This window comes from Arachis ipaensis, chromosome B10 (assembly GCF_059453495.1).
Source record: "Arachis ipaensis isolate K30076 ecotype BB chromosome B10, ASM5945349v1, whole genome shotgun sequence".
Taxonomy (NCBI): domain Eukaryota; kingdom Viridiplantae; phylum Streptophyta; class Magnoliopsida; order Fabales; family Fabaceae; genus Arachis; species Arachis ipaensis.
The window spans coordinates 11549088-11693266 of record NC_142435.1 but is presented as its reverse complement, the minus strand read 5'-3'; the positions used below and the strand labels follow the sequence as shown (position 1 = coordinate 11693266).

Genomic DNA, 144179 nt, shown 5'->3' with positions numbered 1-144179 from the left:
GATGCTCAGCCCAGGCCACGACTCAATATGAAAGGGAGACCCAAAATCAGTGGTAAGGGCAAGAACTACTGAATTCCTTGGCTGCTCAACCCAGGCCGCGACTCAATATGAAAGGGAGACCCAAAATCAGAATCCAATTAAAAAAATAAATAAATGAATTTTCGATTGTGGGGCTACTGATACTATGACTCATGACTTCCATGATTTTAACAGCTTGACTATACCCTCAAAAGCCCATATTAAAATAGCTAGTGAAGAATTAATTGATGTTAAAGGAGGAGGCTCCATTACTTTTTCACGAAAATTGAAACTAAAAAATTGCCTTTATATCCCTGCACTATCATCAAAATTATTGTCTATTAGTCAAGTAACAAAGGAACTAAATTGTGTGGTACTCATGTACTCTACTTTTTGTCTTTTATAGAAAATTCTTACGAAGGAGATCATTGGGCGTGGTACTGAGCGAGAAGGCCTTTACTACGTTGATGAAGTAGCACACCAGGGTCATGCCATGCTTGCTCACGGAACGGTTACTAGGCAACTTTGGTTATGGCACAAGCGTCTCGGACATCCTTCATTTGGATACCTCAAGTTTTTATTTCCTAGTCTTTTTACAAGTAGCACTGAACCACTCAAATGTGAAATTTGTATTCGTACAAAAAATCACAAAGTTTCTTTTCCTCCAACCAACACTAGAGTCAATTCTAGTTTTTCTCTAATACACTTTGATATGTGGGGTTCAACCTTTATTTTTCATAATAATTTTCAATATTTTGTATTATTTGTGGACGATTTCTCTCGCATGACTTGGGTATATTTTTTAAAACATAAATCTGAAGTGCCTGATAAATTCTTTGCTTTCTACCAAATGATTCAAACTCAATTCAACAAGAAAATCCAAGTACTTCGCTCAGATAATGGTGGAAAATTTATAAATCAATCAATGCGCGATTTTTTTTTATAAAAAATGGTCTTATCCATCAAACTTCCTTTCCAAATACACCCCAACAAAATGGTGTGGCTGAGCGGCAAAATCGTAAGTTACTTGAGATGACTCGAGTCATGCTTTTTGATGCACAAGTTTCAAAAACCTTTTGACCTGAAGCTATAGCGACTTCTGCCTACTTACTGAATCGCCTACCTACCCAAGTTCTCCACTACAAAATACCCTTACAAGTATTGGCTACTCAGATTCCAATCCCGCCTATTCTAACCTTACCACCTCGAGTATTTGGATGTTTCGTCTTTGTCCATATCCCCAAAGTCAATAGAACCAAACTTAATTCTTGTGCAGAAAAATGTGTTTTCGTTGGGTATGCTACATACCAAAAGGGGTATAGGTTCTACAATCCAATCACTCGTCGTATTCATGTAACAATGGAATGTGATTTTTTAGAATCCGAATTTTACTTCAGCCGCCAACATGGCATTTAGGGGGAGAACAATAATAAACCACCAAGTTGGCTAAATAACCTTTGTTGCCCAGAAACTGTTCAAACAGAGCAAGTAGATGGAGTCACCGAGCATACTTCACTCAACGTAGAAAACAACTCGGTACATACAACCAGTGTGAGTCCTTTTGAGAATGTCAGACAAGAGGTAAGTAATTGCCAATCTAATAATTTACTCCCAGTTTTTAATGAGGCCACTAACAATAACAGTATAGCACTGGAACATGAAGAACCAGAGCCCAATACCTTTATTCTTCCTCCAAGAAGAAACAGAGGGATGCCTCCTGATCGGTACTCACTAGAATATATTTTTCGTAACTCAAGATACCCAACTAGGGTGGTTAGAGAAGGAATAGAAAATGTTGCAAAGGCTTTTTCTACCACACTCTTGACAAAAGACATTCCAAGAACTGTCCGGGAAGCCAATGAGAAAGCTGAATGGCGAAAAGTCATGAATACAGAAATGGAAGCTCTAGAGAAAAATGGAACTTGGGAGAAGTGTATCCTACCGATAGGAAAAAGCCAGTCAGGTGTAAATGGGTTTTCACTATTAAACACAAGGCAGATGGCACCATTGAATGGTACAAGGCAAGTTTGGTGGCCAAAGGTTATACACAGACCTATGGTATTGACTACACTGAAACTTTTTCACCGGTTGCAAAGATTAATACTATCAGGGTGTTGTTTTCAATTGCAGTAAATGAAGATTGGCCACTCCATCAATTTGACGTCAAGAATGCTTTCTTGCATGGAGAGTTGAAAGAAGATGTGTACATGGAAGCTCCTCTAGGTTTCTCAACGGAATTTAGAAAACATGAAGTTTGCCTATTAAAGAAGGCTCTTTATGGGTTTAAACAATCTCCACATGCCTGGTTTGGAAGATTTACATTGGCCATGAAAAGGTATGAGTACAAGTAAAGCAACTCTGATCATACTCTTTTTTTGAAAAAATGGGAAGATTTAATCACTTACCTAATAATCTATGTGGATGATATGATCATAATGGGAAGTGATGCTGAAGAAATTATAAAATTGAGAAGGAACCTATTTACAGACTTCGAAATAAAGAATTTGGGAAGACTAAAATATTTCTTAGGGATAGAGGTTCTACATTCAAGCAAAGGAATTTTTATCTCTTAAAGAAAGTACATTTTGGACCTTCTGGCAGAAACAGGAATGGTGGATTGCAAACCAATAGATACGCCCATACAAGTTAATCACAAGTTGAAGATAGTAGAAGGTGCCACCCTAGCAGATCAGGAAAGATACCAGCGACTGGTTGGAAAACTAATTTACTTATCCCATACTCGGCCTGACATAGCTTTTGTTGTGGGAATAGTAAGTCAGTTTATGCATAAACCACGCCATGAGGATAATTCGATATTTGAAGGAAGCTCCAGGAAGTGGAGTCATATTCAAAAGGAATGGTCATTTGAAAGTTGAGCTATATACTGACGTAGATTGGGTGGGCAACCCAAATGATAGAAGATCAACAGCTGGTTACTTTACACTTATTGGAGGCAACCTGGTAACTTCGAGAAGCAAGAAGCAGAAATTTGTTGCACTTTTAAGTGCAGAGGCAGAATTTCAAGGGATCGTTAAAGGCATAACTGAAGTATTGTGGATAAGAAAATTGATAACTGAGATTGGGTTTCCACCACAATTGCCAAGCCAGTTGAAATGTGACAACAAAGTCGCAATCAGTGTTTCAGAGAATCCCGTACAACATGATAGAACGAAACATGTTGAGGTGGATCAACACTTTATCAAAGAAAAAATTGAGAATGACATTATTGAACTTCTATTTGTGAGATCAGAAGATCAGTTGGCTCATATTCTTACTAAAGCAGTTTCAAGACAAGCTCTTGCTAAAGTACTAACCAAGCTGAGTATTGGTGATCCCACTACTCACCTTGAGGGGGAGTATTAGAATATCATAATTAGGGAACAAAATTAGAAAAATATCAAAGAGGGTAAAAAAAAATCAATATAATTTATTAAGATATTATTTCATAATTAGTGTACTCATTAGCATACTCTTAGTCTATATATTGGTAAGAATCTTGTAATCACAAGAGTGAATGATAACAAATGATACTTTTCTAAATAATTCTTCTTTTCTTTCCTAAAGTCTTTGTACCATGGTAACAAGGAGTGTACATGATTGAACAGATGAATGAAATTTTATGTTTGTTTTCACTGTTATTTGCTTGGTGTAAGATTATTGGGGCATGATTATGATTTATATTGATTGCATTCCAGTTTGAGAATGTATAATTCATTGGTGGATAAGTGTTTCACTAATTGTGTGGATACATTCAATCATAAATTCCTGCAAAAACAAGAGGAAACCAGTATTAAGAGGTGTACTGAGAAGTTTCTGAAGCATTCTATGCATGTTGGCATGAGATATGCTGAGCTTAACCAAGGAGCTCCAACACAAGATTGATGTCTTTCATAATCTTGCCATGCCAAGCTGTTTTTCTATTTTAATCCTTTTTTTGTGTGTGCCATTAAGTTAGTTTGCTTATAATTTTAGCCTTTGAACAAACAAACAATATAGTGTAGAAAAGTGAATTTTCTTGGTTGTTTTGTGTAGCCAAGAGCTGGTGTTAAATAAATTTCGAAAGATGAGCTACCCAAGTGATTTCTCTGCATGTAAAGGTTTCTATGTCTTACAAATTATATAGCTTAGCTTTATGTGCTTGAAAATAGGCATAATATGAAATGAAGCAGGAACTCTAGCTACTCATGTTTATTGCGAGTATCAACATATCTTTCAGTAATACAATTGAAGTTAAAAGGATGGACTAAATCCCGGTAGTGGTTTTTGAGATTTGCGTTTTTGTCATTTTAATCTTTCAGGTTTAAAATTCACTATATTGATTCTCGAGATCTAGCTACAAGCATTGTATTAGTCACTAGACTCCTTCTGGCGTTGAGTCAACAAATGGAATGTTGATCTTGCTCTGACTTGTTACGTTAAATACAGGGGGATAAATGGTTTCATTCTGGTTTAGCGCATAAATAAGGCAAAAACAAGGTCGTGTTAGAGAATGAAAGGAGATAAAACGGTTTGTACATTATATAAAATCTTTTTCATCTTCTCTTTTTGCCTGTTTAAGTGACAGAACGAAACGATATCATTGAGTCATGTATCCAGCGTAATAAGTTAGAGTCAGTTTAACATTTTGTTTACTGACTTAGTAAAATTTACACATTTAAAAATTATTCTCAGATTTATATATTTAAAAAAATAAAATAAAAGAAATTAAATCTAACCTTTAGATTTGGATATTTAAAAAAATTTTAAAAGTTACAAATCTAGCTTTTAAATTTGTGATCTCCACATAAAAAAATATATACCAAATTTTAACATTGGTGAAAAAACTTCTGAAATGACAACACCAAAATTAAAAAGCACAATGTAACAAGTCACATACGTTTAATTGAATTAAAAAGAAATAAAAGATAATTTAAAAAAAGAAACAACAATCTAAAGTCTACACATGTTTGTTTCATATTTTCTGATTAATTTATTAATTAATATTTATTTTTAAAGTATATAAAAAAAGTTATGTAATATGATTTTATCCCTTATTATTATTATTATTATTATTATTATTATTATTATTATTATTATTATTATTATTATTATTATTATTGCGAGTTTTTAACCATTTTTTTAACAATATCTCATTAGTTAATAGGATCATAGGAGTAAGTAGCAAATAGGCGGGACTTGTCCTGCTTCACTTTTAAGTTTTAAGACTGCGTTTGTGTATGATAATAAGATAAGACAAGACAAGACACTAAGAACAAAACATAAAGAACATAGATACAGAATTTAGTATTTTTGTATTTTGTTTGATAATAAATTAGAACAAATTATAAAAAATCTAACTTATTTTCATTATTTTCATTCAAAAAATTTGAGAAAAAAAATATAATTATGAAAAATTAACAAGAATAATGAAAGAAAAAATAAAAAATAAGTTGTGTCCCTTTTTAGTATTTTTGTATCATTCTTGTCAGGATAACACAAAATACATTAATTCAGTGTCTCTGGACACAATGTCTCTATCAATGTCTCATATGCTAAACACAATTTTATGTCTCAGTGTCCCATCTTTATAAACAAACGTAGCCTAACTGACTTGGTGGGCTAAGCGCGCCTAAATATGACCCTTACTTTTTTTTAAGTATAATAAACATTTAAAAAAACTATAACCCAAAAATTCAAAAATTCATTATCAATAAAAGAAATCCAGATATTTAGAATCTATAACCCAGATGATTGATGATAGAGATTATTGAAGCAGTTAATGCAGTTATTAATGAGAAATTGAAGCTACTAGTGATAATACTATTACTTACAAGCCAGGACATTTTGAGACAGCACTTGGAAAATTCAGATTTTTTATTTAAATAAATAAAAAAAAATATTATTTTTCTAAATACGTATAGTTGAAAACGTTTTCTAAATTCCACAGCACCATATCTTATGAAGCACCGACGAAATGGATTAACACTTCATCTCAACACTGGCGCCCACGAAATGGTGTCACTAATCCATCATGTAGACGACGCCCACGAAATGGGACTCTCGTATATGGCGGACATGAATTGGGCCATCACACATGTAGTACACACAAAATGGAGCCAGAGGGCAAAGTCAAAAGGGGCCAGACGCGAATCGAACCCAAGTTATTGGTACCCCACATGAAATGGAGTATCTAAGTTGTATCGCTCGCGAAAGGATGTCTGGATTTCGCTATATAAATGGCTGTAGCTACTAGTGTGCAACCATACTTGGAAATCATTATTTTGCTACGGTGCAATCCATCTCCAAAAACTCTCTTCCATCTCTTCACTTTCTTTCTAAAATATGGTAGTTTGTAGTTTGTTGTGCCTATGGCTTCTGAAAATGTCTATGTCATCGTATATCCGAATGAAAAACTTTCTCATACATTTGAAGGTATCATATTTGTTTGTGACAATCCATTCTGAATAATGATCCCACCCCAAATATTATTGGAAGAGCTGAAAATTTTGATTCTCATGAATACTGGTATGGTCGAAAAGAAGAAAATCACGAAGTTGACTTACAGAATGTCAGTTGTAGTTGCCAATTCGTTTGCATATCAGAAAATGCAGATTAAATCCGACCAACATGTTTCGATGATTTTTTCTTATCATCGCAGTATTGGAAATATCTACTCGTTGGAACTATATGTGAATCTCCAAGATGTTGGTGGAAGCTCCTCTAGTTCCAATAATGTGGAGCAGGTTAGAAATTTTGGTACGGCAGATTTCACGACTCTTCAGGAAATTGTTAGAGCTCGTAGTCCCACCTTCAACACCTTTGTGACGCCGGGACAAAATATAGGAACGTCATGCACGTCCCTCCCCTAATGAATACTAAAATTATTTGTGTTAATTTTAAGTTATTTTTAATATCTTTTAAATATATCTGAAAATAATGTGGGATGAAACCCGGTTTAACATGCATATTTGATTTATTTAATTGAATTTTGGGAGTGATTGGTTTGCCTAAAATCTAATCTATATTTTAATGTCATTAGCTTTGGCCAAATGTTGTAACATATATCGAAGCTTACACATGGAACATTTAATAATTTTAGTTGCTCATCTTTACCAGACATATGATTTAGGGTGTGTTTGGATTACCGTTTGCAAATGGAGGTTTGTATAAAATTAATTTTGTAAATAATTATTTTAGATGAAAAATTACAAAAAAGGACATAAATTTAAATAATTATTTTATATTATCTTATAATTTTATTTTAAATATTTAAATAAATTTTAACATTTTTTTTTAGTACTCTCAGTATTCTTTAGTACTCTAATATGATTAATAGAATCATAATACAAAGTAAAAAAATATTCCATACAAAAAAAATGACAATAACGGTAAAAGAACTCATATAAACAAAAAAAAATAAAAGTTTCATAAAAAAAATTATATATATAAGAGAGTATTAGAAAAAATATTATAAAAAAATAAACATATAAATAATGAAGGACATAATTGGTACATAGAACATAAATTTCAATTCAACATGAGAAAGTGAACAGAAAAGCTAAAATTTGTAGTTTTTGGTAAATGTGGGTCGAAGATAGAAATCATTTCTGCGTTTAGAGGATTAAAATGTTGCCAAACATGAAGATGAAGTGTTCAAGGAACTCAAACGCGCTTTTCTCTTCTCCAACGCAAATCCAAACACACCCTTAATAGAATTTGTCCCAACTATATGAATTGAACACCACAAAAATACATTTGGCTTTGGGAGAACCATTTACTCACAGCATTAAAAGTTGAATATTTAGCATTAATCTTCTAGAGCGCTAAATTTAAATGTCACTCATTAATAACCTAAGGTGATTAATTAGTTCTTCCAACTTGCATTTGTGAAGTAGGTAAATATTATTCCCTTTTAAATTGACTGAGTTTAACTAATAGACAAGTACCAGTAGTAATTGACGCATCATGCCAGCTATGTATAGAAAATAACATTAGATATATATACGTATATTAATTACATAAATGGACCATTTTTAAATAAGAAAATAATTCAATGAAGCATCTTAGCATTAGCTTCTTGATTCTCCTCTTATAGAGTCATCTTCAAGGCCAGCCAAGCCCTTGTTGAATTTCATTCTCTTATTAGTTCTATTCCATTCCTAAGGAAGGCTATAATGGGCTAACGAATAAGCTAACATGCTATCAGTCCTACCAGATACTCCGGATCTCGTGCTGTAAGTATAAAAGCCTGGTTTGGCAGGAAGTGCAGTAGGTTTGTTTTGAAGTCCCAGCACGGCAGCACACACAGTGGAATTCTTGGGCTAAGCAGTACAAAATCAATCCATTATACCGTATCAGAGGCTATATTTTTTAATTTTTTGTTCCTAGTTATAATGAAGATATGAACATACAACTCTCCAAACCCATCAAATCTTAGCTGTGATTGTTCATACCCCTATATAATTTTTTAACGGGATAAGGTGAATAAATTAAAAACACAGGAAGGAATGCATGTGATTGTATATGGTCAGCAATTCAAAAATGCAAGAAACTGAAGCAATAGGAGGAAGATAAGGATTAGCATGAAGATGGGAACTTGTTACCTCAACGAGCACGACAAGGTGTGGAAGAGAACTTGACTGACGACGGTGAGGGAGTTAAGGCCGCACAATTCTGACTACGATGCTCAGCGGCGACAAGTAGACGAATTTTCACAACAAGATAATGTGTGTAGCGAAAATAAGGATTCAGCTGGAAAAGAGTGGAGGTGTACGTGCGAATTGAGAGAAGTTAGGAAATATAATACTTAATTAGTTAATTAGTGGTGTGGGGTTGACTAATTTAAAAAATATCATAACCTGAAGTGGATTACACTGATAATAATACTAATAATTCAACTTTTTTATAATTAGAAATAACAAAAATGATTAAAGACTCAAATTTGTATATCTGATCCTAATTAAATTTAAAATTACAATATTAAATATATTTTACCAAAAAAATTAAAAATTACGCACGCCCGAGCAAATGAATTAAGGTGTGCTTGTTTTAATATTTGAGGGTTAAATAGTACGTGTAAATTTGTTGAAGTTTCAATTTTTTATTTGATTATTTTTTTAAAATAATATAAAAATAATTTTATAGTTAAGCTCATGTTTATAAGAAATAATAATTTCCAACTTTGGCATTTTATTAACTAGTTTCTGTGTTTTTTTTTATTTTGTTTTACCAATTCTATCTTTTATACATATTATTATTTTATTTATAAAAGTTTTATTATTTTTTTATGAGTAATTTTTTTAATTTATTATTTTTATTTTTTGTTAATTTTTTTATTTGATATTATACACTTTTATATTTGTGATTTGAGTGTATTACATTTATTATTATTTTTTATAATATAATTTTTTATCCCATTAAGTGGAGTAAATTAAAAAAAATTAACCATAAATAATAATTGTAGTAAAAAATTATAGCATACTAAAAAAGAGAATTAAAAGTACTACAAAATATGAATAATGCTACAAATCTAAAATATTTTTGTTAATCAAGTCTAACTTAATTAGTTTAATATCAACTAGAGTACTGCTAGAGAGCCATAAACATCACCCATACTATTAAGAATAACCATCGGGGTACACGGATAATAAACATCTCATGTCATGAAACCACTTATCCCAAAAGCTTAAGTTGATTTTGGGGTTCACTAAGGATCGAACTCGTGACCTTTCGGATCTAGAGTTCTAACACCATGTCATGCAACCACTCATCCCAAAAGCATAAGCTGATAGGAAAAAATAACATTAATGGTTATATCTCTAATACTCCCTAAACCTCCATTGTACGCATTGTACAAATATTTCATTGGCTCCCCATACTTTCCCATATCATTATGGCTCAAGAAATCATTATTAACTCACACGAGCAAAATAAACAAGTCAAAACAAATTCTTCTCTGTCCAAACTCAATTGATTCAGGTGGTCTTAACTAAAGGGCATCGATCAACGATGCTACAAGATTTTTGGAAGTGAATTGAGGTTGTTGTGCATCTCCTCAAAGGAAAATACTTTCATGTATATTGATTGAGAAAATGAAGTTCAACACCTTGTTCGATAATAAATAACCAATTAGTCTTTATTAACAAGATCTAATTTCAGCCCAAACAATTAGTCTCTAAACACCATCTCAGAAATCAAACTAGACATGAATCAAAATCTCTCATTCTCTTCTAGTGTTTTATTGAAGTCATAATTTATCATGGAAGCCTTGGGTCCAGTCGAAACAACCTCATCGGAACTGTTGCTGGGCACGACTTCTTCTTCCACTGAGCCTTGAACTACCTCCCCTATCTCTTCTGTTTCCTCTTGGATCTTCTCTTGATATAGTCCTGAAAGTTACAAAGTAGCAAAATAAATTGAAATCTATTACACATTTTATAAAGAACATGATCAGGCTTCTACATTCTAGAAGGCTGGTTGGACTTACGTTCCCATAGCTTAGTAAGTCCTCTTTCTATGAAAATGAATTCCTCCCGGGACGCAATATCCAGTTCAACCATAAGATTGTTCTCGCATTGGGCCTAAAACAGAAAAGAATGATCATCAGAATAATTGGACAATCCAAGAGCTAGACAGATAGTATATAGGAAAATGTGAAAATGTTCAGATACAAAAAGCGTGGCCTGAGTTGATAAGTGCAATTTTGAATATTAGTTTCAGGGGCAGGAGAATATTGCAACTGTTTGTAGATATGTCATTCTAGGAAACCATAGGGATGCATGGGCATTTGGAGCTGTTGATCCAAATAGTGGCACTGCAGCATTACTTGAGGTAAATATGGCTTTGTTTTTGCACTCATGCTTTTGTGATTTCGGCGACCATTGAGGAACTATTGGAACATGTCTTTTGAAAGTTTAGATTACTAAAAGATTTGGGAAGCTTCAAAAACAAAGATAGAAGCCTAGAAGAACAATGATATTATGCAATGCTGAGGAATATGGCCTTGTAATTTTCTCTCTTATGTTTTACACTCTCTTTTTATTATCATTATACATGTTTTTAGAATTTGATGTGATCATAATTCCCTTTAGATAGGAGTAACAGAATGGGTAGAAGAGAATAGAGAACTTCTTGCTTCAAGTGCTGTGGCTAAGTAAATTTTCTGATTGTGCTGTTAGTGGAGCAGGGTTCAATGCCATGGCTACTCCACAGCTTGATGAATTGATAAAAAAAAAAAGCAACCCAGCAGGTATGACCAAAAAGTTCACCACAAATTATTTAAGGATCAGGGTAATCAAACTCAACACTTCAACTAGACTCGTAGCGATTAGGTTAACTTGAATCATAAATCTGAACTCATAAACTTGTTAGTTTGGGAATCGTGGCAATGTACCATGCTTTTAGTTTGGGAATTCACCAAATCTCACATACCTCAGGACCTTTGGCTGCCAATATTTTGTATCCACCCTAGTCTATAATAGAAACAAAATTTAATCCAAGAGTTAGAAAGACAATATAAAGGATACAAAACTGGAACTAAAAGCTTTGTGGTATATGACTTGAATAGTAGAAGTATAGCAGTGTCTAGGAGTATTATATTTTTAGAAAAAATATTTTGTTTTAAAAATGAGGCATTGAAAAAAGAGTTCATTCATAGCATCACAGCACACACCAGCAAATGAATTACTTGTGTTGTCATTTTTTTTAAGATAATAATCCATGTGAATATTAAAATAATGCATGTTCAAGTAATGCCTAAGTAAGTATTTATCCACAAAAAAAAGTGTTGCTAAGTAAGTATTAATATAAGTGCTTTCATCTGGATAAATCATATAATTTATGTTTAAACTCGTTTTTTGCCTTTACCTCTTCCAGTATTTTATGCGAATGTCCCCTATCTGTAGTTGTTAAGAATTCGAAGCCAAATTTCTTCTGGTACTTTGCTCCGAATTGACACAGTTCCTGCAATATTGAGAGTCATATAAATCATAAGATATTTGGCTTTGTCTTAAGTTTACAGGATACTAAAACCACTAAAATTATTCTCGCCGTTCGACGAAGTAAAAGAACCCTTGAGCGGTCAGCCAAATTGAAATCGTACTGACACAAGTTCGATAGGCGCTCTACTAACAGCATCACCTATGTGCCTGTGTGCAGAGAATGCATCCAGCCATGATCTAATAGGCAACTTATTGAACCATAAATCTTGAGCAAATGAAGTTGCATGCTCAAGGGAAGAGAACGGAGATGCCTCTTGCATTGAGTGGATGAAAAAGAAGCTGCTGGCGCAGAAAAAGAGGTCATTCTCTTCCAATTTCCCTACTAAGTCCCAACACAAAATGGGTGAGCAAAAGAACTCTAAGTATACACGTCAATCATATTATAACTCCAGGTACACACAGTTAAAAAAAGCCATATTAAATAACATGTAAATTATACCAGATGATTGATTTCTACCATTATCCTAGTTGCTAATAAATAAAATTGCAAATGTCCAACTATCAACTAGACTATACATAGAGTAACAGTGTACATGTCCTATATTGCTAGCCATATACATCTATAAATCAGCAGCCTCTTCTCCAGTATCGATGGCGTCAGTCGGGAATTCTTCTAAATTGCCATCCCTTGTCAACGAAAGACCTTCAACATCACATTCTGACAAATTAGTCAAACTTGGTTGGAGAGAAAGTTCGACCTCACAGTGTTCATTGTATTTACCCATATCAAACAAATCTCTCGGCTTTACATGGACTACCACACTCCAGTTCTTATCAACTTGATCATCCACATAGTATACAAGGCGAGCCTCGGATGCAAGAATGTACGGCTCGTCATCTTCACGAATCAGATTACTGAAGTTGACACAGGTGTGTCCCAAAATGTCTTGCTTTATTCCTCTACCAGACGTGGTGTCTTCCCAGAGGTACCTAAACAAGGTCACGATAATTGGCCACTGTAATTCAGCTCAATGATATCTACCAATCTTCTATAATATGAGACGCCACCAACAGCAACATTACTGTTACGAGCACTTGCATAACTTCTAGTGTCAGATGTAACACAAATCCCGCTATTCTGGGTTCTCATCCCATCCCTCTCGACAGGGTTCTAAACCTAAATCCATTTATGTTGTACGCCTTAAAGTGCCTTGCCTGAATATTGGGGCCACATGCGAGCCACTGCAGTTCTCTCGAGTGCACAGTACTTTCCAGTGGTATCTGACAAGGAACAATTTTACGTTTTCACAGTTGAGAAACAAATAGCAAGATACTATCCAAACTTGAAATGGAAGAGGCATACAAAAGATTCACCTCATGCTTGAACAACTCGGTGAATTCTCTGCGGACAACTTTGTCAATGTGAGCTTCGTTTCTTTTTCCAATACTTTGCAGCTTTCTTTTTGTGCTGGCCCTAAAATCTCCGGGCATACCAAGGGGATACGAAATCAAAGGTTTTCACAAATATTTCCTTTGGGTACATACTGAACCAACCTGAAATAAATACACTTACTCTAAGAAATTCTCTACAGTTGTGCAATTGACCAATACGTAACGATGTGCTTGAAGTCTCTCAGTTGGTAAAAGATTAAAAAATGTCGCAGCCCCTACCGCCTTGCCAATCAGTGGGAACATGCTTGTCACGTTATTAATCACATCTTCGCTCAGTCGATCATCAACACGCACTGGTCGATTGATCCTTCTCTCAACATTATCTAAGTATCTTGAACAAAAAGTGAGAATCTCATCAGATAAATAGCCCTCGGCAATTGATCCTTCTAGTGCTGCCCTATTACGCACGTACTGCTTGAGACGACATAGGTACCATTACGAGCAAGATATGTGTGTTAGGTTGTTAGCTATCAGAATAATAGCAATGTAAAATTAATCCTATAGTTACCTTTTAATTGGATACATCCACCTATAATGCATCAGGCCCCCTAGGCGTATCTCTTCGACCAGATGCACAGTTAGGTGTACCATGACTGTGAAGAAAGATGGTGGGAAAATTATCTCCATGTGACAAAAATTCAGGACCACATGTTCCTGGTGGCGAGGAAGTTGTTGAGAGTCTATAGATTTACTGCATAGTCGTCGAAAGAAAGTTGAGAAATCAGTCAGGACGACTGACACTGGTGCAGGCAATACATTCCTTGATGCAATTGGCAGAAGATGTTCCATTAGGTAGCGTTTGGTGGAGAGACAGAGACGGAAAGACTGAGACTGAGAGACAGAGACTAAGAGACAGGGATTGAAATAAATCTCAGTATTCTGTTTGGTGCAAAATGGGAGACAGGAATTGAAACAAGAATGAAACTCTAATTTAATTTGCACAAAGGGTAAAATTGGAATTAATTAATTGAAATGAAAGTATTTTAGGTATAAAATGTTATTAAAGTTTCAGTCTCCATCTCTAAAAATTTCAGTCTCCTGTGTCCCTACTCTTTGGAGGTACTGAAATACTGAAATTTTAGAGACAGAGACAAAAATTTTAGTACCAGTCTCTGAACTAACAAACACGATACTGAGTCTCAGTCTCTCAGTCTCTGTCTCAGTACCTCAAAACAAACGCTACCTTAGAGTGTGATTGTCGTGACTTTTCAAGCCGGATAGCTTTCGCTGATGTAAGTAAACACAACGAGAAATATTGCTTGAGTGACCATCTGGAAAGACCACATTCTTTAAAGTCCTAAGAAAGACGTCCTTCTGTGAATTCAACATGGAGAAAATTGCAATGAGATATTTTCCATCTTCCCGTGGCCAGAGATCACGCCTGATTCCCATTAGCTAGAGGTCCTTTCGAGCTTTGAGGTGGTCCTTGGATTTACCACTATCGTTCAGTATCATGTAGATTATGTTGTTGCACACATTCTTCTCTATGTGCATCACGTCAAGGTTGTGACGCAATAAATTATACTCATAATATGGGAGTTCAAAGAATATACTCATCTTTTTCCAAGGAGACTCGTCTTGTAATTCAACCTGTTGTCCGTGTGCTCTTTTACTAGCAACCGTTTGTACCTTGCCAAGAGTGACATGCACGTTCTCCAACTGTCTCAAAATATCTCCACTAGACAATTTGACAGGGGGACCTTTGTCCTCTACCTTGCCATCAAATCTCACCCGGTTCTGCCGATATCTGTAGCCTTGACTCAGAAAGCGCCGATGACCCATGAAACACCATTTCTGACTGAAGATGAGTCGGTTAGTCTCAGCATCTAAGTTGCACATAGGACAAGCTCTCCCACCGTACGTATTCCACCCAGATAAGTTGCCCAATCTTGGAAAATCCCTGATTGTCCACATCAACGCAACATACATGTTGAATGTTTTTTTCTTGCTAGCGTCGACACCATCCCACAGCTGCTTCAACTCATTTATCAAGGGCTGTAGGTAGACATCTATATCATTCCCAGGCATCTTGGGACCGGAAATAAGCATAGAGAGCAAGAAAGAGTTGGGTTTCATACAAATCCATGGAGGTAGGTTGTACGGGATAAGAATCACGGGCCAGATCGAGTACCCTGAGCTGAGATTTCCTAAGGGATTAAAACCATCGCTAGCTAAGGCTAAGAGAACGCTGCGCGGATCGCTACTGAAGTCAGTATATCTTCTGTCAAATGCCTTCCATGCATCACCATCCCTTGGATGCCTAAAAAACTGTCTGAGTTAGGACCTTTCTTATGCCACAACATGTCAACGGATGTTTTACTGGACATGAACATCCACTGCAGTGTGGAACAAGGGGAAAGTAACGAAGAAATTTCGCCGCCTGGGGCTTCCCATTCTTTTTAACAACCATGTTGATCTTGACAATGGAATTTCGCCTAGTCTTTTGCTTCCATCTTGAGGCCCCACATCGCTTGCACCTAGACAATTCTTGATTGCTGCCCTGATATAGCATGTAGTCATTCGGACATCCATCTATCTTCTTGTACGCAATGCCAAGATTTCTTATGATCCTCTTGGCATCGTGCAGTGAAGCCGGAATCTTTGCATGCTCAAAGGCATCCCCCAGTAGCTCTAGTATCATTCCGAAGGCCTTGTCGCTCACTCTGCACATACACTTTATATGGTATAGCCTCACCAAGAAAGCCAGCTTCTAGAATTTTGAGCATCCCGGATATAATTTCTGCTCTCCATCTTCAAGCACCTCATCAAAATCATAGGCCGTGTGACTAGGTTTGCCTTACAAATACGGCAACTCTTCGGCACCCCCCCCCAAATGTTCGTTGCTTGAGTCTTCTTCATCGGCAAGGATACTGATGCGTAAGCATCTTTCTTATCTTTTTCTAGTAAATTTGCATTCAATTTGTTGAGTTTAATCAAGAATTAGTTATCTTTTAGCCACTATGGATGCTACTTTGAGTCGCGTGCAATTTTGTTTATTTTAGGTAGCATTCAGTTGGATTTGATGGAGTTTCCGCATAAAAAGAGAAGAAGGCGAATGATGCTGTCAACCCTGACCTCTCTGCACTCAAACCTAAATAACTCGAGCTACAGAGGTCCAATGAATGTAATTTTAGTGGCGTTGGAAAGCTAACTTTTAGAGCTTTCCAACGGTGTATAATAGTTTATATTTCTCTTCCAAGACACACTGCCAAGGCTGCGCCTAACTTAAGAAATCTCAAGTTACGCGCAAGACATCAACAAGCACGCACAAGGAGTAATTTGCATTTCAAGTTAGGCGCAACCTATCTTCAAGTAAGGCGCAACACTCAACATTTCATGCCAAGACACACTGCCCACTTCAAGTAAGGCGCAGCCCATTCTCAAGTTAGGCGTGGATTATTAAGGAGTCAAGTGGTCCCCAACTCTCCAAAAAGCCAGCACGCAATCTCCTATTAATTCTGATTTAAACTTTATTTTATTTTAATATAGGAAAAGATATTATTTAGTTTTAGGAAATATAATTTACATTAATTAGAATTATATATAAAAGGGATAAAGAATCAGCCCTTCGGGCTCGCATCTCTTCTCTCTTACATCATTCCGCAATTTACAGTTTTTACGAATCCTAGTTTTCTCTCTGAACCATGAGCAACTAAACCTCCACTGTTAAGGTTAGGAGCTCTATCTATTGTATGGATTGATACTATTATTTTTCTATTTTAATTCATGTACTGATTTATAATTCAAGAATTATTTTCATTTTTTATCTTATGAATTTGGGTGGAACGGAAGTATGACCCTTAGCTTGTTCTAATTGAGTTCTTGTATAACTTGGAAAAACTCTTTACTTGAACAACAGCTTGAAAACAATTTCTCTTGAACTTCTAATTATTTGGACTTAACGTGATACGTGACATATAATCCTCTTATATTTGGGTAATTAGGATTTTTGTGGCATATGAACTAGAATTGAACTTCACTCTCTAATTGGAATTAAGTGACCAATGAATTGGCGGTTGATGAAGGTTAGAGGAGACTAAAAAGGCCTAAGGAATTAGGGTTTAGTCACATATAGTTTGCCATGAATTGAATCTTGCATGATTAAAATAGTTAGTAAGAAAAGTCAATCCAGAAGATAGATATCTCTGAAGCCTTAACTGTTTCTCTATATATTATTCACAACCTGTTTACTGCTTGATTTCTGATTTACTGAATTTACTGTTTCATGCTTTTGAACTCTCAAACACCATTTTCTATTTGTTTGACTAAGCTAATCACTCAATCATTGTTGCTTGATCCATCAATCTTCGTGGGATCGACCCTCACTCACCTGAGGTATTACTTGGTACGACCCAGTGCACTTGCCGATTAGTTTGTGGGTTATAAATTTTGCACCAGACACCTTGAAAGTTGAATGCCTCATGAACCATGTCGTGTATTAGATTTCGGCGGACGCTACACGGTTCACCTTCTTGTCTCTCACTTGAGCTCTCTCCTACGCGTCTCTCACCGTGATGCAACCAAAAGGTATAATTGACAGGAAAAGATTTTATCAGCAAATGATTGTAGGCATCATCTCTAGTTTGGAAAATCCAAAATCCACACGAAGGACATGGACAATGTATCATCCCATCGGATGATGCATTGGCAAATGCGAAGTCCAAAAATCTGTTCAACCGACCCTGTATTCGTAACTACCTCGTGGCTTTGAGATCCAACTCTTATCTATATCTACTCTTTTGAAATCATGTAAACAAATGAATAAATATTTAAAAAGGTATTACAAATAAAAAATCTTTTAAAAAAATTCGGGCAAAGTGTCAAAAGAAATATTTAAAATTTATCACAATTATGTAATGGGAGAGTAATAATATATTTTAATTCAATAAGTAATCCCAGAGAGAGAACAAGAGAATAATTTAGAAATGAAACAGAGACAAAGGTGCTTATATCCCGGATAAAAGATAGCATACGAATGGTATTAGGAAGGTTGCTTACTTATGGTCGAATTATGCACTTTTAAAAAATTACTAGAAGAAAGAATTTCTGGTTCCAAAGCCAAAAAATGAACTGAAAAAGATAAACTTCCTTAAAAAATAAAAAAAGAAAGGAGAAATAGAAGTTAGAGTTTAAAAATATAAATAAAAAATGTTAGAGTTTATATAATCTCAAGAAGTTGCAAATAACAATTTCTTCAATACTACCATCATGGAATAATAAACGCTTGTTGTTTCAAACATAATTGGGAAAAGAAATCATCATTTGTTCATGCAACTCAGAGAATATAAAATACAAGCTCATACTATATACTTTTAAGTTTCATGTATGTTCATCGAAAAAAAGTAAGGTGGAAAAAGAAGGCTAATTAATGAAAATGAAAATCTCAATAAAATAGACAACTGAAGGTTGTGGTAGGCTTAGAGAAAGGGGGTTGAATCTATGCCTTCCTTGTAAGTTACTGTTATGACCCTTTTTAAACAAGATTACAATTCTGATTCTGTTTGAACTCAGCAGCAGAAATTTATGAGACAATTTATTTTTGTCTCATGAATATCAGAAAACAGAACACAGCAGAGAAGAGAAAAGCTAACACCAGCATGTATCCTGGTTCGGTTGCCTTGTGCTATGCAACCTACGTCCAGTCTCCTCCACAATAATGGAAGAATTTCACTATAGTTAACAGTATTACATACACCAATTTCACAGGATTGACCCAATCCTTTCACACTCAAGTTCTAACCTAACTTGACATTGGCTATGCTAATACCTAACTATTCACTCTTAGTGCTAACCCAACTAAGAAAGGGATACCTTACAGGTACAAGATACAAGACACTTAACCAACCTAAAGAAATCAGAAAATAACTCTAGGCTTTTCTCTCAAGTGTTTCTCTCAGCCTTTTTCCACTCATGGCTTTTTCTTAAGCTTTCTCACAATGCCTTTTCTCACAAGAAATTACAAAAAGATAAACTTAGAAAAGTACATTATAATCAGTAAAATATGAAGGAGATTGATTTCATCAACAGCCTCTGTGCTATGTGAAAAACCAGATTGGCAAGCCTCTGATTTAGTTCTTCATACTGGCGGAATGCACCTTTGATTAGGTTACACTGTCCAGTTAGTTGAACTTCTTCAAAGAGCTCTCTTAGAACAGAACCTCTATTCACTGGTTTTCTCTCCTTACCTTCTGAATGAGTAGCAAGCTTCTTTTATCTCCTTGCATGTTGTTGGGTTCTTCTTCCAAGGTCAACACCTTGAGCCTTGAGCTTCACCAACTCACAGATTCACTTTTTCTCCTTAATCCCCAGAGTAGAAACTTTGCTTCTGACTTCCTCATCTTGACCGAAAGACATAAATCAGCAACCATATAAATCTTCCCATGGTCAACTTGATCTTAGCCCTTGAAAACCAACTTGGTCCCCAAGTCATGTTTAAGACCGTGGATACACAGCAGAGAAGAACAGAAACCATCTTTTCTTTGTATCCCATTTCGGATAGAGCAGAGAGTTGGGAAGAAGAGAAGAAGATCTGATGCATGCAAGAGGAAATGGGTTACCTTTAACCTAAGCTTGATTTGGTTTGGATTTTCTTATTAGACTTCTGTGTTTCAAGCTTAATCCTTCTCTCTCTTGCTTCTTTGGTGATTTGCTTAGGGAAGAAGCTCTCTCTCTTTCTCTTTCTTACTTTTCTGAAACTCTGATTTGACTAAGGCAAAAGAGAGAGGAACGTTGCTTTGGTAAGAGCAAGATGGAGGGAATTGAACTCAACTCGGGCTTATCGGATATGGTTCTTGTAACCCGTTTGGCCCATCTGACTTCTTTCTTTGTTTTTCATTGGGCTTTATTTGATTTACTAACCCATCAGCTTTGTTTTATTTTTCATTTCATTTGGGCTGTAATTCAAATTTTGGCCTGCAACATTTTATAAATAATTATTAATATGTAATTAGAATTAATCAACGCTAATTATTTATTTTGCCCAAAAATAATGTTTGTCATCACTAATTAATTTGGTTAATTTCTTAACTCAACAACAACCATAAATCAGGAAGCATAATTTATTAACAGCATAAAAAGTTCTGTTGGATAAGAATAGTCACATGCCAAATTATCTATAAGTACATGTACACTAACGCAATATTGCCAAGAATATGACGCAAACAACCTAGAAAGTGCAAATCCTAAAGCCAATTTATTATCAGATGAATCAAGAAGTATCAGGCAGAGACAGAAAATGGTGTAATTTTCATGAAATCAAGTACCTCATGCGTCCTCTTTCTTGCACTCACGCAGGAGGAATTCCAAGTATTCTCTTTGGTCCTCGGCACTGTAATACATATAGGCAAAATAAAACTTCAGAGCTGATTCAAATTCTGTGATGAACTAACAGCATCAAATGTATTATGTCAACCTTGTATTGTTGTAAAAAAAAACCCAGCAGTAATTACTATAATTTACTTGAGGATATTTCTGCAGATGTACTTTGAACATGTGTTACTATTTTATTAGGCAATCCTTTCTTATGCAAGAATCAATCTTTCTTTCTTTCTTTCTTTATCTATACAAAACCAGATGTTAAGTCATCAGGTTCACTAAGATATAACCTAAAATGTAAATGTAAATGTAAGTAATAAAAAAGGAATGAAAATCTCAAGTTTAAGTTTGGAAAAATACAAAATCCCAATTGTATGAGTTATAATCATTCACAAATTGTCAAGTTTAAGTTGTTATATTAATTAAGAAATTCTTATATAGATGCCAAAGACCTCAGCGTATCAGTGGTTAATGTATGTACCAAATAACAGGTAAAAATGATTCAACTGCCATCAGTCATTTACTAGATATATCATGAATAAGAAGTCTTATAAAGGAGATGAAAAATATATATGCAAAGATGCAGCTAACTAGCTAAGTGCACAAAGAGTTTGCATGCCTTAAAATTGTAAGGTAAATTGGTTTACACAGCACAATTTTTTTGACAGATACTAGAATGAAATGAAATTTAAGTAATGTGATGTCTTTATAAAGTCAACATCAAACCTTGAATTCTATGGAAATCACAGATGCAAGGGTTGAATGTCCATTTGATTGGATGTATTATGAGCAAATTAAATTTCTATTGATAGAAGAGTATCAAGTAATTTGATTACTGTTTTCATTAAATAAAATTTCAAGCTCAACATAAAGGGAACAAGTCATAAACATATAATCTACCACAGGTTCAAAGTGTAAAGACATATTTCCAGAATATCAACAGAATCTCATTCTCTATATTACGTAGTCAATTATTATAGCAGTTCTAGGTAACAACAACCCCTTGCAGCTAATATGCCACGACTCTTCTTATGACCATCTTTCAAACTTAATAAATTTAGCACATAACTAATAATAAGAGGCATACCTATATTTTATAAGTTTTAAGTTTGTCATTTTCTTTTCTTATTTCCAAGTCAGGTTGTCTGTTGTGAACACAACTATACTGCCATTACAGCTTCCAATTAGTGATATTTATTTTATTGACCCCACTAATGATGATTTCTGAGTTTCTATATAAATTAAATTATTAGCCATATCATATATATGACTTCCAATATCTACGCTTCCATATCACAATTTTGACATACATAATATTAATCAATGCACAGAGAACTGTTAAGAAACTTGAATCAGAAAACAAAAAGTTGTGTAGACCAAACTATATCCAAGAAATTCTTCTACCTTTATTTAACTCTATAAATTCTCATATTTCTAATCACTCTATATTTTAGCTTTGATGGTTAGTTTGCATGCTAAATTACAAGTGTTCAGCTTTAATCTTTGGAAGAGATTTCTAACATCTATGATCCACCCTTTCAGATACCAGCTAATTATAAAAAAAATTAAACAAAAATTGTATGATAGATAGATATAACAAATGAAGAACAAGTTGGAACCTTACTAACGAAGTAGTGTAAACGGCGAAGCTGATCGGCGATGGACCCACCGGTGACGGGAAGCGCGATGCAGGTGGTACTGGTGTCTGAAGGAGAACGGCGGCAAGGATTCGCACACGGAGGTGTGTTTCGTGCCTTTGCCCTTTATGGGTTCGCGCGATGAAAAATACCAGATATGGATCTGATTCTGTGAAGGATCGATTGCAGAGGAGAAGGGTGGATCGGCAGCCACACGACTCCATGGTGACAGAGCTGGGTACGGTGGAGCAGGGAAGAGTTTCACGCGCTCTGCACTTTTCTTTGGCGGGTTCCTCAGATTCTTGATTTTGGGTATTCTGAATTGAATTTTCCTAAAACCATCACTAGACGGATTGGGGTTAGCGTCGGGCATGGTGGGTTCAACACTAAATCAAAGCGATTCGGTGTCGATAGGATGATTTGGGGTGGGATTGCAGCTATCCACCATGAATTGCTGCTGTTGGTGACACCGCTGGAAATTTGCCGTAAGCATCCCCCACTTCTATTGTAGTGACTTGATAGCAACGTCATCAGCCAGCATATATTCCCCATGGTTCATGCAGATGCGACTATTTGCATAAAGGTATTACAAGGATTAGTCGAGTCAACATACGGGTACAAGGATTCTTACAAGAAGATTTGGCACGCAAAGCAGAAGGCAATTGTAAAAAATTATGGTGACTGGGAGGAGTCATACGACCACCTGCAAAGATATTTCAACGCACTACAAGCTTTCAGTGGATTGTCATACTGGAAACACTTTATCAATGAAGCATAATAAAATCCTGATCGTCGTAGATATGGGGTTCAAGCCTCTGCCGCCTGATCTCCATGCTTGGATCTGGCGGATCCGACATGAAAACATCAACAAGTGTGCCATGCAGCGTCAAAACACGTGTGGACTACAACAAAGAAACATGAAGAACGTACTTAAAATTACACTAACCAATATTAAATAATGATAAGATTAGTTATAACGAGAAAACTAATAACATAATTGACAACACATGATCATTGAAACTAATCTTGTGAGTCAAATGCGCGACAATATGAATTTCATCTAACTGATTAAGATTTTCTTCCACACTAATTCTACCACTACCACTCATTTTATATTTTTTTTTATCAAACCCCAACACAAAATCATTAACCACACACTTTTTTTTCTTTCTCTTCCATGAATTGTAATTTTTTTTATCCCTATTTCACTTCAACTGATGCTGCACTTGGTCCCCTCCTCCTTCTTCCCTTTTATATACACACCAAACCCTTCACCTATGCTATGCCACTCGCTGCACCCAATGCATGCTGGTACGAGGAATGGAGCACCTAAAACTTACAATCTTCATCAACATTTTGTGTCTGTCGCAATTGGAGTGGCCACTTTGTGGGTGCCGCAAACGAAGTTTCCCAATTCGTGTGTGCTAGACTTGGAGTAGCCCAATTCGTTTGTGCCACCGCCGATGTGCCCCATTTCGTTTATACCATCACTGAGTTGACCCATTTTGTGTATGCAAATGTTGGGATGGCGGTCAACGCTTCATTTGTCATGTAGGGCATCATTTTGTGGGCGTCTGTGTTGAGATGGAGCCTTAATCCATTTCGTAGGTGCTTCACAAGATATGGTGTGCGCATTTTAAAAAATATTTTTAACTATGCGTATTTAGAAAAATGATATTTTTTTTATTTATTTAAATAAAAAAGTTTGGTAAAGTCTCTCCCAGTCTGTCTCCCACGGCACGGCCCATTCTTCTATAGAGCATCTTATTATTTATCATATATGTAACATAAATCACTCTTGACCGATAAGTATGGTCTTTTTTTAGATTTTACACCAAAAACAAACATAATTTTCTTTGTAATCTTAGCGCTGTATTGGATAACAAAATGATGGAAAACATTTTCACTTAGTTGTCTTTAATGAGAATTATTGCTTTGCTTAATCATTTTGGAAAAATGATAACCTTCTTTTTGGATCGGGAGTAAAGAAAAAAAACTTCTTGTTGAGTGGTCACTAGTCAAGTAAGTGAGAAGAGGCTACCTTTCTTTTGGCCCAAGTTCGAACGAGAATAGATTTTTTCTTTATAAAAAAAAAAAGAAAAGAAAAAGGAAAACGATGAATATTTGCGTAAATAAAGGCTTGATCAATTGGTCATCATATATGCCTGGTGTAGTGGTGTGCCTAGATAAACATTCACAACTATTCTGGGAATTTTTTTATTTGTTATTTGTAGATATCCATTTAAATTAAAATTAAAAAATAATTAGACCCACTATAAAATGTACTACGGGATATTAAAAATATCTCAGAGAGAATGTTCTTTTTTTTGTGTGTATAAATATAAAAAAAAATTATTATTCCAAATATGATTATGTGAAACTAAGTAAAGTATTCAAGTCTATTTAATTAATGAGTTATTAAAATAAAAGGTAAAGTATTAAATTAGTCTCTTAAGACATAATTCTGTTTTGATTATTAAGGTCTAAAATATCTTATTTAAATATAAAAAAGTTTCATTTAGTTTTAATGTAGTTTCATTGTGATGTCAAAGTTAAATAATTAAGGAAATATCTTTCATAACAGCAATACATAAACAATGTCAATACATAGGTGGTGCACGAATTATGAATCACACTTTTCACAACTCGTACCACTGACCAGCAAGTGCACTGGGTCGTCCAAGTAATACCTCACGTAAGTAAGGGTCGAATCCCACGGAGATTGTTGGTTTGAAGCAATCTATGGTTATCTTATAAATCTTAGTCAGGAAGTCAATTATGTTTATCAGTTGAATTGCAAATAAACAATAGAGCATGGATTAAAGGTTACTTGTTATGCAGTAATGGAGAATGTGTTGGAGTTTTGGAGATGCTTTGTCTTCTGAATCTCTGCTTTCCTCTGTCTTCTTGTTCACGCACGCACGTCCTCCTATGGCAAGCTGTGTGTTGGTGGATCACCGTTGTCAATGGCTACCTTCCATCCTTCCAGTGAAAACTACGCTCATGCGCTCTGTCACAGCACGGCTAATCACCGGTTGGTTCTCGATCCGGTTGGAATAGGATTTACTATCCTTTTGCGTCTATCACTAACGCCCAGCCTTCAGGAGTTTGAAGCTCGTCACAGTCATTCTTGAATCCTACTCGGAATACCACAGACAAGGTTTAGACTTTCCGGATTCTCATGAATGCCGCCATCAGTTCTAGCTTAGACCACGGAGATTCTGATTAAGGAATCTAAGAGATACTCATTCAATCGTATATACAACGGAGGTGGTTGTCAGTCACACGTTCATGATTTGAGGAAGGTGATAAGTGTCACAGATCATCACCTCCATCACAGTTAAGCGCGAATGAACATCTTAAATAGGAACAAGCGTGTTTGAATGGAAAACAGAAATACTTGCATTAATTCATCGAGACACAGCAGAGCTCCTCACCCCCAACAATGGGGTTTAGAGACTCATGCTGTCAGAGAATACAAAGTTTAGATCTAAAATGTCATGAGATACAAAATAAGTCTCTAAGAGTTGTTTAAATACTAAACTAGTAGCCTAGGTTTACAAAATATGAGTAAACTATGATGGATGATGCAAAGATCCACTTATGGGGCCCACTTGGTGTGTGCTGGGCTGAGACTTAAGCAATTCACGTGCAGAGGCCATTTGTGGAGTTGAATGCCAGTTTTTATGCCAGTTTGGGCGTTCAACTCCAGCTTTTGATCCTTTTCTGGCGCTGGACGCCAGAATTGGGTAGAGAACTGGCGTTGAACGCCAGTTTACGTCATCTATCCTTGTGTAAAGTATGGACTATTATATATTGCTGGAAAGCCCTGGATGTCTACTTTCCAACGCAATTGGAAGCATGTCATTTCGAGTTCTGTAGCTCCAGAAAATCCACTTTGAGTGCAGGGAGGTCAGAATCCAACAGCATCAGCAGTTCTTTTTCAGCTTGAATCAGATTTTTGCTCAGCTCCTTCAATTTCAGCCAGAAAAATACCTGAAATTACAGAAAAACACACAACTCATAGTAAAGTCCAGAAATATGAATTTTTCCTAAAAACTAATGAAAATAGACTAAAAACTAACTAAAACATACTCAAAACTATATGAAATTATCCCCAAAAAGCGTATAAAATATCTGCTCATTATAACACCAAACTTAAACTGTTGCTTGTCCTCAAGCAACTAGACAAATAAAATAGAAGACTAATAGGTTGGGAAGCAATAATATCTCAGAGTTTTTGATTGAAGCTCTGATTCTAATTAGATGAGCGGGACTAGTAGCTTTTTACTTCTGAACAGTTTTGCCATCTCACTTTATCCATTGAAGCTCAGAGTGATTGGCATCTATAGGAACTTAGAATTCAGATAGTGTTATTGATTCTCTTAGCTCAGTGTGATGATTCTTGAACACAACTTCTTTATGAGTCTTGGCCGTGGCCCTAAGCACTTTGTTTTCCAGTATTACCACCGGATACATAAATGCCACAGACACATAACTGGGTGAACCTTTTCAGATTGTGAGTTAGCTTTGCTAAAGTCCCCAGTTAGAGGTTTCCAGAGTTCTTAAGCACACTCTTCTTTTTGCTTGGACCTTGACTTTAACCGCTCAGTCTCAAGTTTTCACTTGACACCTTCACGCCACAAGCACATGGTTAGGGACAGCTTGGTTTAGCCGCTTAGGCCAGGATTTTATTCCTTCTTGGCCCTCCTATCCACTGATGCTCAAAGCCTTGGGATCCTTTTTATTTGCCTTTGCCTTTTAGTTTTAAGGGTTATTGGCTTTTTCTGCTTGCTATCTCTCTCTCTCTCTCTTTTTTTTTTTTGCAAGCTTTGTTCTTTGCTGCTTTTTCTTGCTTCAAGAATCATTTTTATGATTTTTCAGATTATCAGTAACATGTCTCATGTTCATCATTCTTTCAAGAGCCAACATATTTAACAGTCTTAAACAACAAATTCAAAAGACATATGCACTGTTCAAGCATTCATTCAGAAGACAGAAAGCATTGCCACCACATTTAACTAATTAGAATTTCTCTTATTAAAACTTGAAATTTTATTGCCTCTTATTCAAAAGATCTACTACTTTATTCATGTTTGCTGATGATGAGAAAAATAAACTATAGCTTAATTAGAGATAAAATCAAAATAGATACTAATTACTACTATATGACTCCTAAGGTAAACTTCTATGAAGACACTGTCACAGAGTTAAAGCAGAAATTGGAAATTAACAACCTTTATTCTGGGGGAACGGGGGTTCCTCTGATCCTTGGGGTGCTTGGTCCTACAAGAGAAGATTTTTGGCGCTTCAATTCCCTTAAGTCACGCCCTTGCTCCTCTTGTTCTTTAAACATATAGGTCAGCATTTGACTGTGTTCCTTCTGTTCTTTTATTATTTGCTCCATAGCTTCCCGTATCTTGGTAACAGATGTCTCAAGATACTCCCAGTATTCAGATTGAGGGATCTCTGGGAGGAATTCCTGTGCTCTCTTCTTGATGGGATCCTCCTGTGCTTGTTGTTTTTCCATTGATGCTTTGGTGATTGGCTTCTCAATTGGGATATACTCAGTTATTCCCATCCTTACTCCAGCGTCCTTGCAGAGCAGAGAAATCACGCTTGGATAAGCCAACCTGGCCTCTTTAGAATTTTTGTTAGCAATTTTGTAGAGTTCAGCTGAAATCAGCTGATGAACCTCCACTTCCTTTCCCATCATGATGCAATGGATCATCACTGCTCTTTTAACTGTGACTTCAAAACGGTTGCTAGTGGGCAACAGAGAACGCCCAATGAAGTCCAGCCATCCTCTGGCGACTGGTTTGAGATCCTCTCTCTTGAGTTGATTTGGGACACCCTTTGTGTTGGTGGTCTACCTGGCTCCAGAGATACATATGTCCTCTAGAATCTTATCCAGGTCAATGTCTGCTCTCATCATCCTCCTGTTGAAGGAGTCTGGATCATCCTTTAGCTGAGGTAGCTTTAATATCTCTCTGATCTTGTCAGGGGTGGTATGAACAATCTTTCCTCTGACCATGGTCCGAAATTCATAGAAGGCAGTTCCAGATAGTTTTTGCTTGTCACTCTGCCACATATTAGCATAGAACTCCTGGACCATGTTTCTTCCCACTTTCGTTTCAGGATTAGCTAGGACTTCCCAGTTCCTGATTCGAATTTGCTCCTGGATCTCCGAATATTCATCTTCTTTCAGATCGAATCTAACTTCCGGGATCACTGATCTCAGACCCATTACTTTAAGATAATGGTCTGAATGTTCTTTAGATAAGAACTTCCCTTGATTCCAAAGTGGTTTTGGAACGCTCTCTTTCTTGCCTCTTGGAGTGGGTTGTTTTCCTTTAGGAGCCATGATCTTAGTGATCTCGGATAAACACACCAAACTTAGAGGTTTGCTTGTCCTCAAGCAAAAGAAAAGAAAGGAGAGGGATAGAGGGAGAGCTAGGTGCAATTGTTGATGGAGGAGGAGGGAGGCCGAACCCAAATTTAAAGGGATGGGGGGTGGGTTTTCGAAAAATTGGAAAAGATAAGATAAAAAGATTGAGTTGAAAAAGATAAGATAGAAGATATAGTTTAGTTTTGAAAAGATATGATAGATTTTTGAAAAAGATAAATCTGAATTTTGAAAAAGATAATATGGAGATTTGAAAAAGATATGGATTAGTTGAAAAGATTTTAGAGTGAAAAAGATAGATTTGTTTTCAGAAAAGATTTGAAAAGAGTTGGATTGAATTTGGGAAGAGGGATTTTTTAGAAATTAAGGATTTTAGAAATCAGGGTTCTTAACATGTTCATGTAAAAATCATGCATTGAAACATAAAATTTTGAAATTAAAATGGAAATACGTGTGGAAAAATGAATTTGGCTCCTCCCTGCCTTCCTGGCGTTTGAACGCCCAAACACTGCCTGTTTTGGGCGTTCAGCGCCCAACTGCTGCTCTCCTGGGCGTTCAACGCCCAACTGCTGCCATTACTGGCGTTCAACGCCCAGTGGGTGCCCATTTCTAGCGTTGAACGCCCAGATTACTACCATTACTGGCGTTCAACGCCCAGTGAATGCCCATTTTGGGCGTTGAACGCCCAAAATACACTTTTACTGGCGTTTTCTTGCCAGTGAGCTCTTTTTCTCTGTTTTGTGTGCCGAGGTCTTCTGTAAATGATTATTTACCTTGTTATCAATGAACTCTATATAAACAAATAAAAATAAAAATAGAAATAGGGCAAAATGCTTAGAGGATTGATGCCCCATGGCTGGGTTGCCTCCCAGCAAGCGCTTCTTTATTGTCTTTAGCTGGACCTTGCTGAGCTTTTAATCTAGCTTCAGCCTTGAGCATTCTTGCTCAATGTTGCCTTCAAGATAATGCTTGATTCTCTGTCCATTGACAATGAACTTCTTATCAGAATCAATATCCTGAAGCTCCACATAACCATATGGTGATACACTTGTAATCACGTATGGTCCCCTCCACCGGGATTTTAGTTTCCCGGGGAATAGCCTGAGTCTAGAGTTAAACAACAGGACTTTCTGTCCTGGTTCAAAGATTCTAGATGACAGCTTTCTGTCATGCCATTTTTTTTATTTTTCTTTATAAAGCTTGGCATTCTCGAAAGCTGTGAATCTGAATTCCTCTAGCTCATTTAGCTGGAGCAATCGTTTTTCTCCTGCTAATTTGGCATCAAAGTTTAGGAATCTGGTTGCCCAGTAGGCCTTATGTTCCAGTTCTACGGGCAGGTGACATGCCTTACCATACACGAGTTGGTATGGAGATGTCCCTATAGGGGTCTTGAATGCTGTCCTGTAAGCCCACAGAGCATCATCCAAGCTCCGTGCCCAATCCTTTCTACGGGTATTTACTGTCCGTTCCAGGATTCTCTTTAATTCTCTGTTAGAGACTTCAGCTTGCCCATTGGTTTGTGGATGATATGGAGTGGCCACCTTGTGGCGAATTCCATACCGAACCATGGCAGAGTAAAGCTGTTTATTGCAGAAGTGAGTGCCCCCATCACTGATTAGTACTCTAGGGACACCAAACCTGCTAAAGATATGTTTCTGGAGGAACTTCAGCACTATTTTAGTATCATTGGTGGGTGTGGCAATAGCCTCAACCCATTTTGATACATAGTCAACTGCTACCAGAATATAAGTGTTTGAGTATGATGGTGGAAAAGGTCCCATGAAGTCAATTCCCCATACGTCAAACAACTCAATTTCCAAGATTCCTTGTTGAGGCATGGCATAACCATGAGGCAGATTACCAGCTCTTTGGCAACTGTCACAATTACGTACAAACTCTCGGGAATCTTTATAGAGTGTGGGCCAATAGAAGCCACATTGAAGGACCTTGGTGGCTGTTCGCTCACCTCCGAAATGGCCTCCATATTGAGATCCATGGCAATGCCACAGGATCCTCTGTGCTTCTTCTCTAGGCACGCACCTACGGATTATTCCGTATGCACATCTCTTAAAGAGATAAGGTTCATCCCACAAGTAATACTTTGCATCAGTAATTAATTTCTTCTTTTGTATCCTGTTGTACTCCTTGGGTATGAACCTTGCAGCTTTATAGTTTGCAATATCGGCAAACCATGGTGCTTCCTGAATGGCAAATAGATGCTCATCAGGAAACGTCTCAGAGATCTCAAGAAAGGGGAGGGACGTCCCTTCCACTGGCTCTATCCGGGACAGATGATCAGCCACTTGGTTCTCTGTCCCTTTTCTGTCTCTTATTTCTATATCAAACTCTTGCAGAAGCAATACCCATCTGATGAGCCTGGGTTTTGAATCCTGCTTTGTGAGTAGATATTTAAGAGCAGCATGGTCAGTGTACACAATCACTTTTGATCCAACTAAGTACGATCTGAACTTGTCAATGGCGTAAACCACTGCAAGTAATTCTTTTTCTGTGGTTGTGTAATTTTTCTGGGCATCATTTAGAACGCGACTGGCGTAATAAATGACATGCAGAAGCTTGTCATGCCTCTGTCCCAATACTGCACCAATGGCATGATCACTGGCATCACACATTAGCTCAAATGGTAATGTCCAGTCTGGTGTAGAAATAACTGGTGCTATGACCAGCTTAGCTTTCAGCGTTTCAAATGCCTGCAGACACTCTGTGTCAAACACAAATGGCGTGTCAGCAGCTAGCAGATTGCTTAGAGGTTTTGCAATTTTTGAAAAATCCTTTATAAACCTCCTATAGAATCCTGCATGCCCCAGAAAGCTTATGATTGCCTTAACATTGGCAGGTGGTGGTAATTTTTCAATTACCTCTATTTTTGCTTGATCCACCTCTATTCCCTTGTTTGAGATTTTATGCCCAAGGACAATTCCTTCAGTCACCATGAAGTGACACTTTTCTCAGTTTAAAACTACGTTGGTCTCTTGGCATCTCTTCAGGACAAGTTTCAGGTGATCAAGACAGGAGCTGAATGAGTCTCCATATACTGAGAAGTCATCCATGAAGACTTCTAGAAATTTTTCCACCATATCAGAGAAAATAGAGAGCATGCATCTCTGGAAGGTTGCAGGCGCATTACATAGCCCAAATGGCATCCTTCTATAAGCAAACACTCCGGAAGGACATGTGAATGCTGTTTTCTCTTGATCCTGGGGATCTACTGCAATCTGGTTATAGCCTGAGTAGCCATCCAAAAAGCAGTAATAATCATGACCTGCTAGTCTTTCTAGCATCTGGTCTATGAATGGTAAAGGAAAATGATCCTTTCTGGTGGCTGTATTGAGCCTTCTGTAGTCAATACACATGCGCCATCCTGTAACTGTTCTTGTAGGAACCAGTTCATTCTTTTCATTATGAATCACTGTCATGCCTCCCTTTTTTGGGACGACTTGGACAGGGCTCACCCAGGGGCTATCAGAAATAGGATAAATAATCCCAGCCTCTAGTAATTTGGTGACCTCTTTCTGCACCACTTCCTTCATGGCTGGATTTAGCCGCCTCTGTGGTTGAACCACTGGCTTGGCATTATCCTCCAATAGGATTTTGTGCATGCATCTAGCTGGGCTTATGCCCTTAAGGTCACCTATGGACCACCCAAGAGCTGTCTTGTGTGTCCTTAGCACTTGAATAAGTGCTTCCTCTTCCTGTGAATTTAAAGCAGAGCTTATGATCACTGGAAAAGTATCACCTTCTCCTAGAAATGCATATTTCAAGGATGGTGGTAATGGCTTGAGCTCGGATTTAGGAGGTTTTTCCTCTTTCAGAAGAAATTTCAGAGGCTCTTTCATGTCCTCTGAATCCTCCAAATCAGGCTGAACATCTTTAAAGATGTCTTCCAACTCTGATTCGAGACTCTCAGCCATGTTGATCTCTTCTACCAAGGAGTCAATAAGATCAACTTTCATGCAGTCTGTGATGTGTCTGGATGCTGCATGGCTTTGACAGCGTTTAACTTGAACTCATCATCATTGACTCTCAGGGTTATTTCCCCCTGTTGGACGTCAATAAGGGATCGTCCAGTTGCTAGGAAGGGTCTTCCTAGAATGAGAGTAGCACTCTTGTGCTCCTCCATTTCCAGCACAACAAAGTCAGTGGGAAAGGCGAATGGCCCAACCCTGACAATCATATCTTCAATCACGCCTGATGGGTATTTAGTGGAGCCATCAGCAAGTTGAAGACATATTCGGGTTGGTTTAACTTCTTCAGTTAAACCAAGCTTTCTGATAGTGGATGCAGGTATTAGGTTGATGCTTGCCCCAAGATCGCATAAAGCTGTCTTGGTACAATTATCTTCCAATATGCATGGTATCAGAAAGCTCCCGGGGTCTTTAAGCTTTTCAGGAAAGCTTTTCAGAATGACTGCACTGCATTCTTCAGTGAGGAGAACTCTTTCTGTTTCTCTCCAATCCTTTTTATGACTCAAGATCTCTTTCATGAACTTGGCATAAGAAGGTATTTGCTCAAGTGCTTCTGCAAATGGAATCTTTATTTCAAGAGTCCTGAGATAGTCTGCAAAGCGAGCAAATTGCTTATCCTGCTCCTCTTTTCGGAGTTTTTGAGGATAAGGTATCTTGGTTTTATATTCTTCAACCTTAGTCGCTGCAGGTTTATTGCCTACAGAAGTGGTTGAAGAAGCCTTTTTAGAGGGGTTGTTATCAGCATTTGCGTGTGTCTGGTCCCTCACTGGCAATTGAGTGCCAGAGTTAGAAGCTGGAGTGAAACTGGACGCCAGCTCCTTGTCTGCTCCTGGCGTCTGAACGCCAGAATTGTGCCTATTTTGGGCGTTCAGCGCCAGATTTTGCCCATTTTGGGCGTTCAACGCCAGATTTTTGCCCATTTCTGGCGTTGAACGCCAGTCCTGCCTTGTTTCTGGCGTTGAACGCCAGTCCTGAGCATGGTCTGGGCGTTCAGCGCCAGCCTTCCACCAATTCTCTGGTGTTTCAGTTCCAGAATTACTTTTCCCTGGGCTCTTACTGTCCTCAGGTGAATTTTAGGTGGTTTGCTCATTTCTTAGCTTTTTGCTGCCTTGAGGTGGGGTATTTAATATTTTCCCACTTCTTAGTTGAACTGCTTGGCATTCTTCTGCTATTTGCCTTGATAGCTGCTGCTTTGTTTGCTTAAACTGTTCGTCCATATGTATATTAGCCATCCTTGTCTCTTGTAACCTGTCTTTAAATTCGGCTAGCTGCTTTGTTAGAAAGTCTAATTGCTGATTGAATTCAGCAGCTTGTTTTACAGGACTGAGTTCAGCAGTTACTGTTTTAACCTCTTCATTCATGGAAGGGTTGCTGCTTAGGTACAGATGCTGATTCCTGGCAACTGTATCAATGAGCTCTTGAGCCTCTTCAATTGTCTTTCTCATGTGGATAGATCCACCAGCTGAGTAATCTAGAGACATCTGAGCTCCTTCTGCAAGCCCATAGTAGAAGATGTCTAACTGAACCCACTCTGAAAACATTTCAGAGGGGCATTTTCGTAGCATCTCTCTATATCTCTCCCAGGCATCATAAAGAGATTCATTATCTCCTTGTTTAAAGCCTTGGATGTCCAGCCTTAGCTGTGTCATCTTTTTTGGAGGGAAATATTGATTCAGAAATTTTTCTGTCAGCTGTTTCCATGTCTTTATGCTGGCCTTAGGTTGGTTATTTAACCACCTCTTAGCTTGATCTTTTACAGTAAATGGAAACAGTAATAGTCTGTAGACATCCTGATCTATTTCCTTATCATGTACTGTGTCAGCAATTTGTAAAAATTGTGCCAGAAACTCTGTAGGTTCTTCCTGTGGAAGACCGGAATACTGGCAGCTTTATTGCACCATGATAATGAGCTGAGGATTCAACTCAAAGCTACTGACTCCAATGGAGGGTATGCAGATACTACTCCCATATGAAGCAGTAGAGGGGTTAGAATATGACCCCAGAGTCCTCCTGGACTGTTCATTTTCGCTCAGGTCCATGATGGAGAAAGGGAGATGATGTAAAATAGGAAAAATATTTTTATTTATTTATTTATTAATTTATTTCGAAAATAAAATAAATCAAAATAAAATAAATAAAAAATGAGTAAAAGATTTTCGAAAAAGTGAGGAGAGAGAAAGTGGTTAGGAGATTTTTGAAAAAGATATGATGATTTTTGAAAAAGGTTTTAAATTTTGAAATAAAAATCTGAATTTTAGAAATAGATTTTGAAAATTTGCTTTTAAAATAGAGAGAAAAGATATTTTTGATTTTTAAAAGGAAAGAGAAAAACAATAAGATAGCACAAGATTTAAAATTTTTAGATCTAATGTTCCTTATTTTCGAAAATTTTGGAGGGAAAACACTAAGGAACACCAAACTTAAAAATTTTAAGATCAAGACACTAGAAAAACTCAAGAATACTTTGAAGACTCACAAGAATACAAGAACATGAAGGAAGAACACCAAACTTAAAATTTTTTGAAAACCAAAATAAAATTTTCGAAAACCAAAGGGAAATCAACAAGAAAACACCAAACTTAGAGTTTGGCACAGGATTTAATAGAAAAAAATATTATTTTTGAAAAAGATTTTAAAAAGAGTGTACCAAACTGTCACGGGCTTAGACTAACGCTCTAGCCAATTGGGCAGTAAATGTAACACTTGTTTTAAAGAAGGATATTTTTAACCAAGAACAATAATAAGAGACTCTAAACCAAAAAGAAAAATTTTCCTAATCTAAGCAACAAAATAATCCGTCAGTTGTTCAAACACGAACAATCCCCGGCAACGGCGCCAAAAACTTGGTGCACGAATTATGAATCACACTTTTCACAACTCGTACCACTGACCAGCAAGTGCACTGGGTCGTCCAAGTAATACCTCACGTAAGTAAGGGTCGAATCTCACGGAGATTGTTGGTTTGAAGCAATCTATGGTTATCTTATAAATCTTAGTCAAGAAGTCAATTATGTTTATCAGTTGAATTGCAAATAAACAATAGAGCATGGATTAAAGGTTACTTGTTATGCAGTAATGGAGAATGTGTTGGAGTTTTGGAGATGCTTTGTCTTCTGAATCTCTGCTTTCCACTGTCTTCTTGTTCACGCACGCACGTCTTCCTATGGCAAGCTGTGTGTTGGTGGATCACCGTTGTCAATGGCTACCTTCCATCCTTCCAGTGAAAACTACGCTCACGCGCTGTGTCACAGCACGGCTAATCACCGGTTGGTTCTCGATCCGGTTGGAATAGGATTTACTATCCTTTTGCGTCTGTCACTAACGCCCAGCCTTCAGGAGTTCGAAGCTCGTCACAGTCATTCAATCCTTGAATCCTACTCGGAATACCACAGACAAGGTTTAGACTTTCCGGATTCTCATGAATGCCGCCATCAGTTCTAGCTTAGACCACGGAGATTCTGATTAAGGAATCTAAGAGATACTCATTCAATCGTATATAGAACGGAGGTGGTTGTCAGGCACACGTTCATGATTTGAGGAAGGTGATGAGTGTCACAGATCATCACCTCCATCACAGTTAAGCGCGAATGAACATCTTAGATAGGAACAAGCGTGTTTGAATGGAAAACAGAAATACTTGCATTAATTCATCGAGACACAACAGAGCTCCTCACCCCCAACAATGGGGTTTAGAGACTCATGCCATCAGAGAATACAAAGATTAGATCTAAAATGTCATGAGATACAAAATAAGTCTCTAAAAGTTGTTTAAATACTAAACTAGTAGCCTAGGTTTACAAAATATGAGTAAACTATGATGGATGATGCAGAGATCCACTTCTGGGGCCCACTTGGTGTGTGCTGGGCTGAGACTTAAGCAATTCACGTGCAGAGGCCATTTGTGGAGTTGAATGCCAGTTTTTATGCCAGTTTGGGCGTTCAACTCCAGCTTTTGATCCTTTTCTGGCGCTGGACGCCAGAATTGGGCAGAGAACTGGAGTTGAACGCCAGTTTACGTCATCTATCCTTGTGCAAAGTATGGATTATTATATATTGCGGGAAAGCCCTGGATGTCTACTTTCCAACGCAATTGGAAGCATGCCATTTCAAGTTCTGTAGCTCCAGAAAATCCACTTTGAGTGCAGGGAGGTCAGAATCCAACAGCATCAGCAGTCCTTTTTCAGCCTGAATAAGATTTTTGCTCAGCTCCTTCAATTTTAGCCAGAAAAATACCTGAAATTACAAAAAAACACACAACTCATAGTAAAGTCCAGAAATATGAATTTTTCCTAAAAACTAATGAAAATAGACTAAAAACTAACTAAAACATACTCAAAACTATATGAAATTATCCCCAAAAAGCGTATAAAATATCTGCTCATCAATAGGCGATGTCCCAAGGTCAACCACCTCCTATTTGCTGATGATTCCATCTTATTCTGTAAGGCTAATCCTGAAGCATGTTCAAATATCCTGCATTTATTGAATTCTTATGAAAGCATCAGTGGTCAGAGGGTAAATCTTAATAAATCTGCTGCATTCTTTAGCCACAACACTTCCTCCACTACTCGTACACTACTGGCTAACTCTATGAATATTAATCATATTGGGGCTCAGGATAAATACCTTGGTTTGCCTTCTACAGTCTCTAAATCGAAAAAGGCTTCTTTTAGTATGATCAAAGAAAAGATTCGAAAAAGAATCCAAGGGTGGAAGCACAATCTTCTTTCGTCAGGTGGTAGACACATATTGCTTAAGGCAGTGGGAGAAGCTATTCCTATTTATACATTGTCTTGCTTCAAGTTGCCTGATGGTTTAATTTCAGAAATTCACTCTCTACTTTCTCAGTTTTGGTGGGGACAAAAAGGTTCTGAAAGACGGATGGCTTGGATTAGCTGGGACACTATGACTCGCCCACGAAAAGAAGGAGGCCTTGGATTTAAAGATCTCAGAATCCAAAATCTGGCGCTTTTAGGCAAACAGTTTTGGCGACTTGTAACACAGCCTACTTCCTTATTATCCAAAATACTAAGAGGTAAATACTTTAGCAATGGTAATGCTATAATGGCAGAAATTAGAGTCTTACCTTCTTGGAGATGGAGGAGCATACTGGAAGGCCGAAAGATTGTTGAAAAAGGTCTTAATTGGGCTGTGGGTACTGGTGAGAATATCCGAACCTTTGAGGATCCTTGGTTGCCTCCTCCATATCCTTTAATGATTTCTGACATGCCAAATAGACAGGCTATTTCTGAGTTGGTTCCAAGAGTTAAAGATCTAATTACTGAAGATAGGAATTGGAATCAGAATCTCATTCAAAAATTATTTCCCCAAGACGTTGCAAACAGGATTTTGTCAGTTAAAATTCAGCAGGGTAGGGACAAATTGCAATGGGATTTAAACAAATCCAAGCAATATGATACAGCTTCAGGTTACAGAATTGGCTATTCATTTTACCATCCGCCTCTGGAGCTTTGCCCTAATTATATGCAGCAGAAAAAGCCGTGGATTGATCTATGGAAGTTGAACTTGCCTCACAAAATTAAGCTATTTATCTGGAAAGCTCTCCATGGCCGACTTCCGGTGCTTGCTCAGATTCATCACCGCATCCCATCTATATCACCAATATTCCCCTGCTGTCATGAAGCAACGGAAACAGTCACTCATTGTTTAATCGATTGCTCTAGAATTAAAGACGTATGGTCTCAGAGTTATCTTCGTGACCCTCAGAGTTCTAACGACTTTTGGACATGGTGGACTGCATCAACAGAGATACTTAACCCGTTGAAGAATGCTGACCGTAATCCTCAATTGCTTGCCATCATTTGCTGGAACTGCTGGAAAGCTCGCAACCAGTTGATTTTTGAAGGTTCTACTTCTATGCCGTCTGCCATTCTAGCAAGCTTTGTCAAGTTGCTCCGTGAAATCCAAAGAACTCCCAGTTTAAGTCGTCATCTCCATGAGACAAGCTCTTAGTTGCATGCAATTGGATTTATCATTCTTTCTTCTTTAAGATTTTTCTTCGTTTTTCGACCACGCACCGTCGGATGAATACCTTCAGTGTAGTATTTTTGGGAAATCCCCACCTTTTATTATGCTGTCCTGCTTTTGGACATCTTTGTATTTTATTTTTTAATAATTAATAAAATATAACCTATTATCTTTGGAAAAAAAATACAAGCTCTAGAGACACAAAATTAGCCGTGAATGCATTAATGTATTTATTTATCATTTTCTTTAGTTTTATAAAAAATATTTTATTTAAATTATAAGAAAAATGATAAATAAATGTATTGATGCATTTACGGTTGATTTTGTGTCTCTAGAATTTATACTTATTCTATATATTATCGATCTTGTTTTTATATTGTTGTCATATAAGATATTTCGTTAATTATTTAACTTTAATTTCTATATTAAAGTTAAATAAAATTTTTTAAATTCAAATAAAACACTCTAAATTTTAAGAACTAAATAAGATTATATCTAATTTAGGGTAAAATACGAAATTAAACCAAATGGAGGATAAAATTATACAATTCTACCAAAGTAAAAAATGTTACTTGAATCACCAAGTGATTTTGGGGTTCACTAAAGATTGAACTCTTGATTTTTCGGATCTGGTGCTCTAATACCATGTCATGATACTACTCATCCCAAGAGTTTCAACTGAAGAGAAAAAGTAATACTAATGGTTATATCTCTATTACTCTCTAAACCCTATTGTATATACTGTACAAATATTCTATTGGCTTTTCATACTTTTTCAATTTAAATTTGGCCAATTCAAATTATGCATATATGTAATCTTAGAATAGTTCGAATGAGTTGTTTCCAATTATACATACCCTCAGAAAAAAGCTAAACACTCTTCCCTTTCTTTATGGCTTTCTCTTAAAACATTTTAAATGGGAACAATGTCTTTCTAAAATATACTCATATTTATTAAATTTTAATAACATATAAAAATTTAATAATTTTTTAAATATTTTTTTATAATAAAAATATATTTTTATATACTTTAAATATTTTAAAAAAAGTATTTAATAAATATTATTAAAAGATTATAAAAAGTTGTTAAATATTTCAGTTAATAAATTTGTTTTTAAATATTTTATAAAAAGAGTACTTAAAAAGTTGTTAAATTTTTATATATTATTAAAATGTAATAAATATAAGTACATTTATTAGACCAATTCGAATCGATAAAAAAGTGTAATTCGAATTTAAGGCCAATTTAGATGTTACCCTAGAATGAATAAATCGGGAGCAAACCTAGCAGCTTAAAGTGTTTGTGAGTTGTAAGTTGTAAGTGTGCGCTACCTTATTTCTCTCTGCGTAGACTTTACTTGGCACCCGCCCTTCACCTTCCTCACTCAGTCAACTTCACTTTCTCTCTCTCTTTCTCTCTCAAGACTGTTGCAAATGGAGAAGCTGTTGAGCTCGTCCTCCGACCATGAAATACTCAACCTTCTCTCTGACGGTTTCTGCCATCACTGCCACCATCTTTTGCATCACCGCCTTACACTCCTTCGTAACAAAAGTATCTAGAACTTTTTCTTTTTGTGACTCTTTTCTATCTTTCTATCTTATGCTAACTAGTAAGCAACTACTACATAATTTTTTTCTAACATTCACACTCACAAGTCAGATAAATCAGCTAATTACTTTTTTTAATTATGCTTTTTTTTTTTTTTGTCTTTCTCTCTCTTATCACCGGCCTGAACATTTTTTAAATTTTAATATATATATATATATATATATATATATATATATATATATATATATATATATATATATATATATATTCTTTTGTCTGCATGTAGTTGAAATTCTAAAATTTTTAAAAATGTATTAAAGGATAATTAATTCAGTTTTTTTTTCTGCATTCCTAATGATTTAGTACACACTTTTTGTTCTTGTAAACGAGATTGGTTATTATCACACGAGATATTTGATTGTTCTCATAGTTTGTTAAAAATATATTCACAGTAATACACAAATGATTATCCGAAAATATTGGTTGTGTTTGGTGATTAATTTAAGCAATGCTTACCAAAATTAAATGCAGGAAAGTTGAATGGGACGCTATACCTTGATGAAGGCTTGGAGTCTTCTAGAGATATAAGAGACAACCATGTGAATGGAAGTTCTTCAAACTCAGAATCTTATAGTAAAAGGAACCGAAAGCAGAAGGATAGTTCGAGTAATGGACACCATTTTGATTCTTCTTCACCTGAATCCTTGGGTAGCAAACAATCTGATTTCGAGTTGTGGATAAACGACGGGATTGGTGGGGATTCTAAATTTGGAAATGAAGAATTGGATAAACAAAAAGAGTGTATAAGGTATTCCCAAGTTCAATGTAAGAAGGACTTTAGCCTCATTGAAAGGGTAGATGGGAAATCGATTAATGTGCTCCAAGGACTTGAACTTCATACTCAGGTTTTCAATCCTATGGAGCAGAGGAAAATTGTTGAGTGTATATACAGATTACAATGGAGGGGAATGCAAGGGAAGCTTAAAGGTATATATAGATATATATGTTTCTAATCTGCTTCATTTTATTCCTTAAAATCCTGCTTCATCTTATAAAATTGTTACAACTAAATTATTTGGCCTATTTTGTTTACAGAACGCACATATTCAAAGCCTAAAAAGTGGATGCGAGGTAAAGGGCGCGTCACAATTCAATTTGGTTGCTGTTACAATTATGCAGAGGTATTCTATTTTATTATATGTTACAATCTATAATGAATGTAATGTAATGTACTTTCCTGTATGATGTAAGAAAATTCTATTCAAAGTGAGTAGTGAAAAAGTGGAGCAAACATCATATGAAAAAAATTCTGAAAGAAGAAAAGAGAAATAGTTAAGGTATGAAATCACATACTTTTATTATTACCATCATTTATATATACACCTTTACTCACTACATACAGCATCAAACACCTAAACCCTAATAAACTTATTCTAACAAGTTATATAAATTAGAGTACTTAAAAGAGTACTTAAAGAGTGCCTAATTAACAATAATTACATATAGTAACTTATAATACTATTATTAATATATAGTCTCAGTTGCATGATGTGTTAGTTATTTCTTAACAAAATTTTACAGGATAAAAAAGGAAATTCTCCGGGAATTGTCAAAGATGAAGAAGTTGATCCTTTACCATCTTTGTTCAAGCAAATGATAAAGAGAATGGTTAGGTGGAACATTGTTCCTTCCACCTGCATTCCTGATAGTTGCATTGTGAACATCTATGATGAAGGGGACTGCATTCCACCTCATATCGATCACCACGATTTTCTGAGGCCATTTTATACCGTGTCATTCTTGAATCAGTGTGACATACTCTTTGGAAAAAATTTGCAGGCACTTAGTCCCGGAGAGTTTTCCGGACCGGCTTCCATTCCTTTGCCCGTCGGGTAAGATTGTGTTTTTGTATTCTTCTATTCTCACGAATAGGAATAAAAAGAGTAAACCTTTGTATTAATTCTAAGAAATAATAGATACTTTGTTTTCTGATAAATTTTTATTCAAAGTTCCAAAAACTGGTTTCTGACAATTTAAAATTAATTAATTTGTCTTATAATGATATTTTTGGAACCAAATTGTTATTTGTCTAATATATATGTTAAAAATTTGATTGAAAGCAATAAAGTGACTAATTTGTCTAATAAGAGTACTTCTCGAACACTTCTAACCAATAAAGATTGTGGGGGACCAAAATGTACGACTGTTTACTCTAATAAAAAGACCATGACTCCTGTTTCTATATGGATTAGTGTTATACTATGGTAGGTAAAGTTTAATGTGGTTCTTTTGATCATGTTCATTGCCAATTTTATTTGTCATTTTAATCATGCAGGTCAGTGTTTGTCATTAATGGCAATGGAGCTAATATTGCTAAGCATTGTATTCCATCTGTCAAGTCTAAAAGGTCTAAAATTTAATGTCCTTTTCTATTCTTTTTCCGGTGTATTAGTTCTTAAATATTTGAATGAATTTTGCAGAATTTCCATTACCTTTAGAAAGATGGATCCAAAGAAGGTACCATACAAATTTTTACCGGATCCAGAGCTAGAGGGTATCAAGCCACGTTTCATTTCATCTCCTAAGAAACCCGTTATAGAAATCCAACAACAGAAGGCTCAAAGTGCTGAATCTGAATCTGAATATGAGACATTTTCCAAGAACAGAAAAAAAATGTTTAATGTGGAAGGTGAAGTTCCTCCCCTCAATGGTATTGGTAGGCATAGCTTTGGGAAATTTAAGGTCAACAAATTTGGACACATGCAATGAGTTTCAGTGGACCTGTTTCATTTTTCTGTATTGTAAATATCGACTATGCTATGTGTATACCAAAATCAGTCACTAAAGTCAGTCACTAGTATAAAATATATATTGAAAATAAATTAAACTACATATGTATTTATACACAAATATGTTGGTGACTGATTTTAGTGATTGATTTTGGTGTACGAATAACATTATTGCCTTATATATATATATATATGTCAATCAATGTTGTATGGTACGAATAAGATATTTATGGCTCTTGCATGTGCCTTATTCAGGCACTATTAGCTTTTCACTTTATCAAACCGAAAAAAGAAAGTTGGAATAAACTTCAAATTACTTATGGTTTTTATTGTGGGTCGTTCTACAGTAAAGATGTAAATCTTTAGATTTACAGATATTTCTCTTCAGATAACAGCAATGCAACACGTGTATACCTATCTACTCTTGAAAAAGCATGATACGCTAAGAGACACTAGTCCTTTCAGCTTGGCTAGCCGGTTAATGTTATTGGTCTCCGTTTAGGGATGGCAACGGGTCCCCATGGGGGCGGGGACATGCCCCCTGCCCCCCGCCCCCGCCTCCATTATCCGTCCCCATCCCCGCCCCGTCCCCGCGACGGGTAACGGGGGCCCCGTATCCGCCGGGGATCCGGGTCTCCGTGGATATCCGCGGATTTTTATAAAAAATAATAAAAATTGAAAAAAAATTAGAAAAAAATTAAAAAAATAGTGTATTGTATATAATTTAGTATTTTACTTACATCAATATCTACTTTAATATTATGAATTACATGTATAGCACTCAAATACTTAACCAAAAATTCAAAATCAAAGTAAAATAATAAAAATTTCAAAATAATTATAACAAATGCTTAACCAAATCATAATAATTATAACAGAAAAAGCAAACAAAGATAATGAAGATGATAACAAATGCTTAATTATAATCATATAAATTATACTTAACAAAATCACAATACACACAAATGGGGTATTCTAGTCTTTTTACATAAACGGGGTTTAAACGGGTCTCCACGGGGCGGGGACCTCTATCCCCGCCCCCGCCCCGTTTAATATACGGGGCCCCGTCCCCCATCCCCGCGGGTACAAAATCGTCCCCATATCCGCCCCGTGACGGGTAAATCCCCGCGGATACCCGCCCCGCTGGGGATTTTTGCCATCCCTATCTCCGTTGATATAGCATGGAGATGTGGCCGCTGTTTGGATGAGTTTATTGTAGATTTTTTTTAATTTTACGAAAATGGGACATTTTTTATTATGTGCCTCTAAGCGTACATATCCACTTTAAAGTTTACCTTTTACAGCAACATGTATTTAATCTTTTTTTTTAAATGTTAAAAAAAAATTCTCTTTTTATTTCAATAGATTTACAACCTTTCAGAATACTAAAAATAAAAAATTTATTAAAAAATATTTATAAAAAGAAGTTTACATTTCTTTAATTTATAATGCTCTAATATTTCTAAGCTAGGTTTAAGTTTTATTTAAATTATATTAGTTGTTCATATTCAAATTTTATGAAACTTTTAAAATAAAATTTTTATATAAAAGTAGATAATTAATTTTTATTTTTAAAAGCCATTTAAAAAATTTTTGAGTAGTATATAATAATAATAATATTTATTTATCTTTATTAAATTATTAAATTTGACCCTACAATAATTTTTTTATTCAATTTTTTGGTATTTAATAGTCAGTTTAAGAATTTCATATTAGGTGTTTATTAGAATGATTAATTCTCAATTTAAATAAGATTAGTATTTTTTCTTAAAAATAAACTCAAAAGATATTATTTATCTTTTTTTTTTAAATTAGTTTTAGTTTTTTCTGTAGCAACTATATTAATTGAAAAAATATTTTCAAATATGAATATTACTGAGAGTTGATTTTTAATGGTATGAGAAGTGAATTTCTAAATAATTATTTAGTGATATATTATATATATAAAAAAGAGACATTTCGATTGTATTACTTAAAAAAAATACTCAATTTTTTTAAAAATATGAAACCTTAAAAATAGACTTATAAATTATATATTATTATTTAAATTATTATTTTAGTGTATTAATTTGTAAATTATATATTTTGAAGACTAATCATATTTTACAATAATAAAATATAATTATAACAATAATTATGCTATATGTACATAAAAAGTAATTACTCGTATAGAATATATATTGAAATACAAAATCCATATTGAAAATAAATTAAACAATAATTAGGGTAAAAAACCCCAAATGCGCCAAGGGGAGATGAATTTTACCCAAATCCGCCGAATGAAAATCTGAGACATCAATCCACCAAAGAAGACTTTTATATAATTCGAATCAATAAAATTCGAATTAGATTTACACATAATTCGAATTGATATAGTTCGAATTACTCCCAAGCATTATTCGAACGTAGTTCGAATTAACTAGCATCGAATTATACATGCATGGTTCGATTTATATTAATTCGAATTAGTAGGAAGATGTTTGTATCAAGAAGTTCGAATCGAATTGATTCGAATTACGTACAGATCGCATCAAGTTGTAATTCGAAACGTATTGATTCGAATTACTCACATTTCGGCACAAAAGGTAATTCGAACTTTGTTGATTCGAATTACAAGTGAATGCCCTATATAAGGAGTTCGAACCTAGTTCATTCGAATCAGTTTTCCATTCTCATACCCCACAAAATTCCAGAGAAAGCGACCCAAAACTGGCCCGAGAAAGTCTGTAGCGGCATACTTAGGCGATGGGGGACGATCCGGGAAGGCTGTATCGACTGGATGGAGTTGCTCATATAGCCGGGGTGATCAACGACGAGGTAAGTGGTTTATGATGGTGGTTTATTATATTTGTATATGTTAGTGGTATTGTAAATCGGTATTTCATGTGGTTTATGATAGCAGTTTTAAATGCAGTTTTATTGGCGGTTTATGTCAGTGGTTTTGGTTAGTTGTAGTGCATGCGGTTTATGTAAGTGGATTTGCCCGTGGTTTTTGTTAGTTAATTTGCCCGTGGTTTTATGAGTGGTTTAATGTGTGGTTTTGCCCGTAGTTTTATTAAGTGGATTTGCATGTGGTTTATTTTTCTAATATTTTGGATTCGGTTTGAGTGTGCGGTTTTGCTTGCGGTTTTGCTAGCGGTTCAATAGAATTTTTACTTTTGCATGTGGAATTTAGATGCAGTCTATGTTTGCGGGTTTTGTTTGCAATTTTCGTAGTGGACTAATATATCTCCAATTGCATTTTTTTTTTGGTTACTTGGTTACGTCGTGAATTTTATCCGTTAGTGGTATTGTGAATCGTTCTAATTATGCGGTTCATGTAATGCGCAGCCCCGGCGTTGCATATCGAGCATGCGGCGGCAGCAGGGGATGCGACTTGATGAGAGGTACGTCCCGTACTTGCAGATGGCAGGACTATACCATCTTGCGAGACTGAACGACAGATGGTTCCGATTGGACGAGCCCCTTGTCAGTGCATTCGTGGAGCAGTGGCGTCCGGAGACGCACACGTTTCACATACCGTTCGGCGAGTGCACCATCACACTTCAGGATGTCGCGTACCAGTTGGGGTTGCCAGTGGACGGACATTACGTCAGTGATTGCCTGACAGACTTCCACGTATACATAGAGGGTGGCAGGCCAGCTTGGCAGTGGTTCCATGAGTTGCTTGGTGTCTTACCTCCCGCGAACCAAATACAAAAGTTCGCAGTGAACTGTACCTGGTTCCAGGAGACTTTCGCAGAGTGCCCCGAGGGGGCAGATGAGGAGACGGTCAGGCGCTATGCCCGTGCCTATATCATGATGTTGTTGGGTACCCAGCTGTTTGTTGACAAGTCCGGCAATCGTATTCACATCAGATGGTTACCGTTTGTGGCTAGGCTTGAGGGGATGGGTGGCTATAGCTGAGGGTCGGCGGCACTAGCATGGTTGTACTGGTGCATGTGCCGAGTGGCCAACAGACATGTAGTGAAGTTAGCTGGGCCGTTACAGTTACTTCAGTCTTGGATCTTTTGGCGTTTTCCTGGTTTTAGGCCTGCTGGGTATGATGCGTTTAGCTGGCCCCTTGCCTCGAGGTACGACTATCGTATTGTACTATTTATCTTTATTTGATTTATTGTCAATTACTCATGCAATTTTATGCCTTTTAGAATCATTCACTAATGCAGTACCGTGTTTAATTTTCTATGCAGGTGGTCAGGTTACAATCCTGGGATTAGCGAGAAGGGACCTCGGGTGCAGATGGCTCGACTTAGGATCGACTTGTTACAGGCTCGGGATGTAAGTAAGCTATTCTCGTATGTATAGTTAATGCTTCTTTCAGTTTATATGGTTTAACGAATTCGTCAAATGGATTTGACTTGCTTTTTTCAGTTTATATGGATGCCCTATAGCACACCCGACATCCTCTAGGTTGTCCATCCGGAGGTCTTGGAGCCTCGGCATACGATGTTATGGTGGTGTGTGACGTCCCTGATATATTTTGCGGTGGTTGAGTGGCATCAGGTTGATAGAGTGTTACCGCAGTTCGGTGGCGTACAGCCTCCCCCGCATCCCGCCCTGAACATCGACTTCTTGATGTCGAAGGACGGGAGAGGTGGTGACCGTTGGTTCCTGTCCTATTTACAGCATTGGCACCTTCACTGGGAGAAACGTGCGGACCACATGTTACGATTCGACGTTGTTGCTGACCCGGGACCTTCACATGAGTTCTTGACCTGGTGGCATCAGCATGGAAAGAGGTTCTTGTCACCTGAGATGTACCTGGGGGATCCGAGAGGTATTCCTATTCCGGTTGAGGCGACGCAGAGGGGTGCCGGCCGAGTTCCAGATATGGACCGAGTTGACGACGTTTCTGACAGGCGTCGGGTTGAGAGGAGAGCACGAGTCGGGACACGTCGTAGCCAGCGTGAGTGGAGATGGCTGGACCAGGCTATGGAGGAGGGTGACGAGGCCGGGAGGGGCGGTGGTCGACGACGAGGGCGTGGAGGCAAGAGGAGGGGGGCTGCTCCTAGGCAGGATATGCCTGATCGTGTTGATCATGCCGATGGAGGAGGGGCTGCAGTGGGGGGTGTTAGGCCCGCTCATGGCGGACTTGGTGGAGAGTGGTATGGATCCGATGTGGGAGATCCATCGAGTCATGTTGACAACGGGCTTGGAAAGGGGCCTCTCGGAGATTACTTCATTGGTGTTCCAGCTGATGACCAGGCACATCAGGAGACTACGCCATGGGTGATTCCGGGATCCATGTTTTCAGAGTTTCTTGCCGGTGATGGGATTCACGCGGATTTTGGTGGATCACATTTCCTAGATGAGATCACGACCATCATGCAAGAGGATGAGGCTGCCTGTCGACGGGGACAGACGTCGGGGACACAGACAGCGTTAGATGTCGATCTGAATGAGCCTCCCTCCGTGGGCCCTGTTCAGCATTTCGCCTTGGGTGGGACCCCAGCATCCGCACGTACTAGTGCGTCACATTCAGTCGCCGGACTATCCTCATCCAGACCCATACATGTCCAGTCTAGGGCGCCTGCCCAGCCACCCCTGGAGGACGAGGAGGACGAGATCGAGGACGAGGAGCCCCTTATCTGGAGAGGTCATAGGGCACGAGTTCCACGCCGTTGTGGCACGGGGTCGCACCTCTTTAGATGATTTGTGTATCGTTGTATATGTTATTTCCTGATCTTTATTGTATGTTATATCGTTTCGTTATCGGTGTTGTATTTTATTTTGTTAGTCCATCAGATCATGCAAAAGTTAGTTTAACATTGCATTATTCTGTATTAGTCACGGTGAAAACATGTGTATTGACTTATGTATTTTATTTCCATAATAGCTAACACATCTAACATACATGTCTTCTACAAGACGGATTTTTCAACACTGAAAATTTACTAGTTAGGAAACCAAGTACATCTTTTTCTAGAAAAAAAGTACAGATGATCAAACTAATACAAAGTAGAACACAAATCCAGACAGAACTATTCATTTCACACTGGATGACTGGGTCCTCCGGCCTGTGGACAACTCTGGCGAGTGTGTCCGAGTTGCCTACAGAGGCCACATCTCTTGGGCCGGTTCGGATCTGCTTCATCCATATTGGTCCGTATCCGAGTGGACCTCGGATGACCCTCCCTCACACGCCTCATATTCGGGTCTGGTATAACGGTCGGTCCGCATAAGGTGGCCAGAAAGCCTCCGGGATGGGAGGAGTGAATCCCATCTGATATACACTGAAAACCGAACTAAGTCGATACACCGGGTGGACGTATGGCTGCCAAGTAACACGTGAGTAGGCACAGCATGCCAATACGTGCGAATATGGGAAATGAAGTGCCTGGAAGTACTCACAATCACAAGTCTGAGAACCCAGTGAGACCCTATAGCTTCCCAGTGAGAACGAACCAGTCGGAGTCGTCTCTGCCACTGTGTATTCCGAGTTATCCCTGTCATATACAGTCACCGTGAAGCACATAGCCGTCTTCAGATTGGCCTCGATACACTTTACCAGTATTGACTGAATTGTTGTCCGGTACCCAGTTGGGCCTGTGCCTCCCTCCCCTTGCGGACAAATAGTTCAGCCAACCTGCCGTATGTGGCCTTCACCAACGAGCACACAGGGAGGTTCCTAACACCCTTAAGGATTGAGTTCACACACTCAGAGATATTGGTCGTCATGTGTACGAATCTGCGCCCCTCATCACAATACTGTGTCCACAACGAATACTCAATCCTGTTCTCCCAGTCACACATCGCCGGATTCTCAGAGCGCAGAATGTCAAACCAGTAATCGAACTCCACTTCGGTCTTTGCATATGCGGCATTCACAAGAAGCCTCCGAGCGTCTTTTCCCTTGAAGGTGAGGGCGAAATTGGCTGCTACATGTCGAATGCAGAATGCTCGGTATGCAGCCGGAGGTAGCCATCCCCCATCAGGAGCCTCAAGCGCAGCCTTGATGCCGTTATGCCTGTCCGAAATAACTAGCAGACCTAGCTGTGGTGTGACGTGCTGACGGAGGTGAGAGAGAAAGAAGGACCACGAATCAGCATTCTCACCCTCAACTAGTGCAAATGCCACATGGAGTATGTTGGAGTTCCCGTCCTGTGCAATTGCGACAAGCAACGTTCCCCCATACTTACCATATAGATGGGTGCCGTCAATACTCACCAATGGCTTGCAATGACGGAATGCCTCGATACAGGGTGGGAACGTCCAGAACAGCCTATGAAAATAAGCATGAGACTCGTCCAACTGGCCCCCAACTCGAACAAGGCATGTCCGAAGGACTGCTACTGAACCAGACATGGTCAACTGGACTCCTAACACCCACCTAGGGAGCTCGTTGTATGACTCATCCCAGTCACCATAGATGACGGCAACAGCCTTCTGCTTCGCCATCCAGACCTCCTGTACGTCGGCTTGAATCCAAAGTATGCGGCGGTGGCATTTAGGAGCACCTTGATGTTGACGGATGCATCAGCCCTCACCATTGGCATAATTAATGTCGCTATCACATGATAATCCAAACTCCTATAGTCGCTGGAGATAGAGGTGGCGAGACACGTATGCGGTCCGTTGTACTGTTTAACTTCCCAGATGCCCTTGCGCTGTCGGAGACTCAACCGAATCAACCATGTGCACCCATTTCCAAACTCAGAACACTTTCCCACATACTGGCGATAGTCAGACTCAACTACCTTGTACTGTACTCCTCGGCGGATGCTGTAAGTCTTCACACTCAACAGGGCCTCATCTTTATCCTGAAACTGCTGACTAACCTGGAACTCTGTTATACCAGCAGACCCGTCCACATCTCTAGCGCCAAATCCAGCAGCCTGCCCAGGAAGCCCATCCTGCCTCATGGCATCCAGGTCCAATGATGAAAAATGGGATGGGTACTGTTGTGTCCCAGAACTAGATCCACCTGCAGCCCCTCTTGGGTCACTCGCTACGAGATCATCGCCGCTCTCATCGGCGATCAGGTCCGGCTCAACATCATTGCCCTCTGGATCATCAAACAATCCGTCTCCAACACCAGCTGGTGTAGCACAATGTACTGAGGTCGGAAGATGTTCCCCTGTACCAACCTCGTCGCCGACATTGCCGCTGAGATCAACAGCGAACGAAGGGGAGGCAACAGGCTGGATCGGTGGCTCTTACGCAGGGACAGAGGAAGAAGCAACGGCAGGTCTCGAGCTAGAACCGGAAACCGTGGCTACAGCGTGCGTATTCCGGTTCGAACCCCCCGAACTGGAAACCACATCAACCAACTTTGCCAACAGCTCTGGTGTCCTCACCTCGGAAAACTGCCGGCGACAATGAAACATGACCTGCAAGTCCTCATCACTCCCGATCGTGAAACAGTCATACTTCACGGTATCTTGGAGCACCGTGGTTGGAAAGCGATAGAAAAACTTCTTAACCCTTTTCACACCATCCAGACCAAGTTTCAGCAATACAGAGCTAACAAGGTCATCATAGCTCGTCGTAGGCCTCGCGATGATACAGAGATGATCCTTATCGGTGAACTTCACACCGGATCAAGTTTTTCTCTTAATCGATCCTCTGTGGTGAACCAACACTAGAAAACTATCCTCACCAGCCATCTGACTCCTCTATTGAGAGCAACTCACATACACCTCATATATATAGAGCTATGCCTCACAGTAATTCAAATCAAGTCCATTCGCACTATATATACATAATTCGAATTAACTCAATTCGAATTACTTTGAATTAACAAATGAGAGTAATTCGAATCAAGATTATTCGAACTCCTCTAAGCCACGTGATCTTAGTAATTCGAATTAATATAAATCGAACCATGCATGTATAATTCGATGCTAGTTGATTCGAACTACGTTCAAATAATGCTTGGGAGTAATTCGAACTATATCAATTCGAATTATGTGTAAATCTAATTCGAGTTTTATTGATTCGAATTATATAAAAGTCTTCTTTAGTGGATTAATGTCTCAGATTTTCATTTGGTGGATTTGGGTAAAATTCATCTCCCCTTAGCGCATTTGGGTTTTTTATATTTATACTCAAATACATAATGGTTAATGAATAATTTTATAGCTGATTTTTATGCAGTATAATATTTCTATTATAAAAATTATTAGAATTTATTTATCTTGTGTCCTAAAGGTACATATTAAGATTACAAATTGAGAATATTTTTTGTTGAAAATACAAAAAATTTAAGTTTTTAATCTATTTATTTTGTAGTATTAAATAAAAAAATTTAAAATCTTCCACTAATACTAAGTTTGTCATATGTCTTTAGGTATGTCTTTAGGACACATATTAGCTAAACCCAAATTATTATTATGTTATATATATTTTGCCCCCACTGTCAAAATTTTTTGGATCTGTCACTGATTAGAGTCGTTGTTAATTAAAAAATATAAGTAGACCTAGTGATACTAACACAAAAAATAAGTGTTCTAAATTATAAAAGCAAAAACAATGACAAACTTTATTCATATCAAATAATCATATAAAATAAAAATCAATTTATCTATATGGTGCCATCGTATCCATTTCCAACCACTCTGAGTTTTAAAATAAAAAAGTTTAATTATTCTGTTGGTCTCTATAGTTTCACCAAATTTACAATTTGGTCTCTATATTTTTTTTTCTTTTCAATTGAGTCTTTTCGTTGCTTTTAATTTTATAATTAGATCTTTCTCATATTAAAAACGTTAAGATTAACAAAACATTTCTCTAAAAAAATATGTAGTCAATGATCTAATTAGATTCTTAATTTTGGATACCTTAAATTTGCAAATATTCTGTTAACTCTAACATTTTTTATATTATTAAAGATTTAATTACAAAATTAAAAGTAATAAAAGGACTCAATTGAAAGAAAGAAAAAATATAAGGACCTAAATTTTTTTCCTTAACTCTATCATTTTTTACCTCTTTCCAAGTTGCTGTGTTGATCTCTTCTGAGTCAACTCTTCGAGTTGTGTGTTTTCCAGACTTGTCATTTCACTTTCTTTAATTAACCCCCAAATTAGGAATTTTAAAGCTGATCATTTTGTTTGACCGAAGACCTCAGATTAGCAAAGAGAAATATTTCAATGGTAATTCCAAATCTAAACCCTTGAACAAGTGCTTTGTCCCCAAAAAATAATTTTAGCTTTTAATTCAGAGCAGTGATTATCAGAGAATACTTTCTCCATTTATCCCAAATTGGAGTTGCAAAGATTTAGATAAGGAGTAAAGTAAATTACATGCAAATAAAAATAAATTATCTTTATCCTCTGATTTAGCTTAGCTTGCTTTGATTTGAGTGATTAGACACTACCTTTTAAGTTTTACCTTTCTGCTTCTTTCTTCTATGGTGAAATGAACAAGGAGAACGACGCTCTCTCTCTCTTTTCTTTCTTATTTTGACCGAAGCAAATTATGTGAACGTTGACTTTGGAGAACTTCAGCTTGGTGGAGACTTCTTAGACTTGGATTGAATATATGTTCCATCTGGCCTAGTTGAATTCTTTGCTTTATTATTTTGGATTTTGTTAGCTAGAGAACTCACTAACTATCTTTGTTTCAATTACTCTATCTCATTGGGCTGTTGTTGTTGTAAGTTTGGCCTGCAACATTAATCATAACAATTAAAAGCTAATTGGGTGTTTAACACATTAGATCAGTGTTTGTCATCATCAATTGAGTTAGTTAATTTCTTAACTCAATAATTTTCGTTAATAATTATTTTTATATTTTATTATTAGTTTTCTAATATCAATATATATTATTTTAATATTAAATAAAAAATCTTGGTAAGATTATTTTTCGATATCAATATATATTAATTATTATACATATTAACAATGGTAAGATTTTTTTATTTAATATTAGAATAATATATATTGATATTGAAAAAATTAATAGTAAAATATAAAAATAATTGTTAACAAAAATTTTGGTAAAATTATAATTTAATAATTAAAAAATTATTGAAAGATATCTTAGAAAAAAATAATTTAATTATTAATTTATTTTAAAAATTTTGGTAAAAATATAATTTAATCAATAAAAAATAATTTATCAAAGGATATTTTGATAAATAAAATTTAATGATAAAAAATAAAATTTTTGCTAAAGGGTATTTTTGTAAAAAATAATTTATTTTTTCTTAAAAAATGGATAAAGTTAATATTAGTTAATACAAAAAATTTAAAATGGATTAAAGAAAATGTTTTTTAAAAGTTATAAGGGAAGAGAAGGTACATTTTATAAATAAAAAGAAAGATAATATTATTTTAGCATCTCTCAGAAAAAAAAGTAGAATTTTCTCTTATTTATTTTTCAAATATTTTTTAATAATTTTTATATATATGGTTACTTTTATTAATTATTAGCGATAATGATTCTTAATAAGATAAATAAAACTTTGATAAGTTTTTATTGAAATTTTATATTTTAGATCAAAATAAAAAAAAAGTTATTTTAGTCAATTATATAATTCTCTCACTGAATTAACATAATATTGGTAAAAAAAAGTTATTTTTTCTCTTTATTATGTTGAACCGTTTTCAATTTTAAAATACTGAATACTCATATTAGCAAGACACTTATGTAATTCACCTCAAAGTTTATAATCAAAATAACACTAAATAAATTTACAAAACATATATAAGTCAAATTATTTTACCTAAGAAGATGGTACAACACCTATGCTAAACAATTCTTTTGTTGTTCAAAATATTTAAAGAAAATTATTGTTAGCAGGAGAGTTGAGTTTCGGGTCTACACTGTCCCCAATTATTTTATCTCTTGTTACAGAAAATATCCAACCCAAAGACACAAAGCCGCTCGTTTCCCGCGCAAGCCATCTCTAGTTTCCAACAGCGTTTGACACTACTTCTGTCAGCCGCCTCCAACTTCTTCTATACGTGTCTCTATCCTAACGATTACAATGGAATCTCTTTATATCTGTACAATCTAGCATCTGTACATTATAATTTCCCTTTTATTGTTATTGGTTTAGCGGGTGCGAAATTTCCACTTATTATGAATGCGAGACACTCAGATAAAGACGGCTAAAACGTTTTTTTTAAAGATATTTTTTAATAATTAAAATTTAACACATATAATCGATTAAATTGTGTTATTTTTGTCAAAATTAGACTAGACAAATTAATTTGAGCGAAAAATGGTGAATCAAATCTTGAACTGATCTAAATTAAAATTATTTTTTATAGAAAATAACTATAATACCCTTATTATAAAAAATGATTAAAATATTTTTATTATATATATTAATTTTGAAAATTCTAAATCTTACCCCTATAAAAATAGACAAATAAAGAACTAGAATTTAAGATTTTCAGAATTTATATATATATATATATATATATATATATATATATATATATATATATAATAGAAATATTTTAGTCATTTTTTATAATAAGGTATTGTAGTCATTTTTTATAAAAAATAATATTTATTTAGATCAATTTAAAATTTGATTCACTATTCTTTCGGCCAAATCAATTTGTCTAACCTAATTTTGACAAAGATAACACGATTTAATCGATTATATGTATTAAATTTTAATTATTAAAAAAAAATTAAAAAAAAAATATTTTAGACGTCTTTATTTTAGTGGCTCCTATCATAAATTTATACATAGGCAGATATAGCTTTAAATTTAGAGAAAAAAAAACAGTTCTTACCTTCGCACGCAATCATTGTTTCATTGAAGAATTAGATGCTACGTAGTATGAAACATGGGAAGTTAGGCATATGCATATATATTAACTTTATGAAATCAGAAAGCAAAGAACTAAGAAAAGATAATATTATAATAAATAATAATTGAAACTCCTTTTTTCCCTAACTAATCAGGGTAATATATTCATTGTTTATATTTTATTTTACTTTGTTTTTTCGTCGAATCAAATCAAATATATTCTTGACTTCAACATGTCTAGTATTCTACTATTCAAGAACTATTAATTTATTCCATAGTATCAATGGTTCTTAGTATTTGGCTGCCTTTGTAACTGCCACACTCTTCCTACTTCAACATGGCTAATGCACTCTTCTTGTGTTATACGATTTTTGCATGCTCAGTTTTGTAAAATCTTGTCTTATCCTATGTACAAGAATTTTCAATCTTATAACCCTGTCGGCAACTAAGAATAATACTTCATATTTCCCAAAACATTACTCATGATTTAACATGAGACTTAGAAGTTAGAACTCTGATAGAATTATTATATATAAAATAAAAATAAAACTTTATTATTATTTCTTTTGACAATAAAGCTTAATTAAATTTCATAATTTGTTGACGACCTTTTTTACCGTTTACTATGTATGTCATCTTTTTTATTTTTGTTAAAATAAAATAAAAAAAAAGATAAATAGATTTTTGACTTTTTGATTCATGGACATTTAAGTCCTCCAAAATTTGAAAATAATTTAAGTCCTGATTTTTCTTAAAATTTGGACATATCGATTCTTCATATTCCCTTGTTAGACCCAACGAAAAAATCAAATGTAACTCCTATTGTACTGGTCAATACGAATGCACACGTGGGAGAATTTTTAAAATAAGACAAATTAAATTCAGGGATTAATTTGTCCAGATTTTGAAAAAGTTAATGACTTAAATGTATTTTTAAATTTTTTAAAATTTAAATATTCACGCACCTAAAATTCAGAATCGATATGTCATTTTCTCATAAAATAAAAAACTCTAGTGGGCCTTTGTAATAGATCAGGTGGGTCTTATATTGGGCTTGGTACTTGCTTGATCAGCACCATCAAAAATAGAACAGATCCACAAAGACCAGAAAAACAAAAAAAGAAGATTCATCTATAAAAAAAAAGATTAGACTCAACTAAGTGGTTGAATACTTGAATCCACTTAATTAAGTATCGAATTGGAAAAAAAAGTTGTCGTTTTGAGGTAACAGTTAAGTGTCTCTTAAGAAGTTTCTCTTCGTACACTTTCCTTTATCATCGTCAACCACTGTTTCTCTTGTCTTAATCAGAAGCCAACCTCATAAGAGGAGACTTTGTTCGAGGAGGACATTCACGTTCTCACCCTCCAGAATCTTCTCTGAGAAGGAAGCAAGACCAGACTCCGAGACTTGGAAAGAAAGGTAGAATGGATGAAGAAGGGCAAGCTTTTTTAGGAGATATGAATCCTTCCCTGACTCCGAGAGAGGAGGACTGGATGCAAGACAATGAGATTCCAAGAGAAGATATTCCAATTCATAAAGGGTCATTCAGTGACACAGTGAAACAAGGAAGAAGGCCTGTTGAAAGAGAGCTGGGGAATAACAACCGCACTCAAGTTAATGATCGAATGGAAGAAGAAAGGGGTAACGCCAATCAGGAAATGTAGCAACCTGAAATTACAGTAGAGAAAGTAAATGGCATATACAACTTTAACATCAATGAAGCAGCCATGAAAAAATTGAGAAGCCCGTGGTGGGATACCCTCATTGTGAAATTGCTAGGAAGATGAATCTCACTTACGGCTCTTACAAGGAGACTTGAAACAATGTGGGGGGAAAATGAGAAGTTTAGAGGTGATAGATTTGGGGAATGACTTCTTTCTTGTGAAGTTTTCGCATGAAGATCTGGACTTTGCCTTGACTGAGGGACCTTAGAAGATCCTAGACCACTACCTCTCAATACAATTTTGGACACCAAACTTCAACCCAGAGGAAGCTGTGATAGACCGAATAGCAGCCTGGGTGAGACTGCTAGGTTTGGCAATAGAATACTATGAAGAAACTATGCTAAGTAAGATAGGAAATGTGATAGGAAGGACCTTAAAAGTAGATACTAATATTGCTGATAAGATCAGAGGAAAGTTTGCTAGGCTTTGTATTAAACTTAACCTAGCTGAACCTCTTATCGGTCAGTATTCCATTAATGGTGTCAAATACAAGGTTGAATATGAAGGGTTACATCTCATTTATTTTGATTGCAGGAAGGTGGGTCATGATAAGGCTAGCTGTCCTAGAAACAAGACTCAAGTTGCGAGGGAAGAAGTGACCAGAATAGCAGAGACATACGTTGCTGGTGACGAAGAAGGCCAATGACGAAGTGACAAGCAAGACAATCCAGCAGAGGATAATTTTGTCATTATAAAAATTGATAAGAGTAAAAAAGTTTTAGAGGAGAATGAAAACTTTGGACCTTGGATGGTGGTCCAAAAGACTACACGTGGCAGAAAATGAGGTAGAAATGAGACTAATAGTAATGGAGTAGTGCAAGTAGATGCGAGAGAGGAAAATGGTGCAACAGGGAGTGGAAAGGGTACAAGATTTGCAATATTGCAAAATCAAGATGATGAGTTGGCAATAGAGAATCATAACAATTTACAGAATATTCCTGCTGCAGAATATGTTGAATACATTCCAGAAACCCCTGTTCTCCCTAAGTCCCCTAAAAGATCCACTCAACCCAAAATACCTTTTAATCAGCAGCCTATTAACCATACCAGCCCTACTAACCCTGAACAAAACATGAAAACAAACATTATAGCCCAAAAGAGTCAAACAAACAAAGAAACTAATAACAGTTGAAAAGTTCCTCAACCAAAATAACATGACCACACAAGCCCAAACCTGATCTATTAAGCATATCAAAGAACCAACCAAACCTTACACAACCATGAGAACTGAACCTCAAGCACCACTACTCCAGACTCATCCATGGTAGACACCTTCATCGAAAGCACAGCCCCTGTGGATGCTGAGATGAAGGAAGCACCTGACCCAAAACCACCTGATCACAACCTCCATTCCATTGAATCTGATGTCATACTAGAAGCATCTCAGATTTATGAAAAGGAGTTGGCAGAACAGAGAATTGAAGAGAATATTGGCAACGATGCCAACATGATGCTAGATGATGGGAGCTTTGACAACAGAGCCATAGAGACCCAAGAAGGGGCAGATAGTGAAGAATGTCAATAAGGTATCTATCCTCTTTTGTCTCAGTCTGTCATCATGATTATTCTCTCTTGGAATTGTAGAGGGGCGGCTAGTGCTAGTTTTAGTCGCACCTTTAGAGAAATTGTTAGAGTTAATAAGCCGGACATAGTTTTTCTTATGGAAACAAGGTGTAGTGGTAGAAAAGCCCAAGAAGTTATGCGAAGAATGGGAATGCAATATAATTATGTTGAAGAAGCTTGTGGTTACAGCAGAGGAATCTGGATATTATGGAATGACCCTGGTTTAGATATTAAGGTGATTAGGTCCAAAAAACAATAAGTTCATATGGAAGTTAAGGAGGGTAACAAGAGAAGCTGGAGTCTCACAGTTGTTTATGCTAGCCCTCAAGAGAATATTAGAAAACTTTTATGGGAGGACATATTCTTTGTCTCAAAATAATACAGGGGAGTGGCTGCTGGTCAGAGATTTTAACGATATTTCTAGTCCATGGGAAAAGAAAGGAAGGTCTAGAATTGATGTTAATGCTTGTCGACGATTCTTTAATTGGGTTACAAAGTGTGGGTTGATAGATCTAGGTTTCATTGGCTCAAAATTTACATGGAAATGCCTCAAATGGGAGGGGCTAGACAGAGTGTTCAAAAGGTTAGACAGAGCCTTGTCTAATGTTTCCTGGAGGACTAGGTTCCAAGAAGCTAAAGTGGAGGTGCTATCCAGATCACATTCAGACCACCACCCAATTTTGGTCACTACAGACCCACTACCTCAATTTAGAAGGAAAAGACCATTCAGATATGAAGTCATGTGAAGCTTACATTCGGAGTACAACAAATACGTTAGGAAATACTGGAATAACCATTCTAATCTGAATGCATCCCTCACAACCCTCAATGAAAGCCTCCGAAGATGGAATAAAGAAACCTTCGGGAATATACAGAAAAAGAAGGAAGAATTAAGGAGAAGAATTGGGAGGGGGGGATACAGAAAGCTGACAGCTATGGTAAAAATTCCTTTCTTAAAGAATTAGAAAAACAACTCTAGAAAGACCTGGATGATATTCTTGATCGAGAGGAGGTTATGTGGTTACAGAAATCTAGGGATGATTGGATTATATTTGGGAACCGCAATACCCGATATTTTCACGCGAAAACAATTATTCGAAGGAGAAAAAACAGAATCCTTCAACTTAGAGGTACTACTGGCTTGTGGGTGGAAAATCAAGATGATCTAATGAAGATGGCAGTGGATTTCTATAAGAATCTCTATAAAGAGGAAGAATTATAACAAGCAACAATGATTATGCCAAATTGTTATCCTGATATGGAGAGTTGGAGGTGTAGAGACATGTGCAAAACCAACCATGATTGGTATAAGAAAGGCTATTTTTTCCATTGGCTCCTTGAAAGCCCCAAGATATGATAGTTACCCAGCCCTCTTTTACAAGGAGCATTGGGATCTTATAAAATTCTCTATAGCAGAATTTGTGAGTGCAGTGTGGATTGATCCAAGCATTATCAGTTAATATAACCAAACCCTCATCACGTTGATCCCTAAGAACAATACCCCTGAATTCATATCACACTTTAGACCCATTGCACTCTGCAACGTAAGCTATAAATGTATAACCAAAATCCTAGTTGAGAGACTAAAACCGTGTCTGGATAAGAGGATTTCACCATGTCAATCCAATTTCATTCTGGGAAGAAAGATCCAGGATAATATCCTAATTGCCCAAGAAATGGTGCATACTATGAAGAAGACTAAAGGAAGGAGAGGGTTCATGGCTATCAAGTTTGATTTTGAAAAGGCCTATGATAGGCTAAGATGGAAATACTTAGAGGAATGTTTAAAAAACTTCAAAATTCATAATAATATGATTAACCTTATTATGAATTGTGTTACATCGGTGTCATATAATATTCTTTGGAATGGAGGAAAAACTGAAGATTTTCAACCAACATGTGGCCTTAGACAAGGGGACCCTATTTCCCCTTATTTGTTTGTAATTGCTATGGACAGACTCTCACATTTAATAGAGGAAAAGGTAAGGGATCGGAAGTGGAAACCCATGAAAGTGGAGAAGAAGGGGCCCTATATCTCACATCTCTTATTCGCGAATGATTTATTAGTGTTTACAGAGGCTAACCAGGAACAAATCAAGGTGGTTTGTGATGCTATGGATGAATTCTGCAAGGTTTCAGGGCTGAAAGTCAGTGCACAAAAAACCTCAGTCTCATTTTTCCGTAATGTCTCTCAGAATAGCAGAAAAGCCATTATGGATTGGTGCAATTATAAAGAACTTCCTAATCTGGGAATGTACCTGAGAGCTAATTTCAACAATCTCAGAAAAGGAAAGAAAAAATTTAAAAACGTGCTACAGAGGGTTCAAAATAAACTAAAAGGCTGGAAAGCTCAGTGCTTATCTTTGGCGGGTAGAATTACACTTGCAAAATCTGTCATTACCCCTATTGCCAACTATGAAATGCAATTTACAAGACTGCCAAAAGGAGTATGCCAAGAAATTGAGAAAACACAACGTAATTTCATATGGGAGGATACAGAACAACAAAGAAAGATGCATTCTTTGAACTGGACAACTCTTTGCCTTCCCAAGCCTTATGGTGGGTTAGGTTTCAAAAATCTTAGTCTGATGAACGATGCATTTTTGGTAAAAATCCTTTGGAGGCTTCTAACAGAGAAAGGTCACTATGAAGAGAAGCATTTCAAGAGCCATAAAGGGGTAGAGCAAAGTTGGAAGAGTGGCTTAACCGGCAGAAAATCAGATTCCCCCCTATGGAGGGAGCTAGTCAAGCTTGGGTCTTTCCTAAAGAAAAACACACATTGGTTGATGGGCAAAGGTGATCAAGTAGAGTTTTGAAATGACAAATAGATAAAAGGAAAGGATGTTTGATGAGTCCATATTTGTTAGTGTATTTTGACTCAAATTGAATGGATTCTAGCACATGAACTCATACTTTAGCACTCAAATAGCATACTTTTGTGTTATCTCCCTGATTTAGACATAAATGTGAAAACATGCTCTTTTGTGCTTATTTTGACTAATTTATTCCATTTATCTTCCATTCGATATCTTGATGTTATTTGTGAGTGATTTCAGATGAATAAGGTAGGAATGGCTTGGTGGGAATGGAAGAGGAGCATGCAATTGGGAGAAAGCATGAAGAAAACAAAGGAGGAGAGCTTAGCCATGCGTGCGAGCGCACAAGAATGCGTGCGTACGCACAGAAGGAATTAGCATGCGTGCGTGCGCACAGCTACCCGTGCGTACGCACAAGAACCCAAGCAGAGTGAACCCAGAGCTTCGCGGAGTGTGCGTGCGCACAGCCCTGCGTGCGTACGCACAAGTAGAAATTCAGCGAAGTGTGCGGATGCACACGTCTGTGCGTCCGCACAGGTCCCAGTGCATGCCTTCATTAAAAATGCACGTGCACTCGCGATTTTGGGACTTCCTTGGCCCATTTCTGAAGCCTTGAGGCTGAAATCAAGTGCTATATGAAGGGAACTTCATGCCATATGAAAAAGAGCCATCTTAGAATAGTAGAAACACATAGTAGGAGTAGGAGTAGTGTAGTATAGAAAATTCTCTTTTAGGGTTTTAAGTAGGTTTTATAGCATTTTATACTTCAAGTTTGATTTTGGATTATAGCAATTGCATTGTAAGTATTTCTTTAATTTCTCTTTTAATTACACTACTTGTTCTACATTTTCATCTATTTTAATTTCCTTTGTTCAATTTACATAGTCTTGCGATTTTGATGTTCTAGTTGTTTAATTTGATGTTGATGGCTTTTATATGTTTGCTTGAGTTGTCTTTATTGATTTTGGTCATTTATGATTCATAACTTTCATTAATTTACCAATTTTGCCATGTTTTGTGAATATGCATACTAGGTGTTTGATGAAATGTCAACCCTAGCTATGGGGTAAATTTCCACCCCTTGGCTTGGGGAAAATGAGTCTATGGATTACTAGAGTCATAATGTCTAATATTTAGTGATAATTCTTGGGAAGTTAGTTGATTCTTGTTTCCATTAAAGCTAGCCTTTTATCAACTAGTTTGGTAAGTTGGTTAGAACCTATGGATTAAGGTCAATTATGCTTGCTTGACTTACTCCTCGATGGTTGAGGTTAACTAGGCGATATTAACTCATGATAATTATTATAGTTGTGGTTATGGCAAGGAAGAGATTTCATAACTCATCCCAAGTCAAGATTTCATTTATATTTTGAACCACTTTTCTATCACTTTATAGCATTACTTGTTTATATTACATACATAGTTCTTTTATGTCTTTATTAGTTTATTAATTACAATTTTGAACCGTTCTTTTATCTCTTTATTTCTTTATTGCTTCCTAATCATTGAAAACACTCCTTATTTCCCACAACCAAAATTGTGTGCACTCTTTGGCATTAGTTCCTAAGGAGAACGACCCGAAACTTAAAACTCCTGGTTATTTTGTATTGAATTGTGACAATATCTTAGATTGAACTTTGATTGAGAGGATCCATTGCCGGTTTGGACTATACTCACAACGGAATTCTTTATCTAGTTTTTCGAATTGGCATAAATTCTCTTTTATCAATGTTCTAAGACAGGCAACAAGTAAGAATATCCCAGATGATCTAATACATTCAAAAGTCAACACTTATGTCATGCAAAATGGTGACTGAAATATAGACATGTTAAAATAATTTTTTGATGAGGATGATATCAGAAGTATTAATAAAGTCCCAGTGCCCAAGCCTGAAAATGATGAAGATAGTATTTGTTGGGATCACACACCTCACAGAAATTTCACAGTAGCGTCAACTTATAAACAAATAACCCAATTTAATATAGATAAAAATCTCCTATAGAAGATTATATGAAAATGGAAGGGATAGGAGAAGATTAAGATATTTATTTGGCAAGCTATGCATAACAGAATTCTCACATCTAGTAGAAGATCCAGATTTTTGGAAACATCAGATCTATGCCAAATTTGTCAGGGTCAACCAGAAACAACTATTCATGCTCTAAGAGATTGTTCTGGAGCTTCTTCTCTATGGATAAAGCTTCTAAATCGTAGCTTTATCCCTATCTTTTTTTTTCTGGCCAATTGCAAGAGTGGATGAAACTTAACTTAGAGAATGAGTTGGAAAATTCAGCTCAAGAAAAATGGAAAGATTACTTCTTAACCACATGCTGGTGGCTATGGAAATGGCGATGTATAGAGATCTTCTCTCCCCCCAACTAAGAGGCCTCACAACACTCTTGATGTCATCAAAATTCAAATACAAAGAAACATAGAAGCTTGGAGAAAACTAAAGCTCGTAAAACATTATAAAACAGAGAACATCTAAATAAAATGGCAACCACCTCCTCAAGGTTGGGTTAAACTCAACACAGATGGATCTATAAAGTTAACAAATTCTAAAGCATCTTGTGGAGGGCTACTAAGAACTAACCTGGGAGAATGGATCGGCGGCTTCAAAACTAGATTGGAGAACTGTGATGTTGATCAAGCTAAAATATGGGGGACGCTCCATGGCCTCCGTATGGCATGGGACATGGGTATGCGCAGCGTAATAGTTGAAACTGATTCAAAGATAGCATTCCAGTGTATAGAAGAAGTTCAAACCTGCAGTAGGAATACCGTGGTTAGAGAGATAAGAGAGATGAAGAAAAGGCCATGGAAATTGAAACTCAAACTCATCTATCGCGAGGCTAACCGCTGTGCTGATTGGTTAGTAAGGTCTGATGTGGATAATGAAAAGTTTTGTTTTATGGATCTCCCTCCTAAAGAGCTTGTTCCACTTCTAACAAAAGATATGAGTGAAAATTTTGTAATCCACACTATAAAATTATGTTATAGCTAGTGATTTTTTGTCCCTTGGACTTGACCTTTATTTTATACCAAAAAAAGGTATCAAATTGGAAACCAAATTAGTTTAGTTTACTAATTAATTTACTAGTATGTTTAAGTAAGTGTCAGTGGTTTAAATTCTGCTTTATTCATATAGCAATCAATTACCTAATAACAAATTTTTAAATAAAATTTCAATTCGTAACGAATTAGTCATTAATTTACAAAAATAAAAAAATATAAAAAAATATAAAAAAATATTAAATTCGAATCACACTTTATATATTATATATGCAATAATTTATTGAGTCAGGAAGTGATATGTGGCTCCTAATCCTTATTCCATCTAAACAAACTAGCCTTCTCCCTCCATCTCCATGCAATTTGCAATATATCATTCTCACTAAGCCAATATGTCAACTCAACTCAGCTGCACCAAAAGCTGCCTAAAACATCTGCACCAGATAAGATTAACTAATTAGCTCCCAATCACCACTCTGCTCTAGTGTGCTTTACAGATAAATGCACCACTTCTGACTAAATTAATACAAAATTAATTGAAAAGAGAGAGCATAATCAAAAGTTACGCGGACAAGTACTAGTGTACAATAACGTAGTATTCATTTATATTAATCGCACATGATGCACAACTACAACATATATAACTCATTTAAAATGAGGTGTGCCATTGATTTTTCTCATAAACGAAAAAACAATGTAAAAGAGACGTGGGATCAACCCTTGACTTATATGTTATATGTATGTGATGTACATTTTATATTTTATTTATTATTTAAATAGAATGTGAATTTAATTTTAATAAAAAAAAATATTATATAATCAACAAATATTATTATTTTTTGTTCGTATTTGACTAATAATAATTTGCATACATATTTATAAGAGTTTTACACATAATAAACATATAATTTACACCTATATTTATTAGAATTATATATATATAAATTAATACCGTTTGTATTTATATTTTTTAGAATTTATATATTTAAAAAAATTAATATTTTAAAATAATTTAATATTTATACTGGTTAAATGATGACAAAAAATACTAAACATTGTTGGTATCCAAAATTTTTTCCATTTTATATAATAATAACTAAAAACTGAGTTAATATAATATCTCATATATATAACATGAATTTAATTAGGGATACAATTTTTTTCAACTAATACCAGTAAAATTTTTTGAAATTATATTTTTACTTTAAATTTTAAATTCTAAATTTTAATTCGAAAACCCTCCAAAAAATGAAAATTAAAAAATAATTTTATTTTATAAAAAATTATTAACTAATTTTATTAAAAATTGATTCCCTATTGATAAGTATAACATATGGGTTAGATACAACAATTTTTTAATTGGTATGTATAGCTAACTAATATCTTCGAGATATTATAGGATAATGTAAAGTGAGAAGTGAGAAGAGAATCTAGTTAGTGCAGAGAATCAGGTTCTGCGTTGGGCTTTAGTTATTTAGTATCACGTATCAATTACTACTTTGGTGCTGTAGTGGACCACACCACTTTCTCATCGTTGCATGGCCAACCAAACCTAAATCAGTGTTTAGATTACGTTTTCTATGAATTTAACTTTGCTAATTTAATATTAAAAGTAAGCTTAAAGGAATATGATTAGAGTAAAAAAAGCTTTGTCTAGAAGTGGCTAGTGGAAACTAACGTTGTTTCATTACCATGCAATTGTTAAATAAATAAACAAAATAAAGTGAAACTTACATAAAGCCTTGGAAAAGGAGACAAGATCATTGCCTAACAGTAGTTAGAGTTGTGTCTATTTGTTGACATGTTTGAATTCTAATGTCCTATTTGACTATGTATAGGGATGACAACGAGACAGGACGATAAGATATTTTAATATGACATCTGTTCCAAATATTAATTACTTGTTTTATTATCTAATTCATAAATTAGATTAATAAATCGAATAATTAAAATTAATATATAAAAAATATTAAAAATTTTAAATTTATAAAAAAAATGAGAAAAAAATTGATAATAAATTAGTGTACAACATTCAATTTCAAAAATTAAAATGATTAATTTGACACAAAAAAGAGATAAATTTGATGCATATGTAATAATGATATAATAGATAACACGTGGACAAATAACATTGTGATACGTGACATAATTCGACACGTGGCAAAATAGCATTGTGACGTGTCAGTGACCAACACGTCATCATACTGTTATACGCGGCAAAATTCTGAGATGACACGTGTCACCAAAAGTTCACGTCAGCACGGGTCAATGACTAATATGGTGCAATTTTTCCAACCTCAAAAACATAATTGATGTAATTAAAATCTCAGAATCAATCTTGGTGTACGTCGTCAGACTACTTTAAGAATTTAGTCCGATAATTACTATAGCACTTTGTAGTTTGTACCCAATACAATTATTATCAGATAACGCTGCAAAATTGAGCGATTGAAAAATTGGTTAGATCGAATAAATCTTCAAACCAAAACTAAAAAAAATATGACTATCAAAGGAATCCTGAAACTTTGCTTGATTAAATTTTTGGGGTGGCTATGGGGGTATTTGTCGGCATGAGAATAAATAAAATAAAAATTTAGAGAAATATCTTGTACGAAACACAAGCATATATATATATATATATGAAGAGTTTACTTGTTGATCATGTTCTTCTGGGTTTGACTTGTAAGATCTTTCATCAATCCACCCAAGTTCAGCTTAGTAATGGTGATTCCCTCCTCTCATATGATCATTTTTCTTAGTAGAATGCATGTGAGGTTTATCTTCTGCATGATCTTTTTCTACAAATTAAAGCTTGTTTTATTACTTAACATGATTAATATCTAGCATGCATGCAGTGTTTCTTTTTCTTTCTTATCCCCTTAATTGATTCACAACATGGATTGATGATGATTTATTTGTTTATTTATTAGTTATTTTATGATGATGATGAATCTAGTTATCTTTAGGTTTCATCCTTAGATCATATACACTTGATCCCATAACTTAGCAAATTTTAGATTTCTTTCCTTTCTTGTTATGTATGAAAATTCAATAAAGCACAAATTTTCTTCCTTGGCAACTTTTGACTCATTAACATGTTTTATAACAGAATTCAGTGACATTTATAACCTTAACAATATTAAGCTACATTTGATAAAGCTTTCAAGCCATGGAGGAAAATGGAAGGTAATAATAATAATATTGTAGAAACTCCTACTTTATTGTTTCATGTTTATGTGTTCTTTCTGTATGAATGCAATGTAATGTAAAATTGTAGGATTTATGGGAGTTCCTTTTCAAATGGAGATAAGATGAAGGGAAAGTACAAATGGTTAGATGGAACAATCTATGATGGTGATTTTGAAAGTGAGAAAATGACAGGTAAAGGACTAATTCGATGGCCATCAGGATCAAAGTATGAAGGCGAATTCTGCGGCGGATTTCTTCATGGTAATGGCACGCTTACAAGTTCTTCCGGCTGCACATACAGAGGAGGTTGGAGGATGAATGCTCAGCATGGGATCGGAAAGAAAGAGTACTCGAATTCGGATGTTTATGACGGTTTGTGGAAAGAAGGAGTTCAAGAAGGATGTGGTAAGTACTCTTGGAACAATGGAAACACTTACATTGGAAATTGGAAGAATGGAAAAATTGAAGGCAGAGGAGTTATGAAATGGACTAATGGTGATACCTTTGATGGATTCTGGATGAATGGGGTAAGACATGGATCAGGAGTTTATCGATTCGCAGACGGCGGCGTTTATATTGGGACATGGAACAATGGCCTAAGAGATGGTAAAGGAACATTCTACCCTGCTGGTACTAAACTTCCTTCCCTTAAGAATCTATGCACTTCTCTTGAAACAGAACATTTCATTGCTTCAAAGTCTAAGCCGGTTAAGCGAAGTCTTTCTGAGAATATACCAGTTGTTAGCCGGTTAAGTTCGCGGCCGAAATCTCAAAGGACTTTGTCATTGAGTACTACTGAATGGACCCTTCAAGATCAGAGTGATTTGGTTTATGAAAGGGAATATGCTCAAGGTGTTCTAATTATGGAGAGAATCAGAGATTGTTCTGTTTCCTCTGTTAAGAACAAAGGCCAGAACAATAAGTTTAGTGTTAATCATGTAGAGAAGAGTTCATATATGGACATTTTTAAAGCTCACAGAGGCTATTTTCTCAATCTTAATTTGCAGCTTGGCATAAGGTATAATAAGCCTAAAACTTTGTTTATCTGTTTTGGTATTTTGCAGTTTTTGGTTGAACAAATTTGGCTGAATTTTGCTCAGGTATACTGTCGGAAAAATTACGCCGGTGCCGGCACGCGAAGTCCGATCGTCGGATTTCGGGGATCGGGCTAGAATAAGGATGTTCTTCCCTAGGGATGGTTCAAAGTTAACTCCTCCTCATTGTTCTATAGACTTCTATTGGAAAGATTATTGTCCAATGGTTTTCAGGTATTTTAATGCGAAGATGATAGCTAAGATATTGATATGTCACATCATTTGGAGAAAATTCATATGTAATTGTCTTTATGTAAAGTTGTTAGTTGAGAATTGTTAGATGATTTGACATGTTTAACTCAATTGTTATCTAATGATTTTCAACAACCAACTTTACATGAAATCAACTGCATGTGAGTGTTTTCAGTCAAATATGTTAAATCATTTAATGATTCTCACGAATGCTTAAATGATAATATATTTGCAGGAATTTGAGAGAGATGTTCAAGTTAGATGCTGCAGAGTATATGATGTCTATATGCGGTGATAGCGGTTTGAGGGACATAACTTCTCCGGGCAAAAGTGGCAGCATCTTCTATCTTTCAAACGATGAACGATTTGTAATCAAGACTCTAAACAAATCTGAACTAAAGGTTTAACTTGTAATCTATCACTTTATTCTATTTTTGTTTCATTAACAATGATTATTAATTTGTTCCCTCTTTGTAGGTTCTGCTAAATATGCTTCCTAAATATTACCGTCACGTAAAAGATTATGAAAATACTCTTATTACAAAGTTCTTTGGCCTTCATAGAATAAAACTAAGAGGTGGAAAAAAGGTATCTATATCTAGAAAAATCGGTTGCTATTCTGATAATTTCTTGTAGCAGTTATTAACTATCCTTTGAATTTGCAGGTGCGTTTTGTTGTGATGGGGAATATGTTTTGCACAGAATTGCATATTCATCGGCGTTATGATCTTAAGGGTTCTTCTCAAGGAAGATATACAGACAAAGATAAAATCAGTGGCAATACAACATTAAAAGACCTTGATTTGAAGTATAAATTTCATATGGATAAAAAATTGAGAGAGTCGTTGCTAAAGTAAGCTAGCTACTACTAACAATCACTTCATTATATTCTGTTAATGTGACAAACAAAATTTCATTCTAATTTGTTGTTATATATATACAGGCAAATATCTATAGATTGCAAGTTCTTGGAATCTCAGAACATAATTGATTACAGCCTTCTATTGGGATTACACTTTAGAGCTCCAGAGAATCTAAAAGCCTTAGAACAAACTCATCATGGATCAATGCACCGTCAAAAGAGTTTAGTTCCTGCTGATGGTAATAATTAAATTTAATTAGCCTAAGTAATAAGTATATATATTTGAGTATGCTATATATATATGGGTTGATTTGTTTAATTGTACTATGTATGCATGGACTGAAATTAAAGAAGGGGAGCCTCTGATTCTTCCAAAAGGGTTGCTTCTAGTTACACATGAACCAAGTGTTGTGAACACTGCACCTGGACCCCACATTAGAGGCAATCCATTGAGGGCATACTCCATGGGTGACAATCAAGTTGATCTCTTATTACCTGGTACTGCAAGGTTAGTACCTATATTTATTCAAATTTTTCTATCATTTTTTTTTCTCATGTTCAGTATTAATACAACTAGATTATTATTATTATTATTTAGAGCCAAATTACACTCTACCCCTATATATTGTTGTCACCTCAATTTCATTATGGAATCTTAATCCAGCACCTTGACAAAGATTTTCTCTATTGTTTTGTGTACTTCTGATCCTCATGTATTCTTCATTTATATCTATATGAGTTTAATTTTAATGTACGAACGTATAAAATACGGTCATCCAAATAGATACTTATATTTAGATGATTTTTTTAAAGTAGTAGATTTAAAAATTAATTATTTTTACTGATATAGTAGTATACGATCAACTGTATATGTAAATCTCTTTTATACTAATGGGCAGTATATCAAAATTAAATTCTTATCTATATTTATATATGTTAGTAATAATTAGCAGTGAGATTAGATAAATGTCTATGTAACCAAAGTCAGGATAAATTTCAAATGAATACACACAGAAAATAAATGTCCATATAAGGTAGACATTTTATCACATCTATACTGATAAGTTTTAAATAATTACACAAAAAATAGTCATTCTATTATTTAGCATTTGAAGCATGTAACTGATTGAGTGGTACAATATCTTCTAAGGTTGAGGGTTCAACTAGGAGTGAACATGCCAGCACAAGCAAACAGAAAGGTAGAGGAAGATCATAGTAATAATAATAATAATAAGAAGAAGAAGAAGAAGAAGAAGGTGGAGGGAAGAGATGATGATGATGATGAAGAAGAAGCAGAGTTATTTGAGGTGTATGATGTAGTGCTGTACATGGGAATCATTGATATATTGCAAGCATACAATCTCAGAAAAAGAGTTGAGAATGCATACAAGTCCATCAAATTTGACCCTCTCACAATATCTGTAGTTCAACCTAACTTGTATGCTCAACGTTTCATCAATTTCTCACAAAACAAAGTTTTCCCACAAACTCCCTGATTTTTATTTATAATAACTTATCTTTTATTATTCCTCACATGATTCTTCTTCCAGAATTATCTGGTTCAGGTTCTTGCTGTTGTACAATCTTGGTCCTATTACAAAATTAAATAAATAAATTGCAAGAGTTTATTATGTTTGTCTTGCCAAGAAAAGTATATGCCAGCTTCATGCATCATGTTTGAAATAATGAAATGAAATAAAGTTACCTCACACTTAACGTGGCAGTTTAATCTTTTTTTAAGGAAATATCTGAACAAACTCTGAAAATGCAAAATAAGATCTAACCAACACAAACATACCATAAACATAAGCATTAAAGTAGTTCTACCTAAAGTTACAAGCTCAAAATACTAGATACCCATATTTTATTAGATACCAACTACTATATAACACTGTTTGTACTTTTTGATGAGTTCATGAGCTAAAAAGATTCAAAAATCTTAACATATTGGAATTAGGTTGGGAGGACAACCTGCAAGAACACTTTAATGTCTAAATTAATAATATTTTTTGGGCGATAATAACAAATAGTGTGTTACTTGCAGAATTTCTTTTCCCTTTTATTCCATTTTTTTATATACGTTATTAGACATATATTACTTTTTAATGTTTTTAAAATGTCTCGATTTGACGAGTTAATAATTTTATTAATATAAATGATATATCTGTTAATTTTTATTGAGTTCGTAACATAGTATTCTCATTTAATTGCGATCTCAATATGCTATCTTTGTCAACAACACCATTATATCAATGGAGTGCTTTATCATCTTGGACATTATCCTTCACAATTAGACTATCCCTCTTGACTCCATAACTTCGGATAATTTACTTAGAGACAAGTATAACATCTAAGTTATTACAGATCTTAAAGTAATTTTACGTTTTGTTGATTATTTCATGCATACATAACTAGAAAAAGCTTAATTTCAAAATAACTTGAGTGATTCGAGTGGTTAGTTCACTCATCTTCTTAAACAAGTATTAGGAAATCGAGTCCTAATTTATATATATAAATTTATTGACTAATAATAAACTCTTAAATAAAATTTAAATTTGTGATAAATTAATTTTTAATCTATTAAATTATATGTCCATTGAAAAAAAAAAAAAGAAAACATTTGATTTCATACTAATTAAATAGATTATATTACAAACTCAATTTTCTTTAATTACATATTCAACCTTTTTTTTGTTATTTCTTTTATTCAATATAAGATGCAGCTGTCATATGTGCATTTTGTTGGGTTTTTCTCTCCTTTGTGAGGCCCAAGCCCAACATTTTGAGGGTGTCTCTTGCACCCATTGTGCCACAACCCTAGTTCAGATTTTTGGGGTCATTGAGAGTGAGTGAGAGTAGCCACCAAGTGAGAGAGAAGGGGAAAAACAAAATTCCCGTTTTTGCCCAAAGCAGTAAATTTCAAATATCAGTTTCTCAGTTGTTCACCGTTGGATCGGCTTGAAATTTAAACTGCATGTTCTTATCATCTTGTTCTTCATTCTGGTCGGTGGAGATGTTGATTGGAGATTTGCAGTGAGAGAAATTGGCTTCGCAAGAGAGAAATTAGGTTTCCCGTTTTTACACAGAGCAGCAATTTTGGAACGGCAGTTTCTCATTCTTTCACCGTTGGATCGACGTGAAATTTGAACTGTAGATTCTTCACATCTTGTTCTTCATTCTGGACGGTGGAGATTTTAATTGGAGGTCTACAGAGGGAGAAATTGGCTTCGACAGCAGCTCTGTTTTTTGGGTATATTTCATCTTCTTGCTTTTCATTTGTGAGCTTTGGTGCTTTGATGTTTTGGCTGGTTATATGCACATTTTTGTGCTTTGTTTGAGACTCTCTTGTACCTCATTTGATTATAGTGGAGCTATTTCATTGGTCTGGACGACTCGTGGTTTTTACCTCTCACATTGAGGGGGTTTTCCACGTTAAAATCTCGGTGTGTTCTTATTACTGCTTTACTTGCTATATTTGCTTGTTATAGTTGCTGCCATATTGTGTTGTGAGTGCTTCCATATTGTTCTTGTGTTGGACATTTGTGTCGTTTCCGCTGCTAGGCTCTTTCACATTTGAAATAAATTAGATCTCATCAGAAACAAATTAAATCAAAACTTGAGAGAATCATACAGTCGGAATTAATTTTTTGAATGTATATATTGTGGCAGTGTACCCTTGTCCGTAGCTGCTCAGAAGAATTGCATTATATAAAAAAGCGCAGAGTTACTAAACGCATTTCAATGTATAATTAAAAAATAATGCATATAAGACAAGGAATACAGATTCCTTTGCATAAGAAATGTTGCAGTTACGATGAAACTTTAGTTACTTCCAGCTTGTTACTCTTAAATAATTTTCATTCTAGAATCTCCTTATTGAAGAGATTTACATCTTAATTATAATCCAATTACAAAGCCAACCTAGGGTTCTAGGTGTAGTCTGTTACAATCTAGCTTCGGCCATGGCACATTTATTCTTGAACTTAATATATATGATCATTTAAAGCTATGGTATACTTTGCATAACATTGTTTTCGAAATGTATATTATCACCCATTTAATATGCTTTCAGTTTTCTTGGATTTTAGACACTAAATGATTAGGGTAATTTAATTAATTTGGTGATGGAATGATTTCACATGAACTAATATTTCACTAAAGTAAAGACCTACTAAAGAGGTAGGGTTATTAACTTAAGGCAGAAATTCAGATATAGTTTCATTATGTAAACTTAAGATTAACTTCATATGAAATTGACTGTATTTAAATTTTCATTTAATATGTTTGATAACAAAAAAAATTATTTTTTTTGTCATCCTAATATCATAACTTTTTTTTGAAATTATTTTATTTATGTTAAATTTTAAATTATAAATTTAAATACTAAAATTAATTAATATTAGTTAACTAAAAATTAATTCTTCATGCTAATTTACATTTACACTTGCACTTAATTAAGTAATATCGCATTAATAAAAATAAAAATTAGGTGCAATAAAAATTAGTTCCTCATGTTAATTTACAGGTTTATTTAAAAGCCAAAGTGATCCACATCTCCATATCCATGACTGCTACATTATACACAAAATTTCAAATTTGAAGAAACAAGAAAAATAGTTAAGGGGTAATATAATAACTATTAATAATAAACAGAAGAAAGGGAGAAAAAAAATATGTGTGCTATCCATCACTTTGTTCTAAATCCCTAAAACTAATCTTGTGTCTTGGAAGTTGGAACCCAAGCATGTAGCCAAAATAAAACTGGATCCAGGCATTCCCCATGAAAAAAGCAACAGCACCACCTAAAATGAATTAAAAATACAATACAAATATACTAATTAATAATAAGTACAATAAGAAATAAATATTCTACTGATTCAAAGAAAAAGAAAGATAATATATATGTGAAGGTAATGGTAGATTGCTACCATGCTAGTAAACAGTAGTTACCAGAAATAATGAGGGTAGGCTGAAACTTGAAAGCAAGGAAATAAAAGCAGGCATGGAACTGAAACCCTAAAGATTCTAGCCTGACAAATATTTACAGAATTTCAAATTCCCTTGCATTGGGTTTCTCTAATCTCCACACACATTATTATTTAAAGGTTGAAACTCATGTGCCGTTGATTTCATGAAGTTGATGACTGAAAAATTATTAAATGATTTATCATCTAACGCTCTTAATTATCAACTTTACATAAAGTTGAAGTACATCTTTGTTTTTACCTTATTTAAAATAATTAAAAAATAATAATGTTTCACATACACTAGATAAATAAATAATCACTAGGCAATCATCATATAATAATAACCAATAATGGAAGTAAAACAATTTTTTATTCAGCCATATACATAATATACTAGACTGAAAACACAGTGACAGCATGGTCATCAACGTCAAAACAACATCTATCTTTTGTGATCGATCGATCTTAACTCGCTGGAATAATGTTAGATAAATGTTTCATGTTTCTTCCATGCAATTAATTAATTATGTCTATGTCTATATTATTCCCAATGTAAACTGATCTTATTTATAATGTTAGTAGTTCAAATTTTTAAAACCCAAATTTCTCTAACTTGTAAATAAGAAATAAAAAAAAATTGCCCTAATCATGATGCATCATCCTCAAGGGAGATTGGATCTCTCTTCGTCTTCAGAAGAGAGATCGAAAATGAAAAAGAGAGAACGAGAGAGATCAAGTCGACGGGAATGAAGCCTGGTCCGAGATCTCATTATAAAGGGTATACAACTACTCAATAAGTGACCTCGAGCCAAACAACATTCCCATCAACCTCAATCTCCCATTTTTATTTCCAACCATGGAAGATCACACCATAGAAGACCTAGCTATTTTTTCATCTCTCGAGAGAGAAAGAAAGAGCTAGAGAGGGAGGGGGGAGAGAGAGAGAACAAGAGAAGCAGATGAAGAAGCAAAGAAAAAGGGTGAGGGAAGAGGGATATATAAAACCTAGGAAGTGGGGTGAAGTAGTAAGGGTTTGGTTTTGTTTAATAGGTTAAGGTTATCGATCAAATCATGGGTGGCGTGATTAAGGGCTCTCGCGTCTTTCTCTATTTTGGCATCTTTTGCCAAATATACTCTCTTTCAATAAGGCCAACCTAATTCGGATATCAAATTTCCATTCTTTATTCTTACTTTAATTTAAATCTCTGCTAACAAAGATCATACACCATCATGTAATCCATCTCTCTATTTGTTTAAGACCTATATATGGCCATTAAACTTACCTAATTTTATTTAACATATATAAATAAATAACAAAAAGTTAGACAACGCTAATGGGTTATAGTTCAAATTAAATGGTATAGTCTCTCTATATTTATCTAAAATATCGCGGATTTAAGTCTTCTTATTTTTGAAAAAAAAAAACAATTTCTAAACCAAGTAGTTTATTATATGCAAGCTTTTTTAATGTCAATGTCGTCATTTTTTTTCTCTTTTTTCTTTTTTCTTTTCATTTTCTTTGATTATTGTGATTTTCGTCGTATTCATTTTCTTCTTCTCTTATATATGTTTAAAAAATTAGAGCATAAAAATTTTAGTGTACAATATAAAACATTTTTTAAAGGATCACAGTTCTAGAACATTAACTCACTCAACTAACAAAATACATTCGTAACAAACTTATGTGTTATATATAAAAATTTTTATACTATGTAAATTTTTTTTATATTATATCAATAAATTTGTATTATATGCAAAAATTTTTATATTAAAAAAATGTAAAAAAAAATATGATACAAATACTATTTTTTTATTGGACTTATATCAACTTGATCAAATTAAAAAATGTTTGTACATGTAAAATTACCAAATAAATAAATGTATATATTCATCCTAACAGCATTTTGAACCGTTGATATGTATTTTTATGAAAATGGATCTCTCTCTCTCTCTTTTTCCCTTCTCAAATATTGATCTTATCAAATATAATCTTTCACCATATGTGTTCTTTTTTCTGGATGTTTTCTTTAGCCTCACATAAAGATTGTACCTAGCTACTTCCCTATATATATATATATATATATATGCTATTTAATTAATATAATTTATAACAAAATTGAAGTTATTTTACATGATATATAAATATATATCATAAAAGAGAAGACGTTAGTGTTTCAAAATTAAATTTGGTTTAAAATGATGAAATATCAATTATTAAAAGAAATCCTAATATATATATAATTAGGGCTTAGTTTAGTAATATTTTTTAAAGAGGTGATTTTTTTTATTTTATGTTTGATAAATATAAAAGATAATGTATTTATATTTGTAGCTTTTAAAAGATAAAAAACTCTTAAGGTAAAACTTTTTAAAGTTGGTTTGTGCTAATCAAAATAAAAAGTCTAATATAACTTCATATATTAATTAAATTTTAAATTCAACTTTTACGATATTTATGTCTATTTTAGTATTTTTAAGTTTTAAGTTATTTTACCAAATATAATTATTGTTGTTTTAACTTATTGAAAGTCATTTCAATTTGATTTATCAAATATAAATATTACAAATTAAAAAAAAAAATTTTAAAAACTAATTTTTATAAAATATTTTAAAAAGTTAAAACTTTATCATACCAAACTTAAAAAAATATATTTATGTTGATTTTAAATTAAACCTTTGTGTATTTATGTATTTATTTGACTTCTTTAAAGTTGTCATGCAGTCATGCAGATAAACTGAAGGAACAAAAAATGAAGAACTAGTTACGGCTTTGAATTCCACACATAATAAAACTTATTCATAAAACAAATGATTAATTCATCCTTTTGTTTCAATATATACAAATATCAAACTTAAGACCTTTTTTTTTACAAAGACTCAACAAAATTATGTGGTTAATTTAAGGTTCAGTTTTTTTTTTTTTTTCCCAAAAGTAGTTCATCAAAATTGATTTTTGAAAAATATTCTTCTAAAAATTATAGCACTTATCTTTAATAGATCAAACTAAAAATAATTTTTAATAAATAATAATAATTGTTTGGTAAAATAAATTTAAAATTTTAAAGGACCATAATAAACATATATGAAATTATATTAAAGTTTTTAATTTTGATAAATACAACTAATTTAAAAAGATATATTTTTAGATGTTTTAAAAAATATTTTTAACTTTCAAAAATATATTTTTTTAGGTTTAATTACTCTGTTCGTCTTTATAGTTTTGCGAAATTTTCAATTAGGTCCCTATACTTTTTTGTTTCCTTTTAATTGGTCCCTGCACTAAATTTTTTTTTCAACTAGGTCCCTTTTGACAATAATTGACTTAATTTTATAGAGACCCAACTGAAAAAATATTGGTGCATGAACCCAAATAAAAGGAAAAAAAAGTGTAGGGATCCAATTAAAAAAAAATTAGTACAAGGACTTAATTAAAAGAAAAAAAGTACAGGGACCTAATTAAAAATTTTGCAAAACTATAAGGACCAATAGAGTAATTAAATATTTTTTTATTACTAAATGAAAAACAAAATAATAATACTTTATTAAATAGCGCGAACAACTCTTCAACAAATTTTATCAAACCAAATTTAAGTATTTAAATCATCTTTATATAAATATAAATATATATTGATAACTACAATATAATATAATCTAACAAATATCTTGTTAGAGTAAGAGTTTAAAGATACCAATCAAAATACCATAATCTTCTTTAGATTTAAGTAACATATGAAGATACATGTTCAAATTATTAATTATTATTATAATGAATATATAAAATTTAAATTTTAATGTATTTACTATATGTTTATTAAAAATAAAAAAATATTTATTAACAATAACTTTAATATATACTCTTATATACCACAACCTGTCACTTTTTTTTAAATTAAAAATAAAACTCAAATTCATAATTTTTAAATGAATATAAAAAAATTATGTCATTTGAATTATAACTCGTTAACATTAAACCGATCACCTTTGCATACAAATATATAAATTTTTGTATATTTCAATACAAAGTCTTTAGAGGTGAATAATTTTGACAAAAAAAAATATAAATAAACAATAAAAATATTAAATAATATAAATAATAGATATATTAAATATTTATTTTATTAAATATACAGATAATTTTTTATATTAAAATTTAAATAAATAATTTAAAAATATAATATATTTTTATTTAATTAATAATTATTCACGTTACTCAAAAAAATTATTATTTACCTATCACTTTCCTTTTGACAAATATTTTTGTGTCCGTAAAAGAGGTGAATTGAATAGAAAGAAAGGTCATTGAATAGAAGAGAGAGGAGTCAACGACAATGGACGGACAAGAGTGGACCACGTGAGAGTGAGACGACAGCATATGCAGAGTGCAGAATTCAGCATGCATCATGCATCATGCATCGGGCACTGCACCTTGAATTCAATGCACTCATCTGCTCTGTCTCTTTTCTCCATTTGGGGGGTCCACGTACCTTGTCTCTCTACGTGGCATTCTCTGGTTGGTTTCAACTGTCAGGGTCAACTCGTCTTGGCAATTATATGTTAATGATGATACATCATCATGCATGCATGTGGGTCACCAAAAACTTTTCACTTCTCTTCTTTTCTGACACTCTCACACCCAATCTTACCCTCATCATTCCCCTACTTTCATTTCCCATTTCTATTTCAATTTCATAGTATTTGTTTGCCTTTTCGTTACTTTCTCTTTTGCATTGTTGCAATGTAGTGCTAGCATTACAGTATTTATTAAAAATGATTTTCAAATATGATTGTGCTTTTTCAAGTATTTAGAAAGGTGTATGAATTTTCATCTTATAATGGAGCGGGATAACAATAGATTAAATGTGGCGGATCTAACTATATATTATAATAAGAACACAACAGCATTTTTAAGATTGTGAATATATATCTCTAGATATGGTCATGTGAAAACACATGAAAGGACATATTCTCTGGTTTTGTTTGAGAGGTAAAATGCAAAGGCAACTACTCCAATGAAGATGCTAAAAACATCTTTTCATGATGATCTTTATTTAAAAAGTGTGACTTATTTGTTTAACAACATTCTAAATAAAAGTAACACTTTTACTTCAAATAAAAATCAAGCCTTACAACTTATCATCCAATGGTCAAAATGAAGTATCTTCACACGATGACAATCATGAAATCTTCATTGGAGTAGCCACCAAATGCAAATTGTACAGGGAACCTTGGCAACCACCTCCAGTCTACGATAATTACATAGCATGAAACCTTACAGTGTGGTCAAGCTCCATATAGAGATTCAACTGATTCAGTAGGGTTGCAGCTTTTCTTGTTAGTGGTATTTTGTTGGGAAGAAAATTGTGGTGAAATTTTTTATAAATTAATTTGACATATAAAATTAGAGTTTATTCATAAAACTTCTCCCCGTATTTTTATTTAGTCATACCCTTTGTGATCTAAACAAAAGACTCGGGGAGAAAACAGGAACACTATTTTGTTCCTCCGCTTATGAACATTGGTCTGTAAAGGCTCCCACTGAAACAAAAACTTTATCAAGCCCAATGGGCCTATTAGCCCAATCAATGACATATGTTGCCCCCTTTCATCTATATCATTTCCCAACAGAAAAAAGAAAAAAGAAACCATCAAAGACACAAATATATGACAAACTAGGTGGGGATCTGACCCCAAAAAAAAAAAAAAAAAACTAGGTGGGGGCAATGGAGGAATCTAATTCAATGTTTTAATCAGTGACAAAGGTGTCATGAGGAGCAGAGGAGGCTACAAAGTTTCATCAAAATTACAAAAGCCGAATACAAGTTCAGGCCAAATAATAAAAAGACTCAAACGTACATTGCCAAAGTCATTTGGATCCAAGAGCAAATGACAACTTGGGTCGGGATTTGTTTTTACCCAACAACTTTATTTGGTTCAAACGTTCCTGCTCCTCTTCTTGTTTCTTCCTTCTCATGGCTTCTTCTTTCTGCCTCTGCAACTCTTCGAGCTCTCTGTATCGTTCCTCCTCCCTCCTCTGCTGCTCTAGAGCCTCTCTTCTCTGAGCTTCTTCGGTCTTCCTCTTGTTCTCCTCAAGTATCCTCTCGAGTTCTTCTTTTTCTTTACGAGCTTGTTCCTGCACAGAAACATACATAATCTAACAAGTTTTCCACATGACTTCAAAGTGCAATGCAGACATAGAACTTTAGGCATCGCAAGAATTAATGTTACACCAAGGCCCTAACATGGTACCTATATAATATGCTAATGATGTAAAATAAACTAAGTCTTGAGTACATCCTATTAATTATTTTCCCAAAGCAGTGAAAGCACAACAGAGGGGGAGTGATTAGAAACACAAATGATATACCTCCTTCCGTTTAGCTTCAATAACAGCAGCTTCTTTTTCTTTTTCAAGTTGGGCTGTGACTTCAACATTTAGTCTCTTTCGTCCCTCTTCCAACCGCCTTTGAATCTCGACCTGAACCTCCTCGGAGTTCAAGCTTTCTTCAACTCTCTTATGAATGGCTTCTTCAACTCTCTTTGCTGTCTCTTCTTCTATTAATTTCAATTCCGCTTCCTGTTGACGCCTGTGAAAACATACAAAATGTTAAGCATGAAAATGGCCACTCAAACAGAAGAGAATGCCACACAAAAGTGAACTCATGTTTTCCATCATACAGAACTAAGGACTAAAGCTGGACACTAGGCATTTCTTCATTTTTTTTCTACCTTTTTTTCTTTCTACCCTTTCCTAAATTACTTAATGAAAACCACAATCAATCGCAAACTAACCTCCATGACGACAAATGCACAAAAATACGGTTATGCTTTTAAGGCATACCTCTATTGGATCCTGATCCAAACAAATCAGTTTCAAAACTGGTGAACAGTAGATAAATGAGGCAGCCATTAGCCAATTTGATCATCAAACATAACAAGTTGAATTATAGCAGTACCTTCCTTCAGACAAGCCCGTGGAGACGAAATTCAAGTAACCTGCTGAAATTTTAAACTAATCATGGAAATATTTGGAACTTTTACACTAAACATCTTTCACAAGTTAGCTGTTTAACATAGGTCTTCTCTTTTGACAGTTGTGCCAAAAGCATCAGAAAAATTTATAAAAATCATATGTTCATCCTACTGAAAGTAATATTCACTCTGTTGAACCAGAGAGAAACTCGTTAAATGACAACTATGCGAAAAAGAAAAGCTTCACTTAAAGGAACACCATAACCAAACCACCTGAACATGGGTAACTAATCTGCAAGTCCAATTCCTAGAACCTTAGATGTGGCTTACAGGATTAGATCAATTATACAACCCTAAAATATAACCACAGCCCACTGATAAAAGATCAATATTAGACCTTATCACATTAAAGGAGGGATGCAATCTAATTTTTCTGCGAGTCAAGAAAAATTAGAAAAAAAGGGAGAAAGGATAAGAAATCCTATTAGAACAACCAAATGACCATACAGAGGAAAATAAATTAGAAAGCTTTAGATTAGGAGAGGATCAAAATTAGTGAGAGAAATCCCCTGCAGAAAGCATGTGTTAATTCCCAAAACAGAGAGAGAAACACTGCCTCATGAGAAATCTGATGAAAAAAGACATTCAATATCCTACTATTTTATGTAATTTTGTCTTCTTTAGACTCGAATCATAAACTAGTCAACAGATCACTATGGTCACATAGGAAGTACATTGTGAGAGAGGATAAAGAGCAAAACTTAGTATTTCATAGCTCAACCTAGGAAAAGATTTTGTGTTCTAAAGTGCAAATATCCTGAGTCAAATCTGTTAAAAAAATTTAGATGCAAGGACAATAAGACCACAAAAGTGGAGGATGTCAACAGCAGAATTCTGAAATAGTTCCACCGGGGAAATTTGAGACCACCAGATCTCTTTCACCAAAGAATTAGAAACAGTTACAAAGGTTTACAGTGGTAACATTCATGTTCAATTTTTCTATTTTTCCAGGAAGTAGTTGTCTTACCCAGAATATGCACATTTGTTTTTCAGACAGAATATTTTAAGGTCTCGATTTTCTAGTAGTGAATTACAGGCAACACATAAGAACTGAAATTATCACCATGAACCATAAGGAGCTATCCATTAGTAAATCACTAAATCATAAGTTCCATCCTATGCCATAGCTCCAGTATAAGTGAAGAAGAGACAGAGTTAGAACTCATGACAAATGAATCATCTACCTTTTCTTCTCTTCTTCTTTCCTTTGTTTGTCAACAACATTTTTCTGCTCTATTGACCCAAGACTTGAACTGGAAGACTTGTGAACAGGAGATAGCGAAGAACTCCGGCTTCTGTGTCTTCTATATCGTTTCGTGGCTGGAGATCGACTTCTATGGCGCCTCGGAGTTGGGGAACGGCTTCTGTGGCCTCTTGGTGAAATAGAGCGACTTTTTCGCCTGTATGATGACACAGAAGATCATAAGCAATGAACTAGTGCAAATTAACAGATATATTAAGTGAACATAAGACCTACCCACTGTCTACCACACTAAAGCCAAAAACATATACAGTTACCTCATCAATTGCTATTAACCATTGTGTGCTCCATCTTTTTACCACATGAAGAAGCAAATGTCACAATTGAGCAAGGGCAATAAAAAATCATCAGCACCCACCACCTGCTCACATCTCTCACTTCCCAAGTTACGAACTGATCTTCTAATTTGGTTATAGATGGCATATATCCTATCTTTTTCACTATATTATTATGGTGTATATAAATGTTATTGAAGACTAACAACTCCACATAACAATAGAAAAGCCCTCAAAAAGAAAGAAACCCAATAAAAATTTCTGAAAATAAGCATCATCAACACCAAACAGTTATGACAAAAATGCCTAATCCTTATAAATTAGAACTATGAGTCATTCAACATAATAGAATGTCCTCATTAAGCGGCCAAGCTGCTGAATAGAAGGGAGAATCCAAACAAAGAATAAGAAATCTAGCTCCCCACTGCTGTCACAAGGCAATGGTTGTGCCAAATAAAAAGCAAAAATGCTTTTCAAAATATGAAAAAAGAAAATAAAAATAATATGTACAAAACGAAAACAAAAAGGAAACCTTTTATGATAATGAAAACAAGTGCAGCCTAAATTTCATAACTTTTTTCACAAATTAATATAATAAAAGGTAAACAGTCCTACTAAAACACATCGTTTTACCCATATCACCTCATAATTAACCCAAACCACTTAAAAAAACCTTGCAATATTCTCAAGTTTATAGTGTCAATTGAAATTCGGGAGATATATATTACATCTGTTTAATATCCTTGTTTTGTCCATTCAGCATCCAACCTGAAAACAAATCTAATATACCAAATACAGAAATTTGCATTCATTGAACATTTGACATAACATCAATAGTAAACAAATATGAATTGAAATCATTCCTACTTCTACAAATTTACAATATAAGGGGAAAAAAGATACAAAATTTCCATGAATATAAGTGTTTAAGATTCATATTTTGTAACAAATACATCGTAAATCATAAAGTCCTCCATAATTCTAACTCAATATGAAGGATACAGTATTCTATCATAAAGAAAACGAATCAATTAATCATACAAAAGGCGTCACCTGCTATGAGAGTAGGATGAATAAGGAGATCGGCTTCTGTCTTTTCTGCTCCTCCTGCTATGCCTGTGTCCAACAGGAGACGGCGAATGCCTACGCCGATGGGGAGGCGATCTTGATCGCGATAAGTCTCGAGGCATCTCCTTACGCCTATCCCCAATAAGATTAAGACAATTTCCGACTTAAGACCCAGGAGTCAGGACAACCCAAAAGAAAATCGCTTCCCTGTAAAAACAAATATCAATAAATTAAAAATCTACCAGTTGAGAATAGACAACAGAAATACTCAAAAAGCACAACAAACTTATTATGCACACAGAATAATCATCAGAATCAAAGATATCAAAGTTGAAAACAACAGGATCGAAGCCATGACTTATGAGGCTCAAGAGCTTAGGGAAAATTGTGAAGTCTCAGCTAAACTTTACTGGTAGAATCATAAAACTAAAAGAACATGACTAGGCAGCTAAATAACATGGTAATATAGGATTTTTATTGGCCACGAGAGCATAAATTAAACCCTAGGTATTTAGGAACAAAACAACACTAGAGCAACCGATTATTATAGTAGATAACATATTTACATAATTGCGGTCAACAATAGATAGGTTGAAATTCAAATCAATGGATTTAATGGCAAAAGAATATCACACACGGTACCTCGGAAATGACAGATAGAGAGTGGGAGGTCGGAGATGAGTGGAGCTTCCGACAAGATGAACGGAACAGACACCCGGCCGGACGTAACGGAAGGCGGTCGGCCGGCTTGCCAGGTGAGGCTGACGGAGGTAGGGACAGAGAAGAACACGACGAAATTAGAATTTTCTTTTTTTTTTTTTGGTAATTTCAGAATAGCTATTCCAATGTGTTTTTATCGTTATTCTCTTTTTCGGTTTTTTCCTTCCTTAATTTGAGTTAGTCTTTCTTTATCTTTTTTTTCTCCCTTTAAGTTTACTAAATGGGCCTCAATATTGACCTTAAGAAAAAATAGGTTTTAAGTCCAAAAAAAGAAACGCCATAAATCAAAAACTGACATCCAACAAATTCTAAAACTGAAATAAGTTTTTTTTTTTATTGTCTTCTTTGGGCTGAAGCCCAGAACAAGGAAACCAGAGAATCAGAGAACCAGGGATGAGTCCTTTTCTAATTCTTCTCTTTCTGGAAAGGAGTCGCCGGAGACGACCTTCCTTCCAATTTTGGATCGCCGCCGCTACTTCCATGGATCTAGTGGGTGATGTCTTCTTCTCCCCAGAAACCTCCCTGATTTCCTTCCTTAAACTTCAAACCGGAGCTCCCCAAGTTCTTTGCTTTGTGACTTCGGATGTGGTGCATAAAAAAAAGGTAATGTCCACTTTATTTAGTTTCTAGAATTCGTTTAATAATTCAGTTTGATAATTGTTGACTTTTAAAATAGCCAATTAAGTTTATATTCTAAAAAATACACTCCTATTGACTCATTTGAGAGGGGGACTTGATCATTTTTAAAAGTTAGGAATTAAATTGATTTATCAAGTTAATTTGAGAGGCTGAGTGGCTAGCTCACTCGTCCATTTCAGCGAGGGTTGGAGTTTCAATCCCGGCATGTATATGTTAGCAACTTGTTGGCCAACTCCAGACATTCAAATGGAGCTGTGGCAAACTTTTTATTGGTGTCACACGAGGTGAGACAATGAAATAACAGATGATCTTAGTCCAGATATATATAGATTTTAATTTTAATATACTTGGATAGTAATATGTAATTGGATATATAGGTATAAGTGTACAACATCTTTGTATTGGTGGCATGCCAAAATTAAATTATGTTATATATATTATTCAAAAATATTTTCTAGAAGAATGTTAGAGAGCTATTAGAATTTATTGTTTTTGACGCTATCAATTTTTAAAAGTATGGAATAAAGTATGTTGGTGGATTACTAGACTAAAAGAATTAAATTAGTGGCTAAATGACGACAAAAAAACAATAAATTTTGTTGATCTCCTAACATTTCTCTATTTTGTACTTGGAAATATTTTTTATAATATGCTATCTTATAAAGCTAGATGTCTAGATGTTAAAATCCAACTAAGAACTGCACACAAGGTGTTAAATAAACACTATCCCGACAAATCGATTATGATATCTCCCATCAATTTGAACATTATGAAATGTAATTGGAGTTCAACCGATACATTTGCTCAAAATGATTTTTCTGACCAAAGCTAACTACTCTACTTCATATGCACTGAAAAATCTTGCATGATTTGCATTTGTTTTTCCAAAGAAGATATTATTAGAAGGAAAGACTCTTCTAACTTACACACAAATCAGACTTTATCCATGAACAAGATGTTACAACATACAATGATTTTAAGACAGATCATACTAGGAAAATACAATAGGCAAAAGCACAACTTGCTTGTTATTTCTTAATAAAACATTAATGCAAACCATGAAGGGATATGGCTAAAATGTAAGCTCACTCAAGGGTAGAAATATGTCTTGGTATTGAGCTTTGTGTCTCCACATCAACTCATTCCACCATCCTTGTTCACCCCTAATGGATCTTAGGTTTGTTTCCTTGTCCTTGCAAAAGGGTAAAAATTTCAACAAAGGGCACCTGTATACATTTACTTGCTCTAGAGAGGACCATCTCAATATCGTATTTGTGCATATAAATTGGAATCTTGGCAAGTTAGCTAGCAGCAGCACCTCCAGTTTTGGAAGAACTTCCTCACCGATCTCTATGACTATAAGTTCTTCTAATTCCATGCAGCTGTGAATTTCCAGTTTCTGAAGTTCTGAGAGGTATTGAATAGCCCGATTGTGAAAAATGGTTCTTAAACGTGGGCAATTCTTCAATGTCAAAACCTTTAATTTGGAAAGGGATCCAGGATTCAGAGGACCTTGAAACACACAATTCAGTAAAAGCAATTTGTTTAACAGCAATTGCTCTAGATTTGGCAGGGTGCTTTCATCTCTAGCACCATTCTCATTACCTGCTATAAGGGTATGAATTCCATTGCATTCCTCGAGTGAAAGACCGCGGATTTGCTCCAAGTTTTCTTTTCCAACTTCTGATATTTCTTCAATGTCATTGAAGTGTACCAATTCAACTGCATGGGTTTGAGGAAGTATCTCACTTACTGAAAAAGTATTCTCATGCTTGCTATTGTCATACCTTATGTATTTGCAGATCCTATACTCAAAAGGCTCCAGAATTTGAGGCTGTTTTGAGTTTGGACATCCGACAAAGAATTGGAACGAAGTAAATTGCCTTCCGGATCTCCTTCTTAGAAATCTGTCAAGAATTTCGGAAGAGGGAAAGCTGCACTGGAGGTTGGTTAGATGTTCCAAAGAAGCCAACATCGCCATCACATTTTCTGCATTACTGCACCAATCCTCATAGGAAACTACTTTAATGACCAATTCTTCTAATTTTGTAAGCCTTGAAATTGCACGAGGATCAAGATCACTGGTTTGATCTCCATTTTGTTCGCCATTTCTGATGTATGGGACACGCAAGCATCTTAAACTGATCAAGGACCCAATAAGAGATGGAATGAAACTTATCTGAGTACCCTGAATGTCGAGGAACTCAAGAAGTACAAGTGTTCCAATAGCAGGAGGTAACTGCCTTAGATGCTTACAGTGATTAAGATAGAGCCCTTTAAGACCTGTCAACTTTGACATCGATGATGGTAACCACCTAATTCCAGTGCCATACAAGTCCAACACGAGAAGACTTCTCATATGTTTCTTGAAAAACAGTTGTGGGATCGTAGACAAGTCTGGATTCTTCTGCAGCAATAGCATCAAAAGCATGCTACAATCTTGGTTTGTTGGCAAATTTTTCAGATTAGTGTCTATCATTGATACCCATCTAGCCTTCTCCCATGATAATGATTCTTGGGCATCATCAAGTTTCTCTCTAGTTTGGACATAAGAACTACATTCAGGGTGCTTAGATGATATATGCAAAGCAAGTTGTTGCATACAATCATTCATGGAAACATATATCATCTGTTTTCCTCTATCCAGAAGAGAGACATCAGTAAGATGTTCCAATATCGCCTGACCACGATCACGTGCCTTTTGATATTTCCTTGTGTTGTTAATATCACCAAGGAAGTTTTGAGCAGCCCAACACTCCACCAAATAGTCAGTATAAACCTTACAATTGGCAGGGTATAATGAAGCATACAGAAAGCATTTCTGTTTGTTTTCATCTTTCAATTCATCATAACAGAACGTCAAGAATGAGTACAACTCACTTACGCCTTCATTCTCATAATCTGGCCATCGTTCTTCAAGATCTTCCAGTCCTACCCTCCAGCTGGAAGCACTCTTTTTCAATCTGAAAGAGCGTGCTATCTTTTGTATCAGAAGGGGAAGACAAGAGCACTTGTCACATACGCGCCGAGCTATCTCTGGAATGTCCGGGAGACCAATCACAGGACCTACAGTGTTACAGAACATCTTCCATGCCTCATCCCGGGATAACAGGCCTACCTCTATCATCCTTTCTGCTCCATTCAAGGTACAAACTTGGCGATGTTGAGCAGTTATTATCACCTTACTGTGATTGTCATTACATGGTATTCCCAGCTGACCCAAGTTGATCTCATCCGCTGCCCCATCCAAAATCAGCAAATACTTCTTAGTTTGCAGCTCCTCATGTATTATTCTCGCAACTTCCTCGGGATCATTGATGACTTCAGTATCCACCTTCAATCGCTTTGCTATTTTACATTGAAGCTCGTGATCTGTGTGATCAGCTGAGAGGCTAATAAATATGACTATATCAAAGATCTCTGCAACAACATCATGGTTATTTAGGTTCTGCATCAGTGCTGTCTTCCCCACGCCCTTCATTCCAGACACTCCAATTGTTTGTATTTTGCTGCTTTTTAGCAAATCTACAATATTTTCGAGTGCACTTTGGAGAGTCTTATACCCCATGATTTCAGGAGCATAAAAAACTTTTAAGATTCGATCCAGAATCAACTGTACAATCCACAGAATTTCCCTTCTCTACGAGTTGTTGAACTTCTTTAAGTCTTTTCTCAATCTCTGGGGATAGAATTGGGTGCTTCCATGACCAAGTTGAAGTTTCATATTTGGCAATCAAATGACGAGTTTCAGCAGCTACCTCAAACACCTTTGCAGACCATAAGCGATAAGCACTTGAGGTATCTTTGTGTCTGTTTCCCTGAACTTCCTTCTCTTTATCTTCTTTCAATGCAAGTAGTCCTTGCAGTTCTTGCTTCAGAAGTTCAAAGTTCTCTCCGGAATTTCTTACAGATACCAACCTGCTTGCTAGGGCTTCTCCTCCAACCTGATTTGCTACCTCTGTTGCCAAATCTCCGAGATTGGAAACAATGTTTCCGAAACCAGCCATGATGATTAAATGCCTAGATCAAATGGCACAAAAACATATGTTAAGCACACAGCACTAGAACTTGAATTATCGTGGGATTGTGAAAGAAGTGAAACAGAACACAAAACTCATGACACTTGTTTCATTTCATAGAGTATTCTTAATTCAGTTACATGCCTATTAGATATATGCCTCTGTCTAACAGCGCAAACTTCTGGCATAAGTGATCAAAAGAAGGAATTTCAGCATTTGAATTATTGTACACCCACAGTGTGATTCAAACAAAGTAGTTATAGTGAGCAGTTAAGGTTAAAATTTTTCATATATATACCTGACAAATACGTTTAGCAAGAAAAATGATAAGCAGCTATTCAATTCTTGGCGGAATACAGCTTGTTTAGAATGAATGAAACGAAAACACTTAACATGGATGAGTTAAACTTATGATTGCATGTGAAGGACTTACGGTTACTGAAACAAACAAGCGCAGAATGAGTTTGCCACGTTGAAGTAGTCACTAGTCAGGGAGTGAGGCTTATTCGAGATCTAGAATCCAAGGTGCAGGTTCAGGTCCACTGTTACTGACAAAACGGAAACCAGAAGAAGAAAATGGCGGAAGCAATCACACGATTACGGAAGAATATACCCTGTAGTAATAAAATTTTCCAAAAGAAGTGGTTAAATGTTAACTCAAGTCAAGTCAACTTTACCAGGTAGCTTCCGAGAAATGTCATTGTGAGTGTTTCAAAGGTTAGTATTTTTCCACGGCTTCTCCTTATTATATATCATTAGTCGTTCTCATTGTTTTTTGAGTAGCTGGAGTAAGAAATCGTGGACATTTCTTTCTTCACTATTTCACATTGCCTTGACTGATGCGAGGACTCTAAAATCCCTAACAAGTCTTCTTGGTACTTGGTGAGTCTCTGGAGCGGAGATCGTAATCCTGATTCCTAACTTCGACGGCTTAACTCGGATCAGAAGAACAGCGCTTCAATTCTATTTGGTACACTTGCGTCTCACAGATACTAGTATTCTTCATTTCTTTGTTACTGCTAGTTACTTATGTTGCAGCATTTAATTAATCCTTACAAGAAGAAATAAATCTTCTTATGCCGAATTCTTTTTCAAATGAACTGAGATGTAATTTAGCTGAAGCCTTTATACATCACAGTCATGCAAGTTAATAACCGGGTTATAATCTTTCATAATATTTTAAAATATTTATTCTATTTAGAGTGTATTAACTATCTATTCAGATTAATTTCTACTATATAATAACAAAAAAGAGTCTTAATGGTAAAATTTCTTGTTGCTTGGCACTCCTTACAGGGAACTAGCAGATACTAAGTTCCAACATGAGCAAAGCAGGTGATATTCCCAAAACAGAATCTGAAGAGGCCTCGGCTTCTCAGATTAGAACTTTGACGAGCTTGCAATCAACAATTTCCTCACTTGAATTGATAAATAGTTTGAGGAGGAAGAGGGATTTGATGAGCCTCTTGTGTAGTTACCCACTGGACATGAGAGTGATCTTTGATGATTTCATACCAAAGGCATATTGTGAGAGGAAGCTGCTGCTTAAGCTAGAAGGACTTCTTCCAAAAGCGATAATAAGGGATGCTGAAAATGGTGACAGGTCCGGCTCCAACTTCATCTTTGGTGATGCCAACTCGGACTTAATTCCAGAAGCTATTCTCGATATGGCTGCTGATCTTGCTGTCCACCAACTCATGCAAACATTGATTTCCATTTGTAAAAGCAAAAGTCCAAAGCATGCAAAATGCATCAGGTTATCAACAAGAAATGATGTTGAAAAGAGAACAGTCATGGAAAAAGTAACTGCAGCCTTGAATGACAAGCACCATTCACTTGACATTCTTAATTCATTTCATGGACATCTGACTATTGATGCCACCGGATATCCAACTTCAGAAGCAGAGAAGGAACTTAAGCAACATATCTGTCAACTACTTCAGCTTTCAGCTATTAAATACGATGACATCTTGTGCACCCTACAGATTGAAGACGAGATGTCAAGAAGCAGGTATCTAGTAATTCTTGTAGATAGGGATGGTGAGGAAATTGTTGATCCACAAAAAGTGGGACTTTATGGTACTCTACTGACAGGAGTTTTGGTATTCATTACCACTGACTCACCATCATCTCAACAGGCTAAAGAAGGAGGATTGAAGGATGGGTTAGTGAACTTGGAAATACGGACAAAAGAACATTTGCTGCCATGGGTGGTCTTCTGTGACACTGCGGGGAAGGAGTTTGTATATTCATCAGGTGCTATCCTGACAACTGCAGTGCGCATAGTTGAGGAGTGTCGTAGCCACCTTCATGCAATTCTCCTTGTGGCAAAGTGGTTGAAGAATCATCAAGATGTCAGAATGTGGGAACTTGCTCTCCACAAATTACAATTTACTAATCCTTCACACGATGTCATCAATTTTCATGGTTTGAACAGCATCATGATAAACACATTCCTAAACTTAATATGGGATGGCATGAATAAGACACAACAGAATTGCCTACTGAGCTGTTCAGTCATTCCCAAAATTAGAGATGGCATGGTTGATCATGAATTGAAGAATCACTGGATGTCTTCTCTTTTTGTGGATGCGGGAGAAACAGAAAAGAACCTAAGACAGCTTGTGGAAAATTCCATCTTTCTTCAATTCGACGGTGTTGGAGGCAGGTATATTTGGTTACCAGAAGAAACCTATCAAATGTTAGAATGGATATACACCTTAGACCCATTGTTCATAGAGAAATCGAACCTAGGATTGACTGAACCACCCAACACTGACAAATGGCATAATGCTGTACGAATTGAATTAGCAGGCAATAAAATCTCTGAGCTACCAGAGTCCCCAGATTGTCTGCAACTCAAAGTTTTGATGCTGCAACGCAATGCTGATTTGACAAAAATACCATCTTCATTTTTTTATCACATGCCTCTGCTTTGCATCCTGAACTTATCCTACACTAGTGTAAGAGAACTGCCATGTTCCTTGTTCTTTCTGAAGCACCTTAGAGAACTATATCTGAAAGGTTGTGAATGCTTCATGAAATTGCCACCTGAAATCGGAAATTTGGAGAAGCTTGAGAAGCTTGATCTTGATGAGACTCAGATCACACATCTGCCAAAAGAGGTCCAGAAGTTAACAAATATTCAAAGCTTGACCCTCTGCTTTTATGAATATCATGTTAAGAAGAACGTGCCATATTCCTGCTCAACGATTATTCCGTCTGGCGTGCTACCTAAACTCGAGAGGTTGGAACATTTGTGTATTGGTGTAAACCCTGATGATGCGCGGTGGAATAAAAATGTGCAAGTCATTCTACCAGAAATATTGGGATTAGAGTGTTTACAAACTCTCAGCATTTATATCCCACAACTGGAACTTTTGAAGCTCATACCGGCCCGCATTTTTGAACTTGATTTCAGGTTCATTGTTGGTCATCATATGCAGCGGATTATATCAAGCATGCCACCTGCCACTGATGTGGAATTTAAACAAAGTAACCGCAGCTTAAAATTTGTAAAAGGTGAGGGTGTCACAGATGAAATCAAAATGCTACTTAGACACAGCAAAGCTCTTTTCTTGGATCGGCATTTCACCTTAAAGAGTCTAACTGAATTCGAAATGAAAAATTTAGAGCAACTACGTGTGTGCATATTGACAGAATGCAAAGAAATGCAAACAATTGGTGGAGGAGGTGACTTAGACGATAATATTGATATGCTTCCGCATCTGCTATTCTTAAGTATATTCCAGATGAAGAATCTAAGAAGCATCTGGGAAGGCTCAACTCCTCCACCCTGCTTATTTGGTATGTTGCAGTCTTTGTCATTGCAAAGTTGTCCCAAGTTAACGACTCTCTTCTCTGTGGATTTTGTGGGAAATCTTTCTTTGTTGAAGGAGCTCATGGTGAAAGACTGTCCCAAATTAAGTACCCTAATAAGCTATAAGCCTTTTTCTTATACATGTAACCCCAGTGCCGATACTTTCCTCCCTAAATTGAGCAAGTTATGGCTTCTCCATCTTCCTGAATTGACCAGCATTTCGAGTGGGTTGGGCATTGGACCTGGTTTAAAAGAAGTAGGATTTTATGGTTGCCCAAAGATGCGTAATCTTTCAAGGAAGGAATTGGTAAGCAGAGCACTAACTGTAATCAAGGGACACACAAACTGGTGGAAGGCGCTAGAAGGTCGACCGTCTACATTTGATCAGGTTTTTTCCCCAATCCATGAAGAGGCGGACTTGATGACTCAATTAGGTAATTATGATGATGACATTATTTTGAAGAGGTCTTATTAATTGTTTGAATTATGCTTGTTACGTAATTGGCTTCATTCACATGTTAAAACGGCTGGCTCACCAGGTACGCCATTACAGCACACGGGGTTTGCAACTCCAGCATCAAATTCACCAGCTTCAAGTGGCAAGGGCCTCAAAAACAAGAAGGGTTCCAGGTTCTCCAACCTTAGGTACGCAACATCTTACATGCACACTGTTAAATTTGGGTATATTATCCATCAGACACGGTTATTTAATTTATTTCATACCTTTAAGTTGAATACATTAAATAACTTTTTGAATCAACTTAACCAATTTTTTTGTTTTCTCCAGAATATCAATACCTCAACTCCGATCTGCCGTTCTTTCAAATAAATTCTCCAGAGAGATTCGATACAGAGGGATTTTGGAGAGGCCCTGGGGCCGTTACACGTCCCAGGTTTGCGAACCTGGCAAGAACAGCATCTGGCTCGGCACCTTTGACCCTGCTGAAGAGGCCGCAGGTGCCGACGACGCAACCGCACGTGAGTTCCCCGGCCATAAGGCCAAAACCAATTTGCCCAGCCAGAGTAGTATCCTCTACTCCAACACCTTCGATGCCGCCGAGGAGTCTGCAAATTCTGCAAAGGTTACACATCCCTATGACAAGGCGACACGTGAGTTCATGAATCCTCAGCGGTATGCTTTTTAAGTGAACTGAGCCATGGCAAAAGATAAGGTGCTGGAGATGATTGTCTCCTGAATCATTAGGAAATGAATCATGACGAATGTTGTAATCATATATCTCTTAAGAATCAAGGGATAACTACATTACTGAAGCTTAGAGATTAAGCAGTATCATTCATAAACCTAACTACTAGCTGGCATATCAGATCCATACATGAAAGTAATAGATTTTCCATGCGTCATGAACATTAAATCTTTGGAATTTTCACTGGTGGCTGAATCATGAATTCTAAGCATATCAATTTTGGTACATCAATTCTGATCCAATTTCTGTATCAGCAATATATAAGTGAAAATAATAAAATGAGGCTAAAGGAAAAGTATCTTATATTCTTATTGCAAGATTTAACTTGAGTACATTTCAATAAGAGGGGTGTTACTGCTACTGTTATGTTTTAAGAAGGATGAACCTTGCCAGAAGAGAGTCCCTTCCAAGCAGATTTCATGGAAGCGGTGGCTGAATTGAGTGCAGCCTCAATATACTTCTTGGAAGCAATGGAGGCAGCCTTCTCCATCAAATTTCCCATTTTTCTTGCACTCTCAGCAGTGTTAACTAGGCTCTCCATTTCAGCCTTTTACATGCTCTCAAGCTCCTCTTCGAAGCGCCGGAACTCGTCCATGGCACTTTCCATGACAGAATCAAGGTAGTCCTCAGCTTCCTTCATGGAAACCTCAACCTCTTCAACCTCTTTCTGTTGCTCAAGTTCTGCAGCTGCCCATGCCTTGTATGACTCGATCTCAAACGGCTACATGAGATCCTCAACTGTGGATGGATCAAAGCTCTTGTCTTGCAGAGCATGGTCTGAGAGCAAGGTGAATTGTGACAGAAGGGCTTCCATGTTTTCTCTCTTTTCTCTTGGTGAGTATGAAATTGTTGAATTTAAGAAGCAGATCTTGTTTCTGTATTTAGTGCAAGAAAAAGTATAAAGGGATAGTATTTTTGGCTTTTATATTTGACGAACTATTTTAAGGGCTATAATAATTTTCCACAAAGTTAATGAATAGTATATATTTAAAAGAATTATAAAAGATTTCTCTTTTTTATTGAGTTTGGCCTCATCAAGGTTGTAGATGAACTAAGCCTCAGTTTGATGTGAAATGGAACCGTTGAAATTAATTTTTATTTCTGTATGATGAAGATAAGGTTTGATACTTTGATGGATGGCTCATGTTATACACTGACATACTAATATGTAATTTGCTATCTAGGAATAAGATTTTTATATTGGTGGCATGCCAAAATAAAATTATATTATATATTATTCAAAAATGTTTTGTTTTAATATGCTATATTCTATAAAACTAGATGTCTAGATGTTAAAAATCTAACTAGGAACTGCGCACAAGGTGTTCATTAAACAAACACTATCCATACAAACCGATTATGATATCTCCCATCAATTTGAACATCATGAAATGTGATCGGAGTTCAACCGATACATTTGCTTAAAATGATTTTTCTGACGAAAGCTAACTACACTACTCCACATGCACTAAAAAATCTTGCATGATCTGCATTTATTTTTTTCAAAGAAGATATTATTAGAAGGAAAGACTCTTCTAACTTACACAAATCAAACTTTATCCATGAACAAGATGTTACAACTTACAATGCTTTTAAGACAGAACATACTAGGAAAATACAACAGGGACAAGCACAACTTGCTTTTTTATTTCTTCATAAAACGTTAATCCGAACCATGAAGAAATATGGCTAAAATGTAAGCTCATTCGAGGGTAGAAATATGTCTTGGTATTGAGCTTTGTGTTTCCACTTCAACTCATTCCACCATCCTTGTTCACCCCTAATGGATCTTAGGTTTGTTTCCTTGTCCTTGCAAAATGGTAAAGATTTCAACAGAGGGCACCTGTATATATTTACTCGCTCTAGAGAGGACCATCTCAATGTCATGTCTGGGGTTACAAATCTGAGTCTTGGCAAGTTAGCTAGCAGCAGCACCTCCAGTTTTGGAAGAACATCCTCACCGATCTCTATGATTGGAATAAGTTCTTCTAATCTAAAGCAGCTGTGAATTTCCAGTTTCTGAAGCTCTGAGAGATATTGAATAGCCCCATTGCAAAAAATGGTTATTAAAAAGGGGCAATTCTTCAATGTCAAAACCTTTAATTTGGAAAGGGATCCAGGGTTCAGAGGACCTCGAAACACACAATTCAGTTCAAGCAATTTGTTTAACAGCAATTGCTCTAGATTTGGCAGGCCGATTTCATCTCTAGAACCATTCACGTTACCTCCTATAAGGGTATGAATTTCATTGCATTCCTCGAGTGAAAGACCCCGAATTTGCTCCAAGTTTTCTTTTCCAAGGTCTGATATTTCTTTAATTTCCTTGAAGTGTACCAATTCAACTGCATGGGTTTGAGGAAGTATCTCACTTATTGAAAAAGTATTCTCATGCTTGCTATTGTCATACCTTATGTATTTGGAAATCCTATACTCAAAAGACTCTAGAATTTGTGGCCGTTTTGAGTTTGGACATCCGACAAAGAATTGGAACGAAGTAAATTGCCTTCCAGATCTCCTTCTTAGAAACCTGTCAAGAATGTTGGAAGAGGGAAAGCTGCACTGAAGGTTGGTTAGATGTTCCAAAGAAGTCAACATCGCCATCACATTTTCTGCATTACTGCACCAATCCTCAAAGGAAACTACTTCGATGACCAATTCTTCTAATCTCGTGAGCCTTAAAATTGCACAAGGATCAAGATCACCTGTTTGATCCATATTTTGATCACCACTTCTGATGTATGGGACTCGCAGGCATCTTAAATTGATCAAGTACCCAATTAGAGATGGGATGAAGCTTATCTGGGTACCCCGAATGTCGAGGAACTCAAGAAGCTCAAGTGTTCCAATAGCAGGATGTAACTCCCTTAGATGCTTACAGTGATTAAGATAGAGCCCTTTAAGACCTGTCAACTTTGACATCGATGATGGTAACCACCTAATTCCAGTGCCATACAAGTCCAACACAAGAAGACTTCTCATGTGTTTCTTGAAAAACAGTTGTGGGATCGTAGACAAGTCTGGATTCTTTTGCAGCAATAGCATCAAAAGCATGCTACAATCTTGGTTTGTTGGCAAACTTTTCAGATTAGTGTCTATCATTGATACCCATCTAGCCTTCTCCCATGATAATGATTCTTGGGCATCATCAAGTTTCTCTCTAGTTTGGACGTAAGAACTACATTCAGGGTGCTTAGATGATATATGCAAAGCAAGTTGTTGCATACAATCATTCATGGAAACATATATCATCTGTTTTCCTCTATCCAGAAGAGAGACATCAGTAAGATGTTCCAATATTGCCTGACCACGATCCCGTGCCTTTTGGTATTTCCTTGTGTTGTTAACATCACCAAGGAAGTTCTGAGCAGCCCAACACTCCACCAAATAGTCAGTATAAACCTTGCAATTGGCAGGGTACAATGAAGCATACAGAAAGCATTTCTGTTTGTTTTCATCTTTCAATTCATCATAACAGAACGTCAAGAATGAGTACAACTCACTCACGCCTTCATTCTCATAATCCGGCCATCGTTCTTCAAGATCTTCCAGTCCTACCCTCCAGCTGGAAGCACTCTTTTTCAATCTGAAAGAGCGTGCTATCTTCTGTATCAGAAGGGGAAGACAAGAGCACTTGTCACATACACGCCGAGCTATCTCTGGAATGTCCGGGAGATCAATCACAGGACCTACAGTGTTACAGAACATCTTCCATGCCTCATCCCGGGATAACAGGCCTACCTCAATCATCCTTTCTGCTCCATTCAAGGTACAAACTTGGCGATGTTGAGCAGTTATTATCACCTTACTGTGATTGTCATTACATGGTATTCCCAGCTGACCCAAGTTGATCTCATCCGCTGCCCCATCCAAAATCAGCAAATACTTCTTAGTTTGCAGCTCCTCATGTATTATTCTCGCAACTTCCTCGGGATCATTGATGACTTCAGTATCCACCTTCAATCGCTTTGCTATTTTACATTGAAGCTCGTGATCTGTGTGATCAGCTGAGAGGCTAATAAATATGACTATATCAAAGATCTCTGCAACAACATCATGGTTATTTAGGTTCTGCATCAGTGCTGTCTTCCCCACGCCCTTCATTCCAGCCACTCCAATGGTTTGTATTTTGCTGCTTTTTAGCAGATCTACAATATTTTCGAGTGCACTTTGGAGAGTCTTATACCCCATGATTTCAGGAGCATAAAAAACTTTTAAGATTCGATCTGGTGGTTTATCAACTGTAGAATCCACAGAATTTCCCTTGTCTGCGAGTTGTTGAACTTCTTTAAGCTTTTTCTCAATCTCTGTGGATAGGATTGGGTGCTTCCAAGACCAAGTTGAAGTTTCATATTTGGCAATCAAATGACGAGTTTCAGCAGCTACCTCAAACACCTTTGCAGACCATAAGCGATAAGCACTTGAGGTATCTTTGTGTCTGTTTCCTTGAACTTCCTTCTCTTTATCTTCTTTCAATGCAAGTAGTCCTTGCAGTTCTTGCTTCAGAAGTTCAAAGTTCTCTCCCGAATTTCTTACAGATACCAACCTGCTTGCTAGGGCTTCTCCTCCAACCTGCTTTGCTACCTCTGTTGCCAAATCTCCGAGATTGGAAGCAATGTTTCCGAAACCAGCCATGATGATTAAATGCCTGGATCAGATGGTACAAAAACATATGTTAAGCACACAGCATTAGAACATGAATTATCGTGGGATTGTGAAAGAAATGAAACAAAGCACAAAAATCATGATACTTAATTCATTTCATAGAGTATATTATTAATTTAGTTTCATATTAGATATATAACGGTTCACGAGCATTGCCTAACAGCTTAGAGTATGATTCTTATTGCCAAAAAAGAAAAAGTAAAAAAAAGCCTATTTGCCCTTCAAACTCAACACACTCTTGATATGAATTGTTGTGCACTCACAGTGTGATTCAATCAAAGTGAGCAGTTAAGGTTAAATCTTTTGAAAACTTTTTAAGTCTGTAAATTTTTTAACAGTTGATTTTAATTATATATATTATATAGTTTTTATAATTAAAATTAACGGTTAAAAATTATTGAATCACCAATGTATCAGGACTCTTAAAAGTTTTTCAAATTTTTTCATATTTACCTGACAAATACGTTTTAGCAAGAAAAATGATAAGTAGTTATTCGATTCATAGGGGAATACACCTTGTTTAGAATGAATAAAGCTAAAACCCGTGGCAGGGATGGGTTCAATTTATGATTGCATATGGAGGACTTACAGAATTAGTTTGCCACGTTGACGTAGTCACTACTATTCAAGGAGTGAGGCTTGGTCGAGATCTAGATTCCAGGTGCAGGTTTAGGTCCATTGTTACTGACAAAACAGAAACCAGAAGAAGAAAGTGGCGGGATCAAGTCAACTCAACTTTACCAGGCAGCTTCCGAGAAATATCATTTAAGCTTCGCATGTTAGTATTTTTCCATGACCTCTAATCTATTTATAATATATTAAAACATAAAAGTAGTGTTCTAATGCGGTTTTAATCCTCTAACTTTTTAAGAGTAAACTACTAATTTAGTTGTTGTCTATTTTTTACGATGACAATAGGATTCTTTAAAATAAAAACGATCCATTTCAATTTTTGTGTTTTATTTTCGTGGTACAAAATAATTTTATGAATGTTTTTTTATCAACTCTAAATAAAAAATATTGACGTGTCAAGTTTAATAAATAAAGAGTTAATTGTTTCTGAATTTAAATTGATTAAAAATTTATTTGTCTTTATTCTTTAAACAATATCTTTTTTAAATTTATAATTTATTATATTAATATTCTTTTTTTAATAAAAATGACTAAATATATAGTATAATAAGTACAAACTAATAAATAAATTATTCAAATTTAAAAATATGTTTTATTACAAAACTAAATAAATAATTCTTAAATATAAATTTTAAATATATATAATTAATAAATATTGAAATTCAGTTAATTCATCAATAATAATAACCCTATGATATACTATTAGTATTATGATCTAAATAATTTTCACAATAAAATAAAAATTAATGAACACCTTTTTTGATATATAGTAAAATTTTTTTGAAAAATAACAAATTTAATTTTTTTATCTCTTTAAATTAAATTAATAATTTTATTTGATATTTTTACACTAAAATACACTATGAGTAAGCTATTGATACTAAATGAAATAAAACATAATATATATATATATATATATATATATATATATATATTATATATTAAACCCTAAACCCTAAACATAATATATATATATATATATATATATATATATATATATATATTGTAAGAACCGCAACTAATCAATTGGTTAATTAAGTGATTAATTGCCCAAATTAGATTCCAAAAAGTTAGAGAGAGAATTTGGGGATTTAAAGGTGATTTTTGGACTCAGTGAGTCTTTTTGAGTCAGAAAATGTGCTCTAAGAAAAATCGTGAAAAATCGCGAACCGGCAGTTGAACCGGTTGAACCGGTTCAAGTCTGCCTGGTACCGCACGAGAAAAGTGAAAACCGTCAAAAAACCTTAGAAAAACATTAGAAATGGAAAACCGGGCTTTAATTTTAAAGATTTGGCCAAAAGTTAGGACAAACGGGCTAAAAACGCTAACGGGTTGGACCGAGCCCAAGTTGGGCCCAAGCCCAACATATAAATACACTTAAATGAACTCATTTCAGCCACTTTCACCCTCATAACCTAAACACAACAGCAGCTGAAGTGAGGAGAGAGGTGAGAGCTTTTCACCATTGTTACTATTCACTTCAAACTTCCCAAGCTCATATCTTGAGCTACGGAGCTCCGATCGCCGCACTGTTTGCAGCTACGCGTTCCTTGTGAAGAGATCTACAAAACCCACCCAAGAAACCCTCAAGGTAATCACGAAATCTTCCCAGTTTCTGTCTTCAAAATTTCGGGTTTTATTAGAGTTTTGGGTTAAATGGGTTTTTGTGATTTTGGATGTTTAGGTTTGCTCTAATCCTTGCTTAGCTTTGGATTTGTGTTATCAAATCTGTTGGGAAAGGTAAAAGCTCTTAAACCCTTGTGAGATTATGCTTATGTTGAACCCTAGGTTGATTTGTGGTGATTTATATGTATATAGTTTGATTATTGTGGCTTTGGGAGCTTTTGGAACTTATTTGTGCTTGTTGGAGTGGATTTGAAAGCTTGGATTATGGTTGGAAGCTTGTTGGTGCTCATTTTTAGTTTGGGTGCATAAAGAGAATCGGCTAAGGTATGATTTCGGTTTCCTCTATGTAGTATATAATATTCATGGACACTTAGGCTAGTTGACCCTAAGATAGGATTGAATGTTGTTGGTGTATGAATGATTATGTGTAAATTGATGTTAATTGTTGGTATCCTTGGAATATTGTGATTAAGGATGATTATGGAGAATTGTTTGTGTTAATGAGTATTGATGATTAGTGTTGTTGATAAGGTTGTTGGTATTTAATGATTGATGATGAATAATGATGTTGTTGGAATTTAATGATTATACAGGTTGATGAGGGATGTATGATTTATTGTTGTTGATGAGGGTTTGTTGATGTGGTTGATAATGGATGATAAATATTGATATTTTTGGTAATTGAAGGTGAGTGTTGGGATTGTTGAAAATGGTTATATTGATGTTGATAGTATGATGTTGGAGTTTGATGTTGAAATTAATAATGATGATGGTTAGTAAGGGTATTATTATGTATTTGATAGTGAGAATTGATGATTATATATGGTGGAGTGGTAAATTGGATATGGAAAATGGTAAATTCTGATATGTGATAGAATTGATGTGGTTTTGGTTGGATTGGGTTATGAAAGTTGGTAAATTGAGATTCTTGTGAGTCTTGGTAAAAGTTGACTTTTGGTGAACTTTGTCTAATCATAACTTATGCCTTGGTTTTCAAAATCTATTGAAATTAGTTTAGCATTAAAGCTTATTGAAAACTGTTCGAATCGATATAAAGTTTGTAAAAAATTGGAATTTGGTAGAGGAAGTTATGATCATTCAAAGTTGGTGTTAAAAATCTGAAATTTTCCAAAGTTGCAGAATTTCATTACTTCTGATATGTGCGGGTGCACACGTCCTGTTTCTCAAAAATTTATTTGTTTTCAACTATTTTGCCTTTTCAACAAGGTTGTAAGCTTCTATAATAGCATTTTAAAACGTTTGGGCCTAGTTTTGAGTATTAGAACATGGGATATAAATTAAGGGCTTTAGTACATGATTTTAAGGTAAATTAGAAAATGGAGGCCTAGGTTTCTGGCGTGCTGAGAATGGTTTGACGTTAGGTGAAGGATGATTGGTATATGAGATGAGGAATGATAGACTTTTGGTATTTGGAAACTGAGTTATAAAGGGACAGTGGTTGAGATGAGTCGGGGACTCGGATTGAAGTGGTGGATCTATGTATGCTGAAAATACTTTTGAAAACCATTGAAATAATATTTTTACATGATATTTTGAGACGCTATGCGCCTAGCAGGGACGGTGATTAATCCTGCCTGTCGAGGTAGCGGCGGCGGCGTAAGGACGGTGGTTAATCCCGCTTACGTTGGGATGTGAGGTCTGAGGCAAGAATATCCCGCTCGCATCCCTTCGGATCTATAGGGCGAGCAGGCGCCGGTACCTGGACAGTGATCCGGGCACTATATCTCGGGGGTTCCCATATGAGAAATCCGAAGGGCGACGTCTCCATGGAGATGTGTCGGGTTGGCAGTTGAACCGACAATGTGATATCACAGCCAGTAGGGCAGGCATTCATCATATGCATTTCCTATCTGCTTGTTTGCTTTGTCTACTTGTAATGGTTTGCCTAATTGAATAACATGCTTACTTGCTATCTGAATTATTTGCCATATATGCTACTACTTGTGCTTTACTTGCTTTGAACATTATCTGTGTTTTCTGCTGGGATTGAGGAGGTTCGGAAGGCGGTGGCGATGGGATCGCATGGAGGATTGGTTGGTGAAGGCTGTGGGACAGCGGTGTTTGGTTAGAATAGAAATCCCTTAAGATAGATAACCTGGTTTATTTAAGTCAAGTTGGTATATTATGCTTAAATGTTTTAGAATGCTTTAAGTTGAATCTTGTGATTGATATGAAGCTTAGGATTGCCTTTGGCGTCCCGGGGTCTTATATCCTATATCACTGGGAACTGTTACCATACTGAGAACCGCCGGTTCTCATACCATATTGTTGTTGTGTTTTTCAGATGCAGGTCGCAACCCACCTCGGTGAGTTGCTTTGGTTGGTGACAGGAGCGGAGAATCTTGGATCATTTTGGAGTTCTTTTTGGTTTATTTTGTTTATACATCTCTCTTTTTGTATTTTGTTTTGCCTAGAGGCATGTATTTGAGAGAACAAAACTTGTATAAGCTGTTTTCACTGTATGGTTTTGTATATCAGTATATGGCTAGCCGGCTTAAACTCCGTGAGTCGTGACTAGTTCCCTATGATATTATATACTTATCTTTTGTTATATCTTCTCTGGTTCTTATGCCTTAAGCTAGTAGCTCCGTTAGTACGTTTGTGCTTCGAAATTCTGTTTTTGAGCTATATCTTTCATCGGGCTTCTAGATTATACTATTCTTTCTATATATATATATATATATATATGAGTTTAGAACCGTCGTAATCTCTGATTGACCTTGGCTTTACGACGCGAGGTAAGGCTTAGGCTAATTAGGGTGTTACATTTAGTGGTATCAGAGCGGTTCGTCCTCGTGAGCCTGAGAGATGGACCGATTGTGCTTCATTGCATACTCTGTGTGTCTTTTCTTTGATGCTATTAGGTTATCGGTTTGATATATGCATAGCATGCTTGTTTGTGAGTGTCTGTTTGGGATAATTGAAGCACTAAACTTTTGATATTGAGACTGATCACCTTGATATCTATTGTATTGTGTAGACAAGAATCCTACATGGCTACTCGCGGGCGAGGTCGAACGCGTACACGGGAAAGTAGGAATGAGCATCCAGCTGACAATCACGCCGAATTCATGGCGGCGATGGCGAATCTCGCTAACACCATGGAAGCTAATGCTGCTGCGACTCTGCAAGCAGTGCAGAGATTGGGCCAACCGACTGGAAATGGCAACGAAAATGGGAATGGCGAAGGGAATACCAATGATAATGCTGAGGGTAATGGCGATAACACAGGAGGAGTTCCGATGATCCTGGCGACGTTCCTCAAGGTTCATCCGCCAACTTTCCGAGGATCCACAGATCCTATTGAAGCGGACCACTGGTTCCAGGCTATAGAGCGTGCTTTACAGGCGCAGCATGTTCCTCTCAATCAATATGTAGAGTTTGCCGCTTATCAGCTAGCGGGAGAGGCCCAGCCCTGGTGGCAAGCTGAGTGTCGTTTGCTACAGCTTCAGAACGCCAACATTCCATGGGAGGTGTTCCAAACGGCTTTCTACAAGAAATACTTTCCTGAGTCTGCAAGGGAAGCAAAGGAGATGGAGCTAATGCAGCTGAAGCAAGGTTCCATGTCTGTGGCAGAGTACACCAACAAGTTCGAAGAGCTTTGTAGGTTTTCTCGGGTATGTCAGGGTGACCCGGAGACTTTCGAGAGCTGGAGGTGCATTAAGTACCAAAGGGGCTTGAAGGACAACATTATGACTGCTGTGGCTCCTATGGAGATCCGTGTCTTCTCCGACTTGGTGAACAAAGCAAGGGTAGTGGAGGAGTATGCCAAGACAGTGGCGGCATCTAAGGACACTCATGGAGGGAGCTCTAGTCGTGGGCGTGGCAAGTATTTTTATCCTAGAGGACAAAGCTTCAAAAGAGGGGGATATACTCCTCAAGGCCAAGGGGGTTTCAGAAAGAACAATCAGAATCAGTTTCAGTATGCTAAAGGCAGAGGAAATCAGAGTAAGAGTTCTCCGGATTTAGCTTGTGATCATTGTGGACATTTTCACCCTTATGACTCATGTAAGATTGGTTTAGGTGGTTGCTTCAAGTTTGGGTTACCTGGCCACATTGCGAGGGATTGCCCTCGTGGGAGGAATCAGAATGCGGGCCAGAGTCAGCATCAAGGTCGAGTCTTTGCTGTGAATGCCAAGGATGCTTCCAAGGCAGATCCTTTGATGAAAGGTATATGTCTAATTGGTGATAAATCCTCAGTTGCATTATATGATACTGGAGCTTCGCATTCGTTTATTTCATTTGCTAAAGTTGAGGAATTAGGCTTGAAAGTATCAGAGTTACCTTTTGATCTACATGTACATACTCCGCATCAAACAGTTATGACTAGGTCAGGTTGTAGACAAGTAGGTTTCAAGCTTGAGGGTAGAGACTTTGTACACGATTTGATCTGTTTACCAATGGTGGGGCTGGAGATGATTTTGGGGTTTGATTGGTTGTCGAAGAACCGGATTTTGTTGGATTCCTTTGAACGGACAATTCGGTTTATGCCGGAAGGAGAAAATGGAGCAGTGGTAGCTACGGGGTATTACCTGAACTCTGTAATGGTGCATTATAGTGGGGAGGAGTGTCAGGGTTATATTCTGTTGGCTGCTAATGCATTGGGCGATGCCCAGAACTTAGATCAAATTCCGGTGGTTAGAGATTTTCCAGAAGTGTTCCCGAAAGATATCCCTGAGTTCCCACCTCAAAGGGAAATTGAGTTTGCGATTGAATTGGTGCCAGGAGCCGGACCAGTATCGATTGCACCGTATAGAATGGCTCCTATAGAGCTGGCAGAGCTAAAGACTCAGTTGGAAGAGCTTCTGAATAAGAGGTTCATTCGACCGAGTGTATCACCGTGGGGAGCACCAGTTTTATTGGTGAAGAAGAAAGATGGAGGGATGCGTTTGTGTGTGGATTACCGACAGTTAAATAAAGTGACAGTAAAGAACAAGTACCCGCTGCCAAGGATAGATGACTTGATGGATCAATTGCAAGGAGCTGGAGTGTTTTCCAAGATTGATTTGAGATCCGGTTACCACCAGATAATAGTGAAGGAAGAGGATATCCCTAAGACTGCCTTTAGAACACGCTATGGACACTACGAGTTTGCGGTAATGTCTTTTGGGTTAACGAATGCACCTGCTATTTTCATGGATTACATGAACAGAGTGTTTCGTCCCTTTTTGGACAAATTCGTGGTGGTTTTCATAGATGACATCTTAGTTTACTCTAAGACGGTAAAGGAGCATGAGGAACACTTGAGGATTGTACTGCAAATCTTAAAGGAGCGGAAGTTATACGCTAAGTTATCAAAGTGCGAGTTCTGAAAGGAGGAAGTAAAGTTCTTAGGCCACGTGGTGAGTAAGGGAGGAATAGCTGTAGATCCTTCTAAAGTAGAAGCGGTGATGGAATGGGAAAGACCGACGACTGTGACGGAAGTCAGAAGCTTTTTGGGTTTAGCCAGATATTACCGGAGATTTATCGAAGGATTTTCCCGGATTGCGCTAACAATGACAAAGTTGACAAGGAAAGAAGTGCCGTTCGAGTGGACGTCGGAGTGCGAAGAAAGTTTTCAAACGTTAAAGCAGAGATTAACTTCAGCACCTGTTCTAATCCTACCGGAACCGCATGAACCGTTTGAGGTATATTGTGATGCTTCTTTGAAGGATTTGGGTTGCGTGTTGATGCAACACCAGAATGTGGTGGCTTACGCATCGCGTCAGCTGAGACCGCATGAGGTGAATTACCCCACTCATGACTTGGAATTAGCGGCAATTGTGTTTGCATTGAAGATTTGGAGACACCACTTATACGGAGTAAGGTTTAGCGTCTTTTCTGATCATAAGAGTCTCAAGTACATCTTTGATCAGAAAGAGCTAAATATGCGCCAGAGAAGGTGGATGGAGTTGCTTAAAGATTATGATTTCGAGTTGAGTTATCACCCTGGAAAGGCAAACGTGGTAGCAGACGCTTTGAGTCGGAAATCTTTAACAATTGCTTGGATGAGAATCAAGGAAGAAGAACTAGTGGATAAGTTTGTAGATCTTAAGCTGGATATTAGTGAAGTTGCCGGAAGAGCTTGTTTGAACTAGTTACAGATTTCAAGCACGTTTAAATCAGAAATACAAAGGGCGCAGCAAGATGAGCAGAAGTTTCAGCAATTGTTTCAACCAGTTGGTGATAAGAGACGCGAAGAATTCACTAAGGATGATGAAGGGTTATGGAGATACAAGGGAAGGATTTGCATACCAGATGTTGGGAGTTTGAGGCGAGACTTGCTGTTGGAGGCTCACAACAGTGAATTTTCTATTCATCCCGGGAGCACGAAGATGTATTATGACATGAAGAAGATGTTCTGGTGACCGGAGATGAAGGGTGATGTAGCTACAGTGGTATCCAAATGTTTGACCTGCCAGAAAGTGAAGATAGAGCATCAAAAACCGTCAGGAATGCTACAACCACTTGAGATTCCTCAGTGGAAGTGGGAAGGAATTGCTATGGATTTTGTTACCGGTTTATCGAGGACTAGGTCGGGGTTTGATGCGATTTGGGTGATCGTAGATCGCTTAACCAAATCCGCTCATTTTCTGCCTATCCGACTAAACTGTTCTATGGAGGAATTGGCAAGATTATACATCAAGGAGATAGTGAGGTTGCATGGTGTGCCGTCAAGCATAGTATCGGACCGTGATCCCCGATTCACATCAAGGTTTTGGGGAGCTTTCCAAAGAGCTTTCGGTACGAAGCTATGTCTTAGTACGGCGTATCATCCACAAACAGATGGACAATCGGAAAGGACTATTCAAACGTTGGAAGATATGCTGAGAGCATGTGTGTTGGATCAACCCGGGAGTTGGGATCGTTACATGCCATTGGTGGAGTTCGCATATAACAACAGCTTTCATGCAAGCATTGGGATGGCTCCGTATGAGGCTTTGTATGGACGAAAGTGTCAGTCTCCACTTTGTTGGTATGAATTTGGAGAAGTAAGTGTTTTGGGTCCAGATTTGATAGCAGAGACTACTGAGAACATTAAGAAGATTTGTGCAAGGATTTTAACTGCCCAAAGTCGACAGAAGAGTTATGCGGATCAGAGAAGGAAACCCTTAGAGTTTGAAGTGGGAGAACACGTATTCCTTAGGGTTATACCGACAACTGGGATTGGAAGAGCAATCAAGACCAAGAAGTTGAACCCAAGATATATAGGACCGTTTGAGGTTTTGAAGAGATTCGGGCCGGTGGCATATCAAGTAGCTTTGCCACCTCATCTGTCTAACTTGCATGACGTATTCCACGTGTCACAGCTCTGTAAATACACGTCGGATGCGGCTCATGTGTTGGAGCCTGAATCGGTCAAGTTGAAAGAGAACTTGACTCTCCAAGTGACACCAGTGAGGATCGATGACACTAGTGTGAAGAAGCTGCGAGGAAAGGATGTCCCATTAGTTAAAGTTGCTTGGGAGCGAGCAGGAGTAGAAGAGCACACTTGGGAATTGGAGTCTGAGATGCGAAATGATTATCCCGAGCTTTTCTCAGGTAATTCAAATTTTGAGGGCAAAATTTCTTATTTGGTGGGGAGAATGTAAGAACCGCAACTAATCAACCGGTTAATTAAGTGATTAATTGCCCAAATTAGATTCCAAAAAGTTAGAGAGAGAATTTGGGGATTTAAAGGTGATTTTTGGACTCAGTGAGTCTTTCTGAGTCAGAAAATGTGCTTTCTATGAAAAACCGTGAAAAATCGCGAACCGGCAGTTGAACCGGTTCAAGTCTGCCTGGTACCGCACGAGAAAAGTGAAAACCGTTAAAAAACCTTAGAAAAACATTAGAAATGGAAAACCGGGCTTTAATTTTAAAGATTTGGCCCAAAGTTAGGCCAAAGGGCTAAAAACGCTAACGTGTTGGACCGGGCCCAAGTTAGGCCCAAGCCCAACATATAAATACACTTAAATGAACCTATTTCAGCCACTTTCACCCTCATAACTTAAACACAATAGCAGCTGAAGTGAGGAGAGAGGTGAGAGCTTTTCACGATTGTTACTATTCACTTCAAACTTCCCAAGCTCATATCTTGAGCTACGGAGCTCCGATCGCCGCACTGTTTGCGGCTACGCGTTCCTTGTGAAGAGATCTACAAAACCCACCCAAGAAACCCTCAAGATAATCACGAAATCTTCCCAGTTTCTCTCTTCAAAATTTCGGATTTTATTAGAGTTTTAGGTTAAATGGGTTTTTGTGATTTTGGATGTTTAGGTTTGCTCTAATCCTTGCTTAGCTTTGGATTTGTGTTATCAAATCTGTTGGGAAAGGTAAAAGCTCTTAAACCCTTGTGAGATTATGCTTATGTTGAACCCTAGGTTGATTTGTGGTGATTTATATGTATATAGTTTGATTATTGTGGCTTTGGGAGCTTTTGGAACTTATTTGTGCTTGTTGGAGTGGATTTGAAAGCTTGGATTATGGTTGGAAGCTTGTTGGTGCTCATTTTGAGTTTGGGTGCATAAAGGGAATCGGCTAAGGTATGGTTTCGGTTTCCTCTATGTAGTATATAATATTCATGGACACTTAGGCTAGTTGACCCTAAGATAGGATTGAATGTTGTTGGTGTATGAATGATTATGTGTAAATTGATGTTAATTGTTGGTATCCTTGGAATATTGTGATTAAGGATGATTATGGAGAATTGTTGGTATTAATGAGTATTGATGATTAGTGTTGTTGATGAGGTTGTTGGTATTTAATGATTGATGATGAATAATGATGTTGTTGGAATTTAATGATTATACAGGTTGATGAGGGATGTATGATTTATTGTTGTTGATGAGGGTTTGTTGATGTGGTTGATAATGGATGATAAATATTGATATTTTTGGTAATTGAAGGTGAGTGTTGGGATTGTTGAAAATGGTTATATTGATGTTGATAGTATGATGTTGGAGTTTGATGTTGAAATTAATAATGATGATGGTTAGTAAGGGTATTATTATGTATTTGATAGTGAGAATTAATGATTATATATGGTGGAGTGGTAAATTGGATATGAAAAATGGTAAATTCTGATATGTGATAGAATTGATGTGGTTTTGGTTGGATTGGGTTATGAAAGTTGGTAAATTGAGATTCTTGTGAGACTTGGTAAAAGTTGACTTTTGGTGAACTTTGTCTAATCATAACTTATGCCTTGGTTTTCAAAATCTATTGAAATTAGTTTAGCATTAAAGCTTATTGAAAACTGTTCGAATCGATATAAAGTTTGTAAAAAATTGGAATTTGGTAGAGGAAGTTATGATCATTCAAAGTTGGTGTTAAAAATATGAAATTTTCCAAAGTTGCAGAATTTCATTACTTCTGATATGTGCGGGTGCACACGTCCTGTTTCTCAAAAATTTATTTGTTTTCAACTATTTTGCCTTTTCAACAAGGTTGTAAGCTTCTATAACAGCATTTTAAAACGTTTGGGCCTAGTTTTGATTATTAGAACATGGGATATAAATTAAGGGCTCTAGTACATGATTTTAAGGTAAATTAGAAAATGGAGGCCTAGGTTTCTGGCGTGCTGAGAATGGTTTGACGTTAGGTGAAGGATGATTGGTATATGAGATGAGGAATGATAGAGTTTTGGTATTTGAAAACTGAGTTATAAAGGGACAGTGGTTGAGATGAGTCGGGGACTCGGATTGAAGTGGTGGATCTATGTATGCTGAAAATACTTTTGAAAACCATTGAAATAATATTTTTACATGATATTTTGAGACGCTATGCGCCTAGCAGGGACGGTGGTTAATCCTGCCTGTCGAGGTAGCGGCGGCGGCGTAAGGACGGTGGTTAATCCCGCTTACGTTGAGATGTGAGGTCTGAGGCAAGAATATCCCGCTCGCATCCCTTCGGATCTATAGGGCGAGCAGGCGCCGGTACCTGGACAGTGATCCGGGCACTATATCTCGGGGGTTCCCATATGAGAAATCCGAAGGGCGACGTCTCCATGGAGATGTGTCGGGTTGGCAGTTGAACCGACAATGTGATATCACAGCCAGTAGGGCAGGCATTCATCATATGCATTTTCTATCTGCTTGTTTGCTTTGTCTACTTGTAATGGTTTGCCTAATTGAATAACATGCTTACTTGCTATCTGAATTATTTGCCATATATGCTACTACTTGTGCTTTACTTGCTTTGAACATTATCTGTGTTTTCTGCTGGGATTGAGGAGGTTCGGAAGGCGGTGGCGATGGGATCGCATGGAGGATTGGTTGGTGAAGGCTGTGGGACAGCGGTGTTTGGTTAGAATAGAAATCCCTTAAGATAGATAACCTGGTTTATTTAAGTCAAGTTGGTATATTATGCTTAAATGTTTTAGAATGCTTTAAGTTGAATCTTGTGATTGATATGAAGCTTAGGATTGCCTTTGGCGTCCCGGGGTCTTATATCCTATATCACTGGGAACTGTTACCATACTGAGAACCGCCGGTTCTCATACCATATTGTTGTTGTGTTTTTCAGATGCAGGTCGCAACCCACCTCGGTGAGTTGCTTTGGTTGGTGACAGGAGCAGAGAATCTTGGATCATTTTGGAGTTCTTTTTGGTTTATTTTGTTTATACATCTCTCTTTTTGTATTTTGTTTTGCCTAGAGGCATGTATTTGAGAGAACAAAACTTGTATAAGCTGTTTTCACTGTATGGTTTTGTATATCAGTATATGGCTAGCCGGCTTAAACTCCGTGAGTCGTGACTAGTTCCCTATGATATTATATACTTATCTTTTGTTATATCTTCTCTGGTTCTTATGCCTTAAGCTAGTAGCTCCGTTAGTACGTTTGTGCTTCGAAATTCTGTTTTTGAGCTATATCTTTCATCGGGCTTCTAGATTATACTATTCTTTCTATATATATATATATATATATATATATATATATATATATATATATATATATTATGTATGAGTTTAGAATTGTCGTAATCTCTGATTGACCTTGGCTTTACGACGCGAGGTAAGGCTTAGGCTAATTAGGGTGTTACATATATATATATATATATATATATATATATATATAAATTATTAATAATATTATTAATCTATTAATAATATTTTGAATAAAATATGTTAATTTAATTAAATTTTAGTGTACATAAAATTTTAGCTAATCTACATTATTCTTATATTGATAAATCACATTATTCTTATATTGATAAATCTTCATCGATCTGTACCTTATGACAATATGTATTATTAATAGATTAATAATATTATTGATGTTTTGAGTTTGTTGAGTTTATAAATGGTCTTTATATATATATATATATATATATATATATATATATATATATATATATATATATATATCATTTAGTATTAGTAGCATATTCATAGTGTATTTTAGTGCAAAGATATTAAATAGAATTATTAATTTATTTTAAAATGAGAAAAAATTAAATTTGTTATTACTCAAAAATTTTTTACTATATATCAAATAATGTGTTTATTAATTTTTATTTTATTGTGAAAATTAACTAGATCATAATATTAATAGTATATCATAGAGTTATTATTATTAATGTATTAACTGTAGTTTAATATTTATTATTTATATATTTAAAAATTATATTTGAGAATTATTTATTTAATTTCATAATAAATGATATTTTTAAATTTGAATAATTTATTAATTAGTTTGTATTTATTATACCATATATTCAATAATTTATTTAAAAAATAATATTAATATAATGAATAAAAAAATAATTAAAAAAATATTGTTTAAAAAATAAGGACAAATAAACCCCTAACTAATTTGAATTTAGAGACAATTAAGTTCATGTCCATTTTTGAACCTGATAAGTGAGCGTTTTTCGTTTAGAGTTGACGAAGAAACACCCACAGAAACTACGTTGTATTACGGAAGTAGAGGACATGAACTGAAAAATAGACAAGGACCGAGTTAGTAGTTCATTCAACTTTTTAATATTATGCCATGTTAACATAAGTAATTAATTGATATAATTTACTTATTACTTATTTAATGTTATTATTTTTTATATTTTTTATTTTTAATTAAATTACTTTTAAATTATTTTATTTCTACTCTTTATATGCTTGCTTACTATTATAGTTTAGATTTTTTTTTCTCATTCTCATTTCATGACATTTATTTTTTTTTAAAGATTTTTATATAGAATACTATATGTCTTTAATGTTAATATTATTTTTTATTAGGTATAAATATAATTCATATTTTTTTATATTCACTCTTTCTTATAATTATTATATAGCATTACAACTTAAGATTCTTCCTCATTTCCTTCTCACTCTCAGTGGCGGAGCTTAGTTCAGGCAACAGGGGGCCATGGCCCCCCAAACTTTTTATAAAAAAATTAGTAGTACTTTTTCGAAAAATAAAAAATAATTCAATTGGTTTAAATATTTTACTATGACTTAAAGTACCCAATAAGTTCAATAAGCAACACTTCTCTCCACCTTTAAGTTCAAATATAAAAAATTAGATATTTTTTATTTATTTAATTTAATATTATTTTATATTTTACTATTTATTTAATTTAATTTTTTATATGATAAAAAATAATAGAATATTCAATAAGTATTAATATTATTGTATTGTATAAATTGATAAAAAAAAATTCAATAAATATAATAAATTTCAATATTTGTCCTTCTAACTTCTTCTTTACAATTCTACAGGATATATATTCAAATTTTTATATAAAATAATAATAAAAAATCAAAGAATTGATGCATTTTTTAAGAGGAAGGCTAATATTTAAGAAGGAGAACATATAACTTTTACAATATCAACACCTGTAGATAGTTCTTCTACTTTAATGAATCACGAAAAAAGTGAGATACAACCTTTAAAAGTTCAAAAAGTTACATCTGATGAGTTTGACCTTAATTTTTTGGAACGAGACTCTGAAAAACGGCTTTAAATTTGGCAATATCACCCAAACCAGAGAGATGAGATTAGACGAGCTTATCTTAAATGGGGTCTATATCAAAAGTATTTTGACAATTATCTTCTATGTGCCCCCAAAATTTTGTTTCAAGTTCCGCCACTGCTCACTCTTATGTCATTTATTTTTCTTTAAATTACTTAATACTTTTTATATTCTCTTACTCTTTACTTTTATATAAGATACTGTATAGTTTCAATGTTAATATTATTTTTCTTTAATAACTATAAATTGAATAATATATCATAATTCATTTTCTTCTTTCATACTTACTCTTTTTATATTTTCTATATAAATCAATATTTACTTCACACATCTTTATCTTCTCTTTTCACATAATATTATGCCACCATTTATTCTTTTTTCTCTATTCTTACTAATATTTTGTACAAGTATTTAAAGAATTCTGTTGGTGATCACAATTTTTTTTAGTTTGCTAAACATATGTATTAGGTAATAAATTCCTAAAATACTAGACCTATATATATGTATCATTTATGTTAATAAATTCTCATTTATGTATCATTTTTTTTCTTTCAACAATTTATAGTTTTTAATATCATTTAGTTGTAATATGTTAAAAATATATAGTACTATCGTGAGTCATGAAAAATAAAATTAGAAAATTGAATATTAATTTTAATTATATATCATGTCCTTTACATTTTTTTATTTTTTAATTTTAGTCTAATTATATTCATTAGTTATATCATTTATATATCACTTTCTTTTCTTTTAACTATTTATATTTTTTAATATCATTTAGTTGTAATATTATTAAAAATACATAGTATTATAAAAGATAAATTAAAAATTTTGTTTACTACTTATCTAATTGAATTACTTTTTAATCCTTTTATTTCTAACGGAATTACTTTTAAATCTTTTATTTTTACTTCTCATGTGTCTCATTATTATAATTTAAGAATCTTTTTTATTTTTTTTCACTCTCATGACATTTATTTTTCTTTAGGTTATCCTATAATTTTTATATTCTCTAACTTTTTACTTTTATATGAGATAATATATGCCTTCAATATTAATATTATTTTTCTTTATTAGGTATAAACATAATTCATCATATTTTATATTCACTCTTTCTTATGATTATTATATAGAATTATATCTTAGAATTCTTCATTTTTCTTTTTCTTTTCACTTTTATGTCATTTATTTTTCTTTAGGTTACTCTATTTTTTTATATTCTCTTACTCTTTACTTTTATATAAGATACTAGATGATTTTAATATTAATATTATTTCTCTTTAATATGTATAAATTAAGTAATAAAATATAATTCATCCTCTTTTTTTATACTTACTAATTTTTATGTCACTTATTCTTTTTCCTTGATTCTTACTAATATTTGACATAAGTATTTGAAGAATTCGGTTGATAATCACAACTCTTTTTTTTTAAGTTTGCTAAACATATATATTAGATAATAAATTTCCAAAAACATTATATCTGTACAATTTTTTAGGTTTTTTTTAATTTTTTGTCTAATTAAATTCATTAGTTATATCATATATCATTTGTTTTTCTTTCAACAATTTATATTTTTTAATATTATTTAAGTATAATATATTAAAAATATATAGTACTACGGTGAGTCATAAAAATAAAATTAAAAAATTAAATCAATTATATATCATACTCTTTATATATTTTTTAATTTTTTTATTTTTAGTCTAATTATATTCATTAATTATCATTCATATATCCTCTCTTTTTTTTAACTATTTATATTTTTTAATATTATTTTGTTATAATATTATTAAAAATACATAGTATTATTGTGAATCATGAAAAATAAAATTAAAAAATTAAATATTAATTTTGACTATATTATATTTAAAATTATATTTTATCTAATAATTTTATATTTATACTATAGTACTTAAATATAATATAGAAAAATGAATAAATAAAATGGCTACTTAAAAGAATAAAAATAAAGATAATAATATAAAATTAAACAAATAAATTAAAATTAAAATTTTTATAATTTTACTTAAAATTAAACTTATATATAAATTGTTAATTATATAATATTAAATTTTAAATTAATTTATACATTCTATAATCTATAATGTATATATACATTTTATTTTCAGACAAGAGGCAGGTCAAAAAAAAATTTAACAAATATTCTATAGTCCGATAAATTAAAAATTAATTTGTCATAGATCCAAATGTTATGTAAAAAATTTATTGCTGATTAAATGATACACAAAATATGATTCAAATTCCTGACCGTTGTTCAAGCGGACGAATTAATTGATAAGTCGACCAAATCAACTTGGTCTAAATTGTTGTGAAATAAATAAATAAATAAGATAAATAAGGAAGAGGTAATAAAATAAAGTATAAATAGAAAAATACTATTACAGTATTTACCAATACTATTATACTACTATAAAGATAATATATTAATATTATATTAGTAGTAAGAGAAAAGTAAATAAGTGCTTTATAGTAAGAAAGAGAGAGAGGGAATATTTTAGTTTTTATTATTGCTGTACGTAATATTCATAGGATTATTTCTCTATATATAGGCATATGAAGTTCTTCATTCAGCATTGAAAATGAAAACTAACTGCCCACATTAATGGGCATTCAATTTAACCTTATCACAACACTCCCCCTTGAATGCCCATTTAGGAATATACCTCATTAAAACCTTACTAAAGAAAAATTCAGTGGGAAAAAACCTTAGTGAAGGAAAAAGAGTACAATATCCTTTGTGACGGGGACTGCCTCATTAAAAACCTTGTCAAGAAAAATCTAATGAAAAAAAACTGACCAAGGAAAAAAGAGTACAGTCTCCCCCTCTTGTCAACATCATTTAATGTCTCGAAATCGGTGCATCCCAATCTCATGTACCAATCTTTCAAAGGAGGATTTTGGAAGTGACTTTGTGAATAAATCTGCCAGATTGTCACTTGAACGAATTTGTTGGACATCAATTGTCCCTTGATTTTGAAGATCATGAGTGAAGAAGAATTTGGGAGAAATATGCTTTGTTCTATCACCTTTGATGTATCCGCCTTTAAATTGAGCAATGCATGGTGTATTATCTTCAAACAGGACAGTTGGAGCTATCTTATGATCAATCAGTCCACATGATGACAGGATATATTGAATCAGACTCCTCAGCCAAAAACACTCGCGACTAGCTTCATGAATCGCCAGTATTTCAGCATGATTAGAGGAGGTTGCTGCTATCATCTGTTCCGTGGACCTCCATGATATAGCTGTACCACCATATGTGAACACCATCCTATTTGAGATCTCCCTTTATGTAGATCAGACAAGTATCCGGCATCTGCATAGCTAACTAGGTTTGACTTGGATCCATAGGGATAAAACAATCACATATCAACCATTCCATGAAGATATCGAAAGATTTGTTTGACTCCACTCCAATGTCTTCTGGTTGGAGAGGAACTATATCTTGCTAGTAAATTCACCGCGAATGATATGTCAGGTCGCGTATTATTAGCAAGATACATTAGCGCTCCAATTGCACTAAGATATGGTACTTCAGGACCAAGAATATCTTCATTCTCTTCTTTAGGACGAAATTGATCCTTTTTCACATCCAAAGATCTTACGATCATTGGAGTACTTAATGGATGTGACTTATCCATATAAAATCTTTTCAAGATCTTCTCTGTGTATGTTGTTTGATGAATAAAGATCCCATTTTGTATATGCTCGATCTGCAGGTCGAGATAAAATTTAGTCCTTCCAAGATCTTTCATCTCAAACTCTTCTTTTAGAGTTTTTATAATTGTTGGAATCTCTTCAGGAGTTCCAATGATATTTAAATCATCAATGTACACAGCAATTATAATGAATCCAGATGCAGTTTTCTTTATGAAAACACATGGGCAAATATCATCATTCTTAAATCCGTTTTTGGCCAGATACTCAGTAAGACGATTGTACCACATTCGTCCAGATTGCTTTAGACCATATAAAGATCTTTGCAATTTGACTGAGTATAACCCTTGTGAATATTTATTGGATGGTTTAGATATCTTTAGTCCTTCAGGGACTTTCATATAGATATCCCAATCTAATGAGCTGTATAAATAGGTTGTTACCGCATCCATTAAATGCATATGCAGTTTATGAGATGCAAATAAACTGACCAAATAATGCAATGTTATCGCATCCACTACAGGGGAATACGTTTCTTCATAATCTATACTTGGCCTCTGAGAAAAACCTTGTGCTACAAGTCGAGCTTTGTAGCGTACAACTTCATTTTTCTCATTTCGTTTTCTCACAAATACCCATCGGTATCTAACAGGTTTTACATCTTCTGGTGTAAGGACTACAGGTTCAAAGACTTCACGTTTTACAAGTGAGTCTAATTCAGCCTTCATGGCTTCTTTCCATTTTGGCCAATCATTCCTTTGTCGACATTCTTCGACTGATCTTGGCTCAAGATCCTTACTTTTATGCATGATATTTAATGCCACGTTATATGCAAATATTTCATTGACAATTGTCTTATTTCGGTCCCATTTCTTTTCTGTAAAGACATAATTTATCGAGATCTCGTCATTTTCACAATTTTCAGGTACCTGAACGTCTTCTGGCGTTAAAACTATATCAGAATTTTGGACAACTGCAGGTGTCTCTACTATGTCTTTTTCAACATGAATAATATTTACCTCTTTTCTCTTTCGAGGATTTTTGTCTTTGGAACCGACAGGCCTGCCACGCTTTTGGCGTGAATTTGCTTCGGTGGCAATTTGTCCAACTAGGACATCAATCCGAATTGGGGCATTTTCCGCCGGTATATATGACTTGGTTATCCTCTTTGTATCGGAAAATGCATCAGGCAATTCATTTGCTATTCTTTGCAAATGTATAATCTTTTGAACTTCTAGTTCACATTGCCCTGATCGAGGATCTAAATGCATCAACGATGATGCATTCCGTTAAGTTCCTTTTCAGGAAGCTTATTCTCTCCCCCTAATGTTGGAAATTTTGATTCATCAAAATGACAATCCGCAAATCGGGCTTTAAATACAACTCTCGTTTGTATCTCAAGATACCTTACTATAGAGGGAGAATCATATCCAACATATATCCCCAATTTTCTTTGGGGTCCCATTTTGGTACGATTAGGTGGTGCAATGGGAACATATATCGCACACCCAAATATTCTTAAATGAGAAACATTTGGCTGCTGGCCAAAAGCTAGTTGCATAGGAGAGAACTGATGGTAACTCGTTGGCCTCAAACAAATAAGTGCTGCGGCATGTAAAATAGCATGCCCCCAAACCGAGGTTGAGAGATTTGTTCTCATAAGCAAGGGTCTAGAAATTAATTGGAGGCGTTTAATAAGTGATTCTGCTAACCCATTTTGTGTGTGAACATAAGCTACTGGATATTCAACACTTATTCCATTAGCCATACAATAAGCAACAAAAGCTTGGGAAGTAAATTCACCAGCATTATCAAGACGAATTGCTTTAATTGGATTTTCTGGAAATTGTGATTTTAATCGAATAATTTGAGCCAGTAATCTCACAAACGCCAGGTTGTGAGAAGATAATAAGCACACATGTGACCATATCGAAGATGCGTCTATTAAGACCATAAAATATCTAAAAGATCCACATGGTGGATGAATAGGTCCACATATATCACCTTGAATCCTTTCCAAGGAATTCAGGGGACTCGAATCCAATCTTTACTGGTGATGGCCTTAAAATAAACTTTTCTTGAGAACATACAGCACAACAAAATTCACTAGTTTTAAGAATCTTCTGGTTCTTTAGTGAATGTCCATGGGAGTTTTCAATAATTCTCCTCATCATGGTTGTTCCCGGATGACCCAATCGGTCGTGCCAAATTATGAATTCATTTGGGATAGTAAACTTCTGGTTTACAATGGCATGTGATTCAATTGCACTAATCTTGGTATAATACAACCCAGATGAAAGTGAGGGCAACTTTTCTAATATAACCTTTTTATTTGAATCATGAGTTGTGATACATGAGTACTCATGATTTCCCTCATTCATACTCTCAATATGATATCCATTTCGGCGAATATCTTTAAAGCTCAACAAGTTTCTTCGAGACTTGGTTGACAACAGTGCATTATTTATTATGAATTTTGTTCCTCCGGGAAACAAAATTATAGCTCTTCCGGAACCTTCAATCACATTGTCTGAGCCAATTATAGTATTAACACATTCTTCTTTTGGCACAAGATGGGTAAAATATATATCACTTTTGAGAATATTGTGCAAACTCGCTCTATCCGCAAGGCATACATCTTCATTACATATCCTTGCCATTCTATTCAAAGACAAATAATAATAAAATGAGTAGTATGCACAGTTAAATTGAATACTTGATCGGAATTATTTTTCTAAGAAATACTGCACATAAAAATAATGTCATATACTAAAATTTTATTTTAAAACTTGACACATTTAATGATTTCAAAATTCATAAACATTAATATTTCATTATTTATATACATCATATTTAAAACTTAAATACATAGAAACTAAAACTTAACAATAAGTTCTTTACATTATTTATTTACATGAATGCTTAACAATCTCACACATTAAACTATTCCATCATTGATCAAATGACCAATATTTCCTTCAGGATCCTCAAAGAAATCAGATACATCATAATGAGTGGTGGAATTTTCAGCATCATTTGAAACGAAATTCGATTCTTTTCCCTTGTCGTCCTTTTTCAAAGATGCCTAGTAAAGATTAACTAGGTGCCTTGGGGTACGGCAGGTACGTGACCAATGGCCCTTTCCACCACAACAGAAACACTTATCCTCTGTTGAGTTATTCTGCCCGATATTTCTTTCTTTATCCCACTTCTGGTGAGATCCTCTCTTTTGAATATAATTCCTTTTCTTTCCATAATTTTTCTTGTTATTAAAAGCTTGCCATTTACCTCTTCTGGGGTAATTTGCTGCATTTACTTCAGGAAATGGGGCGGCGCCAGCTGGGCGCGCTTCATGATTTTTTAAAAGCAACTCATTGTTGCGTTCAGCAACAAGAAGGCAAGAAATTAACTCAGAATATTTTTTAAACCCTTTCTCTCGATACTGCTGCTGCAGGAACACATTCGAGGCATGGAAGGTTGAGAAAGTTTTCTCCAACATATCATAGTCAGTTATCTTTTCCCCACATAATTTCATCCGTGAGGTGATTCGAAACATTGCAGAATTATATTCATTTATAGATTTAAAATTTTGTAGACGCAAGTGCGTCCATTCATATCGAGCTTGAGGAAGTATCACCGTTTTTTTATGATTGTACCTTTCTTCAAGGTCTTTCCAAAGATCTGCAGGATCTTTTAATGTGAGATATTTATTTTTCAATCCTTCATAAAGATGACGACGAAGAAAAATGATGGCTTTGGCTTTATCCTTCTGGGATGCATTATTTTCAACCTTAATGGTATCTCCAAGATCCATTGAATCAAGATGGATTTCAGCATCTAATATTCATAATAAATAATTGTTTCCAGATATATCAAGAGCATTGAATTCAAGATGAGAGAGTTTCGACATAATGAAAATTTGTTACCTGAGTCTTCCTAAAAATTTGATCAGAGTCTCGTACTGATAACGTGTTGTGAAATAAATAAATAAATAAGATAAATAAGAAAGAGGTAATAAAATAAAGTATAAATAAAAAAATACTATTATCAGTATTTACCAATACTATTATACTACTATAAAGATAATATATTAATATTATATTAGTAGTAAGAGAAAAGTAAATAAGTGTTTTATAGTAAGGCCCAGTTTAGCTAAATAACTTAAATAAGTTCTTTTGGAAAAAGAGATTAAAGTATAAGGATTTTTATTAATAGTAGCTTATAAATAAGTTATTTTGTGTTTGAATTTTTAACTATAGAAGTACTTATTTTAAAGTTGTAGTGTTTGGATAAATAACTCAAAAAATACAATTTTTTTAACATAAGAGAATGAATATTAAAATAACGATGATAACAAATACTTTTTATTATTGAAGGTTGATTTTACATAACCAAACCACTAAGATTACAATCGATCAGGCAATTGATTCTTTATTTGTTCTCTAATTAGTTCCATTTTTCTAACACTTTCAGCATTCGGTTCTTCCCACGTAATATCATTAGAAACTGGTTCTTCTACTTCACCTTCACCTTCACCCATAGGATCAAAATTTTCATAGAATTCTTCAAATTGTTCATCGGTTGTGTCATTCCGTCGAATAAAATTGTGTAAAGCCATACAAGCACCAATAATTCTAACTTGTGTGTCTAAGGAAAACGATGGCATGGCACCTAAGATTTTTCATCTTGCTTTACAACATCCAAATGAGCGTTCAATGGTACATCTAAGGCTAGAATGATAATAGTTGAATACTTCATTTCTTCCTCTTGCTCTAGGACCCAATCTAAAATGCGGAAGATGGTATATGTGACCTTTATAAGGACCTAAGAACCCCATAAAACACGGATAGCCAGAATCTACCAAGTAGTACTTATCTAGTAAAAATTTAGTGCACCATAAAATCAGTTAATAAAAATAAAGAGTTTAATCTTATATAAATAATATCAGTCTCATATGCTAACTTTTAGGAGGAAGAGGGAAATGAAGACTTTGTCTACGCACAGCTTGATTGAAAATTTTAGTATCGTGTGCAGATCCCTCCCAACCTGTCCATACAAATGTGAAACACATGTTAAAATCACATACTGCCATCACATTTGTAGTTGTAATCCCCTTTCTACCAATGTATGGAATTTTCTTGTCGGCAGGAACAACAACAGGTATATGAGTTCCATCTATTGCACCAATGCAATTTTTAAAATATGGATAATATCTTTCATCATTTTTAATTTCCACTGGAGTATCTATGAATTGTGGATCAGTTGGTTGAATAATATGTTGAGCAAGCTTGCAAATAGCATCCAATACACAATGAAATTGTCTAGAAATAGTTTTTCCTGAATGTTAGAATCTCTCTTTTGCATTACGTATTGAACCTGGTTGTCCAATGATATATAAAAATATACCTACTTGTTCATGAATTCCAATCTCTTTTGTTGTCTTCAGATTGTAAGTACTTTATAAAACATCACAGAGATGAAGGAACACAAGCTTTTTCATCCTAAATTGCTGGTAGCAACGAATAGGATGCCCATTTAAAAGTTCATTTACCCAACCACTTCCTGTCAATCTTGAAGTTCTTCGTGGATTTTTCACAACGTACTTTAGAAAATAATCAACACAAGTTGCAATTGTTATTAAAGTCATTGTCTTCTTCTTACGTTTGGCTGCAACCTTTTGTTTGTTTTCAAATTCTTCGTCTGACACATTTGTATCTGACATCAAACTTTCAGTTGACAAACTTTCAGCTGAGCTTTTAGATATCCTGTTATACAAATATTTTAAACTAATATCAAATAAATACTAGTTCACATATTAGATATAAAATAGCAAACAACTATAGAAAATAATAAAAAAATATAATCATAGAAAATATTTTTTGACCAACACATAAATATATTAAAAAGAGACATTCTAGCAAAAAAACTTTAAGAACCAGACACATCTGCTAAACTATGAGTCTTCAACCAACCAAGTTGTAAGGCAGAATCTTCTAGCCCCATAAAAATCTCTCTATTCGATCTTTTTGCCATTAGTCTTGTAGCTATAAAGAATATATCACTCCCCACTTCTAGCCCAGGTAATTGTTTGAGAACAGCTAAACAAATAGATATACTTGGTACGTTATTTTTATGAGCTATTTCGTTGGCCTTTTCTCCTTCAAACACATTAATTATACGTTCTAGTTGAGTTGAAAGTTGAGAGGCTCCAGACCCTTTTTCAACCTTTCTTCTCTTTTGTCTCATTGCATTAGGAGGCGTTGATTCATCATTTAACTCATCTTCTAAACCTTCTTCTTCATTACCATTATCTTCGTCATTATATCTATCGTTATAACTATCATTTATATCTTCAGAAGGTGCCCATGCACCTACATCAGTAGCTACAACATCTTCAAAAAGAAACTCCATTTCATCAAGATGTTTTGGACCTTCCTCTCTAAATTTTGCCACATCAGGATTTTCCTATGAAACGATAAAATGACAATTAAAAATCTCTCGATAAAATTGATATTTCTGAAATAGTTTTAAAAAATGTAACATACCTGAATCTTAGCATCCCACCAATCATCACTTGTTTGTATGGTCTTCTTAATAGGATCCCAACCAAGACCGGTCTCTTTTCCTTTTAGTTTAGCCCATAGTCCCCATTCTCTTTTCATAGCCTCCCACTTGTTTTTAAACTGTTTAGACTCATAATTTAAACCAGTCTCTTTCAAGAATTTTGTTTTTAAATTTGCCCAATCAACTTTGTTAAAATGTGTTCCAGGTCTATTTCCAGCCACCATCTCTTCTTTACATATTTTCATGAATATAACAGTATTTCGTTCATTCCAATCAGCTTTAAATTTTTTTCCGGACTTGCCACTTTCATGAATTTGTTGGGAAAGAACATTAAAAAAAAAAGAAAATTATAAAACTAATTATAAAAATAATAGCAAGTTGTATAAAAATAAAATCACATATAAAAAAATAAAATTAAAATCACATATAAAAAAAATTAAAACTGAGATCTCATAGCATACACAATGTTCAATACAAATTTAATAATAAAAATATAATGATAAAATGATAAAAAAAAAATACCTGAAAGGAATATATGCTGGTTCAGATGGAACAGAAGATGGTGGTGAAAGGTCAATATTAGATGAATCATTACCTGGTGGTAGAGGGCCAACACTTCCAGTAGATGGAACATTGCGTGAAGATGATGATGGAAAGCCAGTGCTTCTAGAAGATGGAACCTTGCGTGGAAATGGTGGTGGAGGGCCAGTATTTCCAACAGAAACAAGAAATATTTTTTTACGGAAGTAGATAAAAATGACATATTGAAAAGGAGATAAGTCATCTATTTCTACTCCTTCCAAAAGCTGCAAATTAACTTTTCAAGAAGTTAAAAGCTCTTCTTTAAAATTATGCCAAATACGCTTATCGTAACTTTTCATAATTCAAAAGTCAAAAAAATAACTTTTGTCACTTCCCAAACGGACTCTAAGAGAGAGAGAAAATATTTTAGTTTTTATTATTATTGTACGTAACATTCATAGAATTACTTCTCTATGTATAGGCATATGAAGTTTTTCGTTCAGCATTGAAAATAAAAACCAACCACCCACATTAATGGACATTCAATTTAACCTTATCAGTTATCACAACATAAATCTAGTTATTATATATTTTAGTCGTTCTCACTTCTCAGTCGGTTTGTTGACTGTTGAATCAGAAATGTGGACGTTTCTTTCTCCACTGTTTCGCATTTCTTATCGTTGACTGATGCGAGGATTCTAAAAAAATCCCTAACAAGTCTTTTTCTTGGCACTTGGTGAGTCTCTGGAGGGAGATCGTAATCCTAATTCTTAAGCCCACACATATCTTCAACGGCTTAGCTCGGATCAGAAGAACATCGCTTCAATTCTATTAGGTATCATTGCTAGTTTACATCCGAGTTATACTCTTTCATAATATTCTATCACATTTGCATTCTTCAATATTTTACAATATCTGTTCTGTTTATAATATTTGGATAGTATTGATCTATTCACAATAATTTCTACTATATAGTAACGAGAAGGGTCTTGATGGTAAAATTTCTTGTTGCTTGCGACTTTTGAAGTTGCAGTTTGGCACTCCTCATAGGGCATTAGCAGATATTAAGTTCCAACATGAGCAAAGCAGGTGATTTACCCAAAATGAAGTTAGAGGCTGGTGAGTTTCCCAAAATGGAAGTGAAGCCATTTAATATCGTTAAAACGGAGATGAATGAATTTTCGAAAAAAGAGCCATCTGGATTTCCCAAAATGGAGTTGGAAGCAGGTGATTTTTCCAAAACAGAGGTGAAGCCATTCAGTATCCTTAAAACAGAGCCAGGAGAGTTTCCTAGAAAGGAGCTGTTAGATTTCTCCTTAGTGGAGAAATTTTTTTCTGACGAAACAGAATCTGAAGGGTCCTTAGTGGAGAATTTTTTTTCTGACGAAGCAGAATCTGAAGGGGCCTCGGCTTCTCAGACTAGTACTTTGACAAGCTTGAAATCATCAATTTTCTCACCTGAATCAGAAAATAGTTTGAGGAGGAAGAGGGATTTGCTGAGCCTCTTGTCTAGTTACTCTGTGAATGCGAGAATGATATTTCAAGATTTCACATCAAAGTCATATGATGAGAGGCAGCTGCCGCTTAATCTACGAGGACTTCTTCCAAAGGAGATAATAAGGGATGCTGAAAATGGTGATAGGTCCTGGTCCCGGTCCAGCTCCGGCTTCGGTGAGGCCGACTTGGACTTCATTCCAGAAGCTATTCTCAATTTGGCTCCTGATCTTGCTGTCCACCAACTCATCCAAACGTTGATTTCCTTTTCTAAAAATCAAAATCTAAACTATATAAAATACATCAGATTGTCAACCAGAAGCGATGTTGAAAAAAGAGCAGTCATGGCAAAAGTAGCAGCAGCCTTGAATGACAAGCATAATGTGCTTGACATTCTGAGTTCATTTCGTGGAACTCTTAGTATTGAAGCCTCAAGTTATCCAACTACAGGAGGAGAGAAGGAACTTCGAAAACATGTTTGTCAGCTACTTCAGCTTTCAATGATTGAAGACGAAGTTTTGTGCACCAGACACATTGAGGAAGAGATGTCAAGCAGCAGGTACCTAGTAATTCTTGCAGACAGGGATGGTGAGGAAATTGTCGATCTACAAAGAGTGGGATTTTGTAAGAGTCTACTGTCAGGAGTTTTGGTACTCATTACCACTGATTCACCAGCACCTCAACATGCTAAAGAAGAAGGATTGATGGAAGCGATAGTGGACTTGGAAATTCGGACTAAAGAACATTTGCTGCCATGGGTGGTCTTCTGTCACAATGTGGGGAAGGATTTTGTATATTCATCAAGTGCCATCCTGACAACTGCAGTGCGCATAGTTGAGGAGTGTCGAAGCCACCTTCACGCAATTCTCCTTGTGGCAAAGTGGTTGAAGAATCATCAAGATGTCAGAAAGTGGGAACTTGCTCTCCTCAAATTGCAATCTGCTAATCCTTCACAAGATATCCACAATTTTCATGGTTTAAACGAGATCATGGTTAACACATTCCTAAACTTAATATGGGATGGCATGAATAAGACACAACAGAATTGCCTACTGAGCTGTATAGTCATCCCTAAAATTAGAGATGGCATGGTTGATCATGAATTGATGAATCACTGGATGTCTTCTCTCTTTGTGGATTCTGGAGAAACAGAAAAGAACCTAAGACAACTTGTAGAAAATTCTGTCTTTCTTCAATTTGATGGTGTTGGAGGCAGGTATACTTGGTTACCAGAAGAAACCTATCAAATGTTAGAACGGCTATACAGCTCATACCCATTGTTCATAGAGAAATCAAACCTAGGGTTGACTGAACCACCCAACCCTGACAAATGGAATAATGCCTTACGAATTGAATTAGCAGGCAATAAAATCTCTGAGTTACCAAAGTCCCCAGCTTGTCTGGAACTCAAAGTTTTGATGCTGCAAAGCAATGCTGATTTGACAAAAATACCATCTTCATTTTTTGGTCAGATGCCACTGCTTTGCATCCTGAACTTATCCTACACTAGTGTAAGAGAACTGCCATCTTCATTGTTTTTTCTGGAGCAGCTTAGAGAACTGTATCTGAAAGGTTGTGAATGCTTCATGAAGTTACCACCTGAAATTGGAAATTTGGAGAAGCTTGAGAAGCTTGATCTTGATGAGACTCAGATCACACATCTGCCAAAAGAGGTCCAGAAGTTAACCAATATGCAAAGTTTGACCCTCTGCTTTTATGAATATCGTGTCAAGAAGGACATGCCATATTCTTGCTCAACAATTATTCCTTCTGGCGTGCTATCTAAACTCAAGAGGTTGGAACATTTGTGTATTGGTGTAAACCCTGATGATGAGCGGTGGGATGAGAATCTGCAAGTTATTCTACCAGAAATATTGGGATTAGAGTGTTTGCAAACTCTCAGTATGTATATCCCACAACCGGAACTTTTGAAGCTCATACCGGCCCACATTTTTGAGCTTGATTTCAGGTTCATTGTTGGTCGTCATATGCAGCGGATTATATCAAGCATACCACCTGCCACTGATGTGAAATTTAAACAAAGTGACTGCAGCTTAAAATTTGTAAAAGGTGAGGGTGTCCCAGATGAAATCAAAACGGTTCTTAGACACAGCAAGGCTCTTTTCTTGGATAGGCATTTCACCTTGAAGAGTCTTTCTGAATTTGAAATGAAAAATTTAGAGCAACTAAGGGTGTGCATATTGGCAGAATGCAAAGAAATGCAGACATGTGGAGGTGGAGCAAAAGATGAAGATGACATGCTTCCGCATTTGCTATTCTTGAGTATATTCCACATGAAGAACCTGAGAAGCATATGGGAAGGCCCAACTTCCCCTCACTCCCCATTTGGTATGTTACAGTCTTTGTCATTGCAAAGTTGTCCCAAGTTGGTGACTCTCTTCTCTTTGGACTTTCTGGGGAATCTTTCTTTGTTGAAGAAACTTATAGTGAAGGACTGCCCCAAATTAAGTACATTGATAAGTCATGAATCATCCAAGCGCAATGCACATACTTTCCTCCCTAAATTGAGCACGTTATTGCTTCTCCATCTTCCTGAATTGTCCAGCATTTCAAACGGGTTGCAAATTGGGCCTGGTTTAAAAGAAATAGCATTTTATGACTGTCCAAAGCTGCACAGTCTTTCAAGGAAGGAATTGGTTAGCAAAGAACTAACGGTAATAAAAGGAGAAACCAACTGGTGGAAGTCACTAGAAGGTCGAACGCCTAATTTTAATCGGATTTTTTCCCCAATTAATGAAGAGGCTGACTTGATGACTCAGTTAGGTATATGTGACGATGACGGTATTGATAATGGTCCAGGTAACTATATTACATTATTACCACAATACATGCCGTGACCATATTTCTTAATAATATTCTCTCTATATCATAAATTACTAATTTACTATATTAGCTTGATTCACTTGTATACATTGTTAAATCGTGTGTAAACAGGTGACTCAGTAGGTAAGCCGTCACAGCCTACAGGGATTGCAACTTGTGTATCAAATTCACCGACTAGGAGAGGCAAATATAGAAGGCGTAGGTAATGCACCCTGTTAAACTTGGGCACATAATGCATCAGATACTATATGATATATTATTTTTCATATCTCACATTATGCTTGGTTGAATATATTAGAAATTACTCAGACCGTCCAATTGCATCCAAAGTATTTGAACTATCATGTCTACTCTGAATCTTTTTCACAAGCTTTATATATTGTTTCCCTCGAGAAATCCTAACTGTAGGAGAGTCATAGTGCATTTTCTAATCCAGACTACTGTATCACAACAGAATCTCAAAAACTTGGGAGGTAGAGACAAGTTATCTCACTGATGATGGACACACGTGGAGAAAATATGGTCAGAAAGCGTTGCTCAACAATAAGTACCCGAGGTAACACCATATTTACTCTTTAAGCATCCAAATGTTTTCACTAATTTGCTTGGGCTTATGGCATGCATTATGGATGGTCTATATGCAGAAATTATTACAGATGCACTCATAAGTATGATCAAGGATGCATGGCCACAAAGCATGTTCAACAGATTGGCGAGGACCCTCCTTTATATAAAACAGCTTACTTTGGGCATCATACATGCCGCCGTAGACCGTAGTCAACATACAACTCTGTCTATGAAATATGAATAGATGATCTTCTACCGACTTATCTCACACATGAAGTACAAATACATCCAGTGTCAACCACTATCCTTGGTGTAAACAATGAAGTCAGGAATTGTGATAGCATTTAATTTTCAGAATGATATATGATTATTGATTGTTAATAAGTCAATTCATACTATTAACTCCGATCTTGGGATTTATTTCAAAGACTATGGTTACATGTTTGGTTTTATATTGCTAACATTAAATATGATCATAAAAATGTGGGAAAATTTCAACTTCCTACCTTGAAGTAGGTTTCTTTTTTTGGTATGAAAACGGGTCTAGGCTCAAGAAAAAAGGATTACAGAGTCATTGAATACATCAGCTGTAAATAAAGAGACTAATTCAAAAGGTGGAACATCTATGAATTTGCATCCTAGTTTAATGTTAAGACTTTGTTAATGTTGAAAGCTTAACTCCCAGGGTCTGTAGATGAAGGCTTGGATTTCTTTGACGATGGAGTCGTGACAGGTTGAATTGGGCTTTATGCTTCTAAGTTCCTCAAACACCTCTGCTGAATCCACTTCTACTATCATACGTCTCATACCCATATCAGCTGCCATTCGGATCCCATTAAGTACACCAAGGAGCTCAGCTTCTTGTGGTTGGCAGCACCTTATTTTAGCCATGCTGGTTCTGAAAATTCAACCACAACCTGCCCTGCTATCCTCTCCCTGAACTCATCCATCTGTATTCAGTTTAATCCATCCCTCCAGAGGGGGTGCCCATCTGGTTCTCCTCCTATCAGCACAGCCGTAAGAAAGAGCTTCTGCTTCGCAGGCGCCTTCTTATACTCTTATCATCTCCTACCTTGAAGTAAGTTATTATTATAAGGTAGCATGGTATGCCATTGTAGAAGCCACCTTGATTTAGGATTTTCTTATAGTTGAAAGTTGAAACTTGAAACCATAGTCATAACAGTCTCTTTACATTGTATTTACAATGACAGGACTACCATTGCGTTGCATACCAACTTACCCATCAAATTATCTTTCATAATGTTCCTAAACTTTGGATTGGGGAAGATGTTACGGACCTAAGGTACGATTCATTGTGGGGCCTCTGAATTGGATTCAAAGTGAGCTTTCCACATTTGGAATGATTGAGGATGATGAAAATGATGAATGAACTATATACCAATATTAATGTGTGCAGGGGTAATGAATTTGTTACTTTTTAACAACTTAACATAGCATTTCGTTGAGATGAATGAAACTGGAATCAAGGACAAAATTTATTCATCCAAATCTAAGTGTACAAGTGAACAATAAAAATTGACTCATCAGCATGCTTTATAGAACAGAATTGAAATATTGAAAAAGATTTGGTGGTGGTGGACAACATTACATAATCTTAGAGATTAAGCTGCATCATTCATGTTGATGAACTTAGCTACTAGCTAGAATCAGATTTATGCATGAAAATAATGGATTTTCCATGAGTCACGAACACAAAATCTGTTTGCAATCTTACTCGTCTCTAACTCATGAATTCTCAGCCTATCAATTTTGGTACATGAATTCTGATCCAATTTCTATAGCAGCAACATAAGAACAGAAGATAACTGAAAAAAGAAAGGCTAAAAGAGAAGTATCTTATTACAGATTTTAACTTGAATACATATCAATAGTAGGGTTGTAATTGTTATTGTCATGTTTTAAGAAGGATGAACCTTGCCAGAAGAGATACCTTTCCAAGCAGATTTCATGGAAGCAGTGGCCGAATTGAGTGCAGCCTCAATATACTTCTTGGAAGCAATGGAGGCAGCTTTCTCCATCAAATTTCCCATTTTTCTTGCACTCTCAGCAGTGTTAACTAGGCTCTCCATTTCAGCCTTTGACATGCTCTCAAACTCCTCTTCGAAGCGCCGGAACTCGTCCATGGCGCTTTCCATGACAGAATCAAGGTAGTCCTCAGCTTCCTGCATGGAAACCTCAGCCTCTTCAACCTCTGTCTGTTGCTCAAGTTCTGCAGCTGCCCATGCCTTGTATGACTCAATCTCAAACAGCTTCATGAGGTCCTCAATTGTGGATGGATCAAAGTTCTTGTCCTGTAGAGCATGGTCTGAGAGCAAGGTGAATTGGGACAGAAGGGCTTCCATTTTTTCTTTCTCTTCTCTTGGTGAGTATGAATTTGTTGAATTTAAGAAGCAGATCTTGTTTCTGTGTTTAGTGCAAGAAAAAGTATAAAGGAACAGTATTTTTGGCCTTTATATTTGAAGAACTTTTTTAAGGGCTATAATATTCCACAAAGTAAATGAATAGAATATATTTAAAAGAATTATAAAAGATTTCTCTTTTTATTGAGTTTGGCCTCATCAAGGTTGTAGATTAACTAAGCCTCAGTTTGATGTGAAATGGGACCGTTGAAGTTAATTTTTTTTATTTCTGTATGATGAAGATAAGGATTGATGAACGGCTCATGTTATCTGTTATACACTGACATAGTTAGGAATCTTAATCATAGTGATATAGTGGGGACACTGCTTTGAAATTTTGGTGTCTATTCAAAGCATGAATTGATGGAGTTGTGGACTTTTCTGAACCTTAATGGTAAAAAAGAATGCCTTTTTCATGGTGCTAAGATTTAATTTGATATTGGGTATGGAAATGGAAACTAGAGTGGATTGTGACACCTCATATTTACAAAATGGTATTGATAGGTTGGGGAATACAAGTAGGTAGCCGTTTTTAAGTGTCTGAATCTGATTTATGAACTTGATGGTAATGCTCAAATTCTATCTACCCACTAAAGAAACTAAGAAAAACGAGAGCTACTATACTATAAGTGAAATTTTATTTTTTCTGAAGTTGATGCTGCCTTTTATTAAGTATAGAATTGATAGAAATGCTGGACTAATTTAATTGAATTTGATTTTTTTAAATATAAAAAATGGTCATGTGACATGTAGTATTTGCAAGTCAAGTCAAGTCTAATTCTTTTCAACTTGCATAATCCATTCAGCCCAAAACACTATGAACAGTAACATTCTAAAGAAATTCATTACTCCCCTCTGGGCTTTCGTTCGGCCCACCCAAAAATTCAGATTATTATGTAAACTAGTGTATGATCCCGTAACAATTTAAAAATTATATAAAATTTTTTTATTAAAATTTAAATAAAAAATATATATAGTAATTATATTAAAAATAATTAATATTTATTTTAATCAATTTGAATTGGTTGAATGATCATCTTATTTGTCCGTAAGCAAGTATTTGGAGTTTGAATATCGTCTTGTGTGTATAAATAATCTATTAGTTGACAGACCCTTAATAAATAGAGCATCAATATGTAGTGGATTAGTCGTCCTCGACTTGCTGAGTTAGGAATCTGTAGAAAAAAATTGTATTTGTCTTTAAAATAGATTAATTTTTCATTAATAGCAATACTTATGGACTTTTGTCTTTGTTAAAATTTACTTGGGACAATTTTATTCGTTGGTATCATATTCATTTTTAAAATCAAAACAATATGATCAACATTGTTACTCGTTAAAACTTCACATTTTATGAAATGATTTTTAAATTTTCAAATTCATAAACTTATATCATTATAAAAGTTATTAGATCGATTAATATTTCTTGGTAACATGGTGTACCGAAACACCATCGTTGAGTATTAGTTAGTGTGAAGAGAAACCAATAATAACTTTTGTTATTCAATATATAATTTATTCTATTGAAAAATAAATTAATATTTCCTAAACTTGTAAATACATTTTCTTCTAATTTCTTACACCATTATTTATCATTAAAAAATATTAAATGACCATACTATCTTACAATATATGCGATGTACAAAGTAATTTCTTATCTTAAAATTAATTCTGGTTAGCTAGATAAAATTTAAAATATTTTTTTATTTTCTTACTCAAATTTAAATTTAAATTTAGAAACAACTCATCCTTTTTTAATTTCAATAAAAAAATAAATTGGTTAGATGTAAAATATTTAACATTTAATAATTTCAATCGTTTAAATTCTAATTACCAAAAATTGGGTTAAAAATTAATTATAAACTTAATAATCGATAATATATATTATATTAGTACGTAAATAATAATATCCAATGTATTATTTTTTTTTTGACAAAATTAATGTATAATTTATTGAGGATTGATTTATTATCTAAATTTTTTTCATAAACTTTGTAATCAGTCATTAATAACTTAATTATTTTTAAATAATAGTAGATAGAAACAACGCTCGTAAAGAGTGCTATTGAAACCAAGAAATATAGGCCTGCCTGCCATCCACACCAGAATAAATGAAGTTATATGAAAATAGTGATTTATTTTTTATTATTATTTAAGAAATTCTTCATAATTTTTTAATTATGTAATTGATTTTTATTATTGTTTTTATACTAAAAAATATCAATTTATACTATTTATATATTTTTTCACTACTAATAAATAAATAAATATTTACACTATTATACTTATTATCTTAGATGATAACTTAAATTACTTATTTTGTATGTTAAATTTATTAAATATTAAGATGAAAAAATTGTTGAATAAATTATATAAATAGTCATTATAGAAAAGAAAAAAAATTATATATCATATATAATAATTCTTGATATATATAGTGTCATGTATATATTAAGATTATCTATTTTAATTATGTGAGTAATTATTGTTATTTTTATTTTTTTTTTGTTACATTAGAAAATAATATTTAAAGCTAAAAAAGAGATAATTAATTTTTTTAATTTGAATTAAAAAATATCTTGTAAATATATCCAACTTTTATATATACTAAATGTTATAATGTTAAATAGTATAGTATTTGCTATAACAATGACTCAAAATACTAATCCAAGATATATTTGGGCTTAGTAAGACCTCAATGCAAGCAAGATCAACTAAAATCCATTGTTAGGGTCCCAAATCTAACTTAGGTGAGTTAAACCCCAAAGTGGTCCCTGACATTCACGGTTTGCACCAATTTAGTCCCTAACTTACCAATTGCACTATTTATGTCCCCGACTTTGTAAAAATTGCACCAAGGTCGTCCTAAGCCACATCTCCGGGCAAATTAATGAACACCGGCAGTGACCTGGCGCCCGCCCAACCTTCTTTCTTTCTTCTCTTCTTCTCTGAAACCCAGCCCAGCCCGCAGACCTCGACACCAACCTTCCGTCCGTCCGTCCGCCCTACCGCCGGCGACCACCGTCGCTAACCCTCCCTCCTCCCTTCTTCCTTTTCTTTCTTCCTTTTATTTCGCTAACACCAAACAAGGAATGAATTCTAAAATTTCAGTTCAATTTGGTGTTAAGCAAGAACATTCACCAAGTGCATAACCAAAATTCAATCTCAATCATCATAAAAATTTATAGAAAACTGCACAATATGAGTTACAATGCCTAATAAAAACAAAATTTGAAGCCTATGATGATCAGACATAAGATTTAACTTTCAGGCAATTTATCGAACAGGTTGTATGCAGGATTCATAAACAGCAATTTCAGTTTAATGTAAGCATCAATCAACCCAAAAATTTCAACCAGCCAATACACATTCAGTCCAGAAACATAAATAATCAACTATCCTAAGTCTAACAAGATCAGTAAAAGCAGAATCAAAAGGCATTGAAATAAAAAAATAATTAGAAAAAAAAGAAACAGACACAGAGGATGGAATGGAACCTGCGTTGAGGAGTGAAAAAAGAAGATAGCGTAAGGAGCGGAGGTAGTGTCGTAGCGGCACAGAGTTTCGCCGCCGCTGGTGGTTTTCACCGGAACTGGAAGGTGCAGACAGAGGTGGCGCCACGAACATGGGTGTTGCGTACAGGAGGAAAGAAATGGAGAAATAGGGAAGAAAGAAAAGGAAGAAGGGAGGAGGGAGGGTTAGCGACGGTGGTCGCCGGCGGTAGGAACGGACGGACGGACGGACGGACGGAAGGTTGGTGTGGAGGTCTGCGGGTTGGGCTGGGTTTCAGAGAAGAGAAGAAAGAAAGAAGGTTAGGCGGACATGGCTTCTCACCTGGCCGGCGTTCATTAATTTGCCCGGAGATGTGGCTAGGGACAACCTTGGTGCAATTTTTACAAAGTCGGGGACATAAATGGTGCAATTGGTAAGTCAGGGACTAAATTGGTGCAAACCGTGAATCTCAGGGACCATTTTGGGGTTTAACTCAACTTAGGTTCATTACTTTAAAGGTTCAATGTAGATAAAGTCCATGCGTCCCCTCTTAAATCGACTCAAATTAGATCTCTATTGCTAGTTAGATATGGTAACGAGTACTTAGGGGAGCGCGAGAAGCCCCTTCCCAATTCCCATCCGTTCCTATTTTAACAAAAATGCTCGCGTTCCTTCTTCGTCATTGCAAGTTTCTGTTTAATTATCCCTCAGGAAACGCAGATCTTCTCAGGTATCTACGAATATTCTTTGAAAACTTTTGAAAAAAATTAACACAAAAAGACATAATATAATAATCATAAAATAATCAATTTAATATAATTCAACACAATTTATAACATATTCGTTATGAAAAATAACATTTTAAAAAGAAAAAACATAAAAACATGTTCCAACATAATAACATAACATAATTTTTTGAGACGATATTTATTGACGGACTTGAGACGCAGAGAAAGTGAGTTAGAGAGAGAGGATCGAGGCTGAGAATGAATATGGAAGAAAAATAAAATTTGAATTGGAAGCAGAAATTAGGGTTACTAAATTCAAGAAATTGATATATATATATATATATATATATATATTTATTTATTTATTTATTTATTTGTGTATATTTAATAGGTTCCATGGAGCGGACACTTATGTCCGTATCCTTATTAGGAGTGGCAAATGGGAAAACCCGCCCTGTCTCGCCAAAAGTCCACCATCTAGTGGCCTAGTCCGCCCCACCCTGCCTAATAAGGCGGTTTTAAATTTTTTTCCCGTTCCGCCTAATAGTAGGCTGGCGGGTTGGCAGGATCTCTTTTTTTTTTTATAAACCATTAAATATTAAACAATATATATAATTTCACAACAATTTTAATAAATTTATAATTTCTAAAAATATAAAAAAATTATAATTTTTAAATTCACACACATTAAAATCTTAATAATTATAAATATGTAATAAACATAATTATAAACAAAATTTTTTGAAACAAAATAATAAAACCAACATTGTTCAAACCAAAATAAACATTATCCAAAATATATAATTAAACATCTTTAAGTTTATAATTAATCAAACATAAAACATAATCCAAAATATAACTTAGAACATCTTCAATCATCATCTTTATCCTCTCGTAGATCAATAACATCATAGAAATTTGTAAAAAAATTGCCCTAATAAAATAAAAGCTTGGCTCAGTGGGAAAGCCTGTCCCACCCCGCCCCGCCCCTGCTGAAACCCATGGATTAAGCGGTGCGGGATAGGCGGGCTTTTTAAGTTTGGCGGTCTCAAAATTCCAGCCCAACCCACCTTTTTTGGCAGGTTACGCGGGCCAATCCGACGGGTTTCGGCCCGTTTGCCACCCCTAGTCCCTATCCTTTTCGCGTGGCAGGTCGTGAGGATTTCAAGAGTTCCCATCTAACCTCAAAACGCGAGTGATTCCTGCAATCCATTTTGACTGTTTTTGTGATAATCAGAGTTTAGTTTATATCATTTTTATAAAGTCACACGTATCCTTATTATAACAATATTAATAGAAGATAAATGGATAAACACTAAGCTATTGTTTAGATATAAGATGGAAAATAAGAGGAAAAAAAATGAAAACAAAAAAAATGAGAGGAAATAAAAGTATATTTTTTTTTTGTGTTGTTTAGATAAAGTAAAAATGAATGGAAAGAAAATAGAGGAAAATTTTTTTTTTGCTTGGATGGAAGGAAAAGTAATAAGAGAAAAAATTATAACAGAGTAAAATGATGTTAATATTTTATATATTATATATAAATTATAATTCAAATGGTAACTCTGTATTTTTACCCATGTTTGCACTTCTACATCAGTTTTCTTCGCAATTTTAAAGAGAAAAAATTTACATGACCTCCACATACACTTTTATATTTTTCATTCAATTTCTTTATGTTGATCCAAACAATGAAAAATTGATTTTTCCATCCATTTTTTTCTCCAGCATTTTATTTTCCTACAAATTCTTCTAATCCAAACAATGCATAAATAAGTCACGTTTTTCATATATATAACAATAACTAATAATATCACATATTAGATTAATTTACATTGATAAACTAAAACCACCCCAAAATTACCTGAATCCTCCAAGTCCAAAAACATTACCCAGTTATCTCCTTTTACATTTCTATATAAATCGAATTTAATAAATTCGAATTAAGGTAATAAGTAGTAAATTGAATCTATAGGATTCGAATTACTTGACATTGTGATTCGAAAGTAAATTGAATTTAAAGAATTCGAATGATGTCATCCCCTACTAAATCGAATCTATAAATTTCGATTTATGTGATCCATGCTAAATCGAAGCAGTAAGGTTCGATTTATACTCACTTAGTAACAATCCAATTCATTTTAAATTGAATCTCCTTCGTTCGATTTAGCAGCACAGATAACTTCCAAGTAATTCGAATCTTATAGATTCGATTTACTACGAAAACACATAATTCGAACTTCATAAATTTGATTTACATAGATATGTAAATTGAGACATGCACGTAGCCTTTTTTAATTTGGGGGATATACGTAAATTGGTATGCAAATGGTTTATAAAGGTGATTTATCCCACATATTATATCTTATGAAATCATAATATTTTGAAAAGTGATGTATAGACAACTTAAAGGTTGATAAGTCTGGAAAATTTTAGAAAAAATATAAAAAAAATTATATGTTGATCCATAAATTTTTTTTAAAAAAAAAATTGTCCATAGTCTATGATTAATAATTTTAAAATTATATATATGTTATTTATTTTATATATTTTTATTTTATAGAGACTTATAATTTTGTTATCGACGATGTTAGTGGTTATAGAGAGATTTTTACCTTTAAATAAATTATAGAGAAATTAAAATCAAAATTAGTTGCTATTTTTCTGACAATTCATTTAATTAGTTTTTAGTTTAAATTAAAATTAAATTATATATTCAATTTATATTTGTTTATCCTAATGATGGTATATAATAGATAGTATATTTAATCATGTTTTGAAAGAAACTATTGACTTTTATATAATTGAAAGTTAACTATGAAATTAAAACTAAAATGAAGTGAAATACAATAAACATATGATGAGTGAAAATAAAATAAATAATTAAAAATAAGGTAATAAAATAATTTTAAAAAAAAGTAAAGAAGACTAAAAATAATATATGTAGTTGATAAAAATACACTGTAAAAATATTAGTAGAATAAATAAATATAAAAGATGAAAGACAAAAATTAAGATATATTTTGGTTAAAAATTCAAGAAAAACATTGTGAAGAAAAAACTATTAATCAAATTTTATGAAAATATTATAAAAAATTTAAAATATTAGTGAATAAAATAGTAATTCCTTTCAAAACTATTAATCAAAATATATAAAAGCACATTAAGATTCCTAGATATAGAAAATAATAAGAAAATAATTCAAATTAAATTCATTTATTTTGTTTTTTTATTTATTATTTATTAAATAATTTAATATTTATTTAATTTTGGTCAAATCAGATAATATAATTGATTAGTTATAACTAATGTTGTTCACTCTAATGGTATAATTGAAACATATTAAAACTCTAAAGGTAAAAATTAAAACTAAATGTTAAGGATAAAATTAAAATAAAATTGCATTAACTATCTTGTAAATTTTTTTAATAAAAATCTCATTTATACATCTTTAAAATACATCACTTTAATACAATGATATTTTTATTAAAAATAAAAATTATGATAAATATCTCATATACTTGTTAGTAAATTATATACAAATATTTTTTGAAGCATATCTTTTTTATTATATGAAAAAAACTTAAATACCTTTAAATGTGATTATGATTATTCATTAAGTATTATATTTTTTTTGCTAATTTATATTTAATAATTTATCTCTAACTTTTAATTATAGTAAAAATGTAAGATATGATGCCAAAAAGAAGTTAAAGCGAATAATTTTTTTACTAACAAAAAAATATTTTTTTTATTTTTTAGACACGTACCTATTTTTTAAAGTTATACATTTTAATTTATATAAATTAATGACAATTAAATGTACAAAAAAAACTAATTAATAAAGAAATAAAATTTAAGATAAACATGTCCTGAACAAATTGAAATAAAATAAAGACTTTTAATTATGATCATTAATTATAATAACGTATATTTACTTCAAGATTTATACTTTGAAAACTTAGTATATTAATATTTTGTATTTTTATTTTTTAATTTTAGACTATCACAAACATTAGTTACTCTCCAATAATAACAATGCTTTTAAAAAAATAAACATAATTAAATGATCTTAAATTTATATAATAATTTTTAAAATAACATAAAAAATATACAATTACCTAAAATATAATATTTGTGTAGTAACTTAAAAAATATGATGATTTTTATAATTTTGTATGGCTATCTTTATATAAAAAGACCAAAAGACCATGATTATCTAACAAAATTAATTTTATTTATTGCGTTCAATTTGAATGAGTAAAAAATAATCTTATTTTTAGTTTAGTCCTTAATTCACATGATTTAAATTTAGTTCAATAAATATAATTTGATTTGATTTAATTATTAGTAAAAAATATCTCGAGAACCTATTTTATTCATAAATTTATTATTTTAATGATTAATTAATTAATATAATTAGTTAATTAATACATATAATTAGTATAATTAATTTGGTTCAATAAATTTAAAAATACTCGCAGAACATTAAAAGAAATAAATTAAAAAATAATACCAAATCAAATTGATATAAATTATAATAAATTATGTGATATTTAAATATCTAATCAAATAAGTTAGTTGATATAGTTAATTTATCATAATAAATTGTATTTAATGAGTTAAAAGAAACAAATCGCTAAACATTCTCATAAGCATGTCACGTTAACTTCATCATTAAGTGCAGAAACCTAATTTTTATATAATAGAATAGATAATAAATAGAATATATGAGAATATGATATGTGATATATTTTAATTATGAAATTGGTATTATATAATCGATTTTTTTCTGAATCCTTATTGCTTGTTCGTTGCTAATTTTTACGTAATTACTTAATAATTTCTGCCTATAAAACTATCAATTACCTAATATTATAATTTAATTAACAAAAATGATGACATTAATATTTTTTCATAAGTATTGTTATTATTTATAATTAGAAAATAGCCATAAATAAATTTATTTCCTTAATGAATGTTAATTTTGTTGTCAAATTCTATATTACCTTTAAAATTTTAGCGTAATTGTGTCTAATTTCTACATTTAATTTTGAAATGAATTTACTCGAAAATATTAATATGTAAATCACATTATTATTATAAAATTATTTTTTAACATAATTAGTGGTGCTTATTTAAACTATTAAATTTAGCTTCTAATGATATTAAAGTCAACCTATTTTATTATCTTGTGCCTTCAAAGAATTTACACGACTGACATAAAAATATAACAATTGAAAAAAATTCATTACAATGGGTATATTCATTTTAACAAATATTCTTCTATCTAATACTATAAAAAAATACACTGGCCATTTTGAATTGCTACAGGTCAACTTTCATCCATATTAATAGAATGCCTAAATTGAGATATATTCATCAAAGAAACAATCAATAAAACACTCATCCGTACTTTCTCATTTTGGATACATTTATACATAAAAGAAATTATACATAAAAAAAAAAAAAGAAGAAAAGAAGAGCTGAAATAGTAAGAGCAATAAAAATCACAATTCTTATAATTTTGTGTGGCCATCTATATATAATAGACTAGACAACTATAATTATCTAACAAAATTAATTTGTATTTATTGCACTCAACTTGAATAAGTAAGAAATTATTTCATTTTAATTTAGTTCTTAATTCACATTATTTGAATTTAGCTCATTGTATATGATATGATTTGATTTGATTCAATTATTAGTTAAAAATATTTCAATTACCTATTTTATTCATAGATTTATTATTTTAATGACTAATAAATTAATCAAATTAATTAATTAGTACACACAATAAATTTGGTTTAATAAATTAAAAGAAATAAATTAAAAAATATTAATAGAATATTAAAATAAATAAATTAAAAAATACTACCAAATTAAATTGATATAAATTATAATAAATTAAATGATATTTAAATATCTAATCAAATTAATTAATTGATATAGTTTATCGTAATAACTTGTAATTTAATAAGTTAAAAAAAATAAACAAAAAAACACTCTCAAAAGCATGCCACGTCAACTCTATCATTAAATGGAAAAATCCGATTTTTATATAATAGATTCTTATTTTTTTTTGGTGACTGAACATAACACAAAGAAAAAACACCTAAGAGAAAGAGTAGTACTCCTCTCTAATAATAATGTCTAAATTATTAGGGGGTTGTAACCACTCTAGGTACACCTGCTTGTTTAAAGCAGCAGTCTTAGCCATTAAATCAGCCGCTCTGTTTGCTGTACGCTGGATGAGCACTAAAGTAGCTGTCCAATTGCGCTGAAGCATCTCTTTGATTTTGCCAAGCAGATCAGAGTCATTCGTAATCATGCTGGTTGTGCCTCGCGAAACAAGAAGAAATGCATCAAGATTATCAGTTTCACATATGACCTCTTTATACTCGCAATCCCAAGCCATAACAAGCCCTCTCCAAATAGCATGAAGCTCACAAGAGAGAACACTAGAAAGAGGTATACTGGCAGAACAACCTTTCATCCAAATTCCCATGCTGTCTCTAATAATACATCCAAAGCCCGCTAATTGCCCATTTTCAAAAACGCTTGCATCGCAGTTCACTTTACAGACATTCATTGGAGGTGGTTCCCAGTTATATTGCAAAGAGGAAGGAATAATATGTTTTTGGATAGTAACAACCTTAGAGAAATCGCGAGCAGCATGTTGAACTAAGTGAACAATTTTCTCCTTACTCCATGGATCATCTTGATGGAAGATGTCATTGTTCCTATCCCTCCAAATCCACCAAA

At 34.7% G+C, this 144179-nt stretch overlaps 12 protein-coding genes and 1 pseudogene across 16 annotated transcripts; 6 read left to right on the top strand and 7 right to left on the bottom strand.

Moving 5' to 3' along the window:
• Window positions 1-10206: 10206 nt before the first annotated feature.
• On the bottom strand, window positions 10207-12256 carry LOC148579150 (uncharacterized). The gene is made up of 3 exons (XM_088488955.1): window positions 12098-12256; window positions 10484-10577; window positions 10207-10385 (listed from the first exon to the last, which is right to left on the bottom strand). The coding sequence occupies exons 1-3, from the start codon at window positions 12254-12256 to the stop codon at window positions 10207-10209; spliced, it is 432 nt and encodes a 143-aa protein (XP_088345081.1).
• A 27722-nt stretch (window positions 12257-39978) lies between these two features.
• LOC107623972 (RNA demethylase ALKBH9B) lies at window positions 39979-43147 on the top strand. Its single transcript, XM_016326392.3, has 6 exons — window positions 39979-40268; window positions 40797-41252; window positions 41361-41446; window positions 41847-42157; window positions 42601-42672; window positions 42746-43147. The coding sequence occupies exons 1-6, from the start codon at window positions 40151-40153 to the stop codon at window positions 43032-43034; spliced, it is 1332 nt and encodes a 443-aa protein (XP_016181878.1). The 5' UTR covers window positions 39979-40150; the 3' UTR covers window positions 43035-43147.
• Window positions 43148-47809: 4662 nt separating this feature from the next.
• On the top strand, window positions 47810-48706 carry LOC148579149 (uncharacterized). The gene has a single exon (XM_088501159.1). The coding sequence runs from the start codon at window positions 47810-47812 to the stop codon at window positions 48704-48706; it is 897 nt and encodes a 298-aa protein (XP_088357285.1).
• An 18805-nt stretch (window positions 48707-67511) lies between these two features.
• On the top strand, window positions 67512-71851 carry LOC107624006 (phosphatidylinositol 4-phosphate 5-kinase 7). Of its 2 annotated transcripts, XM_088505918.1 has the most exons (10): window positions 67512-67607; window positions 67993-68069; window positions 68161-69090; window positions 69173-69340; window positions 69594-69759; window positions 69836-69946; window positions 70024-70211; window positions 70302-70459; window positions 70572-70728; window positions 71371-71851. In XM_088505918.1, the coding sequence occupies exons 2-10, from the start codon at window positions 68053-68055 to the stop codon at window positions 71714-71716; spliced, it is 2241 nt and encodes a 746-aa protein (XP_088362044.1). In that variant the 5' UTR covers window positions 67512-67607; window positions 67993-68052; the 3' UTR covers window positions 71717-71851. The 2 variants fall into 2 exon arrangements, with proteins under 2 accessions (XP_088362044.1, XP_088362046.1); XM_088505920.1 differs by lacking the exon at window positions 67993-68069 and having other exon boundaries at window positions 67545-67607.
• Window positions 71852-80899: 9048 nt separating this feature from the next.
• Window positions 80900-85740, bottom strand: LOC107622789 (arginine/glutamate-rich 1 protein). Of its 2 annotated transcripts, none has more exons than XM_016324825.3 (5): window positions 85463-85740; window positions 84806-85027; window positions 83401-83616; window positions 81552-81771; window positions 80900-81317 (listed from the first exon to the last, which is right to left on the bottom strand). In XM_016324825.3, exons 2-5 carry the CDS (start codon window positions 84940-84942, stop codon window positions 81051-81053), a joined length of 840 nt encoding a protein of 279 aa, XP_016180311.1. In that variant the 5' UTR covers window positions 84943-85027; window positions 85463-85740; the 3' UTR covers window positions 80900-81050. The 2 variants fall into 2 exon arrangements, with proteins under 2 accessions (XP_016180311.1, XP_016180312.1); XM_016324826.3 differs by having other exon boundaries at window positions 83735-85027; window positions 85463-85672.
• Window positions 85741-87104: 1364 nt separating this feature from the next.
• On the bottom strand, window positions 87105-89748 carry LOC107620115 (disease resistance protein At4g27190-like). Its single transcript, XM_016322330.2, has one exon. The coding sequence runs from the start codon at window positions 89745-89747 to the stop codon at window positions 87252-87254; it is 2496 nt and encodes an 831-aa protein (XP_016177816.1). The 5' UTR covers window position 89748; the 3' UTR covers window positions 87105-87251.
• Window positions 89749-91029: 1281 nt separating this feature from the next.
• LOC107622657 (disease resistance protein RPS2-like) lies at window positions 91030-95450 on the top strand. The gene is made up of 4 exons (XM_016324637.3): window positions 91030-91168; window positions 91495-94452; window positions 94558-94663; window positions 94806-95450. Exons 2-4 carry the CDS (start codon window positions 91521-91523, stop codon window positions 95161-95163), a joined length of 3396 nt encoding a protein of 1131 aa, XP_016180123.1. The 5' UTR covers window positions 91030-91168; window positions 91495-91520; the 3' UTR covers window positions 95164-95450.
• A 58-nt stretch (window positions 95451-95508) lies between these two features.
• Window positions 95509-96373, bottom strand: LOC107622659 (uncharacterized; annotated as a pseudogene).
• A 342-nt stretch (window positions 96374-96715) lies between these two features.
• On the bottom strand, window positions 96716-100691 carry LOC107622658 (disease resistance protein At4g27190). Its single transcript, XM_016324638.3, has 2 exons — window positions 100475-100691; window positions 96716-99868 (listed from the first exon to the last, which is right to left on the bottom strand). Exon 2 carries the CDS (start codon window positions 99853-99855, stop codon window positions 96913-96915), a length of 2943 nt encoding a protein of 980 aa, XP_016180124.1. The 5' UTR covers window positions 99856-99868; window positions 100475-100691; the 3' UTR covers window positions 96716-96912.
• Window positions 100692-101935: 1244 nt separating this feature from the next.
• On the top strand, window positions 101936-112915 carry LOC107620114 (uncharacterized). Of its 2 annotated transcripts, XM_088505761.1 has the most exons (6): window positions 101936-102109; window positions 102203-102258; window positions 102337-102468; window positions 105146-106113; window positions 106189-106335; window positions 112651-112915. In XM_088505761.1, the coding sequence occupies exons 4-6, from the start codon at window positions 105159-105161 to the stop codon at window positions 112674-112676; spliced, it is 1128 nt and encodes a 375-aa protein (XP_088361887.1). In that variant the 5' UTR covers window positions 101936-102109; window positions 102203-102258; window positions 102337-102468; window positions 105146-105158; the 3' UTR covers window positions 112677-112915. The 2 variants fall into 2 exon arrangements, with proteins under 2 accessions (XP_088361887.1, XP_088361856.1); XM_088505730.1 differs by lacking the exons at window positions 101936-102109; window positions 102203-102258 and having other exon boundaries at window positions 102363-102468; window positions 105146-106335; window positions 112651-112790.
• An 11796-nt stretch (window positions 112916-124711) lies between these two features.
• LOC148579148 (L10-interacting MYB domain-containing protein-like) lies at window positions 124712-125571 on the bottom strand. Its single transcript, XM_088488944.1, has 2 exons — window positions 125329-125571; window positions 124712-125248 (listed from the first exon to the last, which is right to left on the bottom strand). Exons 1-2 carry the CDS (start codon window positions 125569-125571, stop codon window positions 124712-124714), a joined length of 780 nt encoding a protein of 259 aa, XP_088345070.1.
• A 909-nt stretch (window positions 125572-126480) lies between these two features.
• On the top strand, window positions 126481-131214 carry LOC107622712 (disease resistance protein RPS2). 2 transcript variants are annotated; one of them, XM_088505891.1, is made up of 5 exons: window positions 126481-126704; window positions 126897-130183; window positions 130319-130409; window positions 130662-130763; window positions 130852-131214. In XM_088505891.1, exons 2-5 carry the CDS (start codon window positions 126946-126948, stop codon window positions 130982-130984), a joined length of 3564 nt encoding a protein of 1187 aa, XP_088362017.1. In that variant the 5' UTR covers window positions 126481-126704; window positions 126897-126945; the 3' UTR covers window positions 130985-131214. The 2 variants fall into 2 exon arrangements, with proteins under 2 accessions (XP_088362017.1, XP_016180184.1); XM_016324698.3 differs by having other exon boundaries at window positions 126485-126704; window positions 126903-130183.
• Window positions 131215-132327: 1113 nt separating this feature from the next.
• Window positions 132328-133384, bottom strand: LOC107622713 (uncharacterized). The gene has a single exon (XM_016324699.3). It carries the CDS (start codon window positions 133135-133137, stop codon window positions 132694-132696), a length of 444 nt encoding a protein of 147 aa, XP_016180185.1. The 5' UTR covers window positions 133138-133384; the 3' UTR covers window positions 132328-132693.
• Between the last annotated feature and the right edge of the window lie 10795 nt (window positions 133385-144179).

Excerpts from the sequence above, each read along its gene's own strand:
- LOC148579150 (XM_088488955.1), bottom strand. The coding sequence starts at position 12,256 with ATGCAAGAGGCATCTCCGTTCTCTTCCCTTGAGCATGCAACTTCATTT. Across the intron at positions 10,578-12,097 it reads CGCCTATCGAACTTGTGTCA|GCCCAATGCGAGAACAATCT; the intron begins GTACGATTTCAA and ends TTTCTGTTTTAG. Across the intron at positions 10,386-10,483 it reads ACTTACTAAGCTATGGGAAC|GACTATATCAAGAGAAGATC; the intron begins GTAAGTCCAACC and ends TGTAACTTTCAG.
- LOC107623972 (XM_016326392.3), top strand. The coding sequence starts at position 40,151 with ATGGAGAAGCTGTTGAGCTCGTCCTCCGACCATGAAATACTCAACCTT. Across the intron at positions 41,253-41,360 it reads AATGCAAGGGAAGCTTAAAG|AACGCACATATTCAAAGCCT; the intron begins GTATATATAGAT and ends TTTTGTTTACAG. Across the intron at positions 41,447-41,846 it reads GCTGTTACAATTATGCAGAG|GATAAAAAAGGAAATTCTCC; the intron begins GTATTCTATTTT and ends AAAATTTTACAG.
- LOC148579149 (XM_088501159.1), top strand. The coding sequence starts at position 47,810 with ATGTACCTGGGGGATCCGAGAGGTATTCCTATTCCGGTTGAGGCGACG.
- LOC107624006 (XM_088505918.1), top strand. Across the intron at positions 69,760-69,835 it reads TAAACAAATCTGAACTAAAG|GTTCTGCTAAATATGCTTCC; the intron begins GTTTAACTTGTA and ends CCCTCTTTGTAG. Across the intron at positions 70,729-71,370 it reads TTATTACCTGGTACTGCAAG|GTTGAGGGTTCAACTAGGAG; the intron begins GTTAGTACCTAT and ends ATATCTTCTAAG.
- LOC107622789 (XM_016324825.3), bottom strand. The coding sequence starts at position 84,942 with ATGCCTCGAGACTTATCGCGATCAAGATCGCCTCCCCATCGGCGTAGG. Across the intron at positions 83,617-84,805 it reads TCATCCTACTCTCATAGCAG|GCGAAAAAGTCGCTCTATTT; the intron begins GTGACGCCTTTT and ends GTCATCATACAG. Across the intron at positions 81,318-81,551 it reads TTGAAGCTAAACGGAAGGAG|GAACAAGCTCGTAAAGAAAA; the intron begins GTATATCATTTG and ends GTTTCTGTGCAG.
- LOC107620115 (XM_016322330.2), bottom strand. The coding sequence starts at position 89,747 with ATGGGGTATAAGACTCTCCAAAGTGCACTCGAAAATATTGTAGATTTG.
- LOC107622657 (XM_016324637.3), top strand. The coding sequence starts at position 91,521 with ATGAGCAAAGCAGGTGATATTCCCAAAACAGAATCTGAAGAGGCCTCG. Across the intron at positions 94,453-94,557 it reads GGACTTGATGACTCAATTAG|GTACGCCATTACAGCACACG; the intron begins GTAATTATGATG and ends CTGGCTCACCAG. Across the intron at positions 94,664-94,805 it reads TCCAGGTTCTCCAACCTTAG|AATATCAATACCTCAACTCC; the intron begins GTACGCAACATC and ends TGTTTTCTCCAG.
- LOC107622658 (XM_016324638.3), bottom strand. The coding sequence starts at position 99,855 with ATGGCTGGTTTCGGAAACATTGCTTCCAATCTCGGAGATTTGGCAACA.
- LOC107620114 (XM_088505730.1), top strand. The coding sequence starts at position 105,159 with ATGGCTACTCGCGGGCGAGGTCGAACGCGTACACGGGAAAGTAGGAAT. Across the intron at positions 106,336-112,650 it reads GGCAGATCCTTTGATGAAAG|ATGCAGGTCGCAACCCACCT; the intron begins GTATATGTCTAA and ends TGTGTTTTTCAG.
- LOC148579148 (XM_088488944.1), bottom strand. The coding sequence starts at position 125,571 with ATGGTGGCTGGAAATAGACCTGGAACACATTTTAACAAAGTTGATTGG. Across the intron at positions 125,249-125,328 it reads GGTGGGATGCTAAGATTCAG|GAAAATCCTGATGTGGCAAA; the intron begins GTATGTTACATT and ends ATCGTTTCATAG.
- LOC107622712 (XM_088505891.1), top strand. The coding sequence starts at position 126,946 with ATGAGCAAAGCAGGTGATTTACCCAAAATGAAGTTAGAGGCTGGTGAG. Across the intron at positions 130,410-130,661 it reads GGCAAATATAGAAGGCGTAG|AATCTCAAAAACTTGGGAGG; the intron begins GTAATGCACCCT and ends GTATCACAACAG. Across the intron at positions 130,764-130,851 it reads CTCAACAATAAGTACCCGAG|AAATTATTACAGATGCACTC; the intron begins GTAACACCATAT and ends GTCTATATGCAG.
- LOC107622713 (XM_016324699.3), bottom strand. The coding sequence starts at position 133,137 with ATGGAAGCCCTTCTGTCCCAATTCACCTTGCTCTCAGACCATGCTCTA.